The sequence below is a fragment of the Pristis pectinata genome, chromosome 12 (assembly GCF_009764475.1).
Source record: "Pristis pectinata isolate sPriPec2 chromosome 12, sPriPec2.1.pri, whole genome shotgun sequence".
Taxonomy (NCBI): domain Eukaryota; kingdom Metazoa; phylum Chordata; class Chondrichthyes; order Rhinopristiformes; family Pristidae; genus Pristis; species Pristis pectinata.
In genome coordinates this window covers 13,767,295-13,893,589 of record NC_067416.1, presented here as the reverse complement: position 1 = coordinate 13,893,589, position 126,295 = coordinate 13,767,295, and the positions used below count along the sequence as shown (strand labels likewise).

Here is a 126,295-nt window from a genome sequence, read left to right as displayed (position 1 = left end):
GGAATGATAGGGGCTTTGCTCAGCTGCCAGCTCTCAGATCATATACAGCATCAGGGGAGAAAGCAAATGATCTACAGCTGCAGAAAATGAAGATAACATGCTATTATCTAAACACAGTTTTATTTACTGTCTAAATTTATTCTTTCTCTTCATTCTGCAAAGCAACACTTTCTTAAAGCAAAAATAGGACATTCTGCAGAAAATAATCCCAGCTTTTAAAGATTTTTTTCTGTAGATTCATAAAATCTGCAATATCTATAGCAAAAGATGCCCAAACCCTTTAAAAAGCTCAGAAAAACAACATCTTTGGATAGTTTCACAACCATACAGAGCATCAATTCCCCTGCACTAATGACAAAAGAAGTCAAGATTTTGCACAAGTGTGATTGATTTCTGACAGCTTGGATTTTTTCAGAAAATATGCCATTATGATTGAACATAAATCATCAAAAGCCCCGAGATATTTCTTTCTCATCAGTGATAGGAGCTGAAAAAGTGAATGAGCTGGTTAAAGAATCAATGATTAATTCTGTCTTGCAGAACAGTGAGATACTAAGGAGTAGAAATTAATCCTTAGTCATGTGCATCAAACATACAGTATTGTGTTGTATGTGCAAAATTGGTTCTATTGACTACAATTATTGGGTCTGGTCATTTGCCATTATTATGGGAGGTTAACAAAATTAATTTAGTAATTCCACACAGAAATGCTGGCAGCAAAAGAATATTTTTCTAAGTAAAGAAATATAAAATTGACTGTATCTTGTGAAACTACAACAGCATTTCTTACTAGCTGCAAGATAAACAACACAACTAACAACACAAACAGAACTAGGACTGCAGCAACACTTGGACTTTGAGAAGTAGCTAATGTAGATGTAGTTACCTTCCACCTCACACACCTGTGTTATGCAGACAACTTTGTTCAAATATCTTGTTAAACAAGGAAAATGATACTTAATATTGGAGTAATTTTAAAAAATCGGGTAGCTAAATTCAGAAATTCCCATGCATATTTAATAAATCCAGTAATCTACAAGAATAAAAGGATCAGGTTTCCCTCAAAGTTAAAGGCCTCCACTGATAAAACTTTCAAAATACAATTGTATAAATGTGTGTAGGTACATCACAATACTTCATTCTGTTGCAGTATTAAGGTCCCTGTTTAAAATATACTTGGTGCAATTTGTTTCTAGTTCTCTTCTTTCATCAGTACATTTTTCTGACTGTTCATTTGCATGGAACTGCTGCACTGACTCCCTTTCCCTTGTGTTCCCTACCTCTTTGATGCTAAATTTTCAATGATAAAAAACTTGACTGAGAGTTGCATTTCCTTCAAATATTTTCCTATGATATAATTTATGGTTAGTGCAAAGTTACGATGCCAAGTGCAGAATAGAATAATGTTGACCTTGAAAATCCTAGAAGGACTGAACCACACAGCATACAGGTTGTATTCCACAGAATCTGAAGTAAAAACACAAAACCTTGGAAACATTTAGCAGTTCAGACAACAGCTATAAAGATAGAAATGAATGGTTCTGGTAATAGGGCTTCCTTCTGAAACTTTCTCTGTTAAATGCTATCCAATCATTGCAATATTTCCTGCTTTTATTTCACCTGTTTGCAACAGACCATGGTTACCACACTGCAAAGGAGAATTAATTTCTAGTATAATGAATCATAGGTGAGGTTAGGAAGCTCTCACCCTCTTAGATGTGGACTCACTGTATCATGAGCTCCTTACTATTTTTCACCTTTTTGCATCCAATCTGCACAACCCTACAATCCTCTGACTTGGAGCTCCCAGCATTCATCAGTTAAGCATCAAACTTTTAGTTACTTGGGCTCCACCCTGTGGAACTGCCCCTAAACTCCACAACGAATCTACTTCCTGTCATTAAAATTTTCTCAAATTCTACTTTATTAACATTAATTTAGATCAATTCTAAAATATATGTCGAGGTTAATTTCCCTCCCATGTGAATTAACCTGGATTTCATCACATTAAACATGCACTATTGATGCAAGTTTTGCTTTTGTGATGCTGTTCACCCACAATCCTGGGTCAATGATATCAATGACCCTTGTCCCGTCCTTTGAAGCTCTATGTCCAAGTTTCTTCTCTTGCCATCTTTCTCTTACCTACCCCTTGACAAATTCCTTGAGTCTCCCTTAATCCTCTTGATTTTTGTTTGTTCCATTCTGCTCAGAAGCCACTATTTTAATCTGCTAATTTTAATACGTCAGCTGGTATTTGAATGCTCTGTAGAAATACTAGCTACTGGTCAAAGAGCCATTGTCTTGCTTCATACAATGGACTTCACAAAAATGTGTTTAGTTTCTCATTACTGTTTGCACATCCCAGCTACTTTTATTCCAGTAAAATGCATAATTTTAATATTTTACCTACTTATTACAACATAGAAGTATTCCATTCAGACCACTGTTCCCACGCCAGTCCAAATAGAGCAAATGTCATCACCTCCATTCCCCCCTTTACTCATTTCCTTATGGCCCTCCAAATTGTCCTCTCTCATTTACCACTGTCCTTTGAGGCTTAATATTTACATGGTCAATATTTAATTATGGAAGTCCTTTTTTAGTATCATCAAGCCTTTTATTTGCCAATCTGTTCAAAATGTGCTTTTATTGAAACCTCCTTAACCACTTGCATTACAAGTGTGCAGCTTTATTTTCAAAGCAAAGTTTTAGCAAAATCTTCACCATCTTTGCAACATTTATTGATTATTTTCTTCTTACATTCTACTTTCTGAACCAGAGTCTCAGTGTCAGCACTAATTCATTAAAAACCATTATAACTGTCCCCAGGTTTTGATTTCTAATCTGACCATATTTTTTGTAGAAGAAAAGGTATCATCTTATTTTTAAGCTCTATTGATCTAACTTTAATCTCCAAAAGTATGCAAGAACTCACAAGCTCTACAAAACAGCTTCCATTAAAATGTGCTCTGCAGTATTTGAGATGAGTTCTCCATTTTGGAAGTTTATCTGCTGAATAGCTAGTAAAAAAGGATTTGCTTTTCTATAGTGAATTTGCAAGATCATATGTTACAAAGCACTTCACAGATAACAGTGCTTTTAAGGTGCACTTACTATGGTAACACAGCAATCAATTTGCTCACAGCAAGGAAACACAAACAGCAATATGATGATGGCCAGATAATTTAGTGCTGGGCAGGATCCTATGGATAATTGCTCTGCTCCATTTAAACCTGTGCCTTAGGATCTTTTCCATCAACATGGGCTTCAAGATAATGCCTCATCCAAAAGAAAACACCATCTAATGGAACAACATTCCCTCACTCCTTCCAGTGAATTTAACAGATTTTGTATAGACTGCATTGCAGATATTTTTCTGGTGCCCTGAAATATCTGCTGTAAGTAGTCCCGGTCTCAGAAGCATATAAAAGAGCCGGGATCACTGCTGCCTGGTAGACTAGGAGTATTGTGCCAGGTCTGAGGTCTTGATCTGCAAATATCCTTTTCCTAAATTGACCAAAAGTCAAGCTGGCACTTGGAATTCAGTGGTGAATTTCATCACTGATGTTTGTCTTTGACAAGAGTTGGCTCTCGAGATATGGGTAGTAGTCCTCACTTTCTAGGATTTCATTGTTGCATGGCAGTGTCTTACAGCAGGAGTAGGTTGGTAAAGGATCTTGCCCTTGGACATTCAAGGATATGCTCAAAGCTTTCTTGTAAAAGTCCAACAATCCCATTGACTCCTGGGTACTTCTCACCTGTGACTGCTCAAAGTTGAGAAGGAACATTTGGGATGGTGTTGAGAGCCTCGAGGGTATGCATCATGACCACACAGAAGTCCTGCATAAGCAGCAGAAGGAGCACACTACCTCACAAACTACCAACTCACCTGCATTGTCAAAGCACTCAAGTGGTACCACTGACATTGTCTCTGCAAAATCCTCCAAATCCACTGGCAGGATAAGCAAACCAACATAAGTATCCTCTCCCAGGCAATGAAGCTTGGGAGAGAATGCATGGGAAAGCATTCTCAGCAGTGAAGCCCTATAGCACTCAGTTAACTCTGATAGCAAGATCACTTTGTTCACATGCCCAGTACCAGACTTCCAAAACAGACACTGCTCCAAGCTGTCACAGCAAGAGATTATCTGGCAGGCAGAGGAAACAACTCAAGGATGTTCTCGTAGCCTCTGAAATAGTGCTATGTTCCCACTAACTCAAAAGAACCCCTGGCCCATGACTGCTCAACACAGAGGAAGAGTATTCAGCATAGCATTGAGAACCTTGAGTCCATTCATCAGGAGCACACAGAAGCCCAATATAGGTGGAGAAAGGAGTGCACCACCTCCAAAACTACCCACTTTCCTCCCCTGTTAAATACCTCCGCCTCACCTGAAGTGAAGTTTGCAGGGCTACAGTGGTCTCATCAGCCACCATTGAACCCACAAGGACTACTTAAGAAGAAGAAGGAGGAAAACTTCCTTGGTGAAATGTCATCCCGGATTTCTGTGCTGAAGTCCTTGGACTGAGACTTGAACTTATAGTACATAAAGCAAGGTACAGGTCCAATGACATTGAGGTGCAAGATTACTGGAGATTGCTCTGCTACATGGATGTATACACATCTATGTGAAAACACACACATGCTCCAGCCTACACTCACTTCCTCAGCCCTTTCTTCCTTTGCTCCTGACCACCTCCTTCCCTTCCTCAATCTCCCATTCTCCTAACCTCTATCTTTCTTTCTCTCACTGAGTCCTTTAATGGTGAACAGGCACTCACTACACCCCTTTCTGAAGCATACATTTAAAAAAGCCACACTGAGATCCAGAAAGTTTAAAACAACAAACCTTCACCAAACTGAACACTATCCCTGGAGCAAGAGTTATATAATTTTAAGTGATATATTGAAATCATACAAATTTTACTTTATATTTTATTCCTTTAAAATGTTCACTTCATATTAAAAACATTCAAATGAATTTAAAAATGCATTTTCTGGAGACAATTCACTGATGTTTAAATTGTAGTGTTGCATTTTTATATAGCCCCACTAGAAAGTGCTTTATAATACCTAAACCTGGATTTCATTGTATTGACATAAGAAACAACAGGTATTGTGAAAGTCAGGATATTAAGTTGCAACTTTAGAAAACACTGGTTAGACTGCACTTGGGGTATTGGGTGCATTTCTGGTTGCTGCACTGTAGGACAGATGTGGTTATACAGGAGAAGGTGCAGAGGAGATTCACCAGGATGTTGCCTGGACTGGAGGACTTTAGTTCTGGGGAGAGATTGGATAGGCTGGGTTTGTTTTCCTTAGAGTGAAGGAGGCTGAGGGGTGACCTGAGAGAGCTACATAAAATTATAAAAGGCATAGATAGGGTAGATAGTCAGAATATTTTCCCCATGATAGGAGTATCAAAAACAAGAGAGGCTAAATTTAAGGTGAGAGGTGAGAGTTTTAAGGGGGATTTGAGGGGATTTTTTTTTTACACAGAGTGGTTGATATCTAGAGATCGCTGCCAGAGGAGGTGGCAGAGTCAGATACAATCACTATGTTTGAGAGACATGTAGACAGGTCCTTAAATAGACAAGACAAGGAAGGATATAGATCTAGGTCAGGCAATTGGGATTAGTACTATTAGTGTAGATGGGCAACAAGTCCAGCATGTGTGAAGTGGCCAATGGGCCTCTTTCTTTGCTGTACATCTCTCTGACTCATTTTCTGCATGGTCATTTGTGTTTGAATATCTTACATATGTTACTTCATGTACAAAGGCAACTGAAGTAGCATGTTGAATAACTAATCTAAATTGCAATGAAAAAATAAGATTTTTATGTACTGTACCTGGTTTTCTATGTCATTCATTGCAGATTATTAATATAAAACGTATTAAATAGTAATGTCTCCAAATGATTTTAATGAATTCCGCAATAAATACTCATGTTACTTCAATGGAATTGCATAAAAATAATCTTTATTCTTGATTTGACCTCATTTTCTATTACTTGATTTGCCATCAATGAATGTCCTTGGCTTCTTCAATAAAGCTGCAGCAAATTAACTCCTTGAATAGCTCTGTATTTCCCAAGAGCAGCATATATGTCATTATTATCATTTCCCCAATTTTAATACATTAAATTAGCTGACATTTTATTATTGAATGCTGATTGAAATAATTTATGCTCATTGGTAGATATATTTGTGTAAGATGCTGTTTGACTTTTTTTTCTCCTTTTAACTCATTGCCCCCCCCATCTCCCAGTTAATCACAAGTTGAACAGCATACATTTATATAATCTTTCAATCACTTTCTGATTGCTTCAGCACACTTACATGCAAGAAGTATTTTTGAAGTAAAGCCACTGTTGTAATGTAGACAATGCAACAGCCATTTTGCATGCAGACAGCTCACACACACACAGCAAAGTGATGTCTGGTGGTGAGTGAGGGATAGATATTGTCTAGGACACCACTTGTGAAAACAAGCAGGGTCTGTTTAACATCTCATCTAACAGCACCTCCAACAGGACAGCACTTCTACAGAACTGCACTGCAGCATCAGCCTAGGGTTATGATTGCAAATCTTTGAAGTGGGACTGAAAGCCAGACCTTCTAATACAGTTGGCAGTATCTTGCTACTGACAGCTGATCCTCATGTAACATGCCCAGTTTCTGCTTTTCATTTATGCCTTTTGTACTCAAGGTACCAGTGTGTCATTTGAAACCACAATCTTCTGTCAATTGAGCCGCACCTGGCGCAGTTAGTGCCCTTAATTCTGAGGGATATTGCTGGCCCTCTTGCAATTTCAGTAAATTAACTGGGATCAATGAACAATATTTTTTCCTGGTCCAGATTGTTTCAGAGTAAAAGATCAGAAGCATCACCATAGTTTCACTTCAAAGCTAAAACAAAACTCAATACAATAGTTAAATTCTTACAAATATTGGAAGCCTTTTCTTAGCAAGTTGACTGTGATTTATCTCATTTTTATTACTGGCACTGATGGATTACTGTGGATACTAAAGATAAAATTCTGTTATCTTGTTTAATGTAGTAAAATCATACTTTTTCTGTAAAAAAAAAATCAAAATATTGTCTAAATGCAACCAAAATAAGGTATATCTAGAGCTGTGTAATTCCAATGAGTAGAAATTTGAAATAAAGCATTGAGAAGTGTTTTATCTCTGGTTGATCTCTTTTTCCATTGTTCATAGATGCTCTTCCCATAACTGTCTCACTGCTTGACATCCTCATTCCATTTCTTTACTTCTTTAATTTTTCTGTCTTTCATTCTGTCTTGTTCTCTTTAAACATTCCCTCTCTGTAACTTTGTGAGGATGTTGCTTTGCTTAATATTGCATCTTTTCCCTAGTTTCCCATCATACCAATATAATTTCGACAGCTTCCTCCCATTGTAAGGTCCGATGTTCTTCTTTATTATATTTTTACTCACTTTCTCTATTTCTCCCTCTCTCTTGCACACACAAACTCTATTGTTCTTGATCTCTCTCTCTCTCTCTCTCTCACACACACACACACACACACACACACACACACACACACACACACACACACCTTTTCTCATCTTATGGAGACCTGAGCCAGGATCAAGGTTATAAATAAATAAATGTTTTTTAAAATATATATATGTGTGTGTGTGTGTGTGTGTGTGTGTGTGTGTGTGTGTGTGTGTGTGTGTGTGTGTGTGTGTGTGTGTGTGTGTGAAATGGAGGAAATATAGAATTATAGCACTAGAAGGGAGCGAGATTTGGATTTACACCCTTATAATGCTTAACGTTTTGCCTTGTACTGTCCTTTTTTTGCATTGTAATCTCTCTTCTTCTGCGCCTTTTTACACAGAGCTTTTTTTTTCTTTTTTCTCCCCTCCTTCCTTTATTCTCTCATCTTAAACATTGGTATCCTTTTTTTTCTCCTATGATGAAAGACAGGTCATTGATCTGAAACAATAACATTTCTTTCTTTCTCCATGGATGCTGCCTGACCCATTAAGACTTAACTGCATTTCACTGATTTTGGTTCAGATTTCCAGCATCAGTATGTTGCTTTTTCTGACAGATGAGGTACCTCCTGATTTTTGTGTCATAGTAGAACATGCAGTGATACATTTACCCAAACTGTGACAAAACAGCACGAGGTCACAGGTAAGATAATGAAATGGCAGATGCAATTCACTGTAAACCCATGTGAAGTCATATAGTTTAAAAGTAAGAGTGAGGAACTTAATGTCTGAAATGATATTTTAAGTGGAATTGAGTAGCAGAGGAAGTTACAATTCATTGCAGTTGGTAAAATGCTTTGTGGCCCATAAAAGTCAAAGGAAATCTTTGGTTTTGCACATATAAGCAAAGAATACAAATCCAAGGAGTTATGTTGACCTTGCACAAGAGCCTAGTTAGCCACAATTGGACTATTGTGTACAGTTTTTGGCAACCTACATTATTGAGTTGATTTAAAAACAATAATAAAAGTGCTGCATTGCTTCTCCACAATGTTACCAGGGATAAGAGATCTACATAATAAAAGAAGCCTTTAGAAGTCAGGAAGTATTTTTTAACTAAAGCTGGGACAATTTCTGGGAGATCTTCAAGATTATAACGTAAATAGGGCTGTTTATTTCTACTGGTCACTGTAACCAAAAGATTGGAAATTTCAGGGACCAAAGAGCAACTGTTAAAGAATCAGAAGAATGTTACAATGTAAAATACACCCATAAGTTATTCCTTATGCATAGGTTATAATTTCTTTAAAACATTTTTATATTAAAAATTATAAATATATGAGATGAATCAGACAAGATGGCTCATGTGGCTACACCTCTGGCCTAGATTTATTGAGTTCAAAGGCCTTTTTTCTGTACTGTAAACTCTGATTTACTCCTTCACATTTTATGGGTGATCTAATGGGAAGAAACTATGGTGATCAATGAGTTGCATATTTTTCATGACACATGGTAAGGTTGTCTGCCCCAATATTTTTTTCTTATGTAGTGGGTATTTGATGATAATTGAGAGCAATTTGAATTTGGCAAGAGATGTGAGAATACCTCCATGAGATAATCACATCCATGTGCTCCAATCTGGCTGCAGCACAACGGTAACCAGAGAAAGCGGCCCTTTTAAAAAAAAGTTAAACAAAAAGCTTTCTTTTTATTCTTACTATTATTCAGAAAACCAGATACTTGTTTCTAGGCATATAACACAATGTACTTGTATTCTAGCATAAATACATTGTTGCTCTGTGTGTCTATTTAAAAATAAATCTGTTTAAGTATGAATGTGTGCATTTAATTATACTTAGAGTTCCGTCTTCACCAGCCCGTCAGTTGAACCAGGTGGTGTCAATCTGTGCTGATCTAGAATGGGTCTTACAATCGGTGCTTCATAAGAGAGGCACCATGCAAGGACATTATAGGATGTGTGTATATGTCCTAATATTTCAGTATGAATCAGCATTATTCTTTTGCATTTACATTAAAGATTAATGTTCACCAAAATATAACACTTAGTGCAAGATAGTTGTTCCCCGTGACACCGATCTGAATCTGCAGCAGCTACATTTTGTAAATAATTACAAATATTGGTTACTTAAGCTTCTATAGCATGTTTGTTATCCGTACTTGCAAAGGGAGCATTTTCTTGAATTCAGTCCTACAAAAATTAATGAATTTTTCCAGCATTTTCAGCCGACCATTGACTTCACATCGTTGTTTGCATAAATTATAGAATACATCAATGTAAACATTTTCATATATTACACCAAGCAGTGGTAAACGCCGGGCATATTTAATTATACAAAGAACTAACCTCCAAAAATAATGCCAAATCCTTTAGTTTTTGAAACATTTTTGAGATTATTCCCAATTAATTTGGATATATAATCTAACATGGTTTGGCGAGATGGGTCATTAGAAACGTGTTACTGTGTTTTAAATTAACTTACTAGGTGAAACCATAAACGGATGTGAAAACGTGTGCCTAGCCAAGCACAATATAAAAAATAGAATCGATTGCGACTCGGAGTCTTCATAGCGGGGTATCACGGGCAGGAAAAGAAAACATCGATCAATAATAACTTCACTGTTTTGTGCGAGCTTCGGGTTTATTTCGAATATGTTAATTTACCAACACTGGGATAAATACAACTGTTAAGCTACGATCACAAAAACAGATGGACATTTTCATCCGTCCTAGTTACAGTACCGTCCTTTGACTTATGACCATAATGCAAAGAAGCATTTCTTGATCCAGTTCTGGTGTATTTTACTGCTACTTAACGAAAATATTTACTGGATAAAAGACTGAGAACGATTGACGCCAGGTTCTTATAGAATTAACTGTAACGTGGTGAGGCGAGAAGAGAGCAAAGGCATCCTCTCCAAGATCTATTTGAAAGAACACATTCAGGAATTTCGGTCAAGAATGTTCACTTTATTCAAAGATTTTATCGGACCGCAGATTCCTCCCTATCAATAAATACAACGTAGGCATTGTGTAACTACTCATATGGAGAAAGTTGGCCATTAATCTGTTCAAAATATGGAACTCGATTTATCAAAAGCGAAATGCAGAGACGTCGCATTAATCATTTGCAGAAATCCCAGCGGGTTTACCTACAGCTAACCTGTTGGCTCTTCTTCCGTGCTGCATTGTGTTCAGTCGTTTACCGACACTCTGCTTTCTGGCCGGGGACGTTATCTTAACACACCGAAAAGGTTTTAATTTATTGAACATTGCATAAATTTCATTGAAATATTTCTGACACATCTTTGGAATAGATCCAGCATGGTTTTAATTTTTTACGCAATCCATAAAGGATAATTGTAGCTAGAATGCGGAGGAAATTTTGTCACAAGCATTTATTTCTCAGTTGATCATTCCACGCACTCAAACATTGAAATATATGGATATGTGTACAAGCAAAATATATTTACTTAATAATCTTCGCCATATTTGGAGTAAGATTCGTCTTTTTCACAATTGAGTCAATTGCCTTAAAGCAGTCATTAAGAGCAGGCGTCTACTGCTAAGTAAGTAAATAGATTTATTTAATCCTTATAATTTCCCCATTGATTTATGATGCAAATGCTTCCTTCAAAAATATACTAATAAAAAAGTGAAAATTTGATTGCAGATATATTTTACAAATTACCGCGGACCAAGTGAGACTTGAAATGTTACCCTGACATTGAGTAATAAACATCTAGATACAAAAAATAGAGAGCATTGAATTATTTTGGGGTCATTTTGCGTCAACGTTGCAGAAATGAAGAGAAAATAGATTATAATCTGCTATTATCTGTCCTTCTATTAGCAAACAAGGGAGTTCCTTTGATTGCTGGAGATCATGTTTGGCGTAAAGGAAGGGAAAAGTTTGCGTGATTTTACAGAACTTAATTGAATCGATAACTCATTCACCTTTTCTAAACATTAACTGAAAGGTGACAGTTGTTTACCCAGATATTGATCAATGAATAAAAATGGATCATTTTACAAATGTAAACATAAACAGAAGTATGATGTGATCGGATGTAAAGTTTGAGACACTTGGCCCGATTCCACTGGAAAGCATTTTTAAACTTTTGGTTTATTCTTGATCGTGTAACTATACATTCTACGACATCCTTGTGTTATGCAAGACTAATATATTAATAATGCGTTGAGTATATTGTGTTGATTTCTTTAATTATATTTATGAATTAATAAACGAGAGACTACAATTTTTATGAAACATGCGATACGAGGAGACCAAAATATAATTTATTTTTGTTAAAAGTACTCTAGTGAACAGGTAACAGACTCCTTGTGAACTCTAGCCATATATAATTACAAAAGTATGCACTGTATTTTGAAAATAATACCCACGGCTTTACCACTTCCAATGCAACACAGCATGTTAACTCGTTTCCAAAAAAGGCAGGGCACTTTCCCAACAGCGATTTGTTTTACGGATCCTTGCAGAAAATCAGTGACTTCATCCATTCGTGTTATTTTCAGTGACATTTCTTAATCCAGAAATAACTGCACGTTTGGATAAAATCATATTGCTGGCAATGAATGTGAGTTCCCATCTTCTTCCATTTTACTCCGAAGATTTATTCCCTACATTGGTACCTGTTTGGTGGTGTTCTATTAAACTTTCCGGTGTCATTCCCGCCGTCTATTACAGAGTCAGAATTTCAAATTGTTTAATAAAATAATATGGTACTGAAAAGTAAATTGAACCGTTTGACTGAACCAAAAAGTTCTGAATGTCCGTCGCTAACGGAGCGTGTTGACAGTATATGATGTTCTGACGACGACCTCCCACTTTAATAAAGATTTGATTTTGAAGAAACATCAGACAATATTATTACAAAATTAGGATGGGGGCAAGAGGCCTTGAAATGTTTTATTGGTAATTGCCTTCATCAGAATTGAAATACCATTTTTTTTCTTATTCCGTCTAACTAGCTGTTTTGTTGCGGATAGCGTATACTTCATTTATACATGTAGGGGCATCCCTGCATATTTATGATACACGCCTCGCTTAAACGTATTAATTAGGGAGCGCAGTGATTAAACCTATTGTCAGTAAGATATGCATATTTAAACGAAGTGCCGCAATTAGCACTATATTCCTGGTATATAGAAAGTTTGGGCATGGTACAGAACGGCATTCTCGAGTTTATTTATGGTGTTCAATGTGTGTTTTTTGTTACATCTTTTTTACATCAATAGCGTGAAGGTTTGTGGTCTGCTAATCTGTTGTTTTTCTCCCTGAAATTTATATCTCCATTAATTGACAAATAGAATCGAGTAACCTTTCAAGCTTTAAAAGATCATTGGAATTCATCCACAGATTTGACCTCACATTAGCAATGCCACTATACATAGTGTCAGAAAGGTAAAGGATATAGGAATATTTGTCCTTTTAGTTAATATATTTGAGCTCATCTCACCTACGAATCAGAATATGTGTTTTAACATTCGACCGACCTGAATGAAATACAAACAGCCAGACCATTGCAATGTGGAAATAAATTATCACGCAATATAAATAAAATGTCTGTATCACCTACAGTTTACGAGAAGATATAACAATTAGGTTAATAGTACGTTTTTTTCCAGATCGACGGGAGTTAATTAAGAATCTGGAAAATATGACAAAACAAAAAGTGAGATTTTCATTTGCTACTCAGTTTATTTTAACTAATGTGTTTAAATTAAGTCAGTTGAATCTTTTTGATCGCCTTGTGAAAATCGGGCACAGGGATTGTTAATTCCGCAATTTGTAAGGAAAATGTTTAACCAGGACGTAAGAATGTTATACTTGAAAGGCATAGTCAAAAAAGTAATGGTAATGTTCAAAGAATCCAACCTTCCTCTACATCCAAAATTACAGTAAGATTTTTTTACTATCACCAATTGTTAGAAAACATTGATTATTTAAGATGGAAATTTAAAATAAGCAGTTTACATTATTAAGAAAATACCATCCAGCTACATTGAATTGATAATCAAGGTAATAGGATATGTCTGTAAATGCATTTTTGGAACCTACACATTTAAACACTTTTTTATACTGTCAAGAAAATTTAACCATCCCCAGCTGGAAATTGTCATCTGGTCATATTTATGGATCAACATTTAACACAATTAGTGTCTCTGTATAGCGCATTTTAATGTTATTAAAAATGGACTAATGACTTTCAAAGTACCAGTGGATTGGAATATAAACACACTTATGTATTATAATTTAGTTTGCAAATGTGACATTCTTATCATACGGGATAATGGCCTAAGAATTTGAAATTTGCAAATGTTACACCCTTATTCAAAAAAAAGGCTGTAGGCATGAACGCAGTTAATAGACTCAATCGTAGGGAAAGTTCTACAAACTGTAATCATGGACATAACTAGAAACCACGTGACTGGAGAAAACCGGCATGGATCTGTCAAAGACAAATCATGTCCAACTAACTTGATAGAGTTTTTTGCTGAAGTAACAGAGACAGCTAATGTGGGAAATGTGATATATATGATATGGTTCAAAGACATTTGATAGGGTACCACGTGATAGGTTTGTCATCAGGATTGAAAACCGTGGAAGAAAAAAGGGGCTGTGGCAGTATGGACAGAAATTTGACCAAATAACAGGAAGCAAGGAATAGAAATGAAAGACTTTTTATTGGAGGGAAATGTATGGAGGAGATCACTAGATTTCAGTACTGAGGCGACTGCTTTTCTCCGCGTAGGAAATGATTTAGACTTTGCACAGGGTACAATTTCTAGGTTTGCAGATGACACAGAACGTGGATGCATAATGAAGCATGAGGTAGATGATAATAGATTTCAAGGAAATATGGGCAAACTGATGGAATAGTTGGATAGTTGACAGATTTGATGTTGAGAATTGTAGAGAAATACACTTTGGTTAAAAAAAAAGAGATACAAGAACAAAGAGATCTGGGATATATGTTCATGGTTCAATGAAAATGGCAGGGACAGTTAATAATGTGGTTAAAAGGCAAATGAGAACCTGCGCTTTAAACAGATGCATAACGTACAAGAACAAGACGTCTTGATGAACCTGTATATTTTTTTTAATGGTTCAGCCACAACCGGAGCATTGCGTCCAGTCTGGGTACCGTTCTTAGAAAGGTTGTGGAGGCTTTGAAAAGAGTGTATTAGAAATTTATTGGTAATTGGTTTATTTGCCGAGATACAGTGAAAACTTTTGTTTTGCATGCTATCCATAGAGACCGAAATTATCCTGGGGGGTGATGGACTTTACTTGTATGTATAGGATGGAGAAACTGAACTTGTTCCCTTTGCCAAAGGAGGAGGTTGTGAGGAGAACTGATGGCGGTATTTAAAATCATGAAGGGTATAGTTAGAGTCGATGCAGAGGAAGTTTCTGATTGGAGTAGGGGGTGCAGAACCGGGACATAAGATGAAGACCATTGGTAAAAGAACCAAAAGCCATTGGTCAGAACATGGAATGCATCACCGGAGTAATAGTGGAGGAGATCCAATTGTAGTTTTCAAACGCAAGCAGGAAAAAAAATGAGAAAGGAAAAAAATGCAGTGCTGTTTGGAGAGAACAGAGCAATGGAAATAGAAAAAAAATCTTTCATAGCACCGGTACAGAATTGACGGGCCGCATGGCCTTTTTCTGTGCGGTTACCATTCTGCGATTCTGTGATTATACTACTACATCATTAAAGGTTAGAAGGTCTAAGTACAAAATATCTAAGAGTATTAATACTGTATCATAAATATCCTGCGAATGGCAGACAATTATCCTCCAATCACCGCTAGCTTTGATTAGCAATCCTATGAAGGTCGTGAGAAAAGATGTAAATATTTCCTGGCATCTTTCAAATCCTGAAGATTAAAGTGACTGTTGTATACATACCCGCAGAAATGTAGCATATTTTATTACAATTCATAATTCTTGAATGATATTTCCAAATTAAAAGCTACAAAACTATGAATAGATGATGATTTTCAATACGTTTGCAAGGAAGCTTTAGCAGTTACCAAACGGGGATAGGGTCTGGCTTCGCTCCTAAGGGAATCAGTGCGAGATCGCCGGAAGAGATTATTCTCACGTCGCTTCTATTTGATACCACGTGAATTTAACTCCAATGTGTAAAACTGGTGTATGAAGTATGGGTAAGGTCCCGGTGACAGCAACTTTTAGCCACCTGTAGCTAATTTATAATGTTAGTGCATTTTATCGACGTTGTTACCCAAATGGTCCTAACATTTTAAAACCTACTCCCCTGGCTGAAGAAGGATAGCACATAGAATTGACCAGTTGCGACGTACTCTTGGGTAATTCACTTCAAGTACTGCAAAAAGTGAACTTTAGAAGATTACTGAACATGAAGATCCACAGAAAGAACAATTTAAATTAACTTACCAGAAACGAAATAAGCAGGAAATAGGCTGAAGAAGCATTTGTACAGTTGCAAAAGTGAATCGTGTCGTACTCGTAAGCTTACAATTTAAATAGAAGCGTACATCTCTATTTGTCTATATAGACTCAAATTATTAAAACCGTTGATCCAAAAATGGTAAACTCTATAAGCATTCTTTCCAGAAGCAAAACCACTGCAGTGTAGTTTAAATAACTCAAATTATTTGATTGTGCTAAATTGCGTCAAATTATTTCGTTTAAGTAATCACTTGAAAGTATACATAAGTGTTTATAAACAATCATGAAATGCTATTGCAACCTTAAAACGATGTGTTAAATTTTAATTCTTAAAGGGTTAACGTGGATAACTGGAAGAGATAACAAACAAGATTTTGCACTGTAATTATTGACCTTGACATTAGTGGAAATAACAATGAAAGGACTTGAAATGGTGTTAAAAGGAATGAACCCCAAGAACTACAAGCTCGCAATACGCTTTTCAGAAAACACCTGGCTGTGAGTTTGAAAACATGACCGAGACAACCTTTCCATTGTGGCCAATTGAGTCTGTCAATTCTCAGCTCATCACTAACATCATCTGGAGGCCAATTGAGTGTGAGAGGAGCAGTAATTAGGTAGAAATGGTACTTGTCGTTCCTTGTGCCCGTGACCCATCACGACCTTTCCAAGAGCATTTAAGATCATTAGTTAAATAATTAAAATGTACGTGTATATAGATGACCGAGCAGCATGTCTGGAAGAGGCTTGCCAGTAACTCTTATCTGCATAATACTGCATCTGTTATCTGTTGGCTAACTATTATATGTTTATATTTTTAAATACGGAAACAATAAGAAAGTTTCCGATATTTACCTCCCGCTTTTCACAAGTTGGGCATTGTGTGAAGTTCCGGTTTACATTCGAATCCTTCACATTTGCAAATTACTATAACTACTTTTGCACGAAGTACATAACATTTGGAGGAATGCATGTTCAAAGTTTTCTTCCAAACTGGCCAGTTCAAGTTGGGACTTAGCATCAAACATACAATATCAACAGATCTCAGATCAGTATCTTTAACACACACACACACACACACACACACACACACACACACACACACACACACACACACACACACACACACACACACACACACACACACACATTATAAGTGGCGGTTATGTTATTGGCTACAGAAAATGAACCCAGTTAATCAAAATGGATAGCTGATAAGTTCACTACACTCGTTTAATTACCCGCCATTTCTAGGGTGCGTGTTTGTTGAAGATACCAAGCTTAGATCTGTTGATGTTATATGCCGAAGTTCTACCAAATACAAATTTTAAGTGCGTTGTTTAGAAGAGTGTTTTGAATGTGCCAAAACAAAGCTCCCTTCCAAATATTAAATATGTGAATATTAAAAAATTGGGATAAAAACAAGATGTAGGTTTTTTTCCCTGCCTGGGAGTCTCGCTGTGTTCCAGAAAAGCTCGGACTCTTAACTGCAGAAAGTCCAGTTTCTGTAAAACGCTGAAATCACTTCACATAGACAGCGCCTTTGGTAAAAACGTGACTTCAGGGGTGCACCTGTGTAAGAATACAGCGAAAGATGCAAAGGCACATTTATATTCCAAATAGTAGACCGCTCGCGAACCGTTCCTGAATTTATTCATTTATGACGATATAGGAGGCCATTCGACCCATCTCACCCAGGCCTCCTCCCAGCAGAACAATCCCATGCTCCCTCTTGTATCCCTGTAATTCTGCAATTTATTCTCTCTCATGTGCAATTCTGTCCCAATTTCTGGGTTGAAGAGGTAATTTGGACTGCAAATCACTTCTTCCAAATCCGCTCACCATGTCCTTGTGACATTGTCACCTCGAAAAATTGTCATTTTCTGGCATATTGCTAAAATGCAGCAAACTTTGTAAAATAAGATTGTGCAAACTTCGTGACGTAAATTAGTTTGCCAGCGATGTATTAGCTGTGGATTTACACTGCACGCGTGGCTCTGCCATCAATGGACCCGGCTCAGGTTCCAGCCAACTATAAATTTGGCTATTAAATGCAAAATATTGCAGATGCTGAAAATCTGACATAAAAAACCAGAAAGACCTAGAATTATTCAGCGGGTGGCCGGTATCTCTCCCCACAGACACTGCCTGACCTATTGAGTATTTCCAGCATTTTCGGTTTTTACTTTGTACGTGTGACTTCTGCGTGATTGGACGTGTTGTACTGGTCTCGGAGAGAGTTGTGTGCCTCGAAGGATATGTGTGCCATGGTGGGCACAGCTCGCTGTTGAAAAATACCACGTTTATTAATTGTTTGCTTGTGTGTTTGGAAGGCGGTGGAATGGTAGAGAGAGACCCCTGATCTCTCGGAACATTTCCTTTGAGATTGGATGTATTACATTGTACATTGTGCCTAAGAGTTCCACGGCGATGTCATGCCACGATTCCACTTTCTGTCTCTGTTAAAGGTATCCTGTTTATGCCAAGTGTACGATGAGAACTGTGGATTCCACTTTGAGCCTTGTACCCAACCTGCTTTACACGGTGGCAATAGTTTAGTGACAGTACAGCCTCTCTCGCTCAACCCCCGCAACCTTTCCTCTCCACTGCCCCTTCAACTCTCGCCCACCCACCAACCCAAATTGCCGGACTTTCTGCCTGTCAGTGCAATCCGTACTGAGGTTGCTTCATGTACATAGCAACACCTCCCCCCACCCCCTCTATAATCAGCGTGCGAGTGAAGTCTAGTCTACTTGCAAGCCGCTCTTTGCAAGCGCTGAGGAGGCGACCCGGCCTCTCGCGAACTTTGCAAACTCACTTTCACTCCTCGTTGGAGAGGTGCCGCTGAAATGAGTCAGAGCGTCAGCTTTCTCATAGAGCTAACACATCTGATCTCAGGTTGTGTTCAGTCCGCTCTTGTGGCGGAGCTCAGTACTGCCGAGGCCCGGCTCCTCTCTTTATTCCGTCTGGCCTCAGCTCATAGAATTAAAGTGGACGGTATTGCAGCCTAAAAATGCCAGTTCTTTTACTTGAATGGCATTTGTATTTTGCCGATGATGTCGAGTTGCCCCGGCGCACCCCTTCCCATCCCCCTTACCCCAACCTCATCACTACAACAGTGTGAGACACCAACAGCTGCAACCAAAGCTTTTAGGCTAGGATTAGCCCATGACTGGCGGAGGAGGGGGGGGGGGGGGGGGGGGGGGGGGGGTTGGGGGGTGGGGGAGAGAGGAAAGGGAACTAGCTGCAAGTTGTCAGAAATTGAACCGAAATTGAAACACACATCGGCTTGAACCTTGATGGGAGGTGGCCGTCTTGACCTCTTCCAATCACATGTCTTTCCCAAGTATAGTTGTGTGGTATTGCCTAGAATCTTTCCAGCTGCGTTAAGTATTGAAAAGCTGTTGCTTCCCGCAGTGTCTTGGCACATTTTCTGCTGGTGCCCCCACTGTGGCCACAATGACAATGAGGGAGATTTAGGCCTATTAACTGCTAGGGGCAGACACCAGCGCAGCCTTAAAGTCCTTGCATCATTGTTTGGAGCTGCTCACTGCAGCCCCTATATTCCCTTAATGAGATGAAGTCTTTCTTCCAGAGATTTAAGTTGATCGCTTTGGTTACGTGTGATTGCTCGAAAGATCAGATAATAATTGCCTGCAAATCCTTCATCCAATAACTATTCCACGACTGAAAATGTCACAGTAATTCAAAAGCACTTAGTCAGAATTTAAGGAAGAAGCTTCGAGCGACTCCCACCTAAGTGCACATCTTTCATTTCGGCACAGGTCTGAAGTTCCCTTTAGAAGTTACGGCCGTTCTCATACAGAACTGGAACACATGCACTTGTATAAGTTTACAAAACGACTTTGCGGAGCGGGAGAGGATAACAGGATTGAATTCGGGCCGCTTATTCATTATTCGAACCATCTCTATAGGTCTATATGTTGCTCCAGGAAAATTGTACCTGACATCTTATTAAAAACTGATTGCTCTTAATGAAGTACAGGAACTAACAAAACCGCCTTATGACAATAAAGCATGCGCAATGATATCACGTATGTCACAATTTTGGTATTTACTTCCCTGACTGATTTATGCGACTTCCAAACAATGGAAGTAAATACAGTACTAATATAAACCATGGGATGGCAGTATAACTGTGTTACATCAACGTTCATAAATGGCCAAATTCAATTTATCTGCATTGATTTGTACACTACAAGGTCATGTCTTTATTTCTACTAAGGTTAGAAAAGATTACACATGGTTAGAAATCACATGCATGGAAGAATTCGTGGCTGCATAAGGATATGAAAATTGATGGTTTGAATTAACATAAAATGTAAAATAAACCGCATTCAGGTTCAACTTAGTATTTTACTTGGTTTCAAAATAATTAATGTTAGTCAAAAGAGAGAAAAAAACTTACAACTCCTTTACAATCGCTCGCACCCCTAAAGAGTTTTGCAATCAGTGAAGAACTTACGGTGTATTAAAGTGTTGAAAAGGACGGTCAATCGGATTCATTCATATAGCATCGTAAGTTTGGTTTGTTTTTTTTAATCAAAAGTTGCTTAATTCCAGATATTTTATGAATATCCGCTCTTCTGCTATTTAGATCGCTGAATCCATATTATTGAGTAATTTAACCTTTAGCACAAAGTATGACCTCAAATTATTCGGAGTACACTCGTTTCAACGCCATGTACTCAAATTTTTCACGTCAAATTATCCACAGAGCTTTGCGTTTCTCGTGCTAATTATTGATTAAAATCTCGCCGTTGGAGGATTAAAACAGGCAAATCTATATTTGAGATTTTTAAATTTAATTTTGCGTTTGATTTTCCGGAAAAAAGACAATAAATGTTCCGTAATTTTAAACATGTTTTGAGGGCAAATTTGTTCGTAATAACGTGTATAGTTGTACAATTATGGTCTTCACTAATTTTGTCATTAATCTACGGAAATTTGGTTTTCATCTGCTTAACAAAACATTTTGTAAATGTATAGAAACCAATCAGTTTATTTGCGTGCCTCTAGCGTAATCCCCATAATAGCCATAACCTGAAACAATCGACCATCATTTCACTTACATTGAGGAGATATAGTGTGCTGTTTATTTACCTTTGGTACTGTCAGTCAACTATTTGGGCGTGACTGTAAACATAAATCTGCTTCCCACCTGGAATTGGGGTCTTAGCTATGACCACGTGGTGAATACCACTGCATACGAAGTAGCATGAAATATTTGACGTGACTACAACAATAATTCGAGAGGAATGGGCCTTATCGTGTCCACATTGAGGATATTTTTGGAAAATATTTAAAAATAAAATAATAAAGTTAATGTAACTTCATTTCAACGTCACTGAGGATTGCTCGGGGAAATTAAAGGATAATCACTACTGTGAAAAAGTCCGGTAATTCCAAGTACGAAAGACAGAATTTGACATTCAGTCATCATAAACCTTCAGTGAACAGCAATCTCCCAATGAAATTTCCAGAAGAACCTGTAAAATTCTTGTGCACCGTACTGATATTTTTAGTCATTGTAAATCAGTAAAGCGCTTGGCTATGGTACTGAGCAATTAATATAGGTCAAAGGTTTTCATTAATAACTATCGTTAAAGTATTTCAATCATTCACAGGTTCAAAGTGTAAAAGCGAATTATACCCTAACTTAATAATTGGAAATGAAACCTGTCGAAGTTCTCCGTTATACTGCAAAACATTTTAACTGTCTGCACTTACTCATGTGGCGTCCGTACTTAGATTGTTTTTATTTTACGGAAATCGTATTATCTTGTCAAAGTTTACATGTAGACAGGTTAAAATATCCCCCCCCCCCACCCCCACCCCCAGGAGCTCAACAATCTTACTTTGATATTATTTGCACCGGTTCCCTCACTTTAAATGGTTAATTTTTAATAAGCAAACGTTTTTGAAGTTTTGGAAATGCCATGAAGCTACCTGTCCTAATATCCCTACGGAGAAATTTGTAAGGAGAAATATCAATTCGACTCATATATACACATGTGTGAAGCCAGCGCAAAACTGCAATATTTAGTTGCGACATAAATAAATACTTTGGATCCCACGAACAAACTCCATACTGGGAGAAGTCCACTTGTTCGCATGATCTAAGAGTTTTCATTGTTTCTGATGTTGCATATGGTGTCATCGCCTTAATATATTTGGGTCGAATCCTTCGTAAATACCAAGGTGCTATGGAAAATTCAGAAACACGTGAGTGGAAAGAATTTCTCTGTGTTTTAAAGACGTTTGAAATTTGGTAAAACATAGGTCACAGATGAAATACAGGCCTATATATCCCAGATACAGATGACAAGGGGAAAGCACTGAAATCAATTATGTGTTTACATAAAAAGCTACATCGGAGAAGTATTGCTTCTTTAAACTACTTTGTCTCTATTCCGCCTATTTCAGAAGCATTTTCGGTGGAAAATCGAAATGAATTAAACATAGTCAAGAACTGTTTTAAAACAGCTGGAACAAATTAAACTACGACTAGTGCCTTCTACTTTGCAAATAAGGAGCGCGTAGGTAAAGTGAATTTTAGACGGTTTCGATGAATTTAGTTTCCTGTCCATTTATTTCTTGAACGATATAACTATTACAACTTCTATCGCAGTAATATTATTCCCGTTAGTTTAACACAAACAATGCTTGTGTTAAATCTATAGAATAATAGGAAACTGATTCTATAAATATTGCCATAACGTGTTCAATAAAGTTGGTTATTCAATGGGCATAGGGATTGATAAAGTGAACGGAGACTGGTTCTGGATAATTAAACCCATGCCTCGTCATATTTATACATAAATGCTCCGAAAAAATAGTACAATGGACTGCAAACACAAGAATCAACACAGCCAAATATTTTTAGCCTTAGAATCCTATTCCAACTCAAGGCAAGCCACCGAACTCAGTTGCCATTTAAAATAAAGTGACGTGGGAGGCAATTTAACAGCAAATAGGTAGCCAAATAATTGATACATAAATACTAATAAGATTTAATTTTAAATTTGAGAAGTACAAATTCTCTTTGCTAGTGTTAAGGAATTGTCGTAGTTTTACAATGTTATTTATTCCCTCGCGCTCTCAGTTGCTTTCAAGTAACCCGCCATTGATAACATCAGAAATGTATCACCTTGATTACAGTGCTTCCAGCTTATGGGCTATGACAAATTGCAGTTAAATCAGAAACAATATGGATCGATACACAGCCTTGGCCACGTCGGATTCTAAGAATGACATGAATTGCCCATCAAATAATATTGCACTGCACAATCACCATTGAAACTGTATAAGAAATGTGCATTCTTGTTTAAGGTGACTTTTCGCATAACGCAGACCCCAAAGGCTATTGTAATTTATAGACAGAACTGTCAAATATATATCATTAAAATGGGTATAAAACACAGACAATAGAGAAAGTAAATTCGATTTGTTAAAAGAAACATCAAACAAATGAATAGTCAAAACAAGAATATAAGCGTTATAATAGGGTAACTCAGGCAGATAAAACACAAGATAGAAAGTGGAAGTCAAACACCATTTATATTGTAGTGGAATAACTTCATCGTTTTCATGTCATCGTTTTAAGAAGATTTTTTCCCTATTGTTTATCACATTGCCCTTTCTTAATAATCGACCCCTGCAGGACCATTGAGGCACAAACAGGTTAGACCAGCTGCTTCGAATGAACAGTCTCCAAACAAAAGAAAGCAGAGTACAGGAACAACTGTATACATAAGCACAATGTTGCAAATACGTAGGAGACACACAAAAAAAACCTGCCCAAAACCTTAATTGCAATTCAAACGTGATCACCTTCACGCACAAGTTACAAACATCCCTGACTTGTATTGAAAACACAATTGTTTTCTTTCCACAACTTTGCATGGAGTAAACTTTTATGTTTTTACTTTGTTTCAAACAGGACAGATAACCTACCTCTTCCTGCCTTTGCCTGACTTCTGTCCACACCAGATAAAGGAGACAGTTCGCGGTGCTTACGCCTTCGACTAAAACTTGCTACTCCAGTTGTTCAATCGCTCCTGCATATGATGAAGTCAACGTTATATAATATTTTGGTACTGAAATATATTGTCCTATTTCTGCTGCGCTCCTTCCTTTGCAGCATTCATCACATTATCGGTTTTAGTAGCACCATCAACATTTTAAAGAAATCTTCAGCAAATAAGTTTAAGATAAATGATTTTATCTCCTTCAAATTATAGCATGTACAAGGACCAACTTATTACAGTTTAGTGCACCCCAGGTGGCATTGTTACTTCATACGGACAATACTATTAATACATAAAACTGAAAATAAATAAACACAGTTGAATTTTTTTAAAAATCGCGTTACGAAATAGGAAGAATTTAGGATTATTACAATCCACCTTAATAATAGTTAATTAAATGGGAATAAGAAAGGAGTTACAGTGTCATCTTGCAATAATTTCTACTGTAATAGAGTGACCAGGAATAGACCATGCAAATTGTTTTCGATCAATCAAACTTGCCAAATTTTGTTACTCGTGTATTGTATTTTGCCCTATGATCTGGTTAATGACGTCACCGATATGTGAGGTTTCAGAGATAGGTTTAGGCGTGCCCAATGCACAATCTGGAGAACTATAATGGGAGGTTAAGGGCTGGAAAATGAAGGTGGGAAGTGGTACTGGAGCTGAGACCTCAGACTTTACGAGGTGAGGTTGGCGGAATTTCAGCCATCTTTCACAGTATTCATTTTCACTTATCTGTCGATAAAGTAGCGTGGCATCCGACAAATAAATCCAGATAAACTAATGCTGTGTTATTAATAGAAGGCCAAATCGATGTTCACATTTTGACAGCAATGCTGCCCAACTAGAGGTCTTTAAATCACTTAACATAAACTAATGTTCCCCGTCGTTCCTACCAAGTATCTGTTGGCAATTAAGGCAGAATGCAATCCTAAATATGATTAATAAGCACGGCTAGACATACAAGGTAAAATTCAGTCAACATGGAAAGAAAGCAACAATAACCGGCGTGGTGGCACTATTAACCTATAGTCTTTTTACACTCTTTGAAGCGATTGTTTAATTCTCCATTACTGCTAGGGTTTATCTTTTATGAAATTACAATCATATCAATCACATTTGAACATTGCTTAACATCAATATTAAATGCGAATTTAACCTACAGCCACAGGCTGTGGGGAGATCCACGAAATGCCACAAGCGTGAAGCAATTTTAGGAAAAATGTCTGCAGACACTTCCCCACCAACAACCCGTTCGCCCTCCCCCGCAAATCAAAGGGAATAAATGTAATCGAGACAACTGTCGTCGGATCTTGGAATTTGCTAAAAAAAAGTCTCAAAATGACAAGCTTGCTTCTCCGCAGATGGCGCAACAGTGTTCGTGACAGTGATACGAGGATGGTGTCTTGCTTTGAGATAAGGAATGCATTCCATTAGCCGCAAACATGGCCCAGAATAAGGGGTTAAAAGTTCAAGGCACGTCCCATGTGATCAGGGTCATAAACTTTGGATTACACTGCGGAAGAAATGCAGCAAGGCATGAGTGAATGCCTTTATTGTTTCAAATGCTTACATCGATGTAGTTTTAACGCTGAATACTACTGCTCGGTCGATTATAATATGATATTCTTAGATTCAACTATTACAAATTTATAACCCTTTGTGTTTGATTTTTTCTTGTATCAAGAACAGGGATCTACAGGCGGCTGTTTTAATTATAAAACGCCGTAGAGAAGATAGATACTATGCACAATTCTAAATGTTAAGCGGAGCTAGCGATAATGCTAAACAAAAACGCTTTTGTCGTTCTAAAAATGTACCGATCATCGCCAATTCAGATTACTTGATAACACCACTTTGAAATATTACGTTGAGAATAACCCTGAAAGAAAGCCGCATGTTTCTTAGATTGATTTAAAACCGCTATCCACGTCTTCCGACTCATAACGGAATACGTCTCTGGATACCGCTCACCTATAAATGGAATATCACAAGAGGCACCTTTTATCTCACAAAATACAACGGCCCCGAAGTATTGTGGGCGGTAGAATGTCTGTTGCCACTCTTTGTAGAACAAAAAAAGTAAGTCAATTAGGTAAACGAATGTAATGGAGATTTTTTTGTCTTAGAATTTACTGTAAACGTGTTCAGAGTAGAAACAGTACCATTTAACGCTATTTAATCACTGGGATTCATTGCTTACATGCTCTTCTTTCGTACCAAAGAGTCTCAGACAAATGCCCCCTTTCTCGCCTATTGCTTTTGTCAAAAACTAATTCCACTTTACAAATAAAGGGGATAGTTGGAGTGAAAACCAACTGTAAATGAATATTAACAGAGAGCTTAAGTCCAAGGACCATGCTTTCTGTTGGCAAAAGCATGCCCACAGTCGCATTAATAGCCATGTGGAATGAGACCAATTTCGGCCCGAAACTGCAGTGATATTTTCCACTAGGACGCTGGACGAAACAAAGGTTTCATATGCTTATGAAGGTCAATGACTCTTCAGTTTACCCGGATTTACGAAGGACGTTGGAAAAAGAGTTCCTCACCTGAGGATTTCGAATGAAGTTCCTTAGAGGATTAATAAAAAAGAAGCGGTACTATATTAACAGTGAGCCCACAGCCTCAAACAGCAAACAGAAGATTCCAAATGGGGCTTTGGGCAGCGTCTGTAACGGTCATTTCACGGATGATCTCTTCTGGGTTTACTGCTGCAGAACAAAAATATTTCAGTAATATCGGGGGTTTGATGATGCAGTCAAACTGGGCTGCTAGGTAAACAAAATATAACATTATATAACACTCAGGTCCAGGCATTACATATTTTTCTGTTGAGTATGGAAATTATCAATATGTTTAAGAAATCAAAACAAAATGTAACTTGTATCTGATACAGAGATCCTAATCTCTCTCCACGAGATCACATTCCACCTATTTAAATCAAGAGTTTGGGATGCAGATTGACAAGATCCACTTTGAAGTTCTATGCGGACGCTCTATTGTTGAACAAAGCCAATCACACCTATGCAGATTTCTAGATGGGAACTTTGGAAAATTTCCAATTTGTGATCAACATGTGGCCCATCCTACATGTAGATCGTTCGGTGTAGAATAGCCGGTGTTGGATTAAAAGAATTACAGCCTGCAATCGTGGATCTACCTTCACAGGTTCTATTACTGATTTATCACATATCGAAATTGGGCGACAAGCCTGCCACATTGGATTAATCCAATCTTCTAACAGCAACAAAAATATAAATTGCTGGAAGAACTCAGCGCGTCACGCAACATCTGTGGAGGCAAAGAGGCGCTGTCGACTCTTCCGGAGCTCGATTCGAAACGTCTATCATCCCTTTGCCTCCACAGGCCCAAAACGTCCACCATCCCTTTGCCTCCGCAGATGCTGCTTTACCTGAGTTCTTCTAGCGGTTTATTTTCCAGAGCCCAGCATCTGCAGTCTCTTATATCTCTATTAGCAGCTTTCTACCAACCCATAAGATAACTCACAACTGGCTTTAACCTCTCGTTAAATGAACACCAAGTACCAAGATTTTCTCACAGCAACAGTACTACGAAACTCAGAATACATTACTGAATGTAGTGTCACGAACCAGCAACAAAAGAAACACACTGAGCATGATTCAGTGTTAAAAACTATTTTATTAATCACTACTTATGATAATACGTAAAATAAAAGTAAAAATGTTAGTATGTTAGAATTCAGAAATGTTAAACCTTGAACGTTAACCCCAAAACTAAACTCTTCGTGTGTGTGTGTGTGTGTGTGTGTGTGTGTGTGTGTGTGTGTGTGTGTGTGTGTGTGTGTGTGTGGCAAAGTCCCAAACTCCAAGTTCAGGAATGGTTCTTAAAGTTCAGTTCCGCCAGCCATAAGGTGAAACATGAGCAAGGGCTTCTTCAACAACCACCGTTGTCTGAAGATAAGACGTAGACGTAGAGAAACATAGAGAGAGTAAATACGAAATCCAAATGTTCCACGATGGAACCCAAACGACACTTCAGTGTTTACTCGGTAGTGACTTCCTCACCCCGAAAAACATCCGAATCGTGGTTGTGCACACACAAATACCTGTTTCCTTCTACAGGTCAGCAATAAAGTGAACTCCACTGGATTACTTCCAACTTCCATACATGGATTTCTGTGGCAAACACAGTTATTCTTTCTCATCCATCGATAGAGAAAACAAGCAGGCTGGTGTCTCTCTCCCTTCTCTCTCTCTCTCCTTCTTCTTCTTACTTCTTCAACAATGTCATTACGTCCTTTATCTTCTATTGACGTAAGCACACCCCACACACACATACACACACACTCTCTATCTTAAAGGGACTTTCACTGAGTCCGTAACAGTAGTTTCACTGCCAAAGCATGATACACACCACAGCTGTTTGACATCCGTTCAGCATATGATGGAGTGTTTCATTACATGACTCTCCACAAGGCAATTACAATTGGCATAGAAGTATCGTTAATTACCGTGAAAAACGGGTTCCGCGAAATTTCTTATCGCCTATACAACAGATAATTATGTTTAATATGATGGAATGAAACACTACAACTTAAAATGCCTTGTTCAAAAGTGCCAGAACGAAAAAGGTTTCTGCGAAGTTCTGGCAAATTCCACAATCTCGTATATAAAAAAAAATTAACTTGCCTTTCATGTTTATGGCAAAACTAACATCTAGCTTATTCCTTTCTGATTACTCAGAATCAACAATTATGGGTATTGTAAAGACTCGAAGAATCAGCAAAACAAAAATGGGTTTTGGTTTCTCTCGGATCCTTTCCTGCAGGTTGACATTACAAATTTGCTTCAGAACACCACAAAGGTGGCTCAATTCCACTCCTCAGTAGGACTATTTCAAGATAAAGAATTTTTAAAAAAAATCACCCTGTATGGGGGAGAATGATGGATGGATCCTTAATGCCAATAATCACTGACTGATGAAGCACGTACAAGAACAGAAAAATAATTTAGCTACAATTATTGGCCAGATAGTAAGAGCAAAATAACCTGAAATTATAATCATACTTCCTTAAAGCTATTCCAATACATCCAAAGGATCAACCAAGTACTGGATATTGCAAGCATATTGGGCAGTCTACCTTCAAAAGGTGACGGAAATAGAGAAAACAACAATAATTATTCTGGAATTGCAAGTTTTGGTTTATGTGAAGTCTTGACTGAAAAAAAAATATAGGGACACACATTGTAGGGAAGGCTTCAAAATGATGAGACAGATAGAAAAATTAGTTACAAAATCATCATTTGTCTTTGACAATAAACACCTAATTAATTACAGAACATGACTAGTCTTCAATTAAACTTAAGAGTATTTTTTTCTCAAAAAATAATTACGGGATCAGCCAGCAACACAATTAATGCACAATTAACAGATTTGGAATAAAATCTGATCAAAGACAAGAAAGAAGTTTTTGAGGATAAACAAAAATGATAGAATTTTTGATAGAAAAGTTACAACGCATTTGGCCCAATGTGTATGTGCCAGTTGAAAAAGAGCTATCCAGCCTATTCCCAACTTCCAGCATAAGTCTGTAGCCACGCAGGTCATGGCTCTTTAAGTACATCCATGTACATTTGAAATATGCTGAAAGTTTCTGTCCCCTTCAGACAGTGAACTCCGGAACCCATCTGCCCTCTGGATGAAAATTATTTTCCTCATCTTCTAAGTCTACCAATTATTTTCCAGCCATGCTCCTGGTTTTCAAATACTCCTGGTTTTTGACACCTCTACTAAGTGAAATAGGTCCTCCTGTTTACTATATCTGGGACCTGCATACCTCAATTAAGTCTTCTCTCAGTCTCCACTGCTCCAAAGAAACCCTGCTGTTCAATCTTTCTTCATAGCTAAAACATTCCAGCACTGACAACATTCCGAAATTTCTTCCGCCCCCTTTTCAATTTCATCTTCCTTGTAATACTGATCAGAAATGGTCTAACTAGGTACTAGCATGACCTCCAAGTACTTCTATTCTATACCTCAGCTAATAAAGGAAAACATTTTGAATGCCTTTTAAAGCTATTTTATCGATGAATGTTACCTTTATGGATCTGTGGACACAAATTCTCAGGTCCCTTTGTCCTCTGCACCATTTGATATCCTCCTATTTATTGTATCTTTCCTTGCCTTGATGCACCTCCCCAAATCTATTACTTCATAATTTTATGGATTAAGTTCCACTTGCCACTTCTTTGCCCAACCATCTATATTTCCTTGCAGTTCAAAGCTTGCCTCCTCACTGACAACCAAATAAATCATTTTTGTATCATCTGAAAACCCTACCCTATACCCTACATTTAGTCTAGACCATTAATGCATTAATTAGACCAAACTTTTACTACAAACATGATATATTACAAAACGATAGTCCAATGTTCAAATAAGCTGGATAGATTTTCTCCTGTCAAAGAATGCAAATATATATTTGCAATTATATATTCATGGTTGATAATGTAGGCTTTAGAATTAGCAACATACTGGAGAGATTTGTTAGAATTTCTTAGGAATTTAGGAAGTAATGCAAGAAACCCTTATTTTTCATCTGGAATTTAATTCTATTTATTGAATTAAAATTATGCAAAATTAAATGGTAGAAACATTTTTTCATGTGTTACGGACTCAGTGAAAGTCCCTTTAAGATAGAGAGTGTGTGTGTATGTGTGTGTGGGGTGTGCTTACGTCAATAGAAGATAAAGGACGTAATGACGTTGTTGAAGAAGTCAGAAGGAGAAGGAGAGAGAGAGAGAAGGGAGAGAGACACCAGCCTGCTTGTTTTCTCTATCGATGGATGAGAAACAATAACTGTGTTTGCCACTGAAATCCATGTATGGAAGTTGGAAGTAATCCAGTGGAATTCACTTTGTTGCTGACCTGTAGAAGGAAACAGGTATTTGTGTGTGGACGACCACGATTCAGATGCTTTTCGGGGTGAGGAAGTCACTACCGAGTAAACGCTGAAGTGTCATTGGGGTTCCATCGTGGAACATTTGGATTTCGTATTTACTCTCCCTATGTTCTCTACACCTACGTCTTATCTTCTGACAACGGTGGTTGTTGAAGAAGCCCTTGCTCATGTTTCACCTCATGGTTTGCGGAACTGAACTTTAAGAACCATTCCGGAACTTGGAGTTTGGGACTTTGTCACACACACACACGACGAGTTTAGTTTTGGGGTTAACGTTCGAGGTTTAACATTTTTGAATTCTAACATACTAACATTTTTACTTTTATTTTACGTATTATCATAAGTAGTGATTAATAAAATAGTTTTTAACACTGAATCATGCTCAGTGTGTTTCTTTTGTTGCTGGTTCGTGACAAAATTGGGGGCTCGTCCGGGATAGTTCCCAAGGTTAACGAGATTCGTCCGGGATCCAATCCAAAGATTAACGAGTGTCGTCTGGGATCGTTCCCCAGATTGACGAGATTTGTTTGGGATTCAATCCAAGGATTTTTGAGGGAGGTCTGATAAATTCTTTTTAATTGGCTTGTGTGTGTGGAAACCAGCAGCAATGGATATTAAGGCATTTTTGGAGTCACCAACCCAAAAGGGATTGGAGGTGGCGAAAAAGGATGATCTGATAAAGATTGCTACAAGGTTAAACCTTACAGAAGTAAAGCAGTCTATGAGAAAGGCAGATATCCAGAGACTGATAGCTGGCCATTATGTGGAAAAGAAGGTGTTTGAGAAGGAAGTGTTAAAACAGTTTCCTGGCAGTGAAATAGCACTTTCTGAGGCACAGGTGCAGCTGGCAAAGATAGAGGCTGAACGAGAGCAAAAGAGATTAGAGGCTGAACAAGAACAAACCCAGTTAAAGATAGAGGCCGAACGAGATAAATTAGAGGCCGAACAAAAGATAACTCAAATGAAGTTAGAGGCTGAACGGGAATGGGAACTAATTCGGTTAAAGTTTGAGGCAGAGGAGAAGGAAAAACAGAGGCAGCATGAGTTACAAATGAAGCGTAGGAGTTCGGAATCTGATTCTGATGATGGTTTTTCAGCCAGCAGGGAGGTTCGATTAGTCCCTCCTTTTGAGGAAGATCAGGTTGATCAGTATTTCCAACATTTTGAAAAGGTTGCTGTGAGTTCAAACTGGCCAAGGAAAGGATGGGCTCTTATGGTACAGAGTGTGATTAAAGGTAAAGCTCAAAAAGCTTATTCTGCTTTGTCTGCTGAGGATGCAGCTGATTATACCAAGGTAAAACAAGCTATATTGAAGGCCTATGAATTGGTACCTGAAGCTTATAGACAAAAATTTAGAGACTTGAGGAAATCTGCAGATCAGACTTATATGGAATTTGCCAATGGAAAGAGAATATGTTTTGAACGATGGTACATGGCTAAAAATGTAGATGGGGATTTTGATAAATTGAAAGAATTGATACTAGTGGAAGACTTTAAAAGATGTGTTCCAGCTGAATTAACAATATATTTAAATGAAAAGGGAGTGGAAACTTTACAAGAAACTGCTAGGTTGGCAGATGATTATGCTTTAACCCATAAATCCAAATGGGGACAACCTAAAACCTTTCAAAAGAGTTACAAGGACAATCCAGGTAAACCGGAGATTAAATTGGGAAGTAATCAAAAAGGGAAGGATGAAAAGAAGCCAGAGCTGGAGAAACCTGTTGAGCGTACTTGTTATTACTGTAGGAAACCTGGCCATGTGATATCTAATTGTGCCCTTTTGAAGAAAAGGAAGGAAGCTGTGCCCAATGTTTGCTTTCAGGCAATTAAAAATCAAAAAGGTTTAGGAGATGCTGTTAAAGATCAGTCCTTGCAAGAGGTAACAGCGGAAAAGTTGGAGGAGGTGAGAAAGGAATTCTGTTCTTATGTATCAGAGGGTTTTGTTTCACTGAATGATGAGTCACCCCAGGTGCCAGTGAAAATTCTTAGAGATACTGGGGCTAGTCAATCTCTCTTGCTGGACAGTGTTTTAAATTTTGGTGAAGACAGAGACACTGGTGAAGTAAATCTAGTATGAGGCGCTACAGATGACACCATGTCTGTCCCTTTACACAGGGTGATTTTAAAGTCAAAGTTCATAGAAGGACCAGTCGAGATAGGGATAAGACCTAGGTTGCCAGTGGAAGGAGTTTCTTTGTTATTGGGAAATGACCTTGCAGATGGAGAAATTGTTCCTGTGGTACGGTTAACGACCAAACCAAGGATTGATGAGTCTGAGAATGATCCAGATGTTTACCCATCATGTGCAGTGACTCGAGCTAGAGCTAAAGAATTAGCCAAGACAGACAGTACGGTGCAGTCTGATGTGGTTCCTTGTGTCAGTCCTAAACAGGAAGAAAATTATGATGCTTTATCTGAGACTTTTCTGTCTTCACTGGAGGATCAACATCCTTATAGTGAGCCTGAATTTAAAGATTTGTCTTTGTCGAGGAAGGATTTTATGGTGGAACAGACAAAGGGCCCTGAGTTGACAGAATTGAAAGAAAAAGCACTCTCATGTGAGGAGATTGAAAAAGTGCCAATGGAATATTATGTCAAAAATGGAGTGTTAATGAGGAAATGGAGACCTCCTCATGTTCCTGTTAATGAGGAATGGGAAGTTATTCATCAGGTTGTTGTTCCAAAAGTTTATAGGGATGAAATTTTAAACCTGGCCCATAGTATGCCTTTGGGTGGTCATTTTGGGGTGAATAAAACTGTAGGGAAGATCTTGAAACAATTCTATTGGCCTGGTTTGAGAAAAGATGTGGTGATGTTTTGTCGAACCTGCCACACATGTCAGATGGTAGGTAAACCAAATCAAAAACCCCCTGTGGCTCCTTTGAAACCAATTCCTGCTTTTGGTGAACCCTTTTCGAAGGTGATTGTGGACTGTGTTGGCCCATTACCAAAGTCTAAGACTGGAAATCAGTATTTGTTAACCATCATGTGTGCCACTTCTAGATTTCCAGAGGCAATACCCCTTAGAAATATTAAGGCCAAGACGGTGTCAAAGGCTCTTTTAAAATTTTTTACCTTGTTTGGTTTGCCAAAAGAAATCCAATCTGATCAAGGTAGTAATTTTAAGTCAAAAATTTTTCAACAAATAGTCTATGAGCTGGGACCAAAGCAGATTGTATCATCTGTATATCACCCAGAATCTCAAGGAGCTCTGGAGAGATTTCATTCTACTCTCAAAAATATGCTGAAGACGTATTGCTTTGAAAACACAAAGGATTGGGACGAAGGTATTCCTTTACTTTTGTTTGCCGTTAGAGAATCAATCCAGGAGTCAATAGGATTTAGTCCGTTTGAGCTTGTATTTGGACATAGGGTGAGAGGACCTTTGGAGTTGTTGAGAGAGCAATGGGTTAATGAAGAAGTGCACTTGAGTCTGTTGGACTATGTCCAAAAATTTAAAACTCGGTTGGAGAGAGTCTGCCAGCTAGCGAGAGAGAATTTGAAAACCAGCCAGATAAGAATGAAGACATATTTTGATAGATGTGCTTGGCCTAGGACATTTGCAGTGGGGCAAAAGGTGTTGGTATTTTTCCCTAGCCAAAATAATCCCTTGCAATCTCGTTTTTCTGGACCATATGTTATTGAATCTCGAGTGACTGATTTAACATATATAATCAAAACACCAGATAGACGCAAGAAAACAAAACTCTGTCATGTAAACATGCTAAAACCTTATTATGAGAGGGATTCAGTTGTGGCCTTGGTGGATGATGTAAAGGTTGTTTCTAGAATGCCTGATGTTGATGTTGAGGAAGGCCAATTTAGACCAAATATTGTTCCATCAAAACTAAAAAACCAAAATATCATGGAGAACCTTGAAACGAAGTTGGACCATTTACAAGTTTCACAAAAACAACAGATGAGAGAATTAATTTCAAAATTTAAAATTTGTTCCCAGATGTTCCAAACAGAACATCGATAATTACCCATGATGTTGATGTTGGGGATGCAAAACCAATCAAACAACACCCATATCGAATGAATGTGGAAAAAAGTAAACTTGTTGATCAGGAAATAAAACACATGTTGGAAAATGATATTATTAGACATTCTACTTCAAATTGGAGTTCGCCCTGTGTTATTGTACCTAAACCTGATGGAACTGTTAGATTTTGCACAGATTACAGGAAAGTGAATGCTGTAACAAAGTCAGATGCTTACCCTATTCCTAGGGTGGATGATTGCATAGATAGAGTGGGAAAGGCAAAATTTCTTACAAAGATTGACCTATTAAAAGGCTACTGGTGTGTTCCATTAACAGATAGAGGAAGGAAGATTTCAGCCTTTGTAACCCCTTCTGGATTGTATGAATACAATGTTTTGCCATTTGGAATGAAAAATGTTCCAGCAACATTTCAAAGAATGATTAATTCAGTGATTCATGGGTTAAAACATACAGATGCCTACATTGACGACTTAGTGACTGGGAATGATACTTGGGAAGATCACATCTCTGCGTTAGAAAGGTTGTTTGAAAGACTTTCCAAGGCTAACCTTATAGTTAACTTGGCTAAAAGTGAATTTGGCCATGCCACTGTGACGTATCTTGGTTATGTTGTAGGTCAGGGCAAGCAAGCTCCTGTTCAGGCAAAAGTTCAAGCAATATCTGAGTTCCCTATTCCCACAGGTACGAGGACTGTTAGAAGATTTTTGGGAATGGTTGGATATTATCGAAAATTTTGTAAAAATTTTGCTGATATTGCTCTTCCCCTAACTAATCTTCTGAAGAAGGGAGTAAAGTTTGTTTGGACAGATTCTTGTCAAGAAGCATTTGAGAAGCTGAAAGCCATTTTATGCTACCATCCTGTGCTCAAAACACCTGACTTTGAAAAGCCATTTTCATTAGCAGTAGATGCCAGTGATGAAGCTGCAGGAGCTGTGTTGTAGCAGAAGGGTGACCTTGATGATATTGACCATCCTGTAGCTTACTTTTCAAAGAAATTTAATGAGCATCAAAAGAATTATTCCACCATAGAGAAAGAATTACTGTCGCTTGTTTTAGCCTTGCAACATTTCAGTGTATATGTTTGCACCTCTCAGAAACCATTGACTCTATATACAGATCATAACCCATTGGTGTTTCTGAGCCGAGTCAAAAACAAGAACAGAAGGCTGTTAAACTGGAGTTTAATTTTGCAAGAGTTTGATCTCATGATAACTCACATTAAAGGCAAAGATAATGTGATTGCTGATTGTCTTTCCCGATGTTAAATGGGAAACATGTATCTGTACTAATCTGATAGTCTGTAGTTGTGTAGCATGATAATTATTAACATTACTAACTGTATGCGCGGTTAAAATTTTCTTGGGAAATTTTTTTTAGGTGGGAGGTGTTACGGACTCAGTGAAAGTCCCTTTAAGATAGAGAGTGTGTGTGTATGTGTGTGTGGGGCGTGCTTACGTCAATAGAAGATAAAGGACGTAATGACGTTGTTGAAGAAGTTAGGAGAGAGAGAGAGAGAGAGAGAGAGAGAGAGAGAGAGAGAGGAGAGAGACACCAGCCTGCTTGTTTTCTCTATCGATGGATGAGAAACAATAACTGTGTTTGCCACAGAAATCCATGTATGGAAGTTGGAAGTAATCCAGTGGAGTTCACTTTGTTGCTGACCTGTAGAAGGAAACAGGTATTTGTGTGTGGGCGACCACGATTCGGATGCTTTTCGGGGTGAGGAAGTCACTACCGAGTAAACGCTGAAGTGTCATTGGGGTTCCATCGTGGAACATTTGGATTTCGTATTTACTCTCCCTATGTTCTCTACACCTACGTCTTATCTTCTGACAACGGTGGTTGTTGAAGAAGCCCTTGCTCATGTTTCACCTTATGGCTTGCGGAACTGAACTTTAAGAACCATTCCGGAACTTGGAGTTTGGGACTTTGTCATACACACACACGACGAGTTTAGCTTTGGGGTTAACGTTCGAGGTTTAACATTTTTGAATTCTAACATACTAACATTTTTACTTTTATTTTACGTATTATCATAAGTAGTGATTAATAAAATAGTTTTTAACACTGAATCATGCTCAGTGTGTTTCTTTTGTTGCTGGTTCGTGACACATGGAAAAAAATAAGCTTGACAAACCAGATTAACTTTAATCTATATGTTCTTATTCTTTTGGGATTTCCCATCAATTTTACAATGGGAAACTGGAATCATTTGTATGGTAATTTTAAGCCCAAGTATCTTTTCCTATCCTGAGCAATTCAAAAAAAAATTCTTTAAGTTGCTGCTTACCAAATCATGAAATTTTGGATATAGATTCCCATTTTTCTCCAATTCCCTCAGTGTTTATTGAGCTCCTTTGGAAGTTTATTTTCTGGTCACGTGATCAAGCATTCTTTCACTGTGCAATGATCTGCAGATCAATTCTTTTATGTTTGCATTATGTAGCAAAGTATGTGGAATCAATGAGTAGTATTGATGGGAGGAATAACTTCATTTCTCTGGGTACAACATATTAAAAAAAACCTTTTCCACATCCTTTAAGAAATCACTGTTTCAAAAATGAAAACCATAACATAAAAAATTACAACAGGCATTAAAGCCACAACAAGAAAAATCCATAAACTGTTGGAGGTAATAAAAAAATACATTTACCAGACTGTTCAGAACTTGAAGAGTTTCCACCTTTCAGTTGAAAGTAGATTGGAATGCTTACCAATTGCTTTCTATAGTCAACCAAATACTTTATTCCCTTTTAAATTCCAATGATTGCTGTTTTTTCATTTGAATTCCCCTTAGCTATACTGATATAAATACAGCAATCCAGAACGTTGTGCTAAATTTTTGAAACTGTTCAATTTGAATCATGATCAGAGATTTATTAAGTATTTTCATGGTGGGTATATTTGCTTTTGAGTCAAATAAAGCAACTTTTTACTTAATGACTTTGATACAATATACAAGTATCATTGAGTTCCAGAAAAAAAAACTTTTGCTTTCCTCCATACTTTCTACCTTTTACACAATGGTTAACCGAAGTGATACATTTGCATAACTTAAAGTAATATATGATTGACTGTCTTAATTTAACTATGTCAGTGAATGTATATCAGACTTTTCAGTGCTGATGGTTGGACACAATTGCATAAACTTACCTCCTATCTAAAGTGCCTAAGTGTCCAATCATCTGAAAATAATCTGTCAATAGTCTGAAGAGGACATCCTTAATGAGACAGTGATGTACAGGTGACTGAGAGTAATATGTGATTTCACAGCATTATTATACTATAGATACCTGTTTGAAAGTGATTCCTGCTGTGAGTGTTCTATGTCTCTCAGATGGAGGTTACATTAGAAAATGCTAGTGAAATATTAATTCCATCAATCAATTGTCAAATAAGGCTCTTTACTGAAAATAAAAAAAGGATGGTAATGGAAGTTTTGAGATTCTAATGCACCCCAAACTACCTTACAGTTTTTAAACTTTACTGATTATCATGCTGCACTTGTGAACAAGTACATTTTATTCCTATCATTTCACCACTTGTGAGAACTTTATTGTATCTAATTTTATTCACTGTCCAGAGGCATATTGTTGCATATCATATAGGAAGTGTATTTTATATCCCATTTTAACGTTCTTTGTAAACTTTAACATTTTAGCCTTTCTTTCTGTGAATTAAACTGCTGAGCATGGTGTAAAATGAAGGCTACTTTCTTTTTTTCACACCTGGGACACTGGGCATACTCAGAATATGCAGTACAGAGTCTTAGAAGTAACGCATACAATGTTACTAAAAGAGGAAATGTACTAATACAGTATGACAACAATATAACAGAACATTGCATTCTTTCTCCTAAGAATTCTTTATTTCCATAAAAGTACAAAGGAGGCACCTGGTCTCCAGTTAAAGATTGGAAAGACTGAAACCATCATCTTTGTTACCTGGTGCAATTTCCAAACTGATGCTACAGGTACAGGAGCCTGAAGACCCACACTCAATGTTTCAGGAACAGCTTCTTCACATCCACTGTCAGATTTCTGAACAGTCCATGAACACTACCTCGTTATTCCTCTTTTGCACTATTTATTTATTTTTGTAACACATAGTAATTTTTATGTCTTTATGCCTTGCACTGTACTCCTGCCACAAAACAACAAATTTCACGACATATGTCAGTGATAATAAACCTGATCCTGATTCTAACTTTTACAATCCTTTCCTGCCAATGCCTCCAATGGAATTAGATGGTTTGTTAATGAGGGGTCCCCCTTGTCCCTAAAATGACCAGTTTATCTTGTTTGCTGTCTTTTGCAGAGACCATTTTGTTCCATGTCAGAAATAGCACCAGACACATTTTGGAAGTTAAGAAAAAACAGTTGGCATAAATGGTTCCTTTACTGGTTGAGGGACCCTTAAAAGTTGGTTTGAGTGCTGACAAGGAATCTGTAAAATAATTCTCATTATCAGAAAATTCAGAAATGTAGATTGCAGGGCGGTTGTTCAAAAACTTTGCCATCTGCTCTACCAAAATGGAAATGTTGCAATATAGGATTTGCTAATTTAATTGTAACATAATAGTCAGATACTTTTCAATTTCTTCAGTGGCATTTTTGACATACGTCTGCAAATTACTTTTTTCTTGTACTGGAAGCAACCAATAGGTTAGGGTGAAAACCAATTAGAAAAACATTTCATGCTCGTCAGTGCTTTGCTCGTAAGGTGTGAAAAGCTTTTTTGCAAGAAAGGCGAACATTTGATGTCGCTTTATAACACATTGTTTAAAAGCCAACTGTACAGAGAAAGAGTAATTTAAAGAAACTCTTGTCTTTTGGCCCAATGTGGATTCAGAGCCAAAACATATGAAGCATATTTTCTTCTGGATATATGAGCAAATTCTGTGTTTTATACTTATATCTATATTTCACTAACAGTAAAATTTTTCATGCTTTATCATCTGCATACATAATTTCATAAGAATGGTAGACTAGTACATATAATTAATGATAATAAGCATCTGACAAACTGACTGAGAAAGTTACTCATTCGTTAAATGCATTCCGGATTTGATAGTTTTAATTATTTAAATATTGGAAATGGAAAGCAACAATATCCACCAGATTACCATCAAAATTCTGCAACTATCTTCTCAAGTCTTCTCAATTCCCTGCTATATTTATTTATTCTAGCCTAAAGTAAACAGTAAAACTTAATATATTTAACAATGAAGTATTAGATTTACAGGTATAAGGTGTTTGCAAAAGTAATGATGCTATGATAATCATTGAAATATAAATTAGTGGAAGGTGGACAAGAGATGTAAGACAAGAATGCATCTGTCAAGACTGAGGGATAGAAATGACATACTTTCAAAGATCTTAACTTTAATCCCAACTATCTGATGGGAACTGCTCACCACGTGTTTTTAAAAAACCTAAAGAGCTTAACCTGGAACTCACTCATAAATCCACCCAATAAAAAGTTTAGCCCATTTACAATAGCCACAACATGCTTCCACGTTCACCTGTCCAAAAACAGCTAGCACATCTCATTACATGAGTTCTACCTCTACCCAGATCCCTATGGAATCACTAAGGAACTATCCATAACTTTACTCTTTTTCATTTACATTCTTTTGCTTTGTGACATAATTTACATACATTGGAAAACGTTTGTATGCAATCTAATTGTAGCCAGTTCTTCTTTTTTGTCACTTCATTCATCCCCACAATCTGCAAGTTGCTGAACTGCCTGTCAAAGGTGGAGTCAAGAATAAGCATTCTTTCTTCCAACTGTATCATAAGTGCTGATAAAAGTTTCAATTGCCTTAAGTGTTGTCCTTATTCTGTCTGGCCCACCTGTCACTTCAGTTCCACACCAACAAGGTTGGAAGCAGCCTATAACATTATTGTATGCAGGATTGAATCAAGAAGTCAGCAATACATCACATTTTCAAGGCAGAGAGCAATATGTACTGTCAGCAAAGCGTACGTTCCTAGAATGAAGAAGAATTCCTGATTCCCTAACTTCTCCTTACAGGCAATTAAACTCTGGAAATTAATTAAATGTTTACATAAGAACATAAGAAACAAAAGCAGATGTAGGCCATTGGATCCTGCAAGCCTGGTCTGCCATTCAATAAAATCTGGTATTGACCTCAACTCTTCTTGCCTGATCCCATAACCCTTTATTTCCCTTTAGTATAAAAAACAATTTCAACCTTGAGTATATTCAATGACTAAGCCTCTAAAGCTGTTGGAAACTACTGTTATCATTATTTATAATTGTTGTAAGTAAAGAAAGCAAATAATCTTTAATAAGCCCTGCTATTACATTTAAGTAATTGGGCTCAAGAGCAAATTACTGTCCAATCAGTTATAGCAATGTTACTGGGAAAAATAGCTATACCCTGTTCTTAATTGATTGATTCCTGACAGTCTTTAACAGGAATTACAAAGAAATAAGTCTGAATAACATAATATCAAAATATATATGTATTTGTCCAATGTCTATAATTTGTAATTTTTATTTGTTCAGCAATATTGGCTAGAAATTAACACAAATTTAAATAAAGGAAAATGCACAAAAACATACTAATTAGAAAATAGATATTATGATACAGAATATTAGTGTATAAATTATTAACATGTAACATCAAAAATTTAAGAACTGACCTTAAATGTTGCAGCAAATCAAATTCATTTGCTCAGTAATTATACGGACAGATAGATCATACAGCATATTTGCCATTGCTCTCCATTCAGCAAAAAATATTTGTGTGGAAGGGGATATTTTCTGGTTATGATCTAGCAACCTCATAGCAATCTGCTATTTCAGAATTCTTAAATATGACCTCCAGATTAACCCCTTCACTCCCCTCTGTAATTGAGGTAAACATAATTTACAGAGCTTTTCAGAAAACATTCTGATTAACTTTCACATTTGGTAATTTAAAAAAAAAGGTCAAAGTCATGGCAAAATTATTTAGATTGAAAAATTCATGGATAATAGGACGTGGAAAATGGAAAAAAGTTCTCTGGATAGAGACAGTTCATTGAATAAAGCTCAAAAGCTTAAGATGAGAATTTGGATACATTCATAAACAATGCCCAGCCATTTCTTTAGTGCCTGCAAATATTAATTAAATAGCAAATCGCCTGTTTATTCACGAACACAAATTTCTTCCACCCCCACACCTTTTAGCTGAAATGCTCAGGCATGACATAATTTTTCTTAAGTAGTTTTTAATAACTAATATGGGGTTCTGTTCTCTTTCACTCAATAAAATGAGCTCTAACATATTAATTACGACTCTTTGCATGGGTGCTTTTATGTGACAGAACTCTGAGAGTATCCAAATTACTCTTGTTTGCTATAAGTCTAACATCATAGGAATTGTGTTGCCGAAGTTCTCAATGTAAATGGCACACCAAAATACACTAAATTAATTTCTTCAGCAAAGACTTACAAAAATAAATTCGCAAGATTCACACAAATTACTGAAACAGTAGTCTTAGGAACAACAAACATAAATACAATCTACAGTTGTAAAATATATATTTTTGATCAATACCCTCATTCTATTCACTCCTACTCTGATCTTTCTGTTTTGGGGCATCATTGGAGAAATATAGGAGGCCAAATGCATTATTGGGGAACAGTACCTCTTCTTCCATCTAAGCATGTTGCAGCCCTTAGAACTCAATATTTAACAACTCAATTCAAGACCTGTTTTCCCGTCTTTTCACAGATGAGGCTATGCCTCTGTAATAATTACCCTGCCACTGACATTTCCTCTGTTTTTTTCTACCTCTCCTCCTCCCTGCAACTTAAGGACAATTATTTTCTCACTTTCCCACTTCTGATGAAAATTCTTTGACCCAAAACATAAAATATCCCCACGGCATGCTTGCTGAGTGCTTCCAGCATTTTTTTTGTTGTTTCTAATGTATGGTCATGTTGATCTCAGGAAAATGTTATCCTGAACACAGGGAGAGCTCCAGTACTGTTATTGCAATAGTCCATAGAATCTCTTACAACCATCCAATAAGATAGAGGGTTTCTTGCTGTAATCTCTCATCCAAATGACAGCACCTCTGGCAAGTTGGCACCCTGTCAATCCTACAATGCAGAGCCAATCCACTTACTGGGCTTAGGCTCGAGTTTGGGCCTTCCCTGCTGTCAGCAACATTTGACATGATAGCCTATGCCAGCAGCTGACCTGGGTGCTCGCTCCGTTCTCTCTGCCGCTGCCGCTTCCTCCACCGCGCCATGCAGCGCAAAACCTGGGCCTCCGCGCCTGCGGCCTTTGCCGCCATGTCGCCCCGCTCGGGTTCGCGACCGTTGGTCGCCCGGCAACCGGAGGCAAGCGAACGGGCGGGCGACGCCGAGCCGGACTCTGCGGGCGGCCTTCGGGGCAGCAAGTTGTGCGAAGAGGGCAGAAGTTGGCGGTTATTTTCAAAGGGCGGTCAAAGGGGGTGCCCTTCGATTCGGGGTGCGGGATGTCAGTGGTCGGAGTCCCGGTCGTCAACGACCGCAGCTCCAGGGAGGCTCGGGAGTTCCACCAGCTCAAGCAGCGTGCGGCCGAGTATTACCGGAGCAACGCGGTGCCGCAGAGAATGCAGCAGGTGCTCAACACCATGTTCTATGAGAAACCCGACGATGTTTACGGTCACCTGGTAGGTTGTTTTTGCGGGGGGGGGGGGGGGCGGTGGAGGGTGCAATATTTCCCAGCACTGATAACATAGTTTTCTAAAACCTGCCTGTTGCCACCAATGCAAAAATGAACCCGGGAATGCTCAGCAGGCCAGGCTGTCTCCATGGGGGGAGAAACTGAGTTAAGGCTTCAGGTGCAGTTTTGGCCCTGCTTGGTAGTGGCAAAATCCTAAAAGTCTGGACACAGGTTGGCAAAGGTCAGGTTTGATGCACCCCCCCACCTCTCTGTGTAGGGCTACATGTAGTGCTCGGAGACACAGGAGATTCTGCAGGTGGTGGAATCTGGAGCAACACAAGATAAGATATCTTTATTATCACGTGTACATCGAAACACACAGTGAAATGCGTCTTTTGCGTAGAGTGTTCTGGGGGCAGCCCGCAAGTGTCGCCACGCTTCTGGCGCTAACATAGCATGCCCACAACTTCCTAACCTGTATGTCTTTTGGAATGTGGGAGGAAACTGGAGCACCCAGAGGAAACTCACGCAGGCACGGGGAGAACGTACAAACTCCTTACAGACAGTGGCCGGAATTGAACCCAGGTCGCTGGCGCTGTAAAGCTTTACACTAACCACTACACTACAAGTGCTGGAGGCATGATGTTGCCTGACCTGCTGAGTTCCTTTGGCACTTTTTGTGTGTGTTAACATGCAGTGTTCATCTGGTTGAAAGTGTGCAGTATGTAGGTAAGATTCCTGCTATTTGTTAAATCAGGATCCCTCTGTTTACTGATATATTGGGATTTAATACAGTAAGAAATCTATGTCCCAAATAAGTCTCACAGGGAGATGGATCTCTCCTTCCAGATCCCTTTGGTAAATGATGGTTATCAAATATGCCCTCCTGCTTCAGCAGCTATTTATGTAATGAGTACTTCTTCCAAAGATACACTCTCAATGTACACATTCTTGGGGTACAACCTATTGATTCTTCTTTCCAAGTATAAAGAATGGCAATTACTTTAAAAAAAATGAAATCTTGACTGTTTTTGAACATGTAGCAGTTAATGGCTTTTTAAACCAGAAAAAAGTGAATATACAGTATGTGTGATTGGTTAATAGAACATAGAGCATTACAGCACAGTACAGGCCCTTCGGCCCACAATGCTGTGTTGACACTTTATCCTGCTCTAAGATCTATCTAACCCCTCCCATCCTCCCACGTAGCCCCCTATTTTTCTATCATTCATGTGTCTATCTAAGAGTCTCTTAAATGTCCCTAATGTATCTGGCCCCACAACCTCTGCAGGCAGTGCGTTCCACGCACCCACCACTCTCTGTGTAAAAAAAACTTACCCCGACATCCCCCTTATACCTTCCTCCAATCATCTTAAAATTATGTCCCCTCATGTTAGCCATTGTTGCACTGAGAAAAAAGTCTTTGACTGTTCATTCAATCTATGCGTCTTATCATCTTGTAGACCTCTATCAAGTCACCTCTCATCCTCCTTCTCTCCAAAGAGAAAAGCCCTAGCTCGCTCAACCTATCCTCATAAGACATGCTCTCCAATGCAGGCAACATCCTGGTAAATCTCCTCTGCAACCTCTCCAAAGCTTCCACATCCTTCCTATAATGAGGCAGCCAGAACTGAACACAATACTCCAAGTGTAGCCTGACCAGAGTTCTATAGAGCTGCAACATCACCTCATGGCTCTTGAACTCAGTACCCTGACTAATGAAGGCCAACACTCCATATGCCTTCTTAACAACCCTAACGACCTGCGTGGAAACCTTGAGGGATCTATGGATGTGGACCCCATGATCCTCTGTTCCTCCACACTGCTAAGAGTCCTGCCACTAACTTTGTATTCTGCCTTCAAATTTGATCTCCCGAAGTGTATCACTTCACAATTATCTGGGTTGAACTCCATCTGCCACTTCTCAGCCCAGCTCTGCATTCTATCAATATCCTGTTGTAATCTACAGTAACCTTCTACACTATCCACAACACCACTAACCTTTGTATCATCAGCAAACTTACTAACCCACCCTTCCACATCCTCATCCAAGTCATTTATAAAAATCACAAAGAGCAGGGGTCCCAGAACAGATCCCTGCAGAACACCACTAGTCTCTGACCTCCAGTCAGAATACGCATCATCTACCACCACCCTCTGTTTTCTATGGGCGAGCCAATTCTGAATCCACAGAGTCAAGTTTCCCTGGATCCCATGCCTCCTGACTTTCTGAATAAGCCTTCCATGAGGAACCTTATCAAACGCCTTAATAAAATCCGTGTACACCACATCCACTGCTCTACCTTCATCAATGTGCTTTGTCACATCCTCAAAGAATTCATTCAGGCTTGTGAGACACGGCCTGCCCCTCACAAAGCCATGCTGACTGTCCCTAATCAGCCTATGTTTCTCTAAATGCCCATAAATCCTGTCTTTAAGAATCTTCTCCAGTAATTTGCGCAGCACTGAAGTAAGACTCACTAGTCTGTAATTTCCAGGGTTATCCCTACTCCCTTTCTTAAACAAAGGAACAACATTTGCCACCCTCCAATCATCTGGCACCACTCCTGTGGCCAGTGAGGATGCAAAGATTGACGCCAAAGGTGCAGCAATCTCTTCCCTAGCTTGCCGTAATAACCTTGGATATATCCCATCCAGCCCTGGCGACTCATCTATCCTAATGTTTTTCAATAGTTCCAGCACATCCTCTTTGCTCACGTCGACGTGCCCTAGCATATCAGTCTGCCGTACACCATCCTCACAAATGTCAAGGTCTCTCTTTCTGGTGAATACTGAAGCAAAGTATTCATTAAGGATCTCACCTACCTCTTCCGACTCTAGGTACATGTTTCCTCTTTTATCCCTGATCGGTCCTACCCTCACTCTAGTCATCCTCTTATTCTTCACATACGTGTAGAACACCTTGGGGTTTTCTTTGCTCCTACTCACCAAGGACCTCTCATGCCCCCTTATAGCTCTCCTAAGTCCATTCTTAAGCTCCCTTCTGGCTACCTTGTAACTCTCCAGAGCCCTGTCTGATCCATGCTTTCTAAACTTCAGGTAAGCTTCTTTCTTCCTCTTGACAAAATATTCTACATCTCATGTCAATCACGGTTCCTTCGCTCAACCATCCTTACCCTGCCTCAATGGGCCAAACCTAGCCAGAGCCCCATGCAAGTCTTCCTTAAATAACCTCCACATTTCCACTGTGCACTTCCCAAGAACATCTGTTCCCAATTTACGTTACCAAGTTCCTGCCTAATAGCAACATAATTCCCCCTCCCCCAGTTAAATACTTTCCCATCTCGTCTGCTCCTATCCCTCTCCAGGGCTATGGTAAAGGTCAAGGAGTTACGGTCACTGTCTCCAAAATGCTCTCCCACCGAGAGATCAGAAACCTGATCAGGCTCATTGCCTAGTACCAGATCCAGTATGGCCTCTCCTCTAGTTGGCCTGTCCACATGCTGTGTGAGGAATCCTTTCTGTACACACTGAACAATGTCCCGTCTATCCCCTTTACACTAAGGAGGTGCCTATCAATATTAGGGAAGTTGAAATCACCCATGACAATAACCCTGATATTTTTGCACCTCTCCAAAATCTGCCTCCCGATCTGCTCCTCAGCGTCTCTGCTGCTATCGGGGGGGGGGGGGGGGGGGGGGTCTGTAGAATACTCCCAACAGGGTGACCGCTCCCTTCCTGTTTCTGCCTTCCACCCACACTGGCTCAGTGGACGATTCCTCCAGGACATCCTCCCTTTCTACAGCTGTGACACTGTCCCTGATCAGCAAAGCCACTCCCCCACCTCTTTTACCTCCGTCCCTGTCCCTTTTGAAACATCTAAACCCAGGAATATCCAGCAGCCATTCCTGCCCTTGCGACAGCCAGGTCTCTGTAATGGCCACCACATCATAGTTCCACGTACTTACTCACGCTCTAAGTTCATCAGCCTTGTTCCTGATACTTCTAGCATTAAAGTAAACACACTTCAGCCTATCCAACTGATTGCACTTTCACCCTTTCAACTGCCTATCCTTCCTCACAGTCTTTCTACACTCTGCATCTACTTGTACAGTAAATGAACCAAGCTCTGACCAATCACTCTGGTTCCCATCCCCCTGCCAAACTAGTTTAAGTCCTCCCCAATAGTTCTAGCAAACCTGCCCACAAGAATATTGGTCCCCCTCCAGTTCAGTTGTAACCCGTCCCTTTTGTGCAGGTCGTACCTTCCCCAGAAGAGATCCCAATGATCAACAAATCTGAAACCCTGCCCCCTGCACCAATTTCTCAGCCACGCATTCATCTGCCAAATCATCCTATTCTTACCCACACTGGCACATGGCACAGGCAGCAATCCAGAGATTACTATCCTTGAGGTCCTGCTTTTCAGCTTCCTGCCTAGCTCCCTATATTCCCTCTTCAGGGCCTCATCTCTTTTTCTACCTATATCATTGGTACCAATATGTACTACGACCTCTGGCTGTTCACCCTCCCCCTTCAGAACGCTGTGGATCCTATCCGAGATATCCCTGACCCTGGCACTGGGGAGGCAACATACCATTTGGGAGTCTCCTTCACGTCCACAGAATCTCCTGTCTGCCCCCCTTACTATGGAATCCCCTATCACTACCGCTCTCCTCTTCTCCCCCCTTCCTTTCTGCACCACACAACCAGGCTCAGTGCCAGAGACGTAGTCACTGCAGTTTTCCCTTTGTAGGTTGACACCCCCCCCCCCCCAACAGTATCCAAAGCGGTTTCTATTCATGATATCAGGAATGTGAAAGCAGGGAAATGTTTGTCAAAATAGGTTGGGATATAATGTACAATTGACCATACAATATTAGAGTAGCACTGAAAAACTTTAAATATGGGAACATAGTTTACCAGCATTCATTTCAATCACCGCTTGAAATCCAACCTATAAGCCAAATTTTTAGGTCATGTTTTAGATAAAACAGCTGGTTGATTTTTCGCCTACATTCTCCACACAGTGGAGATTCTGCATTGTTGTAGTACACTGTAAACTTGATTTTTTTTTCCTGAAAAAAAATGCCAATAGCACCCATTATGACTTGTGTGCACATCAGATTACAGCATCTGGCGATTGCACATACAAGTCAATCACCAACATCCTAAAGTTGCTGTCTGAGGTGCTTCACTCTTTTGAGTGGCATTCCACCATCTGGCTCTCTATTTAAAGTATTGAACTGCCAGAAGTTCCTGACCTTCAGATATAGATACAAACTTTTTACTGAATATAGGCACTTGCCCATTCTTCTGATAGTGTGTCCATTCTTAATTGCTGGCACAAATCTCGACAGGCACATAAAATTAACTTTACCAAATATAATGTTAGATTCCTTTAGCTTTTGTTTTTGGAGATTTTTTTTCTGTTTATTGCTATATTCTAATTACCCTCTCCCTCAAAAAAAAGCAGATGCTTAAGTCTGAAATATAGTGTAAAATGCTACAACTACTCAGAAGGTCAAGTAACATCTGTGGAGAAAGAAACATGGTTAACATGTTAGGCGAATGACTTTCCCTCTCTTCATTTGGTGTTCTGTAAGTGAGTTGACATTGAATTCAATTCTGACTTAGACATACTGACTTGGACTTTTGCTGTTCAGTAGACATTTTATAATCTATATCTTCATACATTTCCTTAAGGTTTCATCTTCCAGCAGTTGACATTAATAAATCTTTGATTTTCACTATCAACTATTTAACATATCAACTGTTTATAAGTATACTCCTAATAACACATAGGAAAGACTGCAATATGTCCACCATCTTAAAGTTTTGGATGTGGAAGTTCCAAACTATGGGACAAGCTTACACATGTTTAGTTCAGCTATGGTGTAGTTATTCATCAGATTCACGTGACATGAGGCCGATTCCATTCCAAGATTATCCACTGGCAAGTCACTGTAAGCCAGAGCCCTCCCTGCAACCATTTCCTGTCCTTGTAATAATCTGCCTCGTACCTTGAACTGAATCTTAGACATTGGCAGGAGGGAGCCCTTTCAAATGAATAATCAAGGGTTCGGAAGTATAACAAGACTGCCTTTGCATCTATTATATGCTGCAGATTTAAATTAAATTGAACTTGCTGCTGTTTAATAAAAACCAGAAAGTCAGCTGTGCACTTTTACCTGTCTTGAGAGTATTTCATCCAATTGAAGTTGGAAGTCACATTGATATATATATAAATAAATGACAGAGTTACCCCTGTATCTTCTAGTTCATTTCCTCAAGCTCTCCCTTAGTTTATGCCATGCCATAACATGATACTTGGAGTGCACATCATCATTTCCCATTTGGTCACCGAACCTTGACAGTGGTGTGTAGCATACATTAGGAAATATATGAGGAAAGGTTGAGCAAGCTAGGACTTTTCTCTTTGGAGCAACGCAGGATGAGAGGCGACTTGATAGAGGTGTATAAGATTATGAGGGGCATAAGGACAGCCAGCAACTTTTCCCCACAGCGGCAATGGCCAAAACCAGGGGACATCAGTTTAACACCAGAAGAGGAAAGTTCAGGGGAGATGTCAGAGGCAGGTTTTTTACACAGAGAGTGGTGGGTACCTGGAATGCACTGCCAGGGTGGTGGTAGAGACATACAATAGGGACATTTAAAATACTCTTGGATAGGCACATGGATATAAGAAAAATGGAGGGTTATGGGCTGTATAGGAGGGAAGGGTTAGATTGATCATAGAGTAGGTTTATACAGGTTGGCATAACATCGTGGGCCGAAGGGCCCATACTGTGCTGTACTGTTCTATGTTCTATTAGATTCCCAGATGATGCTATTAGGAACTCCATTATCTGTGAAAAGGAATACTGTCACATTTTCAGGAAGGACAATGGAAGGCCATCTCATCTGATGGTAAATGCTACACAGCGAACTCAGACATTGCACAGGAATGGCAATGACAAACAACCATAGCCCCACACCTCCATAAAATCAGTAACTTTTTTTTCGTCTAAGCCTGTTAGTGTGTTGTGTATTCCAGAATTTTGCCATGCATAGCTTCCACTTCCTTAACGTATAAGACACCAAGTTAGAAATCAAAATAAGAACGTCCTTCTAACTCTTGGTTCATATTTTGTGCCTCACAGGAAGTCCCACTATTCCAACTAATTGCTCATATGTATGAAATGCAGACTTCTTTTGATTGTTGTGTTGTATTCCAAGATACCATATAATTATCAAAAATTACCTTACAAGCTGCTCTTATCAAAGAGGTTGCTCAGTAGTTTATATGCTCACTGAAATTCCTCGTCCAACAAATCATGACCACATCTGCAGTTTTCAACCCTGAGGAAATGCATGCCTCAAATGGAATATTATTCAGGAGTTTCAGAAATGGGGTTAAAAGTATTAGTGGTAACTGTAAATGTTTTCCAAGATTATTACTCCTTCACTATTGGTACCAACTAGAGCAGCCTCTTAAAATGCAGTCTAGATACAATCCACATGTCATGTTACTTGGAGTTCAATGCAAAGTCTAATTCTTTTCATTAATTAGTTCTTTAAGAACTTAAATCTGCATATTACCAAATATTTATGCAGGTATCTTTACTAGGTCACAGTAATATTCTATAACATGAGAATGCTTTCGAACATCTGCTGAAGATCACAATTATGACACTGAATTCATTGTCTATAATTTACAACAGGTGTGGACAATAGTAAAGCAATTGCAGACAATTTCTGTGAGTGGTAGAGAATGATGTGATATAGGTGTGGAGGTGGGTGATGGGGGAGGAGGATTTGATAGTAAAAACTGCAGTTGTTGCAGCATAAGACTTTGATCTGAATCTGAAATATGTATCTGAGAATCAAATGAACAAAAGGAGGAAAGAAGAGGTACAGAGTCGTGACTGTTCACAATTCTTTAATCCCAATATACATAAACTAATGTGGATATTGTATGAAGACCAAATCCTGTCTGCTTGTGATATCCACTCATGTTGAATAGCCTGACTGCAGTTATAATAAATGGTAACTTGGAAAGTTGCCAGTCTCATAGTTGAATATTTCCCAGCATGAAAAGGAAAAATAAGCAGAATTATTGTTTTGGGAAGGGAGCATTATCATGCTTCTCTATCACGATAATTGTATCAGTTATGATATTTGTTGTTCTGCCTGGTATTTAATTGAAGGTGGCTTTTATCGGAAGAAATAATTCTGGTTTGATTCCTTACATTGCCCAACTTTGTTCTTGGAATAATCGCAAATTTAGAATGTGATATATACTTTAATCATAAAAAAAAGTGTGTTCATTGCCTTCTATTTGTTATATCAATTGGAAGAAGACCAATAACAAATGTTTGTATAATTTATTCTAGTAATTTATTTAAAAACAATTGGCTCGTGCTATACTGCAAGACATTTCAGTTTAGTGCTCCAAACGTGTATTACAGGCGACCCTCACATTACAGCCATTAGGTTTACAGAAATTCGCCCTTACAGAATTCACCAATCAGTACCCAGAAATTTGAGATCCGGAATGAAATTTGCTCTTGTGGAATATATGTGCAAAAAAGCTAAATAAATACAATTATTTTTTCAACTTGTGTTTCTTGACACATACGCAGATGACACAGCTTCATGTTACAGAAAATAGTGATGCAGCCCGTTTACTAAGATCTCAATCCACAACCCCACCCCCCCCCCCCCCCCCCCCCCCCCCCCACCACCACCCCAATAATGCAGTGGTCACCTGTACTGATATCAACTAGCTATTTCAATTTGTCAGTACAAACCTCTTCAAATGTTGGGGATCTATCAAACCAAGAGCAAAAGTCTGTATCATTTGTTCCATAATTTATGATATTGAACTATGGTTCACTCTCACAAAAATATAACAATTTTTACAGTTGAAATAGTTAATATTTATAAGATACAAACTGATCTTTGGTTAATGCAGAGATAATATGTGTATTGAATTTTCATCATGTCTTTGAGATCAACAAAGGTTTTGTTTTATTTTGTAATGTTATTTCTAGAAAGGTAAAGTTGTATTTTTTTTTAACAGGCAAATTATTTTGCCAGCTTTGCAAAGCCAGCTGCAATAAGCAGAATTATTGGAAGAGAAATACTGGATATAAACAGCCAATCGACTGTAGAGGTGGAGGTATTATGTACTATAAAGAATTTTGAGAAGGTGTGAATATATCTTCATAATTTGGATGGTTTGAATTTATCCGTGATGCTAACATATTACTGCAGATGTTCATGATTACTTGAAATCAGTTTTTATATAGAATATAAACATAATATATTTTGTGGACTATTGGGCTTTCTTGACAGCTCAGCATTAGAGTGTTGTTTTAAATAATCCTTTAGCCCTTCCTGCTCATTTCCCAAATTTTTTTTGCCTTAGATGATCTCACTTGGACCACAGCAACTCTGGGTTAAGGATGGCAACGTGACTAACATTTTCATTCCTGATCCTAACACAGCTTTACCTAGTACCTGGATAGTTGCCATTCGAGGATACTATTTACATCCTCATTATTTGGATAACGCTTTTCAAATAATGCCATTTGGATTAGGCAACTGGCACCAGTGTGGAAATCAAAATCTGCCTTAGTGGAGGGAAGGGAAAAGATTAGAAAAGAAAGTTAGGATAAATAAGTTAAAAGATATTTTATGGTCAGAAACTGGCACTTTCAACGTTGCAAAGTGTAAAGGAATTTCTGGATGTTTCTTTCTATTGTATTGAGGCCACTTACTAAAAATATGTTGGCTTTGAAAATTGAATTATGCAGTTTATATCGTTTGTTGTTCTACAGACATTCATTAATTATTACTAAAATTTGTTTCCCCAAAGTCTGTGAATAAATATAATTAAGCTGGAGCTTAAACTTCATTAAGTAATTCATTCTGAAGTTCAATATGTGGGAAACAAAGAGGATTTTAATATCTGTGAAATACTGCCACAGTATATCAGGGAGCTTCTTTTTCTGTGGTGTACATTTTTTTTTTCTTTTTTTCTTTTCATTTTTAAATAAATGAAGAAAAAGTAATAAATTTAGCCATTTTGCAAATGTGGGGATTTGTTATCCTCCATTAGCCATGTTAATCATATTTCAGCTTGTATATTGTAACCTTGAGAACTCTCCTGTTATTATAGAAATGATGTGGTTCAGATACAAGAAATAGTCACAGTGGCAAAACTGCCATCTATTGCCCGTATTGCACTATGAAACTGATGCCAACTTGCTGGAGGCCTTTGCATTTAAACATTGCAGTCCAGAAATTGTTGTTTGGGACCCAATTTTCTCCAGTTAAGATTACTGAAATCAGTGATCTGTCAAGGACTGTTAAGTTATTAATTAACTATTCTCAGTGCAGGAGGAGTCTTTGATAATATTAAGTTTTATTTTATGAAGTGTAAATCAACTTTTAATAGTCAGCTAAGCCATAGTTACTGCTTAGTTATTTATCTGACTCTGAAAATGTAATTTTATATGTGTGGATTGTCATTCCCTTGGATAAATATTTCAAAATTCAATAGATTTTAAAGAATTTCTATTATTAATTTTTAAATGTTATCTTTATAATTTTTCAGCATCTCCTTAATTTTTCTGTTCAAGTTTCAAGGTCAATGCAAATGCCATTGCTTCACTGCAAAATCTGGGCTAATGTTTTCTTTTGGTATGTTCTTGTTCAAGTAGTAAAAGAAAGTATTTTGCTATTTATTTATTCATTTCTAAAGTTTTCACCTACTTAACTTTCTATTCCACTCTAAGTACTTAGAAAGGAGTTCAAAGATATCAAGTGCCCAGAATGTGGGCATCAATCCACTAGTTTCAACAAGGTATGCCTGGTGGCTTCAGACATTCTTGCACTCATAGAATATAGAACTGTACAGCACAGGAGCAGGTTGTTTGGCCCACGATGTTGTGCCAAACTAATTAAACTGTTAATTAAATGCCTAACTAATCTAATCCCTTCTGCCTACACAATGTCCATATCCATCCATTCTCTGCATGTTCATGTGCCTATCTAAGAGTCTCTTAAATGCCTCCATCATATTTCCCTCCACTATCACCCCGGCAGCACATTCCAGGTACCCGCCACTCTCTGTGTTTAAAATTAAAAACTTGCCCCACGCATTTCCTTTAAACTTGCCTCCTCTCACTTTAAATGCATATGCTCTAGTATTAGATGTTTTGATCCTGGGGAAAAAATACCGGCTGTCTACTCTATCTATGCCTCCTCATAATCTTATAAACTTCTACTAGGTCTCCCCTCAGCCTCCGCCTCTCCAGAGAAAACAGCCCAAGTTTGTCTAACCTCTCCTCATAGCACATGCCCTCTAATCCAGGCAGCATCCTGATAAAGCTCTTCTGCACCCTCTTCAAAGCCTCCACATCCTTCCTTTAATGGGGTGACCAGAATTGAATGTAATACTCCAGATGCAGCCTAACTAGAGTTTTATAAAGCTGCAACATAACTTCCCGACTCTTGAACTCAGTGCCTCGACTAATAAAGCACGCCATATGCCGCCTTTACCACCCTATCAACCTGTGCAGGGAGCTATGGACTTGAACCCCAAGATCCCTCTGCACATCAACACTGTTAAGGGTCTTGTCATTAATAGTGTTCTGTCCCTTTACATTTGATCTCCCAAAGTGCAACACCTCACATTTGGCTGGATTAAACCCCATCTGCCATCTCTCTGCCCATATCTGCAACTGATCTATATCCTGCTATATTCTTTGGCAATCTTCTACATAATCCACAACACCACCAATCTTTGTATCGTCTGTGAACTTACTAACCCACCCACCTACATTTTCATCTGTCATTTATATATATCACAAACAGCAGAGGTCCCAGTACAGATACCTGCAGAACACCACTAGTCGCGGACCTCCAGCCAGAATAAGTCCCATCAACCACTACCTTCTGTCTTCAGTGGTCAAGCCAATTCTGAATCAAAACCACCAAATCACTGTGGATCCCATGCATCTTAATCTTCTGGATCATGTTCTCATGTTTTGACTGAGAGAGATTACCAAATACTCTTGACTTAGAAAGCTCTTTCTTTTGATAAGTTCACTCCACCCCTGTGACCTAGGAAATAGGATTTCAGCATTGCTTCGTTTATAAAATTTGTTCTGCTTTCAAATGTGTGTAACACTGGTATGGCTATAATTACAGATGTTCCTTGATTTATGAATATATAATGTACAAGTTTTTGCTATGATGTCATTGACTCTTTTGGGTACCTGTCCTTGATTTACAAAGCTACATTTCATTGTAACAAATAGGATGCCTCTCTCTGCACATAGGAATACCTATTACTAAAATTTCCCTAAAGCCTTTTGCCCTGCCTTTTCAATTCACAATGTTTTGCTGAACCAAACATTTTTCAGGCATGCACCTTTTTGTAAATTGAGGAATGGCTGTATTACCTTTTGCTGGATGCCCCAAAGATACTAAAAATGATTCGCACAACTCTGGTGGAATTCCTTCAGAATTGTAACAATCTGTTGGAATAGCAAAGTATGATATGTTGAAATTAAAGTAATGTAAAATATCTCTAAACTGCTGGAGAAGTGTTGTAGTTGTGTTTTCCAGAGCTGCAGTTAGCAACCTTCTTAGTTTTGCCTATTAACTTCAAATGACAGGAAATCATTGGCTAGTGATGACAGTGAAAATTCCTGCAAGTCCATCAGCATCACTGAAAGAGATTGTGCAGTGGCATATTCGTTAAGTTGCAGGACTAGTAGCCTGACATTTAGACCATTAATCTGGAGACATTGTCACGAACCAGCAACAAAAGAAACACACTGAGCATGATTCAGTGTTAAAAACTATTTTATTAATCACTACTTATGACCATACGTAAAATAAAAGTAAAAATGTTAGTATGTTAGAATTCAAAAATGTTAAACCTTGAACGTTAACCCCAAAACTAAACTCGTCATGTGTGTGTGTGGCAAAGTCCAAAACTCCCAGTTCCGGAATGGTTCTTAAAGTTCAGTTCCGCAAGCCATAAGGTGAAACATGAGCAAGGGCTTCTTCAACAACCACCGTTGTCTGAAGGTAAGACGTAGACGTAGAGAAACATAGGGAGAGTAAATACGAAATCCAAATGTTCCATGATGGCACCCAAACGACACTCCAGCGTTTACTTGGTAGTGACTTCCTCACCCCGAAAAGCATCCGAATCGTGGTCGTCCACACACAAATACCTGTTTCCTTCTCCAGGTCAGCAACAAAGTGAACTCCACCGGATTACTTCCAATTTCCATACATGGATTTCAGTGGCAGACACAGTTATTGTTTCTCATCCATCGATAGAGAAAACTAGCAGGCTGGTGTCTCTCTCCCTTCTCTCCCTCCTCTCTCTCTCTCTCTCTCTCTCTCTCTCTCTCTCCTTCTAACTTCTTCAACAACGTCATTACGTCCTTTATCTTCTATTGACGTAAGCACGCCCCACACACAGATAAACACACACACTCTATCTTAAAGGGACTTTCACTGAGTCCGTAACACCTCCCACCTAAAAAAGATTTTTCCCAAGAAAAATTTAACCGCGCATACAGTTAGTAATGTTAATAATTATCATGCTACACAACTACAGATTATCAGATTAGTACAGATACATGTTTCCCATTTAACATCGGGAAAGACAATCAGCAATTACATTATCTTTGCCTTTAATGTGAGTTATCATGAGATCAAACTCTTGCAAAATTAAACTCCAGTTTAACAGCCTTCTGTTCTTGTTTTTGACTCGGCTCAGAAACACCAATGGGTTATGATCTGTATATAGAGTCAATGGTTTCTGAGTGGTGCAAACATATACACTGAAATGTTGCAAGGCTAAAACAAGCGACAGTAATTCTTTCTCTATGGTGGAATAATTCTTTTGATGCTCATTAAATTTCTTTGAAAAGTAAGCTACAGGATGGTCAATATCATCAAGGTCACCCTTCTGCAATAACACAGCTCCTGCAGCTTCATCACTGGCATCTACTGCTAATGAAAATGGCTTTTCAAAGTCAGGTGTTTTGAGCACAGGATGGTAGCATAAAATGGCTTTCAGCTTCTCAAATGCTTCTTGACAAGAATCTGTCCAAACAAACTTTACTCCCTTCTTCAGAAGATTAGTTAGGGGAAGAGCAATATCAGCAAAATTTTTACAAAATTTTCGATAATATCCAACCATTCCCAAAAATCTTCTAACAGTCCTCGTACCTGTGGGAATAGGGAACTCAGATATTGCTTGAACTTTTGCCTGAACTGGAGCTTGCTTGCCTTGACCTACAACATAACCAAGATACGTCACAGTGGCATGGCCAAATTCACTTTTAGCCAAGTTAACTGTAAGGTTAGCCTTGGAAAGTCTTTCAAACAACCTTTCTAACGCAGAGATGTGATCTTCCCAAGTATCATTCCCAGTCACTAAGTTGTCAATGTAGGCATCTATATGTTTTAACCCATGAATCACTGAATTAATCATTCTTTGAAATGTTGCTGGAGCATTTTTCATTCCAAATGGCAAAACATTGTATTCATACAATCCAGAAGGGGTTACAAAGGCTGAAATCTCCCTTCCTCTATCTGTTAATGGAACATACCAGTAGCCTTTTAATAGGTCAATCTTTGTAAGAAATTTTGCCTTTCCCACTCTATCTATGCAATCATCCACCCTAGGAATAGGGTAAGCATCTGACTTTGTTACAGCATTCACTTTCCTGTAATCTGTGCAAAATCTAACAGTTCCATCAGGTTTAAGTACAATAACACAGGGCGAACTCCAATTTGAAGTAGAATGTCTAATAATATCATTTTCCAACATGTACTTTAGTTCCTGATCAACAAGTTTACTTTTTTCCACATTCATTCGATATGGGTGTTGTTTGATTGGTTTTGCATCCCCAACATCAACATCATGGGTAATTATCGATGTTCTGTTTGGAACATCTGGGAACAGATTTTTAAATTTTAAAATTAATTCTCTCATCTGTTGTTTTTGTGAAACTTGTAAATGGTCCAACTTCGTTTCAAGGTTCTCCATGATATTTTGGTTTTTTAGTTTTGATGGAACAATATTTGGTCTAAATTGGCCTTCCTCAACATCAACATCAGGCATTCTAGAAACAACCTTTACATCATCCACCAAGGCCACAACTGAATCCTTCTCATAATAAGGCTTTAGCATGTTTACATGACAGAGTTGTGTTTTCTTGCGTCTATCTGGTGTTTTGATTATATATGTTAGATCAGTCACTCGAGATTCAATAACATAGGGTCCAGAAAAACGAGATTGCGAGGGATTATTTTGGCTAGGGAAAAATACCAACACCTTTTGCACCACTGCGAATGTCCTAGGCCGAGCACGTCTATCAAAATATGTTTTCATTCTTATCTGGCTAGTTTTCAAATTCTCTCTCGCTAGCTGGCAGACTCTCTCCAACCGAGTTTTAAATTTTTGGACATAGTCCAACAGACTGAAGTGCACTTCCTCATTAACCCATTGCTCTCTCAACAACTCCAAAGGTCCTCTCAACCTATGTCCAAATACAAGCTCAAACGGACTAAATCCTATTGACTCCTGGATTGATTCTCTAACGGCAAACAAAAGTAAATGGATACCTTCGTCCCAATCCTTTGTGTTTTCAAAGCAATAAGTCTTCAGCATATTTTTGAGAGTAGAATGAAATTTCTCCAGAGCTCCTTGAGATTCTGGGTGATATGCAGATGATACAATTTGCTTTGCTCCCAGCTCATAGACTATTTGTTGAAAAAAATTTGACATAAAATTACTACCTTGATCAGATTGGATTTCTTTTGGCAAACCAAACAAGGTAAAAAATTTTAAAAGAGCCTTTGACACCGTCTTGGCCTTAATATTTCTAAGGGGTATTGCCTCTGGAAATCTAGAAGTGGCACACATGATGGTTAACAAATACTGATTTCCAGTCTTAGACTTTGGTAAGGGGCCAACACAGTCCACAATCACCTTCGAAAAGGGTTCACCAAAAGCAGGAATTGGCTTCAACGGAGCCACAGGGGGTTTTTGATTTGGTTTACCTACCAGCTGACATGTGTGACAGGTTCGACAAAACATCACCACATCTTTTCTCAAACCAGGCCAATAGAATTGTTTCAAGATCTTCCCTACAGTTTTATTCACCCCAAAATGACCACCCAAAGGCATACTGTGGGCCAGGTTTAAAATCTCATCCCTATAAACTTTTGGAACAACAACCTGATGAATAACTTCCCATTCCTCATTAACAGGAACATGAGGAGGTCTCTATTTCCTCATTAACACTCCATTTTTGACATAATATTCCATTGGCACTTTTTCAATCTCCTCACATGAGAGTGCTTTTTCTTTCAATTCTGTCAACTCAGGGTCCTTTGTCTGTTCCACCATAAAATCCTTCCTCGACAAAGACAAATCTTTAAATTCAGGCTCACTATAAGGATGTTGATCCTCCAGTGAAGACAGAAAAGTCTCAGATAAAGCATCATAATTTTCTTCCTGTTTAGGACTGACACAAGGAACCACATCAGACTGCACCGTACTGTCTGTCTTGGCTAATTCTTTAGCTCTAGCTCGAGTCACCGCACATGATGGGTAAACATCTGGATCATTCTCAGACTCATCAATCCTTGGTTTGGTCGTTAACTGTACCACAGGAACAATTTCTCCATCTGCAAGGTCATTTCCCAATAACAAAGAAACTCCTTCCACTGGCAACCTAGGTCTTATCCCTATCTCGACTGGTCCTTCTACGAACTTTGACTTTAAAATCACCCTGTGTAAAGGGACAGACATGGTGTCATCTGTAACGCCCACTAGATTTACCTCACCAGTGTCACTTTCTTCACCAAAATTTAAAACACTGTCCAGCAAGAGAGATTGACTAGCCCCAGTATCTCTAAGAATTTTCACTGGCACCTGGGGTGACTCATCATTCAGTGAAACAAAACCCTCTGATACATAAGAACGGAATTCCTTTCTCACCTCTTCCAACTTTTCCGCTTTTACCTCTTGCAAGGACTGATCTTTAACAGCATCCCCTAAACCTTTTTGATTTTTAATTGCCTGAAAGCAAGCATTGGGCACAGCTTCCTTCCTTTTCTTCAAAAGGGCACAATTAGATATCACATGGCCAGGTTTCCTACAGTAATAACAAGTACGCTCAACAGGTTTCTCCAGCCCTGGCTTCTTTTCATCTTTTCCTTTTTGATTACCTCCCAATTTAATCTCCGGTTTACCTGGATTGTCCTTGTAACTCTTTTGAAAGGTTTTAGGTTGTCCCCATTTGGATTTATGGGTTAAAGCATAATCATCTGCCAACCTAGCAGTTTCTTGTAAAGTTTCCACTCCCTTTTCATTTAAATATGTTGTTAATTCAGCTGGAACACATCTTTTAAAGTCCTCCACCAATATCAATTCTTTCAATTTATCAAAATCCCCATCTACATTTTTAGCCATGTACCATCGTTCAAAACATATTCTCTTTCCATTGGCAAATTCCATATAAGTCTGATCTGCAGATTTCCTCAAGTCTCTAAATTTTTGTCTATAAGCTTCAGGTACCAATTCATAGGCCTTCAATATAGCTTGTTTTACCTTGGTATAATCAGCTGCATCCTCAGCAGACAAAGCAGAATAAGCTTTTTGAGCTTTACCTTTAATCACACTCTGTACCATAAGAGCCCATCCTTTCCTTGGCCAGTTTGAACTCACAGCAACCTTTTCAAAATGTTGGAAATACTGATCAACCTGATCTTCCTCAAAAGGAGGAACTAATCGAACCTCCCTGCTGGCTGAAAAACCATCATCAGAATCAGATTCCAAACTCCTATGCTTCATTTGTAACTCATGCTGCCTCTGTTTTTCCTTCTCCTCACTATCCAGCTCCATCCTCTTCAATTCCATCTGCTTCATTGCTAGATCAGCCTCTATCTTCATCTGAGTTATCTTTTGTTCGGCCTCTAATTTCTTTTGTTCGGCCTCTGTCTTTAACTGGGTTTGCTCTCGTTCAGCCTCTAATCTCTTTTGTTCTCGTTCAGCTTCTAATTTATTTTGCTCTCGTTCAGCCTCTATCTTTGCCAGCTGCACCTGTGCCTCAGAAGTTGCTATTTCACTGCCAGGAAACTGTTTTAACACTTCCTTCTCAAACACCTTCTTTTCCACATAATGGCCAGCTATCAGTCTCTGAATATCTGCCTTTCTCATAGACTGCTTTACTTCTGTAAGGTTTAACCTTGTAGCAATCTTTATCAGATCGTCCTTTTTCGCCACCTCCAATCCCTTTTGGGTTGGTGACTCCAAAAATGCCTTAATATCCACTGCTGCTGGTTTCCACACACACAAGCCAATTAAAAAGAATTTATCAGACCTCCCTCAAAAATCTTTGGATTGAATCCCGAACAAATCTCGTCAATCTGGGGAACGATCCCAGACGACACTCGTTAATCTTTGGATTGGATCCCGGACGAATCTCGTTAACCTTGGGAACTATCTCGGACGAGCCCCCAATTTTGTCATGAACCAGCAACAAAAGAAACACACTGAGCATGATTCAGTGTTAGACACTATTTTATTAATCACTACTTATGACCATACGTAAAATAAAAGTAAAAATGTTAGTATGTTAGAATTCAAAAATGTTAAACCTTGAACGTTAACCCCAAAACTAAACTTGTTGTGTGTGTGTGTGGCAAAGTCCAAAACTCCCAGTTCCGGAATGGTTCTTAAAGTTCAGTTCCGCAAGCTATAAGGTGAAACATGAGCAAGGGCTTCTTCAACAACCACCGTTGTCTGAAGGTAAGACGTAGACGTAGAGAAACATAGGGAGAGTAAATACGAAATCCAAATGTTCCATGATGGCACCCAAACGACACTCCAGCGTTTACTCGGTAGTGACTTCCTCACCCTGAAAAGCATCCGAATCAAGGTCATCCACACACAAATACCTGTTTCCTTCTCCAGGTCAGCAACGAAGTGAACTCCACCGGATTACTTCCAATTTCCATACATGGATTTCAGTGGCAAACACAGTCATTGTTTCTCATCCATCGATAGAGAAAACAAGCAGGCTGGTGTCTCTCTCTCTCTCTCTCTCGCTCTCTCGCTCTCTCGCTCTCGCTCTCTCGCTCTCTCTCTCTCGCTCTCTCTCTCTCGCTCTCTCTCTCTCTCTCTCTCTCTCTCGCTCTCCTAACGTCTTCAACAACGTCATTACGTCCTTTATCTTCTATTGACGTAAACACGCCCCACACACACATACACACACACACTCTATCTTAAAGGGACTTTCACTGAGTCCGTAACAACATGAGTTTGAATCTCATCATGACAGCTGGGGAATTTAAATTCAAGTAATTAAATAAATAGTCTATGTAATTATAACAGTGAAACTACCGGAATGTTGTAAAATTCCAAATGGTTCATAGATTCTGTCAGTGAAGCATATCTGTCATCCTTACCCAGTCAGTCCAGTATGTGACTCCAGATCCATCAATGTGGTTGACTTATGGTAGATGGAACCATATGGGGGAGGGGATAGGGAGTGTAGGCCATGGGAGAAGAAATATGGGTGGATAGGTCTGTGGGTGATGGGCAGATGTAAATGGGAAAAGTGAACATGGAGAGAGAACCTAGGTGGACTGGTAGGAGTGGGAAAGGAACACAGAGGGAGTGGGTTCATCTGCCCATCATCCTTCCCTTGTCTGGTTCCACATCAATTTCCAGCCTCTGCCCTCCCCTTCCCCTCACTCCATCTACCCATTTTTCTTTGTTTTCTTTCTTATCTGGTTCCACCTATCAGCCACTAACTTCTGTCTCTTACCTCCCCCCTCCTTCTACCAGACCTAGCTCCAACTGCCCATTATCCCTGACCTCACTGGTTCCAACTATCACCTATCAGCCCCTGTCTCACCCCTCCCTCTCACATCTTTATACTTCCATAGTCTCAGTCCTGACTCAGAGTTATACGTTGACCATCCCTTTGCCTCTACAGATGCTACTTGACTCACTGAGTTCCTCCAGCAGTTTGTTTTATGCTCCGGGTTCCAACATCTGCAATCCCTTGTGTCTCTAGTTCCATGGGTCCTAAGGCCAACGTGGGATCTACATACTCTGCCACAGATAGGGCAGGAGGTGCTTATCAGGCTGGGCAGCTGGATGGCAAATGGTGTGACCTTTTCGCTGGAGTTGACTGAGTATAATTAGGGCCTCAGTGTTGAAGATGTTGGTGCATTTATTCTGTCAGTAGATTTGGAGGATTTTGCAGAGACAGCGTTATGGTATCTCTCCAGTACTTTGAGTCTCAAAAGCATACAGGTGGGTAGGGACCACAGCTACCTTGTACACCATGACCTTTGTGTTGGGCTTGATCCTCAAACACTCTTTTCCTCAGTTGACCAAAGGCTTGTGCTGGATTACTGAAGGCAGTGGTGAATTTTATTATTGATATCTGGCTTTGCTGAAAGGCAGCTTCTATTATATGGGAAGTGGTCCATGTTTTCCACTATCTCATTACGAATCTTTATTGTTAGAGGGTGGTGGTGTATAGTGGAGGCTGGTTGGTGTAGGATCTTTGTTTTGTGGTTACTAATTGTAAGGCAAAATCTGTTGACATTGCTGGTGTCATCTTGATTTTGATCAGATATTTTGTTCATGGTGGGATAAATATACTTCACTGTTTACGACTTTATTCTGCTACCTAAAAGTAATTTTCCTTCAAGACCCATTGTATGTGAAATGCTATAAGATCAGACTGTATAAAATGATGTACAACTTTCAGCAATGTCCAGATCTTTTTTATTCCTGATGTTAAAATAATTTTCCCTCTAATATTTGATAAAATTGCAATTGAATATTTCAGATGTTATGAAACTAACATTAAAGATGCTATGTGATCGATTTTACTATTAGGAAGTCCCCATGTTTTTTTCTAACTTAACATACATCCTCTTAATATTTTTATCTCAGTTTACACATTCTTTATTTTGCAATCCCTTATTATTGGTTCAGATGTTATCCATATCTTCATTGCAATTGCTTGATGATTGTCAAATACAATTTATTAACAAATATTATCATCTGAAATATTAAGTGTTACAAACATTACAACTCCCAAAACTTGGATTTTAAAGCTTGGTTGATATTGCAAAAGCTAATACTAAGTAAGCTTTTTAAATGTATGAAGAAGCAGGTGGTGTATATATTCCATTAATTTCTGCTGAGATTTTTATTGGGACTTTCCTCCAATATCATTATTTGCTGTGGGAATCATAACTGTAAACAAACAAGGTGCTGAAAATGGAATGCCTTTTGCAGTCCCCAAAGCAATGCACAATTAAAGATGAATTCATGAGGGAACATCAGGTTGAATGTGGGACAATAGCTGAGGTGTCTGTATGTGTTGTTTCTAATAATCTCATTTACAGAGGTTATTCACTAGTTATGGTTGCCAGGCATGCTAGAGGATTTTCTAAGCATGCATTTTAGACAAATCAGCAGGTCTGAAAATCAAAAACTGCAGATGTTGGAAATCTGAAATAAAAACAGAAAATGCTGGAAATGTTAACTGTGTTTCTCTTTCCACAATACTGCTTGATGTGCTGAGTATTTCCAGCATTTTCCATTTTTTAAATCAGCTGACCAGTTGTCCAAAGCTGTATTGCACAAGTAACTGACTTCTTGAAAGGATTAAAACACTTAAAGATGTTGGGAGTTCTAGAATTTGTTGGCTCTGCCTTCAGAAACTTTAGAAATAGAAGTGGGTGAAACAGCCCAAAAACCTGCTCTGCAATTTAATAGCATCATGGCCGAACTTTCAAATCAACAGTGTCCTTCCCTATCCTCGTATCCTTTAATCTCCCCTGCTATTGAATAGTCCCATCTATGTCATTTGCAAATATCTTCGTTGTCAAACCATCCATAGCCCTCTGGGGTAGCGGATTTCAAAGATTCATGACCTTGTCATAAGCAAACTTCTCAACTCTGCCCCAAACAGCAGACTGCATAGCTTAGCACTTCATAATTGTAGACTATCCTGCAAGGAAAACATCCTGTCAGCATTTACTCTGTCAAGCACCCAATAACTCTTTCGTTTCAACAAACTTTCTCCTATTCATCTAAACACCAGAGAATATCGGCCCATTTTCCTGGTTTGCAACATAAAATACAGCATAAAGCACTTTGAGACATCCAAAATTCATGAAAGGCATTATAAAATTTTTTTCTTTCTTTTTAATCTATTCAGTCATTCCTTGTGGAAGAGATCCACATTCCAAAAATCAATTGAATGAACCTTGTTGTATCTGCTATAAGACAGGTACAACCTTTTTTAGACAAGTAGACAATAAGTTATGGCTTCACCAACTTAATTGCAATAAGACTTCCTTTCTCTTATGCCCCAAACCTTTGTAATAAAGTCTAACCTACCATTTCTCACCCATGGTTAATTAGAACCTTAACAAAAAAACAAATTACTATTCATTTCTTCATACCAAGCAAGATAATTTTGTATGTTCCCACAAAGTACTCCATCTTCCACTTTCATCACCAATCTCTTAACTGGTCTACATCCTTTCAGAGTCTTTTTGCATCTTCCCCATAGTATGCCAAATGCTGCAAATGATCAACTTTTGGGGAGATCCGCAAGTATATATAAGAAAGCTACTTGTCCTGAACAATGAGTGGAAAAGAACTGAACATGTTTGAAAATCAAGGCCTAAGCTAAGATGGAAATAAGAATAAAAAATCTTCTTCCTCAGGATATGGGAACATATTCTTCAAGATAATTGTTCTGGGAGAAAAAAATGGCACATTTAATACTGGAAAGGGGATTTCTTCAGAAGTAGGGTTGGAAATTATATGCATCCTTAATGAGATTGTTTAATTTTTTTTCACAGGAGGTTAGGGAAAAAGATCTGTATTCCCTAAAGTGGAGAAGTCCAGAAGGGCTTTTTCATATTGAGTAAATATTCTAATATTCTGCCAAAACTACATAAACATGAGTACCTAGGTATCTCTGTTGCTGTGTTAAAAGTTATCATGGGCAAAGGAAAATTGCTACCAGGTTAGGTAAAGCATATTTGAATGATCAGATAAGTAATTGTAGAAAAATATAGGTAAGCCAAATATCAACTTAGAAAAAAAACAAAAAAAATCCTTTTACAAAATAATAAAAAAGCAACAAATTATACTGAAGACATCTTAAATGAGTTATCATTTTTGTAAAAATTAAAATTGTTTGCTTCCTGATCTTCTTAGCACTCTTTTTCCACTTCTTTCCACAACAATCCTTTCGTGCTTCTGAAGAGTTATAATTCTTTGGACTTTCTTTTCTGTTCATTCTTCTTGGCTATTTTTAAATGATTCCAAAATGTATTTCCTTTCGTGAGCACTGTCAACACTATTCTTACAGAAAAGCATGATTTAGTTTCTTTTGCTACTATTTGTTTAAATAGTGCAATTAGGCAGTGTGAATTTAAGTGCAATAATATTCACAATATACCATTTAAAAGAAATCAATGAAAGCAGTTGTTCAGGTGTTAATTAATATTGAGTGAATGGGACTGTGGCACAAGAATTGATGAGCACTTGGTGAAAGGTGTAGTGCCTTTCCAGTTTTGCTGTAGATAATCTACTATATGCACTTGCCTCTTGACATGCCTGTCTTGCAAAGCTTCTGAAAGAAGCCCGTCATAAAGCAGTTGAAGTTAGGACATAGCTGAAGAGACAATTTCAGAAAAAAAAAATCAAACTGATTGCTCTCCATTGTACCTACCCTTGAAATCCCCTACTTTTTTAAAAAATCAGAAATTGACTTTCTCTTACTATAATAGCCACGATTGTGATCAAAAATATTGTTGGCAATGATGTATACAGGTAACACATAGAAATGTATTTTCAATTTATTTGAAAAGGTGCTGATTTAGAGTCTACATTTACAAAATGATATAAACTAAACACTTGAAAATTATTTCACAATCTAGGATTCCTGCTTTCTTCAGTCCTTTTCATGAACTGTTATTATCAACAGTAATGATAATATAGATACTTTAAACTTTTTCACTTGTACACCTGAAGACCTTGAAAAAGAAATTACAGCTGACATGTTTTGGTGATAATTATTTTGGATAGAGGCTACCTTATACAAACACAAAATGGAAGCTGGCAATACTCTAACCACAAGAAAACAAAACAGGTTGACTAATATAGTAATTGAGTAGATAAGGAAGGCTTTGTTTCAGTAGGCATCAGAGGGCTTGGGAGTAGAGCTGGGTAGATATGTGTCAAATTACCTGCAGTTATGGCTTTCACCATTATCTTCAATTGAATTCTGCAAAGCTCTCGATTGGCAGTATAAAAAGGTGGGGGGAGGGTGTGGAGCAAGAGCTGGTGGGTGATAGGTGAATCCAGGTGAGGAGGGAGTGATGGGCAGATGAGGGAGGGGGGAGAGTGCGAATGATGTAAGAAGCTGGGAGGTGATAGGTGGGAGTGATAAAGGGCTGAAGAAGATAGAATCTGATAGGAGAGGGCAGTGGACCATGGAAAACTCGGCAGTGGAGGAGGCCGTGGACAGACATGTTGGTGTGGGAATGGGAAGTGCAATTAAAATGGCTGGCCACTGGAAGATCCTGGCTTGTATGGTGGACGGAGTGAAGGTGCTCAACAAAGCAGTCCCCCATTCGGCGTTGGGTCTCACCGAGAAGGCCGCACCGGGAGCACCTCCACTGCTGAGTTGACGCGAAACACAGATTAGAGGAACGGCACCTCATATTCCACCTTGGTAGTCTCCAACCTGACTGCATGAACGTCGATTTCTCTAACTTCTGGTAACCACTCCCCTCCCCTTTTTTCCAGATCCCCACTTGTCCCCATCGCCTTATCTCTTTCCCCTTCCCCACCCTCTCCATATGCTCATCACCCACACATTCCTCCCACTAGTTCCTCTCCCTACCTCCTTCCCTTTATTCCATGGTCCACTGTCCTCCTATCAGATTCCACCTTCTTCAGCGCTTTGTCACTTCCACCTTTCACCTCCCAGCTTCTTACATCATTCCCACTCTTCCCCCCCCCCCCCCCCCCCCCCCCCCCCCCCCCCCCCACATGGATCCATCTATCACCCACCAACTTTTGCTTCAACCCTTCCCCTCACCTTTTTATGCTGGCTGTCTCCCCTCTTTCTTTCCAGTCCTGATGAAGGGTCTTGACCTGAAACATCGACTGTCTATTTCCCTCCACAGATGCTGCCTGACTCACTAAGTTCCTCCAGCTCCTTTGTGTATTTCTGCAGATTTCCAGCATCTGCAGTCTCCTGTGTCTCAATTGGCAAACTTTTTTTGTAGGAAGGAATAAATGCCCAGAAGATAGTTGGTAGCAGCAAATACCCGATATGGTAGCGGCAGTGGTTTATATTCTGCTTCCAAGTACATTGCGTTAAAGTCAAATGTCAATGTGTGTTAGCAGTAGCTGCTACATTGCAAGTTAGGGCTGGTAAGGATACCATTCAAGCCAAACATCTCATTGACTTTCAAGAATTACATAAGGTAGTGTACAAAACAGCTTTTCCTCTAAAATCATACAGATTATCCCCCCGATGTTTCAAAATGATCTTCAGATGCTTTTTAACCCTTTTATACAAGCTGAATTGTTCCGCATTACTTTGAAGTGGCAGGATGTTTCAGAGCAAATGCTGGTAATTTGAATCGCCCTTTCAATGACTCCACCTCAAAAGTATATCGTTGATTGCAGTGTAATGAGGTTGTGAAAGATGATGAACATATGCAGGTTTTTTCCGAAGTTTTAAAACTCTTTTGCAAGTGATCAAAAGTCTGGATTGTCAATGGTGGAACAAGCAAAGTGAGACCATCGTAACCAATAAGAATAAGGCATTGCAAAATAAAGAACGTGTAAATTGAGATAAAAATATTAAGTGGATAAATTTAATGTTAAAGTAAAAATAGCAAATGAAAAAGAAACTGTGTGTACTGAGAGAGAGAGAGAAAAAGTGACTAAAAAGGACAAATATTAAATTTCTTTGAAAATTTGTCAATTTTTCTAATCTTCAATAATAATTCCCCCAAGCATGAATTACCACTTGCACTGTGTGGGCTTGAAATGACAGGACATGTGGCTGAAGTTCAAGTGCACTCTTATTGGTGGTGGGAAGGACTGGGGTGGTGAAAGCATCAGGGCCTGTGCTTCGTGTAGAGGGGAAGGATGAGGGTGAGACATCAAAGACCTGTACTTTTCGAGGGTTTGACAGAAAGCATTGGAGCCTGCAGTGTGATGACAGTGGCCAGGGAGGGTTTATGGCCCTGTTCTGTGGGTGGAGAGAGGTAAATTGGTTTATTATTGTCACATGTACCGAAGTCCAGTGAATAACTTTGTTTTGCATGCCATCCATACAGATCATTTCATTACAACAGTGCAGAGAGGTAGTATAAGGGAAAACAATAACAATACAGAATAAAGTGTTACAGTAAATAGGTAAATTGGTTTATTATTGTCACATGTACCAAGGTACAGTGAAAAATGTCTTGCATGCCATTCATACAGATCAATTCATCACAACAGTGCATTGAGGTATTTCAAGGTAAAGCAATAACAGAATGCAGACTAAAATGTTACAAAGAAAGTACAGTGCATGTAGACATTAAGGTGCAAGGTCATAACAAGATAGATTGTAAGGTCAAGAGTCCATCTTATCATACTGGGGCACAGTTGATGTAAACAGGAGCATGTGTACCACTCCCCTTCCTGAAGTCAATGACCAGCTCTCTTGTTTTGCTGACATTGAGGGAGTAGAGTAGGGGGCTGAGGACACAGCCTTGTGGGGCACCAGTGTTGAGAATAATTATGGCTTAGGTGTTGCTGTTTATCCTTACTGATTGTAGTCTGTTGGTCAGGAAGTCAAGGATCCAGTTGCAAAGGGACGTGTTGAGTTCAAGTCCAGGAGTTTGGAGATGGGTTTGCTTGGAATTATTGTGTTTAAATTGGAGCTGTAGTCAATAAACAATAGTCTAATGTAGGTGTCTTTACTATTCAGATGCTCCAGAGATGAGTGCAGGGCCAGGGAGATGGCATCCGCTGTAGACCTGTTTCGGCAGTAGGCGAATTTGCAGTGGGTTGAGGTTGTCTGGGAGGCTGGAATTAATGCATGCCATGACCAGCCTCTTGAAGCACTTCATGATGGTGGATGTCAGAGCCACTGGGCAGTAGTCATTAAGGCACATTGGTGCAGTGCAGGCAGACATTAAGGTGCAAGGCCATAATGAGTAGATTGTGAGGTCAAGAGTCCATCTGATCATTACTAGGGGACCGTTCAATAGTCTTATAACAACGGAATAGAAGCTGTCCTTGAGCTGGTGGTACGTTCTTTCAGGCTTTTGTATCTTCTGTGTGATGGATGGGGGGAGAAGAGAGAATGTTTGGTGTGGGTGGGGTCTTTGATTACATTGGCTGCTTTACCGAGGCAGCAAGAGTGTAGACAGAGTCCATGGAGGAGAGGCTGGTTTCCACAATATGCTGAGCTGTGTCCACAACTCTCTGCAGTTTCTTGTGGTCACGGGCAGAGCAGTTGCCGTACCAAGCCATGATGCATCTGGATAGGATGCTTTCTGTGGTGCATCGATTAAAAATTGGTGAGTGTCAAAAGGGACATGCCAAACTTGTTTAGCTTCCTGAGGAAGTAGAGGCGCTAGTGAGCTTTCTTGGCCGTGGTGTCTACGTGGTTGGACCAGGATAGGCTATTGGTGGTGTTCACTCCTCAGAACTTGAAGCTTTCAGCCCTTTCAGCACTGTTGATGTAAACAGGAGCATGTGCGCCACTCCCCCTTCCTGAAGTCAATGACCAGCTCTTTTGTTTTGCTGACATTGAGGGAAAGGTTGTTGTCATGACACCATGTCAAAGGCTCTCTGTCTCCTTCCTGTACTCCAACTCATCGTTATATGAGATTCAGCCCACTACAGCCGTGTCATCTGCAAACTTGTAGATGGAGTTAAAGCAGAACCTGGCCACGCAGTCATGAGTGCAAAGTGAGTAGAGTAGGGGATTGAGGAGTCACCGAAGACCTGTGCTTTAAACAGGTGGGGGGGAGAGGGGTTTGGGGACAAACATCAGAGCTCTGTTCTGTGATGGTGGGGTTAGGCATTAGAGATAATATAATCACTGTGCCTCTATCCTAGGTGGGGTGGGGTGGGAGAAGACAAATGGGGAGACAAAAGGGCTTGCAGAAGAACATTGGAGATCTATGCCATGATAGGACAGGGGGATGGGATGGGGGAGGGTAGTGGAGAGAATTGGGGGCTGTGCCATGCCATTGAGGGAAGATAAGTATGGAGACACTGAGGCCTCTGCCATGCTATACTATGGTTGGGTTGGGGAACTGTGTGTTATATTGACACTTGTGATGTGGGGGCTGGGGGATCAAAAGAAATGAAATGAAAATAGGGCCAGAAATGAGATAAGTGGTGAGATGGGGTGGGGTAGAAATCAAAGATTTCTTTTGGGGCTTTCTGGAATCTCGGGTTGGAGGGCCTTGGGGAGGAGATGGGTCAGAATTGACCGTGAGGATAGCTGTGGAGGTGTGTTGGTGCAGTAGTAAGGATGGAGAATGTGGAGTTCCAGTGTGAAGAATGAAAGGTAAATAAGAGACATTGGATAGTATTTCCAGTTTAGCACTGTGTCTGGAAAACCAAATTGCCCAGGAATGCTTAACAGCAGTTATTCACCTGATAACTTGATCCAAGTCCCTCAGAAATGGTTCAAAGCCCATTATTTTCACTTTGGGCATTGCATAATGCTGAGAAAAAAGCATTATTCAATCATATTTCTGGGTAGTAACATTATTTTGGCGAGTGAATTTGTAACTGCCATGTAATTTGGAATTTACGTACTATTCAACACAGTTTGAGGTAAGTAACAGAGATGCTGTTATTGCTAAACGTGTGGTTGAGTGGCTCACTCAAAATTTCAGTATTTGGATATTCATTGAAAAAGGTAATCTATAACAGCAAACCCCAGAAAGTGAAAATGATTGATTTTTTTTTAAATAACTCTTAAAATGTTTAAATAAAGTTTGGACTTCTACATGGATTAATGTAGAAGCTGAAATACTATAAAGTTTAAAAAAAACTCAAAGAATTTCCAAATGTTATTCTTTAATAAAAAGAATTGCATATAAAATTAATTCTTCAGTCCAGTAAGCGACATAATGTGTTATTTACAAACTCAGTTACACTTCATTCAACAAGGTTTTCAAGGTAATTGTAAAGAGACTATGCATAAAGCATTGAAGTTTGCTTCAAAGTACTAATTCAGTGTTGATTGCCTCTGAAAAGATTGCAGCAGCACAATCCTTTGAATAGCCAGATATCTCAGAAGTTTTTGATTTCTTTGTAAAACTGTGTGATTGTCAGAATTTGGTGTCACATTTTTGGGGTAATGATGGCAAGAACCTTTGTTTTAATTACAATTCTGGACCTTTATACTTAAATACTTTTTGTTTCCCTCCAGTTAAATGTGAAATTTGAATTACGACTTTTGTTCATCCATACTAAAAACTAAACAGTAAATCAAATCTTAACAGAAGTTTTCATTTTTCTAATATATACAATTTGAATTTAGAAATGAAAATTGACATGTCTAAAATTATAACAACTTGTGTAGAACTTTATTTTCAAATTTTAATGTCAAGGAATGGCTAACCTACTGGCCTAGAAACTCAATTGTTTTGTGCATAACTTTGCATGGGATCACATTGCAGCACTCGGGCAATTGCAAAATGAAATTTGGGTCCTGATAAGCACACATAGAGCAGACTGAAACTTTTTGTTGCATAGTTCCATATGTGTATTTATTGTACACGGAACCAAAATAAATTGGACAGTGACGATCATTTTGCAATAGGCAATTGTCATCACTATATTCCCATTACCATATTGGTCTGTGTGTCTCAAAAAAAGTGTGGACAATGCACAATAAAGTAAATCCCAACATATAGCAGTAATTCTGTTGTGCAGTACTTCATGGTATATGTGATACAAGTTTTTTATTTGGTATCTGTTGCGAAGCTCCGAAAAGAAAATTGATTTTTATTTGTTATATTCAGATGAAGCTTTCAGTATTATTTTGAGCTCCTGAACTGCCCAGTCCCTGCTCTTGGTCTGCCTCCATTCTATTAATATCCCTGTCAGAGAAGCAGAATGCCTGCTCCTATGTCTGCCACTCTTCCAGACAGTTCACCCCAACTATTCAACAACATGGCAGCAGTTGCAGTTAAGCATTGTTGCCTTAAGTCATCATGCTGAGTTGTTTATGTGCATGGAGCTTGGAATAACATGTGCAATTGAAAAGATTTTTACAATGGTACAGGGAGAAAAACTGTCTCTGGCAGCCTGCAAAACAGGGTTGGAGAGTCATTTCAAGAAACAAACTGCAGCTACTGGATATAAAAACAGAAAATACTGGAAATACTCAGCAAGTCAGACGGGATCTGTGGAGAGAAAAACAAATTTAATCTTTCAAATTGATAAACTTTTCAAATTCTGATGAAATTTGATAAATTATCTAATTTTTGACTCTGGTCAATGTCCTTCTTCAATGTTATTGGGAAGAGAGTTCCGGGATTTAGATACAGCAATGAGGAAGGACTGGCAATTTATTTCTAAGTCAGGTTTGTACATAATTTGGAGGGGAGCCTGCAGGTGGTAATGTTCGCATGTGCCTGCCACCCTTGTCCTTTCTGATGGTAGAGGCTGTGGGTTTGGGAGATGCTATTGCAGTAATCTGGGTAAGAATTGCAGCAAATTTTGTAGGTGGCACACACTGTGGCCAGTGTGGATGGTGGTGGAGGGAATCAGTTTTAGGTTGCTAGATGGGGTGCCAGTGAAGTGGTCTGCTTGTTCCTGGATAGTGTTGAGCTTGTTAAGTGCTATTGAAACTTCACTCATCCAGGCAGGTGGAGAGTATGAGAAAATAGGAGCAGGAGTCAGTCACCAGGTCCCTCAAGACTACGGTGTCAGGAGGTGATTTGCACACCACAGGATATGCAGCCTCTGACTTGTTCTGGTAGCCACAGCATTTACCTATGTGGCTGGTCCAAATGAGTTTCTGGTTAGTGGTAATCCCCATAATGTTAATGGTGGGGAATTCAGTGATGGTAATGTTATTGAATGTCAACGTAAGATGGTTAGACTCTTTCTTGCTGGAGATTTTCATTGTGGGTTATTGTATGCCACTTTTGTGGCACAAATCTTAATTGCCATATATCAGCCTGTGCCTGTTACTTTTTTTTAAAATCTTTCAATTTCAAAATATTTTTATTTAACTGCATTAAATGTAGATTAACACAAATTGTTTCTTTCCAGAGTGTATGTTTTGCTGCAATGTCTAATTGTTGTAGTGACCCTAACTATACAACCCAAGGTGCTGGTGATAATGATAATGAGCAAAAAAATCAATCTGTCGAGATTGCCTTGGAATGGATCAATGAACCATTGAACTCCTTGCTGAAAGGGCTTTTACCAGCTAACCAGACACATGTGGACAAGCTGCTGAGGTACAGATCTTTGAATATTTCATCCCTCCAATCCTTTCCAATAAAATTATTTGCATCTGGACTTCATATTAATATCTTGTAAAGACAGCTTTATTAACCTACCAGTTTTATTCTTCCAGTGGTTAACCATTTCCTTTATTTTTACATTTTATATCATTGTATCTTGAGCTTAATTTACATCATCTTAGCTGTTAAATATTTTGAAGTATTTAAGTTTGTTTATTTGTTGCTTGAATTTCAGGGTGGTTGGTGAGAGATCTGTTTTAATAAATACATGACATTAGTTGAATTAGCTTTTCAAATGTAATCATTCTGAAAATGTTAACTTGTGTTTCCAGACTGAGGATGATGAAGAATTGTGATTTTAGACCAGTGTGTGGCAGTGGAGCAGGCACTTTTCTGGAGTATATTTTGATGTGAAATCTGTATTTATGAGTTTGCATCCCATTCTGGCCCAACACAATTTCTAATCTAGGAGAGAAGAGATTGAGTGTCTGGTCCTTCTATCCTTTCATTCAGCAGATTTTGTATTAAAAATATATTTGAACTGACTGTAGTGTGTAATTCCTGACATTTCTACCCCTTTATTCTTTGGGTCACGTATGACTCTTCAGATGAGATGTAGTGGTTTGCTGAAGCTAATCTTGTTGGATATATCACATTTAAGGTTACTCCCTGTACAGAAACTTCTTGTCAAACCTCATCACTGTGCCTAGTTCATTTTTTTCCCCCTTGCAGAGATAGTGAGTCGGACCTTAAGTTTCCAGACTAAGGGGACTTGAGAAGGCCTTGACGAGTAGAATTAAGGAAAACCCCAAGACATTCTACACGTATGTGAGGAACAGGAGGATGACTAGACTGAGGGTAGGACTGGTCGGGAATAAAGGGGGAGACATGTGCCAGGAGGTGGAGGAGGTAGGGGAGGTCCTTAAAGAATACTTTGCTTCAATGTTCACTAGGGAGAGGGACTTTGATGAATGTGAGATCAACATAAAATAGGCTAATGTGCTGGAGCATGTTAAGAGGTTAAGAAGGAGGTAGTGTTGGAGCTTCTGTAAAGCATCAGGATAGATAAGTCCCTGGGACCAGATGGGATATACCCCAGGTTACTACAGGAGGCTAGGGAAGAGATTGCTGGGATGTTGACAATAATATTTGCATTCTCCCTGGCTACAGGAGTAGTACCAGAGGATTGGAGGATGGCAAATGTTGTTCCCTTGTTCAAGAAAGATAATAGGGATAATCCTGGGAATCATAGACCGGTGAGTCTTATGCTGAACTGAGGGCAAGCTATTGGAGAGGTTTCTTAGGACAGAATTTACAAGCATTTGGAGAAGCATAGTCTTATGAGGGATAGTCAGCTTTGTGAGGGGCAGATTGTGCCTCACGAGCCTAATTGAGTTTATCGAGGAGGTGACAAAACAAATAGATGAAAGTAGAGCGGTGGATGTGGTGTAAGGTGTTTGACAAGGTTCCCCATGGTAGGCTCATCCATAAATTCATGAGGCACGGGATCTATGGAGACATGGCTGCATGGATTCAGAATTGGCTTGCCCACAGAAGTCAGGGGTTGGTAGTAGATGGAGAGTATTCTGCCTGGAGTCAGTGACGAGTGATGTTCCACAGGGGTCTGTTTTGGGACCCCTATTCTCTGTGATTTTTATAAATGACTTGGATGAGGAAGTGGGGGGGATGGGTTAGCAAGTTTGCAAATGACACTAAGTTTGGAGGGGTTATGGATAATGTAGAAGATTGCCATAGGTTACAACAGGATATAGACAGGATGCAGAGTTGGGCGGAAAAGTGGCAGATGGAGTTCAGTCCGGAAAAGTGTGAAGTGATACACTTTGGAAGAACGAAATGAAGGCAGAGTACAAGGTCAATGGTAGGATTCTGAGCAGTGCGGAGGAACAGAGGCATTTTGGGGTCCAAGACCATAGATCCCTCAAAGTTGCCATGCAAGTTGATAGGGTGGTTAAGAAGGCATACGGTGTTCTGGCCTTCATTAGTTGGGGGATTAAGTTCAAGAGCCGTGAGGTAATGTTGCAGCTCTTGGAGTATCGTATTCTGTTCTGGTCTCCTCATTATAGGAAGGATGTGGAAGCTTTAGAGAGGGTGCAGAGGAGATTTACCAGGATGCTGGTTGGATTAGAGAACATGTCTTATGAGGAAAGGTTGAGCGAGCTAGGGCTTTTCTCTTTGGAGTGACACAGGATGAGAGGTAACTTGATAGAGGTATGTAAGATTATGAGGGGGACAGATAGAGTGGACAGCCAGCACCTTTTCCTCAGGGCGGCAATAGCCAATATGAGAGGATATCCATTTGTCAGAGGAGGCATGTTCACGGGAGATGTCAGAGGTAGGTTCTTTACACAGAGAGTGGTGGGTGCCTGGAATGCACTGCCGGGGGTGGTTGTAGAGGCTGATACAATAGGGACATTTAAAAGGCTTTTCAGTAGGCACATGGAAGTAAGAAAAATGGAGGGTTATGGGCTGTGAAGGGTTAGATTGATCATGGAGTAGGTGTTCATATAGTTTGGCACAACATCATGGGCCGAAGGGCCCTTGTGTTGTATTTTTCTATGTTTTACTGACTGATACTTTAGGCACTTCCAAATGAATGATCCCACCACCATAAAGCATGCTAGTGAAGAGCAAAGCTTTCCAATTATTGAATGTGAATGGTTAGAAATCTGCTCTTGATTTGATGAAACTCCGAAGCTGAAGCCTGAAATTTTCATTCTAGATGCAGTGGAAATTTTTCATTTATTTTTATTCAAGTTGAATTTAAGTATAACGTCTATTTGAATTGTGAAAAATATCCCAACAATGCAAATAAAGTTTAATTCTATATTAAATTGCATTTAAAAAGAGGATTTTGTGCCATATGATACGAGACTGAAGTATTGGTGATGGTCTTAGCGGAGCAATTTGACACAATGAATTAAGGAGAAAAAATGTACAGACGCTTTGATATTGATGAGGAATAGGTTTGGATGCAGTTGACGACAGTAAAATAGGCAGTTGAGTAAAGTGTGACGTGTGAGATTTCTACAGCAAGGCTATTGCACCAATTTAAAAGTTGTGTCTTGTCTTGAATGTAATGTTTGCTGCTGTATATCATTACCTATATATGAAGCAAGCCAAGTGTCAATTCTGAATTTGAATTGCACAGTGACTATTTTTGGAGAAAAGTGGAAGAAGATGAAGAGCAAAGAAAAAAGGATGATGAAGAAGAAAAACCTGAAGAGCCTGAATTACCCCCTCCAGCTCTTAGTGCTCCTGTTGGAGGCAAGAAAAAGAAAAGTCCTAAAGGTTTGTTTAGAACTTACTTTAGAGGTGTTCTACAAATTCTATAGCAGAGGTATGTGCAGGAATTTAAATTTAACTACTTTGTAGGGACACTTCACATCGACAAATTATATAAAAATCTGTGCATTCCTAATGTGCATAATGGTTATTGGAAGAGCCTGGTGCCCCTGCTTGCCCCTCCCAGGCACGTAGCCCTGCTCACAGCACCTCATAGAATACCTTCATGGCAGACGGTAATGGATTGGGAATGAGAGAAGAGGGTAGAAATTCAAAAAGAAATGTAAAACCAAGAAGCATGTTTTTAACTTGCTGATTATATAGCCCCTGCCATTTTGCAGCAGTGGATTTGTAAGTGTCCTGCAGTTGAGAGCCAGGGAACTTCAATATGTATTATTTTCTTACAACATAGGAGGTCATTTGCCCCATCATGTCTTTTTCAGCTTTCAGAACATTCCCATCAATTCCATCCCTCACTTATTTCACTGTATTCCTCTATTATCTTTCACATGCCCATTAACTCCTCGCTGATCCTCCTACGAGCCACCTACACTAAGGGTAATTTATGGTAGCCATTTAACCTAACAACCAGCAGATCTTCAGGATGTGGAGGTAAACCAGAGCACCCAGGAGGAAACACATGCAGTCACAGACACAGCACCGCAGGCTAGGATTAAACATGGGTCACTGGAGCTGTGACCCGGCAGCATTACATGCTGCACCACTGAACTTCAGGTCTAGCAAGAACACTGGGCTCCTTCAATAATTATTAAGAACATTAATGATGCATCCATGTTGGTATAATTATCTTACTTAGATCACTGCATTAAAGAACTGTTATAAATGTAATAGTTATTCTGAATGCTTCCTTGGGCTTTCAAAACCTGGCAGTGAAAGAGAAATGTGAGAGCCTTACTAAATACAATACAATAAATATCTTTTACAACATTCCCTCTGGGCTAAGAGAAGCAGAATTTCTCTCCAGAAGCCCTTGGCCTCTCCTCTACTAATTATGGCCTCTCCCACCTACCTTCCTATCCTGACCTAATCACAGATCTTCCAGGCTCTACATTTTGCTTCTCCATCTCCTCCTCTGACCTGAGATGGCTTCTTTCTCTGTTTCCACACTGAAATTCAAAAAATTCTGAACTAAAAATGGATAATAGGCAATAGTTGCATTTTTGTTATAAAGAGCTAAACAATTGTTTTTATTTTTCCGCACTGATAGTGGGTTACCTTCCACCCTCCTCCATCAAATTGTGCAGCAATCAGTCAATTGCCTATCCACTATTTTGGACCATAAGCAGGTTTGGCATTACTTTGGGTCTGAATACCCTAGCCTTGTACATCTCCCTGCTAGTACTGCTGATATGAAAAATGTACTGACCCATTCTGAGCTCTGGGCAGTCAGGTCATTCAAATAATTGGAATAGTTTCTTACACCAGACCATCATGTATTCTAGGAACAGGTGGATAGAGGAAATGAAAAATGTAGTGCTGGAATGCTTTCATCATCCCATCAAGTACAAAGCAATGTGGTCGGTAAAGTGACCTCCATTTGTAGGAAGGTCTTGCTTTAATTACCTAAGGGCCATGAAAGCTCTCTTAGATGACCAAAGGTAATCAAGAAGCTTACATTGATAATTTATATTACAGGCAAAAGGAGTATTGTTCCAGAAAAAACAATCAATCCCCGTTACCCACCAGAACCACCATTTCCCGGCAGTGTAGCAATTGGTGTGGTATCGCTGGCAATAGCCAAGGCTGCAGCCAGACTTCAGAACACGTATTTGTATTTACATATTGCCTCACTGAACCAAGCAGAGGTAGGAGGGCTTTCTCTATCTGTTTTTAAGTTTATTTATTACTACTGTATATGAAAAATACAATTACAACAGTATAAAATCTAATTTGTAACTGTGCAGCAAAATAACAAAAGGTTGCTAACTTCAGTCAAGTTGTAACCCTTTACCCTTTGTGCAACATTAAATTATTAGATATTAATAACACTTTGGATATTTATCACATTGTTTAGACTTTAATGTAACTAGTACTCAAGGCAATCCTGCACATCTTTTAATATTTCTGCATTCTTGAATGGATAAGGATGAGGTGAGTGAATATCTTCTGGAGATTGATCCAAAATGATGAGGAAAGGAAAGTGAAGTGGCATTCTAGAGTGAAATTATAAAGGTAATGAGAGAAAGGGTTTAGATTTATGAAGTATTGTGTAATAGGAGTTTGTATTAGCATTGCCATTACCATGTCATCTCTCTGCAGCTATCATCCATTGTAATAGTATGTTTTATAGAGATGAAAAGTTAATAACATTCAATATTACTTCTCAAGGGTAAGTGATATTTCAACAATGTCTGTTGAGCTAAGTGGAGCATAAACTGTTATGAAAACAGGCTAATATGAAAATGTGGTGTGAGATGCTGAAGACAAACATGGATAAAGCAACAGTGGCAATTATATACTATATCAGAAGAAGCTATGAAATGAGTAGGATAAATGTTTTTCACTTTACAAAGGTCTACAAAAGGGAATTTATAGGTAATTAGTTTTTGGGTATAAAATTATGTAAAGAATATTAGGTTGAATATAACTTGACGGAGGCTAAACCTTTGATTTTTTTAAAAAAATCATAAGAACAATAACAGATTCATTGACACTATTTGAAGGGTGAGGCTTGAATAAAAATAGGCATGTTTGTAATTAATCAAGATAATGTTCAGGAGATAATAATGTTTCCATTAAAAAAAAACTATGATGAAAAGGTAGGTTTTAATCTTGGATAAGAAAATTTTAAAGATAAGTATAATTCTGAAAGGAAATGCACAAAAATATTGTTTTTAAAGATCCTTGATAAACATATTCTTCTATTTTCAAAAAATGGTAACTAATTTTAAATAACAATGTTAGTGGCTCTGCTTAAACAATGAAGCTTGGAATTTCGGACACATATCTATAATCAGACACTGATATTTTAATCTTGTATGCACATGCACAAGGGCATTATTCAATTTTTAAAAGTACATAATTTGTGCACTTGGGAAAATATTAACATGGCTACTTGAAAGATGGATAACAGAAGGATCAGTGGAGATAGATATAGATGGAGTTCTCAGCTAAAAATATCCAGGCCAAACAAGCAGGCTCATTTAGAAAAGCAAGTAAATCATGGGGTCTTGAAGCATGCAGCTGCAAAGAGATGATGGGGCCTCAAAGCATATAGCTGTAAGGATATATAGTAGTGGGATAAGATAAGCTTACTTTTCAGAAAGGAGTCACCGGGACTAACTCTGCCATCCTGGTGTAATGAATAGTCCTGTCTTTTTGTTAGAGAGGCTAACAGGTTTGAAATGTAACTGACAATTGCTTGTAAGATTAAGGAAGAAGCACGGGCTTATTAACTATATAAGTATGAGCTATAAACAAGCTCATCGGACTTCTCCTTGGATCGGGATCGCGAACGATGCCAGGACCCTTGAGATCTCCAAGCCAGCCATCGATCATCTCTACAGTGTCCCCGACAGGCAAAAGGGCATGAGACTTGTTGCTTTATTAATATGCATGGAGATATATTGCTTTGTTAGTATCCTAGTGACTTGTTGCTTTGTTAATATCTTAATAAATTTAGTATTTGTAACCTTTTATCGTTGAAGTGTTCTTTCTCCATTATTGATCCTTAAAGTCTGCTTTGATACATCCCATTACGCTTATCCAAGGTATTAATTTAATAAACCTTCTCTGAACTTCCAGTTTCAATGCTTTCAATCCTGAACTTTTAATGCTTCCAATTCATTAACATCTTTCCTTAAAGAAGGGAACTAAATAGTATTTCAGATGTAGTCTCGTCAGTGATCACTTGGCTCCTTTGGGCATGGCATGTCATTCACATGCCCATTACCCAACTCCTGAAACAGACACTCTCTATTCTGAGAGACTCTACTCTGAGCTCCATCACGGGAAGAGATTACCAGAGGGACAGAGGCAGATTTAAGGATGCGCTCAAAGCTTCCTTGAGAAAGCCCAACATCTCCACCATCTCCTGGGGATCCCTGAGATGTTACTGCTCAAAGTGGAGAAGGAAGATTTGGGATAATATTGAGAAGCTCAAGTCTATTTATTGGGAATGCACAGAAGCTTAGCATAAATGATGGAAGGAGCATACCACCTTTCAAACTACTCACCCACACCCTGCCCTGTTGGGCATCTCATGTCCCATGTGTGGAAGTGTCTGAGGTCTCCATATTGGCATTATCAGTCACTTCAGAACAAATCCAATTCTCATAAACAAATATAAAAAATTACAGAAACTACAGAAGAGCAAATAGCCTCCTATCTTTATTATAATATGTTTATACATTTGATTAGTTTTTATTGAGCCAATTATTTTACTATTATCAAACAGTTTATCTAATTAACTATTTGATAAAATAATAGTAAGTTATAATTCCTATTTAGTTTAAGTCACAGGTCTAGCTAGGAGAGAAAATAAAAATAGTAGCCCTATTCAGCAGATAATAATCTTTCATGATTATCTCTCTTTTATATTAATTACTTACAAAGTTGGAAATTTTCTGCTCACTCTTATATCGGAGATTCAGTTGCCTTCATTTCATTTGCCACTCTTTCACCTCTGTCTTCCAATCCAAACTTGATTGCTGTCACCATCTTTGAGGAGGGAAGGTACTATGTTGTTTGTGCTAAATTAACATTCACTTAGTTAAACATTAATATTTGCTGTTAATCCAAATACGTCAGTATATAGTCGCTGTCTGGTTTGTGCTAGTTGTGGTGCAGTGTGGTGTATGGTGTAAGTTCAGCTGCAAAATGAGTACATATTAATAGTGCATTAAATAGCTCCCATTATTAAAAATCTGCTAAATATTCAGGAGAAAACAGGTTTGCTAAGTACCTGAAAATTATGATTTTCAATCCAAATTATATATGTACTAGAAAAGTACTTTATGCTGTATGAAGACAACTTTTATATTTCCAGGTTTTAAGTACACTATGAAATTCTAATTTTCATTTTAGGAACCCCCAAAAGAGATGAGAATGCCACTTCCCTTGATAAGTTTACTTGACTGTGGGAAGTCATCTGGTGGAAAATTAAGATTGCTGAAGGAAGTGATAGCAGTTCCAAAACCTGGTCTTGGTTATAAAAAGGTAAGACTGTGCATTTGACTGATTTATTTGACTAACTGCTATTTGACTGGCCTGACCTCGTGATGAAACCAGTTAGAAAATTATCTATTCAGGTAAAGAACTTATTTTCCAGTTATTGGTTTTGTAATTGCTCTGGGAATACACTGGAATGAATGCAGACTTCCAGAACCACCACTAATCTGCTAGGTTATTTTAGGAGCCTTGTCCAAAAACAACAGCTGCAACAGAAACATTACAGAAAGAAAATGAATGTTGAAAATGTCAAGAACCCCATGTCTTGGACAGATTTTACAGATAACCTGACAATTGCCAACCAACAGGATCCACAGAGTGTCTAAGTACCCGGAACTTCTGTGAGATATACTGTAATTAGTACCAATGAAAAACTTTTGACATCTTTACCAGAAAACACCCAGAGTGACTTAATAAGAACGACTGAGAGATCTAGACATTCTTATTAACCATGGACAAAGGGGTATTCCTGGGTTATAAATCCCATCATGTATTAAGGGGAAAATAAAGACATCTGTACAGGCACCCAACAGTCAAGGTCCAAAAAAGAACTTGTGATATAAAGGACAGATTGTGGTTGGAAAAAGCATAGATCAACAACTCACCGATCAATCATGACATGCATGTCGAGACCATCTGTAAAGTAGGACACCCAAACGACCCACAAGCCCCCAAACCTCCCCTTCCATTCCACACCATATTGTCTGGTCCATTCTCACCATCACCCCATACCAACAAGAGGTCTAAAAGGTCTTACGTCAACTGAAGACAACAGTGGCTCCCAGTGACCATGCAGCTGGTCTCCAAATTGTATTGTGGATTCCATACTCAAGAGGTACAATGAACATGATCTTCATTATACAACAAAAATAGATAGAGGGAGCAGCATCGATCACTGTACATGTACTTCTCTGACCTCATAAAACCCCCTGACTCTGTCATTTGGCAAGGACTTTGGAGAAACCTCTTCAGATTTTGTGCCATTAGAAGTTCTTTTCCATTCTATGTCTGCTACATGATGATATGCAAACTGTAGTTATAACTAATGGTTCCAACACGGACTCGATTCCAGTGCAGACTAGGGTTAAACAAGTCAATGTCATCGCTAAATCCGTTTCCTCAATCTTTCTCAGTGCAACATTGCACCTCACTACCAACAAACCTCTGCTAGAGTGGAGCTGATCTACACAATGAATGGAAAACTGTTCAACCTATATACCAACACAATGGAATCAAGGTCGTTCAAGCCTCAGTCAATAAGCTGCAGTACAAAGCTGATGCTTGAATATGTGCACATTTGGAGGCCAAGCTTCTGGTCATAGTCCACTCATTCAGTGAAGCATATGAGAGAATGTTCCTTACGTTCACAGAACACCGGTCCAATACTTACCTGCTCACATTGTACAACATCACTCCACAAATAGTTGCAGGAAATCTTAGGCTACTTTCCATATCTCAAGAAAGACATTGGTGATGAAATTCAACAACATTTCTGGTGTGCTAGTGCAGCCCTTCACTATCAGAGGAAGATGATGGCCTTGACAAAATCCTCATGGTCTACTGGCCCTGCTGTAAGCTTCAGAGGGCTACTTACAGTGGGAATCTCAAAGCACTGGAGAAGTACCAGTGTCTCCAAAATCCTCCTCTGAAAGAATATGAAGAGGCATGGGCAGGGGTCAGGATCGCAACTGGACAGATTGTAATTAATATTCCCAAGAGATGAAATTAAAATTGCCAGCACTGATGTTCTGATTACACCCAGCCATCTCTGATAGGCAGACCACATTGTTCTCATACCTGACAGCAGGGTCTCACAACAGGCAATCTGAGCTAATTCATGGCAAAAGATTACCAAGAATACAAAGAAGACACTTCTGAGAAGTTCGCAAAGCCTTCTTCAAAAGATATAACATTCTTACCAACTCGTGGGAATCCCTAGCCCATGACTTATTGAAATAGAGTAGGACACCTAAGACTTTAAGTCTCGTTGTTTGGGCCATGTAGAGGCTCAGCAAAGATGGCAGAAGCAATATACTTTCTCCAACACCACTCATCCACTCAAAACGTCACACACATTCTACCCTATTTGTGCCAGATTTTATGAATCTTGTATCAGTTACCTCAGATTCACAGAAATGGAGCAGAATTACCAATGGGAAGAAAGATTCAAATTGGAACTTATTTTCCAGCCTACTCCTGTGGTATTGGTATTGGTTGATTATTGTCACTTGTACCGAGGTACAGTGAAAAACTTGTCTTGCATACCGATCGTACAGGTCAATTCATTACACAGTGCAGTTACATTGAGTTAGTACAGAGTGCATTGATGTAGTACAGGTAAAAAAAATAATAGTACAGAGTAAAGTGTCACAGCTACAGAGAAAGTGCAGTGCAATAAGGTGCAAGGTCACAACAAGGTAGATCGTAAGGTCATAGTCCATCTCATTGTATAAGGGAACCTTCAATAGTCTTATCACAGTGGGGTAGAAGCTGTCCTTAAGTCTGGTGGTACGTGCCCTCAGGCTCCTGTATCTTCTACCTGATAGAAGAGGAGAAAAGAGAGAATGTCCCGGGTGGGTGGGGTCTTTGATTATGCTGGCTGCTTCACCAAGACAACGAGAGGTAAAGACAGAGTCCGAGGAGGGGAGGCTGGTGTCCGTGATGCACTGGACTGTGTCCACAACTCTCTGCAGTTTCTTGCGGTCCTGGGCAGAGCAGTTGCCGTACCAAGCCATGATACATCCAGATAGGATGCTTCCTATAGTGCATCGGTAAAAGTTGGTGAGAGTCAAAGGGGACAAACTGAATTTCTTTAGCCTCCTGAGGAAGTAGAGGCACTGGTGAGCTTTCTTGGCCGTGGCATCTACGTGATTTGACCAGGACAGGCTGTTGGTGATGTTCACTCCCAGGAACTTGAAGCTCTCAACTCTCTCAACCTCAGCACCATTGATGTAGACCGGTGCATGTACACCGCCCCCTTTCCTGAAGTCAGTGACCAGCTCTTTTGTATTACACAAGAGATTCTGCAGATGCTGGAACCTGGAGTAACACACACAAAATGCTGGAGGAAGGAACTCAGTAGGTCAGGCAGTATTTATTGAAGGGAAATAAACAGTCGACATTTCGGGTCGAGACCCTTCACCAGTCCTGATGAAGAGTCTCGACCCCAAACGTTGACAATCTGTTTCCTTCCATAGATGCTGCCTGAACTGCTGAGTTCCTCTAGCATTTTGTGTGTATTGCTCCTATGGTATTACCCTGGAATGTTTCTAGATTTTCATGGCTGATATTGGAAAGTAAGTTTGGATCCATACCCATTGATTGAGTTACCAACATACAAGTGTACTAATTAGGAGCAAGGGTAGGTCATTTCGTTACTCTGAGAGAGAAAAAAAATCTTAATTACTGCCTTATTTCTAAACAGTGACCTCCTAATTCTAGATTCTCTCACCAATGGATGTATCCTCTCCACTTCCACCCATTCAAGACCACTCAGGATATTATCTATCAATCAAGTCCTCTCTCAATTTTCTACACTCCAGTAGATACAAACCTAGCCTGTGCAATCTTTCCTCATAAGATCATCTGCCCATTCCAGTGTTCATCTAGGATACCTTCTCTGCAGATTACATGAAAATTGGTAGTGTGGTTGATAGTGAGGAAGATGGTCTTAGGCTACAGGTTGAAAATGAAGAGTTGGTAAGTTGGGTAGAGTTATGGCAGAAGTAATTTAATGCTGATAAGCTGATGCACTTTGGGAGGGCTAATAAAGAGAAGGACACAATGAATGGTAGGGCCTCAGAAAGTATTGAGGAACAGAAAGACCTCAGTGTGCAAGTCCAGGGAACCGTGCAGCACAGATAGATAAGGTAATGAAGGAGGTATATAGATAGTTACCTTCATTAGCCAGGGCATAGAATATAAGAGCAGGGAAATCACGGTAGAACCTTATAAAACATTATTCAGGCCACAGCTGGGGTACTGTGAGTAGTCTTAGTTGCCACACTGTAAGAAAGATTTGATTACAGTGGAGGGGGCGCAGAGGAGGTTCACCAGGAAGTTGCTTAGGATGGAGATTTTCAGATATGAGAAGAATCTGAATAGGCTGGGTTTGTTTTTCTTGGAGCAGAGAAGGCTGAGAAGGGACTTTATAGAGGTATACGAAACTATGAGGTACATAGATGGTAGGAAATTTTACACTGTAGCAGAGTTATCTAAAATTAGAGGACACGGGAGGAAGAGATCTGGACAGGATCTGAGAAAGAATTTTTTTCACCCAGAGGCTAGTTGGAATCTGGAACACATTACCTGAGTGGGTGATGGAGGCAGATACTCTCACAACATTTAAGAAGTATCTGGATGAGCACTTGAATTGCCAGTGCTTAGAAATCTATGGACCAAGTATGGGTAAATGAAATTAATATAGGTACCTGATGGTCAGAATTCACATGGTAGGCCAAAGGGCCTGTTTCTGTGCTGGACGACTCTATGATTTCATGATTCTATCCAAGTCATTAATATAAATTCTAAAAAGTTGAAGCTATTGAAGCACACAATTTGTTATATTTTGGCAACCAGTAATGGGTTCATTTAGGCCTACTCCATTTCCTGCTAGCCAGACAATCTTCTATCCATGCCGATGATTACCTCCTACACCATGAGCTTCTATTTTCCACAATAGTCTTTGATGCAGCACCTTATCAAATGCCTTCTGGAAATCAAAATATGGTACATCCACCAGTCCCCATTTGTCCATCGCACATGTTCCTCAAAAAAACTCCAATAAATTAGCCAAATATGATTTTCCTTTCACAAAACTATGTTGATTTTGCCTGATTACCTTGAATGTTTCTAAGTACTCTGCTATAACCTTTTTAATAATAGTTTTTAATGTTTTCCTCATGACAAATATTTAGCTAACCGATCCACTTGAGAATTTAAAACGTTGATTGTTTGACAAGTCTGGCAAACCTGCTTACTTGTATTACTACCTTGGCATGATCTGACAATGTAATTACAGCTATTTGATATTGTCTTGCAGAGTCTCAAAATGATGAGAGATCTTCAGCAAGAAATCACCAAATGGATGTTTGCACCAAAATCTGGAGTAAGAATACATTAAATAGTAATCCATTTACTCATATTAAGCACTCAAGAAATTATTTTACGTTAAATGTTAGGATTCAAGTATTTAATAAAAACAGACAAGCTTTATTATCTCTGTTTTTGTTGGTGGAGGGAAGGGGTATTATGCAGATCACTGAATCTTTTATACAAAACAAACAGACAAAAAGGCATGTTTCTACATTCAGCCTGCAGCAATGTCTCACTTGGGCTGCTGGAAGAAAGGATATGATCGTATAGAACAACCTTTTGAGATGATCCAAGAGGCATGTACCGCACTACAATTGACACTGGGGGAGGATCTGCATTTGATGCTCAACTGTGGTGCACATGAACTGATGGATTATGTGAGTTTATATTAGATTTACATGTACACATAATTATTCAAATCTGTAAATCATCAAGATTCTTATCCTTGTGTACAAATCACTTGATGGTGTCACTCAGCCCTTCTGTGAAATCCTCTTTCTAAACTCCTGTACCTTTCAATCTCTCCTCACTCAATGTGCTACTTATAATCTCCCTCATTGATCAGTTTTTTTAGTAACCCTGCCTGATGTCTTCATCAGCTTGTTTTCAAATTTTGTCTGATTTATTTGCCAGTGGAATGTCTTAATTATTTTAGTGTGAATCAATACTTCATGCACAGTTGATTCAGGAACAAGGAAAACTGTGTTGGAGGCCTTATACTTATAAGTATAGTGAAAATGTGTTTGCTAGGAATTTCTGTTAGGGTAGCTATTAAGGACGGCGGATTCTACTGCTCCATAATGCAAACCTCACTAAGAACACTCTCTCAGTTTTAGCTGGGCTTTATGGCTCTATAAACCCTCATGCCAATATCTTTTATCTTTGTTGTACATTCGGCGAAGGCACCATGAGCACTGTTGTTCCTCTTAAAGCTGCCCTCACTGCCCTCCACTTCTTTCTTGACCAGAGACAATGGCCTCACTGCCCTCTGCTTCTTTCTTGACCAGAGACAGATCTGGATACTATCCTATCTCCCCTTGCCAAATCCCTTTCCACCTGCATTCATGACACATCGCATGCTATCCAACTTTTCCATAGCTTTAAGTTCTCCAGCATGCACAACCTCATCTTCACCATGGGTGTCCAGTCCCTATATACACTACCTCCATTCCCCATCATGATAGCCTCACTGCCCTCCGCTTCTTTCTTGACCAGAGACAGAACCAGTTGTTTTTCATCTAGATTCCAGCATATGCAGTCCTTTGTTTCCCTCTTAAAGCTGTGCCTGATGACATTCACTATTCACTGCTGTGACTGAATTTGCATTATTTTTTTCCTCTATTAAATTGTGATCATATAATTGTTTGTTTATTATCCCTACACTTTGTGTCTCTTTTTAACAAGCACATTCAAATGGTTTTTCTGACAGGGACGATATCTCCTTCTGCATTAGCATGATCATAGATTCTCTAGCAGAAGGAAGAGGTCTTCTCAAATGGAATTCTGTCTGTACTCTGAGTGACACAGATCTATTGTGACCCAGAAAGGCTGGTTCTCAGATGCCTTTGAAACTCTGTAGGCATAATGACATAACTGACAAGAAAGTCTACGGGGATACAATCTTCTTTCTATGTAAAACAAAAATAGCCGAGGGAGCCTGATGTTGAAGGAGCACATGTATTGTGAAAGACAAAGGCAGAATGTAAACTCAAACTTCAGTGTAATTGATGATGTGTCACAATTCAGCTAATTTATTTCACAGTAAATGGTAGCGTTGGCACTTGAAAAATGTGAGTTTTTTTAAAATACATTGATCTTTGGTTTGCAAGCATCACTGGTATTGATGGCATTTATTGCCTGTCCCTTATTGCCTTTGATCAGATGATGGTGAAGCTCTTTGGTCCTGCTGAAGAAGATTACAGCATTTAGGTCTAGCAATGGTGAAGGATGGCAATTTGTTTCTAAGCCATGTTGAGGGGAACCAACGATGATGGTGTTCTGATATCATTGATGCACATGTTCTTTTTGGTGATAGAGGACTTTGGTTTAGAGCTTCTTCTGAAGAAGCCATGAAGAGTAACTGCAGTGAATTTTGTACATGGCACATACTACTGCCAGTAGTAGAAGCAATGAATGTTAAGGGTGCTGGTTGGGGTGTAAGTCAAATTTGGAATTGGAATTGGTTTATTATTACCAAGGTACAGTGAAAAACTTGTTTTGCATACCGTTCATACAGATCAATTCATTACACAGTACACTGAGGTAGTACAAGGTAAAACAATATGGTATCAAACTTCTTGTGTGTTATTGGAGTAGTATTTTTCTAGACAAATGAAGACTATTCAATCACACTCTTCACTTGTACTCTGTACCTTGTGGAAAGACTATGGGGTGTCATTCATTACAGAATACCCAGCCTATCACCTGCTGTTAAAGCCACATTACTTAAGTAGTTTGGCCAGTTCATTTTCTGATTAATGATGACCCTCCCTGGAATATTGATGGTGGAGTACCCAGCAATAGTAGTGCTACTTAATTTCAACTGTAGTAGTTGTTATAGATGGTCATTCCCTGGCACTTTTATGTAGTGCATGTTATTTGACACATCACCCAATGCCTGATGTTGGGCTACTTTCTTTGCTGATGAGTTGCAAATGGAATGTTGTGCAATCGTCAACAAAATTCCACACTTCTGACCTTATGATGGAAAAAAGGTCATTGATGAAGATGGTTGGGCCCAGGACTGCTCTCAGGAACTCCTTTAATGAAGCTATAAGGCTAGATTGATAAAGCACAAGCATAACCATCTTCCTTAGTATGAGGTATGATTCCCTTTCATGATCATTTACTTTAGTTCTACCATGGCATCTTCATGCCATATTTGGTCAAATTCTGCCTTGATGTCACTCTCATATAACTTTTGGAATTTACCTCTTTGATCTATGGTTGGAATAAGGCTATGAAATGTGGAGCCAAGTTGTCCTTGTGAAAACCAAACTTGGCACCGGTGAATAGGTTATTGGTGAGTAACTGAAACTTGATAGCACTTTGCTGAATGATTGAGCGTAGACTGATTGGATTTGTCCTGCATTTTGTGAACAGGATGAACCTGGTCACTTTTCCTTGTTGTCATGTAAATGCTGCTACATTGGAACAATTTTGCTGGAGTATGGCTTGTTCTGGAGTCCAGGTCTTCATATTACAGCTGGGTTGCCATTTGGTCCTGTGGCCTTTGTTCTATCTCATGCCCTTAGCTGCTTCTTGATAGCTCATGGAGTGAATCAAATTGGCTGGAGACTTTTTTTTTTGATATTGGGAATTTCAGGGGGAAGCTTGTTATCCTTTACGCTCCTTCCCTACTGAAATGGGATAACAAATGAGCATTTCAATTTTATATTTTACAGGAAAAACAGAAATATGAAGTTATAATGGGAGTATTAAAACATCCTGATGATATGATAGAGTTCTACACAAACTTGGTAGAGCAGTACCCATCAATTATTGGTCTGATAGACCCTCTTCGGAAAGAGGTTAGTAACTACTCTGTCTGTAATTCTGAAAGATCATAAAAACTTTAGAAACTTAAGTAGAGTAAATTGCGAATATAGAATGTAAACTGCTGTTCCATCTGATTCAGTGTGTTTATTTTCATTCAACTTATAAACAGAAAAGCTAGAAGATAATCACATATTAATAGAATACACAACATGGATAAATATTCCTTTGCCCTTTCATAGCTACTGAGGCAAAGAATGAGAGTTCATATGACTATAATCTTAGGCAAGTAGATTTATTTTAATGATTTAAAAGAGCAAAGGAAGGTTGAGAAATAGAGGGGTTTAAGAAAGGAATTCCAGAAAATGAAAATGAAGTGAGTGAAAAATTAGCTACCGTTGTGGGTTGAGGAAAAAAAGGAAGAGCATACAAGAGGAAAGGAGAATTTGGGAACATGGATTGTGGAGAAGGTACTAAAATGTGGAATAGCAAGTCTCCAGAGAGATTTGGAAATAGGGACAGGATTCTTAAGATGCTGATGGATTAGGGAGTGAATGTTGACAATGAAGGGATAATGTTAGTTGCCAGGGTATCTTGCACGCACCTGGAGAAAGGTTTTACTGTGATTGCAAAGCATCTGTGTGTTAATGAAGTATAATCCTTTCCTATTGATAAATCTTCTAGTAAGATTTGTGAGTGACTAGGTTGCCACAAGAGTGCAGACTATCACCCATTGCATTTGTGGGATTCTAGCTAGAGCAATAAATCAAAAAATGTTCTGTCTGGTTGATGCCGTCCATGGTGAAGTTGATGTACATATCAACCCTTGCAAACAAGGCATCTGTTACCTGCAGACCACGTAGAAATCCTGAAGATGCCAGCAGTGGAGATCTGGAATAGTTGCAAAGAATAGAAATCAAGCTTGTAGTGCAGTACCTACTGAAGACATCAAATTTCATGCTTCATGCATAATTTAGGGACTGTCCTGTCTTCCTGATTGGTCAGAAATTTCAGAACAGGTACATCAATAGAACAGCTGTGTTAAGGCTATGTCAAGAAATGCAGACTTCTCAATAAGTGATGTAGTCTGGAGAGGTTACAGAGAGGTAGCATGAAAGAAGCAGCCTTTGTGGTGTAGGGGTCAAAGGTAATTGTTCAGCCTTCTCAATGTTTAATTGAAAGAACTAAAAATCTTCAATCATCAACTTCACATTTAATGCAGAGGGATATCTCAAATAAGAGGGATCCCTTATTTGAACACTGCTGGAAAAATAATCCATAATAGCATTTAAAGGAGAGAGAAAGTTTTAAAGGAGTGAAAAATATCTGAAAAAGGAACATGGGTTTGTGGAAATAGCAGGGGAAAGCTCAAGATAGCTCTTTAAGAAATTCATTGAGTAGGGATCAACACAAAGTAGCATTTAAGCTATATAATCGTAATGTTCTCAATATGTACACATTAGTTGTAGGTCTGTGCTATAACTCTGCTTTGTAGTCATAAAAATATGTGGATTTACACTTTACTCCAGATATATGAAGAGTGCAGTTACAAGGAACTATCCTGCAGCAGAGACACTAAAATCCCTAATACCCTTTCAGGTGTACATAAAAGATCCCCTGTCTTCAGAGCAGTGTCGATCAGGGAAGGTATTTCTCCATTTCCTGACTAATATTTATCCTTCAATAACATCAATAAACACAAATTATTTGTTTTTATCATATTGCTAATGTGAGACCATGCCTGCTCAAATTGGATACTCATTTCCCAGAGTACAGTTGTGATTACACTTCAAAAGCACTTAATTTTCTGTAAAGTATCTTAGGATGTCCTGAAGCCATGAAAGGCACTATATAAATTCAGATCTCTTTTTAGAAAGCAGAGAATGTGAAGTACAAATACGACAATATTAAAAGGGGGATGGTAAAGGCCATCTAGTCCAGTACAGCCACTTCATCCAAGCAGGGAACAGTCATTCACACTACAGACCTAACCTGGTGTATGCTGTTTATAGGGAAAGATCAACAGATTTTCATTATGAAAACTAATTTCAGACAGTCCACTCTGCATTGGAGGTTATCACATCCAGTTTTGTCCTATAGATTTACTCTTCTTTGTTAATAAGCAATTTTTGTCTTTGAAAATGAAAAGATGTAACATTTTTACATTCATAATAAACTCCTCAACTTCATGTACGCTTTGAGCTTCATATGCAATAGACTCATCCCCCATTATAAAAACAGAAAATGCCAGGAATGTTCAAGTGGGCAGGCTGCATATGTTGTAAGAGAAACAGAGTTAACATTTCAGGATGAAGACTCTTCCTCAGAACTGGGAAGGAGACAATAGAAGCTTGTTAGTCTGCCGGGAAGGTGGGGAAGGATGGTGGTCTCTGGGTAAACTGGGGTGACCGAGGGGGTAAGCTGTAAACAAGGTCATCTGGTCAATGAGTGAATGGGAACAGTTAGAGAGTGAGGACGTAAACAGAAAATGTAGGAGTTGCAAAATGCAGAGCAGGCAGGGTTAGGGTTAGCCCGGCAGGTCAGGCTGGGCATATTCTCCACTCTCAGAGGAAAAAAATAAGGAGGGGAGGAGAGGGTTGGAACAAACAAGCTGATGGATATCACAGATGGATGACTGATATAGACAGAAAAATCAAGTTACCTTAAGTTGTATAATTCAATATTGAGGTTAGAAGGGTGCAACATGCCCAGATGGAAGAAGAGGTGCTGTTCCTCAAGCTTGCATTGGGCTTCATTGTAATAGTACAGGAGGCCACAGACAGATAGAGTGGGAGTACAGTGGAGAATTAAAGTGGCAGGCAATGGGAAGCTCAGGGTTTAATTTCAAGAAGAAAATGAAAGAATAATTATATAAACAAAGTAATTATATACTGTCTTAAAATGCCATTTTGGCTGGCTTCCCACCTTGCCCTATAACTTTAAACTCATTCAAGATTCTTAAATAAGGAGAAAAATTGCTGGACATACTCAGCTGGTCAGGGAGCTATAGAGAGAGAAACAAATAACCAAATCAATCATCTTTCCTGACAGCTGGGTACATGAGGGTGATAGGCTGGAGATAAACATTGCTGATGCTGCTGGCTGAAGGAGGGTGATAAAGGCTTGCAATCTGAAGATAATGCATCTGGAAGGGATGTAAAAAAGGGAATGAATGAGGACAGAGGGGAGGGAAACAAAAACAATGCCGGAATTGTGGCATAGAGAATACATGAGAATACACACAACTAATCAGAAGCAGAAGTAGGCCACCTTGTCTCTCAAGCCTGCTTGTCATCCAATATGATCACAGCTGATCTGCCTCAGGCTTCAATTCCTCTTCTTTGCCAGTGCCCCAATATTGCAAACATTTATCTACTTCTTGAAATACCTCCAATGATCTAGTCTCCACAACCCTTGGGTGTAGAGAATTCCAGAGGTTCACTGCCTTCTGTGAGAAGAAATTCCCATACATCTCAGTTTTGAGTAAGTGGTGCCTTATATTGTAACTATGTTACCTCATTCTAGACTCTCCCTCTTGTGGAAACATCTCAAATATCCATCTTGTCATGGCCCCTTAGAATCTCATATATTTAAATAAGATCATCCCTTATTCTTCTAAACTGCAGAGAATATAGGTCTTTTTTTTAGTCACTAGTGATAGGAAATCCCTCTCATCTTAGGAATTAGGCTAGTGAATCTCTTCTGGACTGCTTCCAATGTAGTAAATAAGGAGGCCATTTACCTTCATTACTTACTGCACCTGCATGCTAACTTTTGTGTTTTGTGCACGACGACTTCTGGATCCCTCTCTACTCCACTCATTTGCTGTCAGTCTCCATTGAGATAATTGTCTACCTTTTGATTTCTCTTACAAAAGTGCATGACCTCGCACTTTCTACATTAAATCCACTTGCCATGTGTTTGCCCACCCTCTCAACCTAAATATACCTTGTTGCAGAGTCCAGATATCCTCCTCGCATCATGTTTTCCCACCTAATTTCATGTCATCAACAAACATGGATACCTTGCATTTTAACCCCCCCTCCCCTGGTCAACAAAATAGATGGTAAATAATTGAGGGCCAAGTACCAGTCCTTGGGGCACTGTGCTAGTTATGTCTTTCCACTCTACTAAAGATTTATTTATTTTCTTTCTCTCTCTCTCAGTGATAACCAGTCTTCAATCTATTGTTAATGTACTTTCCTCAAAGTTGTGATCTCTTTTATCTTATCTCCTAGCATTTTATATGCTATATTAAATTCCTTCTATATCTATAGGTTCCCCTCTATCATCTTTTGTTGCTTTATCCTTAGAAAACTCTTAGCACATAATTGAGTCCTAGTGACTTGTCTGCCTTTAGTCCCATTAGTTTCTCCAATACTTTGTCCCTCATGATAGGGATTGTTACAAGTTTTTCACTCCTATTTCAATCTAGCCTATCTACTATCTTTGGGATGTTTGTAGTGTCCTCTACCCTGTAGACTGAAGCAAGGTTTTGGTTTAAATTATCTGCTATTTTTTTGTTTTCCTTTATTCATTCCCCAGTCTCAATCCTCAGGAGTCCCACGCTCACCTTAACTACCCTCTTCCTTTTTATATATCTATATCAAAGCTCTTGCTGGTTGTTTTGATTTTATTTGCCAGTTTTCTCTCATAATCAAATTTCTTCTTCCTTATTAGCATTTTAGTCCTCCACTGCTGGTTCCTGAAAAATTCCCAGCCTTCTGGTCTAACGCTAGCTTTTGCCACTTTTGACTTAGTATTTTTCTTGACCCCTTTTGTCAACCACAGATGGTTCACCTTTATCATTGAGTTCCTCTTTTTGACTTAGTTAAATTTCAGCTGAACATTTTGAAATAGCTGCTTAATTATGAATGCTGTAGTTGCTGGAAATTTGAAATAAAAGAATGCTGGAAATATCCAGCATCTATGGAGAAAGAAAACCTGAACTAGGATTATTTTCTCTGGAGTGGCTGAGGCTGAGGGAGACCTGACAGAAGTTTATAAAATTATGAGAGGCATAGTAGGCATATTTTTCACAGGGTCAAAATATCTAATACTGAAGGGCATGCATTTAAGGTAAGAAGGGAAAAAGTTCAAAGGAGATGTGTGGGGCAAGTTTTTTTTTACACAGAGAGTGGTAGGTGCCTGGAATGTGCTGCCAGGGTGGTGGTGGAGGCAGATAAGATAGAGTTGTTTAAGAGGCTCTCAAATAGTCACATGAGAGATATGGACCATGTGCAGGCAAAAGGGATTAGTTTAATTAGGTTTCATTAGCTTAATTAGTATGGCACAACATTGTGGGCCGAAGGGTCTGTTCCTGTGCTGTACTGTTCTATGTTCTAAGAATTAATGTTGCAGTCTGACCTTTCATCAGAACTGGCCAGTTTTGAAACAAACTGGAGATCTGATGACTTGAAATTAAGTCCTGAGGGCTGTCCCAGACCTAGTCAGAAGATCAGATGCTGTTCCTTGAGCTTATGATAGGCTTCATGAAAGTGACTAGAAACTCAGGATCACCTTTAGTGGACTGAATGGAGGTGTTTATAAAGCAGTCACCTGCACATAAGGAATATCTCCCTTAACAATGGTTTCCCCTCCACCTTTAGTTGACAGAATTCTCAAAACATCTGTTCCTACATTTCTGCATTCACCACCTCTCTTCCCAGCCAGAACAGGAGTTCCCGTTATCCTCACCTTCCAGCCCATCATCCTCTATAATTTCTACCACCTTCAATGTAATGTCACCACTAGATACATCTTCCCTACCCTTCCTGGCATTCCAAAGGGACACGTGCCTCTCAGAATTCTTCCTCTACCAATGCTCACTCCCTTGTCACGCACCTACCAGTGCAACTGCAGGAGCTGCAATACCTATCCTTTTTACGTCTTCACATCCCAGTGTCCAGGGACCCATGCACTATTGAAGACTGAATTCAACTATTTGTATCGGGATGGGCCAGTTTTGATGAAAGGTCATCAACCTGTAACATTAATCCTGTTTTTCTCTCACCATGGATGCTGCCTGATCTGATGAGTATTTACATCATTCTCTTATTTCAGTTTCCAACAACTGCAGTGTTTTGTATCTCACAGTTATAGCATTTATTTTTCCTTCTTTCCTCATTCACCTTCTTCTACTTGCATCCCTTCTAGACAGACCATCTACAATTAACAAGCCTTCACCAGCCTCAATGAACTGCAACACTACCATTTATATCATTTCTTATATATCATGTAGCTCGCTGTCAAACTTTGTTTGTTAAATCTCCTTTGATGCATTTTGTATGTTTTTACTGCATTTAAGCTACAATGTGAATGAAAATTGTTATTTAATTATTTGAGTTAATTGAGAAAATTAATCTTTGCATTTTGCATCAAAGTGATAATCCATTTGTCTTCCTATTCAGGATGTTGAACAATGGAGTAAGCTATGCAGTCTTCTTAGTCCCCGGTGTTATATCTTGGCTGATGCAGCTTCAAGGTCAATAGACAAGCTCCTAACAGATGGCCTGGGTGCAAATCAATACAGTGGTTTGGTCTTGAAACATGCCAATCAAACTACAATTTCAAATTTAATTCATGTGGCAAAATTGATGGAAGGTAGGTTATATTTCAACTAGGAATATACAGAAGTTACTATCATTACTTTCTAAATAATTATCAGTGAGACTGTTGCATTCCATTTCTGTTCATAAAATAATTCAAACCCCAGCCCAACAATAAGGTCCAACGTTAATAAATAAAATTCATGCAGAACCTGTAAACTTGAAAATGTTCCTAGTTGAAAGTGAAACGTGATTGAAAGTACACTTGAAGAACTGAGCTTTTTGAAGTTTTTGAAGCTGCAGAACGGTATAACTGAGTGAACGAATTCAGTGCGCTTGTTATTGAGAGTGGGCTATAATCGCATGATGATACAGTTGAAGGTGGGATAATCATCTCAAACATTTATGTGGAATGGCCTGGTGTTAACTGAAGTTACAAAGCTAGAATGCGCAAGATCACGAAGATGTTTGGGAAAAAATGATGTTAAAATCAATGCCTTGAGGCCCAGTAATTCAGTAAAGATTAGGAGGAATCTAGATGATAAATAAATAGGATATTGTAACAAAATCAGGAAATGCTGGAAGAATTCAGCCAGTCAAACAGCATCTGTAGAAAGAGAAACCAATTAATATTTCAGGTCAGGGATCCTTTCTCAGAACTGGGGGAAGATTGAAGGGGCACAGTTTTCAAAACACAGCTGGGGGTAACGGTGGGGGTAGGGGCAGAGGAGTGAGATAAAAGACCATATGGAGATTGGTCAAGACAGATCAGCTGACAAGGAGCATGAGTACTGAATGTTAGGGAGGCATAATATGGAATTGAAGTGAGAAAGGGACATAAGCATAATGGAAAACAATGCGAGAGCAGTTTCCCTGAAGAAGAAAAATTCAATGTTCAATCGAGAACATTAAACAGTGCCCAGATGGAAGATAAGATGTTGTTCTTCTTGTTTACATTGTGCCTCTCACTATGACAGTGGAGGAGGCTGAAGATGGACAGACTGAAATAGGAATGGGATTAAGATTTAAAGTGACATGAACCAGGAAGCTCACACTCATCCCTGAGGACTGAGCTCAGGTGCTCCACAAAGCAAACACTCAATCTTCATTTGGTTTCTCCAATGTAGAGTAGATTGGAAGAAGTGCAATTGAAACACTGCTTTGCGTGGAATGATTGTTTAAAACTCTAGGTGAGTTGGGCCTTATAGAACATAGAACAGTACACAGCAAGAGCAGGCTATTTGGCCCATGATATCTTTGCTGACCATGATGACAATCCAAACAAATACCATTTGCCTGCACATAGTCTATATCCCTCTATTCCCTGCATGTGCTTGTCTAAATGCCTGTTAAATGTTGCTGTCATATCTGCTTCCATCACTTCCCCAGCAGCATGTTCCAGGCACCTACCACTCTCTGCATAACAAAAACTTGCCTTGTAAATCTTCTCTAAACTTCTCCCCACTCACCTCAAAGCTATGCCCTCTAGTGTTTGACATTTCCACCCTGGGAATAAGACACTGACTATCTACCCTATCCATGCCTATCATAATTTTTGTATACTTCGATCAGATCACCTCTCAGCCTCCGGCGCTCCAGAGAAAACAATCCAAGTTTGTCCAATCTCTCCTTGTAGCTAACACTCTCTAATCCAGGCAAGATCCCGGTAAAACTCTTCTGCATCCTCTCCAAAGCTTCCACATCCTTCCTGAAATGTGGTAACCAGAAATGGATGCAATACTCCAGATATGGCCTAACCAAAGTTTTATACAGCTGCAGTATGACTTCCCGACTTTTATACTCAACAATCCAACTGATGAAGGCAAGTATGCCATACGTTTTCTTTAGCACCCTATCTACTTGTGTTGCCTCTTTCAGAGAATTAGTTAAAATTCAACAGGAAGATTGGTGTAGTTTGTTATGGATAGTTGCAGAGTGAATCAGTGGTTTCTAAGTCAGGAAGTTCTTGTTTCAAGAATTTGAGAGACGAGCACAAAAATCCAGAGCAGTACTAAAGGAGATGCTGTGTTTTGGATCAAGTTGTGCAACTGGTGGGATATGGTGTCTACATTCACTGACTTTGACCATGCACGTGAAGCACTTGGACTTCATACAACACTGCATTCAGGCAGTTAATTTACTTTCAGGTTCTTCTCCTCTCACTGTTGTTTAACTAAAGATCAGGATGGCCCTATGGAACCTTGTGGTTAAAATTCAACTCTTTCTACTTTTTCCATCAAAGCTTCCATTGCAATAGCTGAAGATTTAACATCCAACTCACAAACGCATTCTATCACAACTTCAACCAAGTCAGAATTATCTTCACAGTGAATTCCACCACTGCCTGTTGTAGTCTGTTCCCTTTTAAGCTTTTCCCTTGTCGGGATTTCACTTTTAAATACAGCAGGCTGGCTTGAACTGGTGTAAGCTATGGTGAAATGACTAATTTCACTGTATAGATGGTATATGCTTAATTTTTGCTGAATCATATGCTTAAGATGATCAGAATGATCTGTATGCAATTTCAGGTAATCTGCCTTGAGACAAATATGTTAAAAGAAATACATTATCAATTAACTAATAAAATTTTTTTAACTTTCCAGAAAATGGGTTCAGATTTATACCAGGTCTGACAGATGAAGAGACCACTGACAACAGCATAGCTGACATCGTAAGTAAACTGACTTCATAGAATATAATCAACTACTTTCTTACAGATATCTCATTCACTTAAATCCTGCAGTTCAGTTTAGTTTAGCTGTTTTAAATCTATTGAATTAATTCATTGTAACACCATATGCTGTTATTATTCTTACAACTACCGGGGAAAATATAATACATCTTCAAACATCATCATGGTAGTCAAGGTGAAAATGGTAGTTAAATCACGTACAATCAAAATTCTTCAAATGATAGACTAAATTACCATCTACTTTCTTCGAACTTATTTTTTCTTTTTCATTTTAGCAGCTGAATTCAGATTCAGAAGTTGTAGTTTAACCCATAATCTATATTAATATTTCAGACCTATTTTGTACCATGTAACTTTCATCAGATTTCTGCAAAATATTTTAGAACTTAGAGAAAAAACTTTTGTGGTAAGTATTTAAATCAAGTTTAGGAGCATAGAATGAATAGATAGTTTCTCTGCTATTACCACTCATTATACTTTTCAGTGAACTAATATAATGACAATATCTGTCCATATCCTTTATGCTCCTTCTCCTGAGAGATACTAAAACAGGTCTTTTCCCTTTTAACTTTTCCTTTTTACATAGTATACATTGCCAATAATGATGATTCTTAAATTTGTTAATGCTTATTTTTAAACTGGCTAGTGTTAAAGTCTGAGTTTAGAACAAATTCCACTATCCGCCCCCCCCCCCAACATCATTAACCAGCTTTTGTCTATTTTCAATTCCTAAAACTTCCAACTAAATACATTTGTTGGTTTTCATTCCCTTCAGGCTGTTGGTCTAGGGGCCAGGTTCATCAAACTGGGAGGTCTATGTCATGGAGAGCGGGTGGCAAAATACAACCGTCTGCTAGCCATTGAAGAAGAATTGGCTCAGAGGGGAGCATTGGGTATGAGCTGCTTCATTTTATTCCCTTTCAGTTTGCAGAGAATGGGAGACAAAGATTATGGGAGGAGTGACAGAAATTGCGCAGCTAGAGGGAATGAGAATCCTGCGAGTCAGCAAATCACACTCTCTCGAAAAGAAAAGAAAGCATTTGCCAAAAGCTGCACTGGTCCATGTAACTGACAACTTAATGGTACTGGATGTACATAAATACCAATTGTCTTCAATCAGGAGACTATATCTACAATCACTTTATTATTGTACTACTGAATTTAGTACTTTCACATCAATAACCATCCCCTAAATTGAAAGCCAGCATTATTATAATTGCTTGCCATTCTCCAAATGTTGTAAATGTTGAACAATTTATATTTTTCACTTAGTGTGTTCACTATAAACTAATGTCTACTTAAGTGTTGAAAAAGAAAGTAAAAATTGGAGCATATAAATAATTATTTAAATATGTAAGAAATAATTTTATGAACTAGATATTAGTAATTAGTACAGTTTGGTATATTTTTAAAGATCTGACCTAAATTTAAGTATTATTTTCTTACTTGCTAATACCACACAACAATAAATTCAAAGTATAATTTTAACTAACCCTATTTAGCTCTAACTTACTATTTCTTTAATAGGTGAATCATCTGAACATCAATTTCCTGTCATTGCTGAAGAGGAGAAAGATCTTAATCCAGAACAGACAGAACCTAAGCAATTAAGTTAGACTGCAGGCACACTATTTGAAGCAGTAGTCTCAATATCAATGCAGTTTATTTGAAGACGAATCAAGAATCGTCCCAAGCTAATGGTGACATATATGAAGGTGATTGTAGAAATTACTTCAACTGATACTGCAATTAACATTTTTATACCTTCTTATAGTAATCACCTGATACATAAAGGCAATGTTAATTCACTACACAAATTGCAATATTTTCATAACTTGTAAAAGTGTTTAGAGTATTTTGCCTTTGCTAAACTGGAGGAATTTCTGAGTGAAGTTACACTGTCATTTAATATTGAAGCAAATTAGCTTTAATCACCATTGATGAGATTCCCAAGTACATTACATTGAAGTCAAACATTAGCAGGCAGTTTCTAGAAGGTAGTCTTGCTCATTTTTTATCAATTCAGTACAATCATAACCAATTGATGGTGACTTTATATTTTTAACTGCTGTAAATGTTATTGATTGTATTTGCACTATGTTTAAAAACAAATCATCTGTCCAAATATTCCTTTTGTACAAATTCTTTGTCATTAACTCAGTGCCAGTTGTGCGTTGCACTTGATAGATACCAATCAGAAACCAGTGTCTGCAGCAATGTATGCAGGCTAAGAATGTACTGTGATTAAATATTGCATTTCCATATTCCTAAATCCTACACCATTTATTATCATTAACGGGCACCAGATCTATTAGTTTTGCATTCCCTATTAGAAGCAAAATGTTACATTAAATATATTCTCATTTATGTCAACTCAACACAATTTTGCATATATCAGATTCTGAAAAAACTAAAGATGTGCTTTTCTTGGTTACCCATCATGATTATTATAGAATTGTTCCATTTTTATATAGGCTGTCACCAGGTAAAAAAAAAACAAGTTCCATATCAGAATCAGATTTATTATCACTGACATATGACATAAAATTTGTTGTTTTGCGGCAGCTGTCCTTAAAACGTCCATAGGTCGCTTTTGTCCAAGTTGGAAAATACAAAAAAAATCACTTGTATTGTAACCATACCTCCACAGTATTTGTAATGAATGGCGTCAAAAGCGCACAAGACTGAAAAGAAAGAACAATTACTAAAAGTGGGGAGAGGGGAAACTAGTTATGCCATTTGCAGTAACGAGCATATATGTATGAACTTTGGACTTTTGAATCTAACATAAGATCTTTATTATTAGTCACACGTATATCGAAACACACAGTGAAATGTATCTTTTGCGTAGAGTGTTCTGGGGGCAGCCCGCAAGTGTCGCCATGCTTCCGGCGCAGACATAGCATGCCCACAATTTCCTAACCCATACCTCTTTGGAATGTGGGAGGAAACCGGAACACCCGGAGGAAACCCACGCAGACATGGGGAGAATGTACAAACTCCTTACAGACAGTGGCCGGAATTGAACTCGGGTCACTGGTGCTGTAATAGTGTTACGCTAACCGCTACACTATCATCATAATATTATGGAAGTTTGTTTGTTTGTACAGGTGTCCATACATCAGGTGCTTGTAGCCTGGGGACAGCTTGTATAGCTGGAGACACAAGTGACTGCAGATGCTGAAATCCAGAGCAACACACAAAGCACTGGAGGAACTCAGCGGGTTAGGCAGCATCTATGGAAGGAAATGGAGTTTCCCTATAGACCCCAGATGATGGGTCTTGACCCAAAATGTCAACTGTCCATTTCCCTCTATAGGTGGTCCCTGACCCACTGAGTTCCTCCAGCACTTTGTGTATTGAGCTTGTATAGCTGTTTCTCTCCGCTTTCCAATTTTTCACTCAAGGTCAGTTTCTCCCCCCTGAGTTTAATATTTAATTTTGTAACTAAAAGTAGAGCCAGTTTCCCACTACTAGGAAACAGTAATGGGTAGAATTATCAGTCATTCTGTTTTAGAGTTGGTAGAGGGGCGAATGTCAACAAGGAGATAAAAAGTGCTACAGAATGTTTTATGTTTCTTGGACAGTTAGTTAAGGAGGATCTTAGTTTTATTGTTCCATCCAGAAGTCAGCATCTCCGTCAAAGCTCTGCACCCCCAGTGATGGAAGTGAAATTAACCCTTTCAACAATACTTACAAAACAAAGTTGGCCACCTGTAATAGTGGAAGATACAAATATCTAATTAATTGCATGCAGTAAATCATTTTATCATAAAGACTGTAGAAGATTTCTACCTCTATTACTTTTGCATTTTATAGTTTTATTCTCATTGCTGCATATTCAGCAAGTGACTTTTGGAAAATGCTCCCAATTTTCAAAGCTCTCTTTAAAAGTAATGGGTTTTGCTGTGGTGCATCAGACTGTGCAATCTCAGCCTTGCTATATCTAACAAAACGTATACCTAAGTTTTGTTATATATGAAACTTGATAGTGACTAGAAGGTGGCTATTTGCCATCAAGACCAACCCTAGCCTTACGATTACCAGTGGTTAATTTCAAGCAGAAACATGTCTTGGCAAGCCTTCTGTCATTCTGAATAGACCAGCTATGGAACATAGAACACTACAGCATAGTACAGGCCCTTCGGCCCACAATGTTGTGCTGACAGTTTATCCTGCTCTAAGTCTATCTAACCCTTCCCTCCCACATAGCCCGCTATATTCAAACTCAGTACAAAATGGCAATAAAATTTCTGTACTTCAGGTAACACCCATAAGAAATTATTACTTTATTCCCATCAATCCTAAATGTGTTAATTAATGTTAGGTACAACTTCTCAAGAAAAACAAGTTCTTTGGTATCTAATCTAAATGCCAAAATATGTTCACCAGCCTCACTAGTGTACAACCAGTATGACGGAAAAGGGTCAGAAGCTATTGGGAGAAGAGTGATGGCCACCAGCATCCTACTGTTTTATCTTTAAGCTGAGAGGAATACAGCAGGTCCTGCAGTCTCCACTGTAAGGTGCTTAACACGCCTGGGGAGAAATGGGTCCTCCTTTCCTCACGCAAAATGTATGCATGAACATCGGCCACCAGTTGTACTCACCACTGCACAATAGATCTATAGATCTCAATGTATAATACAATAAATATGACAGTGCCTATTTTCCAACTGAATTGCAGAATTTCCTATATCTACTTCATCTTGGGTAATAATTTACAAAATGAGCAACTTGATGATTACTTCATGTTAAAAGGTAAACAGATTTATTCAGTGGTTCATGATCTTACAAAATTGAATGCACACCCAAATTCAGAAACTTTTCAAATTTGTTTTCCTGTGTTAAATTGTCAACAAGGTTGCCTTCTCACCGACCTTTGGTTGCATAGAGTTGAAGTGCTTTGATTGAAAAGATTCTTTGTCATTTTTGCATGCATTTTTTAACCTATATAAAAAATAGATTTATTTAAATATTACTACAAGATGCACAGTATAAACGTGACAAAGCCCTACCACTCTATACCAAATGTATATTTCTCAGCATATAATTTTCTTTTGGCTGTTACTACATTCAAAACAATTAATAAGTCAAACAATGCTGCTCCTTGCTTGAGCTCATTAAAAGAAAAAAATACTTTCACAGCTGATTGCTTAACCTTTGTCCCTGATTTGAGAGAGCCCAATAGACATATCCTGTAGGTATGTCTAACATGTGATTATTCACATCATGGGATAGAAATTTGATCTTGTGCTGTTTACGCCATAATGCATGGTCAATGTCATGGACCAATACTCAGCATTCTAAAGACATTGAAAAAAATCTAAACCGAAATTAGATTAGGCCATTTTTTTCAGGAATTCCAGATGACCACTGGATAAATGAGCATTATCATAGATGTGAAATCAAAAGTGCAGGTGCTAGAAATATGAAATAAAAACAGAAAATGCTAGAAACACTTAACAAGACAGGCAGTATGTGTGGAAAGAGAAATAGAGTTAACATGTCATGTATAAGAACCTTCAGCAGAACTGGGATAAAGAGAAGTTAGATACAGAGTAGGTGTAGGGATGGATAGGCTACAGCAGAATCAATGATCAGTGTAGAGTCCGAACCAGTAATTAACAGCTTGAATGATAGCAATGTCAATTCTTATATAGATAGGAAATTAAAGAGAGGGTAAATATAGCAGAAACTGAGTCCATGCTTAATTACTATCAGCCACCACCCTTGCATGTTGAGCCAGATTCAGTATTAAACAAGGTTTATCACACTATTTAATATTTTCTGTAGCTTTTGTGGTATACTGTACATTACCATTGGTGCATCAAATTCAGATTGTTCCAGTATTTAATTGCCAAATCTCTAGGTGAGATACTGGCATTACACAAGCTCTAGAGGAACAGCACAACTTGGCAGCAACTTCTTGATTTCTGCATTTAACTACACCAAAATGTGCTGCTCGATTTATTCTCCAATAAGACTAAACAATGTTAATTGTTATTTCAAAAGGCAAAATCTGGCCCACTCTCTCAGAAATTAATGTGCTCATCTGATTTGTCCTCTGACAACCAATATTTGTTATTGACATTGGGTTTCAGTATGTCTATTGACATGTACTGTAAACCTTAACTAAAATACAGGCGACCCCCCCTGCATTACAGGGGAGAAAGGTTGTATTCCCAGAAAAAGGTCTGTATCGCTGTTTTTGGTATCCCAAAGCCATGTTATCTGTACATGCATCAAATGCAAGTTGAAAAAAAATAGATTTTGTGTTTATTTTTTCACATAAATTCAGTAAGAGTGAATTTTATTCCATATCTAATATTTTTGGGTAGTGATTATTTTCATTATAATTATTAATATTTATGATATAGTTTTTGCATGATTTACTCAATTGTCCACAGAGCAGTCACCTGCCATTTTAATTCTTTGTCCCACTCCCACAATGACCACTTAGTCTTTGGCCTCATTACCTCAACGTTGGCCAACATAAGCTAATAACAGCTCATCTTCCATCTGGGCAAGTTGCCAGCCCTAATTATTGAACTTAACAATTTCAAGTAATCACTTTCTCCTCCTTTCACAGCTGTGCTTATACCTATCTGTTTCAATGTGTTTCTCTTTTCTCCCCCACTCTTCTGTCTCTAACAGTTGGTTTTAAAGTTATTGTTACCTTGATAATTTGATCTGTACCCTATCATAAACATTCCCTTGTTTCTTACAGCTTCCCTTCTAGCAACTTAAAATACCCTTTTATTTCTCACTTTTCCAGTTCTGGTGAAGGGTTGCTACCATATTTCTCCCCTCACAGATGTTGATTGACCTCCTGAGTGCTTCAGCATTTCCGTTTTTGTTTGGATTTACACTTCCGCAGTTTATTGCTCCAGTAACTACAGAGCATTCTTGCTTTAAGCACAATACACTTCTGTTTGCATCATAATAAAAATAGTAGGTAAATATGGCCCTTAGTCATTGGTCTGAGAAAAATGCTACAAATATGGATGATGAAATTTCAACTATTTTCTCACAGTAGGGAACTTGCATTAGTGTATGGCAGCAATCCAGGTATTGATGGATTGCCAAAACAGGCTTTAATAAATGCTTTCAGCTACTATTTCTGATTGAAAAAGAGAGACCTAAACTATAATTCATCTACAAGAAATGAAAATATAATCAGTACTGCTGCATTCAGAACAACCCTGGTCTTGTTATGCTAAAAATTAAGTGCAATCATTATGATGAATAGATGAGTTACTGTATATCCTGACAAGCAACCCATCTTTTACATGCAGTGTTTCTGAAAATGTGGACTATGTTTTTATTATTAAAAGGACTGGATGATAATACAAATAGCTCTTTGTTCCTTTCAGAATGGTGACGTAAATAAACCATTATCAACAGTTGTTGTCGTCACCATATTAGAGTACAATGACTTCTGATCAAATGCTCAGTTGTTTGTATTTGGAAAGCTTTAAACTAAACTAGTCCAATTTAAATCTATTTCTTTGGAGGAGGCTGGGTTTACTTAATAAATACTGATCAAAAGGTTGTCTTCTGATGGTCCAAGAGGCAAAGTCATCATCTTTAACCCATGTAGCATTTAAGGTGCCATGTTAAATCTCATTTGTGCTGAGTTAGCTGATCACAGAAAAGTCTATGGCATTCTGCAGCAATATCGTATGGTAGCTGTGGTTAGTTCCTTCTTGTGCCACTGCATGAATGCTGAAAGAAGCAGATCAGTCTAAAGGGTGATATGGGCTGCAGTCAAAAACATGATTGCCAGATCAAACTCTAAAATGGAAGTCAAACTCGAGTGGGAGAGAATAGATGAATAATAGAAAATCATGGAATTTATTAGAAACATGAATTTTAATTAGACCCGTAAAGATATTTTGCTCAAAAGGTATTGAATTTGATTTATTGTCCTAATAGACATTTTGTATTTGGATAAACTCAGCTCCAAGATAACTGGAGTTTTTAAAAAAATAAAACAACTTATTTGATCTCAGTTGTGAAAAGACCACACTAGAAGTGTACATAGAAGTTTTCTGCTACTGACTGACCTGCTGTGTGGTCTCCCAGTTTTGCTTCAGATTTCTGCCAACTGTTTCATTACCAGTTCTTCTTTGTAGTGATTCATTACCCTAACAATTACTCTTCCATGTCTTTCCTAAAATAAACTGAATTGAAACATTTCAAGCTTTCATATCCTTTTAATCCTATGTCAACCATTACAACTATTTCTCAGTGAGTGCTCTGTGACAACTGTAGTCAGAAACCCATGAATGATGTAAACAGTAGAGAAAAAGACAAAATAGAGAAACTGCTATATAGGGTAGATGTTGATAATCCAAGGGGAGAATCCGCAATATAAAATCTTTGAAGAGGAAACATATTTTGAATTTAAAGGGACAAGAGGGATTAAGAAAGTAGCTAGCAGATAACATAAAAAAAAATGAATCCAAAAATCTTCTACTGGCAATTAACTTGTAAATGGTTAATCAAGGTTACTGATTACTGAGAAAAGGAGATCTACATAAGGAAACACATGCTGCAAAAGTCACCTTAACTATTAGTAATCCCAGTACAGAATTGGCTAAAAATTGATGAAAGAAAATTATAATTCATAGGAATTAACAGAAGTTTGGAGATTTGCAAACGTGGAACCTATGTTCAAAAAATAAATCCCAAAGCCATGAGCTAATTAGTTTAACCTCAGCAATGGAAAAACTGCTAAAAATGATAAACCAGGACAAAATAAACATTTGGGGTGTGCAGTTTAATAAATAAAAGTCAGCATGGATTTTTTTATATAGGGAAATAGTGCAAAACTACATTGTGGTTGATGTATGTATAGTCTTTCAGAAGGTGATTGATTAATGCTAAATAATTGGCATTGTCACATAGTCACAAAATTTAAGTTCACAGATTGAAAGAGGCTGATAAGAAAATTGATATAGGGATAGGACATCGAGAGTGGTAGTGTTTGGTTGTTTCTTGGCCAAAAGGAAAGTACGCATTGATTTTCCTAGGGTTGAGTACAAGGACAGTGTCAGGGTTTGTACTAGAACTATCACTTTCGTGATAACATGAATTTGGGTGTTTCAGAGCACAATTTCAATGAACAAAGTTTAGCAAGTGTGCTAAGCAGCGAGGATAAATGATGAGCGTCAGAAGAACCAGTGGCTGTGGTATGAACTGAACGTTACATTTGATGTTGAAAAGTGTGGTGGTGTGTTTGATAGGGAAGAACAAAGAAAAAACAATGTACTGTAAAGGAACATAAACTACTACAGATGTCAGAAATCTGAAATAAAAACAAAATGCTTGAAATACACAGCAGATTAGACAGCATCTGTGGAGAGAGAAACAGAAATTATATTTGAGATCAATGAGGCTGGATCAAGAATTCTCCACCATTAAGTTAATGGCTGATCCTGTGCCTGTCCATTTTATTGCCCGATGCCCATTTACTTCCCTTTCCTTTCTGCCCAAAATCCAACCTATTTCAGCTTTAAATGTATTCAAAGACACCATACAAGAGAATTCTCCAGCGGAATTGAGTTCTCAGAATCCATCAATTCCTCGCAGCGTCTTGTATTCCTCAATGAGATGACCTCATATTCTTCCAAATTCCAAAGATTATCATCCAGTTTTTACACAGTATCACTTCACAGGGCAGTTACCTCACCCCAGGGATCAACTAGTGAATCTACACTGCACTGACTTCAAGCAAAGTAATTCTACTTGGTACAGAATCTCACACAAACACTGCACATAATATCTTGTGGAAAGCTGTGCAAATTGCAGAAAAATTTCTTGTTTTTTACTCTGAACCCTTGTGTAACAGTTTGCCTTCCTAATTGCCTGCTGTTGCCATGTTTAGTGCCTGCATCTAATATACCAGCACATCAAGCAAAATCCTCCTATGTACCAAAATCTATTGTTGTTCCTACTCTCCCTACAAAATGAACAATTTTACTTTACCCAATTACCCCCTATCAGTGTCCCTTTGCAGGTAGTTATCATTCACTCACCCACATAGCTTTCTATCCTCAGCAAACTCTATATCACAGTCTGACTTTTATATAAATTGTGAATCAATGAGGGCACTGAACTGATTGCTTTGGCATCTCAGTAGTAACAGTCTGACAACCTGACTATATCCTGTTAATTACTCTCGTCTGTTCTCTAAGTAATTTTCTATATATTGCTAATTATGAAGCACCAATTTCTCAAGCCTTAATTTATCTTTTTCCTATCAAATCCCTTTGGGAATACAGGAAAAAACACCATATTGGGCAGCGCGGGCTCATTGGGCCAGAAGGGCCTCTTACCATGCTGTATAAATAAAAGTTTTATAAAGTTTTAAAAGGCACATGAAATTGAGAGTTTAACAATAGAAGTATAGAGCACAAAAGTGAATAGTTATTTCAAACCTCTATAAAACACTTGTTCAGCTAAAACTGGAATATTGTAAAATCTTATTCTAAACATCACATCAAACATCACACATCACAAAGACATAATGGCCTTAGAGATGGGCCAGGAAAGATTTATCGGATTTACTGGAATCCTACTAGTATGAGGTGATTCAGTTATGTGAAGAGACTGAAGAAGCTGGGGCTGCTCCCCTTACAACAGAAAAAATTATTTAATAGAAATCATGAGTGAATGAGCAAAGTTATTCTGTTCCCATTGGCAGAAGGGTTGAGAGCCAAAGACACAGATATAGTGCGATGGCAAAAACAAACATAAAGGTGACACTAAGAGAACTTTATGCATACAGAAAGAAATTTTTGATTTACTGGCCAACAGGGTGACACAGGTGAAAGCAGATTTAATTGTGATTTCAAAAAAATGTATTAGATAAGCACTTGGATAATTTGCAAAGAGTATTATATAAGCACAAGGATAATTTGCACAGCCAGGGAATGGAATTGGTTGCACTTAGAGAAAGCTTGATGGGTCAAATGGCCTCCTTCTGTGCTGCAACAATTCCATAGTCCCTTTCAGGATTATAGAAATTTCAAAGAAGTACTTTGAAGTGCAGTCATTATTGTACTGCAGGTAATGCGGAAGCTAATTTGCACACAACATGTTCCCACAACAACAATGTGTTAATAAGCAGACAATCAGACATTTTAGTGATGTTGATAGAGTGACTATTATTAATCAGGGGATAGCAGCCCTACTCTTCTTGAAGTAGTGCAATGGGATCTTTTATGTATACTTCAGGGGCAGCCAAGGGCTCAGTTTAATGTCTCATCAGAGAGGTGGGACCTCCAACAATGGAGAGCTCCCTTAGTGCTGGACTGGAATGTCAGACTCAATTTTTGTCTTCAGTTTCCTAGAGTGGGACTTGAAACAAATCCCTTGTGCCTCAGAATCAAAGGTGCTACCAAGTCAGCCATGGCTTAGTATTCATTTATTACTAAGTAAAGGTTTTACTAAGTAAAGCACAATTTTACAATAAGCTTCAATCTCATTCCCCAACATAATTTCTAACATCATATTCCAGATGTCACAGTTGAACATGTCATTTACTTCATCATGAATGATGGTCTGGAAAGTTTGCTAACATTTTAAAATTAATTTTCCAAAAGTATGAAGTTTCTAGTGGTGTCTGCTTGCTGCACTGTCAAAAAAAAGAGGTAGTACCGGGTCTGAAGTAGAGATGTGCACAAATCCTTTAAGTACATAAAATCATCAGATTAATCAAGTATCTCCATGTGGTCCTTTCTGTTAATTGAGTCCTTAAGTGGCAAAAAGCAAATGTTTACCAAGTGCTGTGATAGCAACAAATATATTGGTAAAACCTTCCAGACAGAAGCACTACAGGGTGCATGGGGACTTTGTCTTTTCCCACTGAAACATTTCCTATCTCTGTGGGAGAGTTAGTATGTGCTCATTCAAAACAGAGTCAAGCCAAGATAACTGCTTTCCACAAAATTAGGAATGTTGTCCTCACATCATACACATTACGAAAGAGGATGCTGACAAGCAGCAATCAGTAGGATATAAAACACAAGAATGGGTTATAATCCTTGCCCTATAACTAGTGGAACAATTTTCCTTTACTAATTTAATTTGTATCACTGCAGCTGGTAAGAGCATTGGATTATAAATAAGTTACTAAAATTACAACTAGGTTTGCTTCAAAGAGTGAATGCTTACTGGTTTGACGGGATAAAGTCATTTATCTGCTCCTAAGGAGATTCAACACCCAGACCCTTGCATAAACCCTCAGCAAATTTCTGCTTTGCAGATGGTTTTCTTATCATTGTAATGATTGTGGCAAAAGTGAAGATGAGATTATTGAATTTTAAAAGTTTCTAAATTTGCATACCCAACATTGTTTCCTCTTTACTAGTTTCGGAAGTCACAAGGGCAAATTCTGCATTAAAAGCCCCAATGCATCACTATATGTATGCAGGAGCAATTAGTTTCTTTAAATTATGAAATTACATTAAAAATATTTCATTTTCACTCTGTGAGATATGTGTTCTCCTCTGTGGTTTCTACCAATGTGCAGGCAAGTACATATGAGACGCAAGGAACACAAAGGAGTTATGTCCTCTTCATTCAACTGTTCCTCACTGAATCAGAATCAGGTTTATTATCACTGTCTTATATGGTGTGAAATTTGTTGTTTTGCTGTAGCAGACGTAAGATGTAAAAAACTATAAATTACAAAATAAATAAATAGTGCAAAAAAAAAGTAACAATGAGGTAGTGTTCATGAACCATTCAGAAATCTGATGACAGAGGGGAAGAAGCTGCTCCTGAACCATTGAGTGCGGGTCTTCAAGCTCCGGTACCTCCTCCCTGACGGTAGCAATGAGCAGAAGGCATGTCCCCCGATGGTGAGGGTCCTTAGTGATGGATGCCGCCTTCTTGAGGCACTGCCTCTTGAAGATATCCTTGATGATGGAGAGGGATGTGTTGGCTGAGTCTACAACCCTCTGCAACCTCTTGTGATCCCGTGCATTGGAGCCTCCATACCAGGCTATGATACAACCAGTCAGAATGTTCTCCACCGTACATCTATAGAAATTTGGAAGAGTCTTTGGAGCACTGACTGCCTGTCTAGAATTTTCCATGAAACTACTGCATCCAGAGAGATGTTGATCACATGACACAATCCTTAACAGCAATAGTTATTGTTTGTGGCCAATTAAAATTTGAGCCAGAGGACAGTTAAGCAGTATGGATAACAAGTAGGAAAGTGAAGAGGAAGCCAAGATGAAAACAGCCATGATTATATTGAATGTCAGAGCAGCACTGAAGTCGTGAAGCCCGTTCTGTTTGCTCTTCTTAAATTATAATTACAAATTGAAATTGCTTCAAATAATTTTCTTATTTGAAAAGAATGTTGACAACCATTTATCTTCTCCATATTTAGTTCTTCTTTTTCCCCATTCTCCTGTAGGTAACGGGTACAATAATCCCAAGGATGAAGGTAGCTCAGTGATGCCTCACAGAGTGCATCATTGTATGAGAAAAGGGAGATAAAACACAATGTTGTCAAGCCACATCAGTCCTTACCTATTGCCAAATATGAAGACATGCAAGGACATTGGAATAGGTTTTCAGCTTTGGCAACGTTCCATCACTAGTGTATCGAATAATCAATTGATCTCCACTGCAAAACTAATTTGTAACTCAGCAATCCTGAGGAACAAGCCTGCGGAAAGGCATCGCTGTGGTTCTCCTTGCTCTCAGAGAGTTATAAGGGAGTTAAGTACACGTACAATGCAAGATCAATCAAAGCTATTGTCTGCGATACATGAAATTATACAAGTGGAGAAGAACTCTTCTGGCAATTGGTTAATAAATTGTGAGACCCAACATTTCAGTATCAGATTCCTGGCAATATTGACCACTTTCCACAAAAATGACATGTATGTTCTTTTAAGTTAAAGCTATCTATAACGGGGTTAAGCCCACAGGTCATAGTTAGCTTAACTGAATATCCAAGAGACAATGAAAGATAATCTAACATTTGAACAACAGTCACAATCCAATTGTTTTAACTGAATATGGGCAGTTATCAAATTAGACCCACAGACACTACTCGAACTTGACAAAAGTTGGTAGGCAAATATGGTTTTTATATAAAAATTGTACATTAAAAAAATTATGTACCAGAATGCCAAGAGGAGGTTACAAGGGTCGGGAAATGCAAGTAGAATGGCTCCATATTAGGCTGGTTACCGGAAGCAAACGAAGTATTCCATTTAAGTGAGAGTGACTCACCAAGGGGAGAGATCGCTGTATGCTTTTTTTTATTTTGTGTCATTATGCAAATATAAATTACAGTGATTGAAATAATCTACTCCTCTGGGATATAAATAAAAACAAGAACATGTGGTATTACTCATTAAGAGACCAATATTTCCAAGATGTGACTTCCTTGCCATTAGATGTGTGTGAAATTAAATAATTTACAAAATTTGACTTCAACTTATGCTTCATTGGAGGGAGTGTCATAATATACATACAAAAGGCTACCTTTTGAGGGCTCTGTCACAGGACTGTCACAGCATTCACAGATATAAAACATTGAAATCCTGGGAAAAGCTATTCCTTCACATTACTAATGAGCCAGTACCATTGAACCCAAGGTGATGTAACCGGCAGACCCAAATTCATAGCAACCTGGTTAAATTTTACTCAGTCACATTTGATCATTTGTAAGCTTTTTTTTAATCCATCTGGCACTTGGAAGTAGTAAGTCCAGTTGTTTCTGAAAACTGGCTACAGGTGCTGGTCCAAGGCAGTCTGCTCTGTGGCAAGTAAGTCACAATCTGACATTGCAGAGCCTCTCCACCATTTATAAAGGCAGACATCAAGAAATACTGCCCACTTGCCTGCATGAGTGCAACTCCTATAGCACTTAGGAAGCTTTATACTATCCAGGAAAACAACTCATCTGATGGACGTCTCATCCATCAACCCTAAACATCCAGTGCCTCCATCATTGCTGCTTCATGGCTGCTGCATGTACCATTTATAGCCCAGGCCCTCAGGAATAAGTTACATGCATGCACTTTTGCAAACAGATGATGAATCACATAAATGACATAGATACCAGAGGAGAAAAAGGTGCAGATATATGAGGTAAGATTTGGGAATGGGATTGACCAGCTTACCCTTGCAGAGTGCCAGCATGGATTTGATGGGCTGAATAACTAAAGTTGTAACAACTCTTTGAATCTGTGATACTATGATATTATTCCATGACTGATTTTTCCCTCAGAAGCCAGCCAGTGCTCAGGCCTCAGATTGCATGACATTTGCATCTATCCATGGAGGGAGTGACAAAGCACATACTCTTGTGTTAGACAATTTAAAAGCTTAACAATGACAATCAGCTGCCCTCATCCATTAAAATCTACAAAGTTCAGGTTATTGGACTTCTCTACCACTGAACATCATCTAATAATGCAGAATTCAGAAACTGATTTGGTGATTGCCCAAATCCAACACATTAATGAAACCTAAAGAAATACAGCGGACTAAATGAATAAAGGGAGGACAACACGGGGAAAAAAATAGGTTTCTCAGATAACAGTCCTGTACTTCACCAGCACCTGTCACTTCCACCCCTGGCCTAATAAGTGCTTTGTTTTCTCCAACACCTGCTGATTTGGAGATGAAAAAGTAGGAAGCTTCAACCCACTAATTACCAGCCACAAGTGGTGATTTACAATGACACAAGGCTCCAAGTCTCTTCATAGAGACACTCCAGTAGGTGTTCATTATCATTTAGGAGGGAAAAGAGTCACAGCAAAATGTTGTGAACATGTCCCAGTTAACAGTCATTTGCAGATAGTGCAAATAGCTGGGTTTATTGTCCAGTGTCTAATGTGTTTCCTATTCTCAAGTGTTGGGAGGAGGAAGAGTTAATGAAAAGTTGACATGAAAAAAATAAGATTCTGCCAGTTTGTGGCTGATAAATTAGCTCTTAAATAAATTATTAAACTAAGCTAATTCTGCACACTTAGTTTGTTTACTACTGCAGTCTATTCCAGTTAAACATATTTATGAAATTTGCTCAGTTAGCAATATTAATGTACCTATTTCTCACCTTCAAGTGTTCATCTGCATACAATCACCTTATATTTTGTCAGTTAAAGTGTACCTGGAAGTTAGTGTCCATGGGTAAAGGTATGGTTCATATTTTCAGACAAACTTTTGTTACATTTATAGCTTAGCCATTGTTTCAATTTTATTTTTTAAATACCTATTATGAATTATTTAATGCATATTTCTGAAATGAAGATAATTGAACATAATGGGAATCGTATCATAATGGTTATGTTACTCTGCTTGTGACCCAGAGACTGGTACCAAGAATCCAGGGGCTTAAGTTAGAATTACAACACAATAAGAGTGGTAGTAAAGAGAGGGAAATGGAATTGAATGAATTAAATAAATTTGGAATAACAGCAGTAGTGGACATGAAACTGTTGGGTTGTCGCAAGAACCCATTTGGTTCACCAGAGTCAGAAATCCACCATCATATTCCTGTCTAGCCAGATTGATTCCAGGAAGTGGTTCACTCTTGGAAATAGACTAATAAGCCACATTATCATTTCTAAACAAAATAAGAAAAAAACTGGACTAACCAACCAGCTCACGCTCCAAATTCAGACATGACGAAGGCACACCAAGTCCAGTCAAACCCACAAAGGTGTCTAATATCTTCAGAAAAAATGGAAGTGTTGTCCCAAAGACTAGTCAAGCAAGAATCAATCAGACTGACATGGTCATACATGCAGAATTAAACCTTTCATCTAATATCCTGGATCCTACATCATGATCCTTGGCTACTTTCTATTCCATTTGCGAGCCAGACTAATCAGAAAGAGTGCGACAGTGGCATAGAAAGGGTGCTGCAGTGGTATACAGATGGGATCAGTGGTACTGACAGTCCCCAAAATTGACCATTACTTATAATTTCTCATGGCAACATGTCAAACATGATTATTGAGGGGCATAGATAGGATAGACAATGAGAATGTTTTTCCCAGGGCAGCAGAGTCCAGAACTAGAGGGTACAGGTTTAAGGTGAGAAGGGAGAAATTTAAAGGGGATCTGAGGGACATATTTTTCACACAGATGGTAGCAATTATTTGGAACAAGTTGCCAGAGGAGGTGATGGAGAACAGATACAGTTACAATGTTCAAAGGGCTTTGAACAGAGAAGGCATAGGGGCCTAGTGCAGGCAAAGGGGATTTGGGTCATGGTTGGCATGGATGAGATGGACCAAAATGGCTTGCTTCTGTGCTGTACATTTCTATGATTAACACCCATCACTTCCACCAGCTTTCAATCAGGATTCCTTCAACATTAAACTGCAGTAGGACAAATAAAAGTGTCATTATCATGGGCACACTATGTATTACAAGTCAGGGACTTCAGTGCCTATCACTAAGTCTGGCTCAGTAGAAGCAGTACTAACTGAGCTGGCAGCAGATGAAAGTTGCTACCAATCCAGACCCAGGCCAGGGACCAAAATGAGGAAAATTTTTTGACCAATCTACCTACCAAAGATGTATTGTTAGAGTGCCCACTGCAGAGACTCTTGTGAAAGTGAAGTCCTATCTTCACCCTCCAATGTATATTATACACTAACAACATACTAAATGGGATAAATTCAACAACATTATTACATTCTATTACAATCTGCAACCTCATTGCCTGACTTACTTTTCATGTCGAGGCAGGGAACCAACCTTGGTTTAATGATTGCACAAGCACTTACCACGACCATCACCAGGCAATCTAGCAAAGCTACAACAAAGAACCACATGAATGCTAAACAGTAGAAGCAGTGTCCTATAGACAGAGCTAAGTAATTCCATAACCAAAGCTCCTAAATTACATCCCACATCCAATCATGAATGAGTGAAAAGGAACCAGTTAGACAACCAACAGAAGGTGGCCAATGCATGAATGTCCCCATCCTCAAAGATGATGGAAGCCAGCAAAGGAAAAAATTAATAATTTTAACAACTACCTTCAACCAGATATACCACCTGGATAATCCAATTTGGACTACTGAGATCCTCACCTTCACAGAGGCCAATCTCCAACCAATCAAATACGTATGTGACGTAAGAAAGACCTGAGAAAAATGGATACAGCAAATGGCATCAGTACAGACAATATCCTGGCTGTGATGTTGAAGACCTGTACTCCAGAATTAGCCTCAACCCTAATTAAGACTTTTGGGCAAAATAAAGGACAAATTAAAGCTGACCAATTATCACTGCATCAGTCCAGCCTCAATTGCTAACAAAATAAAAGACCTTAATGATAATGCTTTAAAGAAACACTGACGCTTATTTTTAGTTCTCTCAACCATTCAGCTCTGTTGACATGAGAACTAAATTCTGAAGCGAGGAGAAAGTGACTGCCCTTGGTATCAAGGTAACATTTGGCTGAGTGTATCATCAGGAAATCCTAGTAAAGTTGAAGGTAACAGAAATCAAGAGAAAATTGAAGTCATATCACACAGAAAGGCAGATATTTGTGATCGTTGGATGCTAATTAAGTTACCTTCAGGACATTGACATAGAAACTCCTTGGGTCAGTGTACTGCACTCTACTACTTCAGTTGGGCTGTGAATGACCTTGCTTCATCATGGCAAAGTGGGTATGTCTGATATGGATTATAAAATGTTCAATTCCATTCATTACTCCTCAGTTAACTTCAGACAAGGAGGCCAGGACAACATTCAAGCAAGGCAAATGTAGCAAAAAGTATTCACGTCACACAAATGCTAGGCATTCAATGACCGTACCTTTGCCAGATCTCCTACCATCAATATCCTGGGAATCAGGAACTTAACTGGGCCAGCCATATATTTTAGCTATGAGAACATAGGGAGAAAGGGGCACAGGATTAGGATTAGGATTAGGATATTCAGCCTAATTGTTATATCATTCAACAATATCATAGCTGATCTGTGATCAAACTTCATCTATTCAGCTTTGCTCCATAGCCCTGAATACCTTTGGTTCTCAAAAGTATATCAACCTTAAAAATTAACAGCTACCCTAGAATGAACAGGAAATCGCATGAGAGTCTTACAACAATTCAATTACACCCATGCAAAGATGGTTCCTATCTCCACCCCTGAAACACTTGGCCCCATTTATAGACTCTGACCCTCGACCTAGACTCCCTATTCAGCATCTGCAGTTTTTCCATTTTTACTTACTATTCCAATAAATGATTTCTCCATTTCTGCCATATTAGTTTGAAAATTGTCAAATTACCCACAACTTTCTCTATTTCCAGGAAATGAAACCCTATCGTGCACAATATTTCCTCCTACTTTTAACAGTTGGAGTCCAAATAGCATTCTAGTAAATCTATGTTGCCCTCTCTCAAAGACCAATCTACCCGACCTAAGGTGTGGTGCCCAGAATGGTTCACAGTTCTCCTGATGTGCTTTAACTGATAGTGCATAACTTCCACCCTTTGTATATTTTGGGGCCAGTATTTCATTTACTTAAGTTATACATAAATATCCTAAGTCTCTCTGGATCTCCACAGCTTCACCATTGGGAACATATTCTATGGTCTAGAAATTGATCTATGCTGGGTTTTTGATGTTAAAAATGTTGTAATACCACTTATGAACGTCACACATGAAGGGAGATACACAATTGCAAGGCATATAGAACATCATTGTTGATTTCTTGCTGTGTAACATAGAAGTAAAAATGAAATCCCCACTTTCAACATCGTATAGTAAACCTCTGATAATCCAGCACCCTCTGGACTCTGGTGGTGCCTGACTATCAGATTTTCCAAACCATTGGATAATAATACCCCAAAACACTTTTATTTCATTTTCATTTTTTACAGTTAACTCAGTAGGTAATACATTTTCCAGTGAACCCAGCAAATTTAAAAGCAGTGGAAAATATACATACACTCTGAACCCTGGCTCCAGCTGGAAATCTACTGACATTCCTGACTTCTGGTGTTCCAAACTTCAACCCTTGCTCTGCCTGGACTGTGGACTCCTGGCTCTAGCCACACACCCCGCTTGCACTCTCAATACCCCCTATTCACATTCCAGACCAACGAGTGAACTAGATGCCAAACCATCAGGATTTCTCAATGATCGGATGCTGGATTATTGGAGTTTTACTTATTTCTTTTTGATATGTTGCAAGTTCTTATTGTTACCAGCATGTAGCACAGGTGTGATATTTGCATCCAGGTCTTAAAAGAACATACCACAAAACAAGAAACAATCTCCCATCCAAAGCCTTGATGAACTTCCTCATGAGAGATTATCAGCTAAAAGTTAAAGCTTATGGAACTGGTAGAGAATTATTGGTATGGCTAAAGAATTCGCTGAGCAGTGGGAGACAAAGGATATGGATAATGGATGGGTTTGGCAGGATCTGACTAGAAATAACTGGAAAGGATTATTTTTTGAGTCGCGATTATCCATGTATTGAAAATAACTTAAATGATGGGATATAAAGCTTTCTGGAAGTTCATAAATGGCACGGTAGCGTAGCGGTTAGCGCAATGCTATTACAGCGCCAGCGATCGGGGTTCGATTCCCGTTGCTGTCTGTAAGGAGTTTGTACATTCTCCCGTGTCTGCGTGGGTTTCCTCCGGGTGCTCCGGTTTCCTCCCACATTCCAAAGATGTACGGGTAGGTTAATTTGGGTTTAAAATGGGCAGCGCGGACTCGTTGGGCCGAAAGGGCCTGTTACCACGCTGTAAATAAAATTTAAAAAAAAATAATATTTGTTACATCTTGACTATCATTTTTTGGAGAAATTTAAAGATATCCTTAACTACTCTCTCGTTATTCTCCCAATAATAGATGTTAGGTTACTTTTCCATAATTCCTTGGTTTCTTTCCTTCAGCATTTCAAAATACCAGAGTAATTTAGCAATCTAAGGAAACAATTCCAGAAATGAAAGAACTTTGAAAGTTAGGATATCTGCAATGTTCTCACTTTCCACCTTCAAAATCCTAAAATAGAAACAATTGATCTGTTGGTCTTTAGTCCTATTTTTATTTAAATCACTGTTATTTTGCATTCAAGTCCCTTAATCTGATTCATTATTACTTTACACCAGATATTCACATTCTCTTTCTCTGTAAGTGAAGTAATTATTCAACATGCCTGCCATTTTCTTACTTATTTCAAAATTGTCCATTTTAAAGGGCCCACCTTGTTCCTAACCTATCTCTCTTCCTCATTGTAAAATCCTTGTGCTCATTTTGATATCTGTTACAATATTCTTTTTATAACTTTTTAGTAGATCTTACTCTGTTTGGGCTCTTTTTACTGTCCTTTGTGTATCTCCATATAGTCAGACTTTAGGCTGGCTTTTGACTTGCTGTATGGTTTTAAATCAGAGACTGGCTATTTAATGGCAAGTGAATAACTTTCTGATTCCCCAAAGGTTTTCCACCACCTAGAAGGGACAAACCTGGAGAGCAAGGGCCAAGAAATTCTTTTACACGCTCCAAAGAAAAAATGCTGTGCAGTGTAAAATAGGCTTAGCCAGAGTAAACAATATTGCACCCATGTCTGGGACAATTATCATCCAACAGGAAATTTAACTACTCTCCCTTTGGCACAATTTTTGTTTGCACTAGCATTTTCTTGGCATAAAACTCCACCAAATGACATCAATGGTAGTGCAACGTACAAAATTAAGATAGATCTACGATCTTCAACTTGACTAGTCTGGAAAATAGTTTATTTTTATTCACAGAACAATTGGGTTTTACTAACCGTGTTTCCTCTGAAGCTGTGCAAGTTCAAAGACCAACATTCAGACTGCATTCTTTGTCCTCCTGAGACTTGTGACCACCTGTAACATCGTATACAGCTCAGAGACAAGAGACTACAGATGCTAAGACCTCAAGCAACAAACAAAATGCTGGAGGGAATTTAGCAGGTCAGGCAGCATCTGTGGAGGGAAAAGGACAGTCAACGTTTTGGTCAAGACCCTACATTGTATACAGCTTCACAGGTGTGCTTGAAGTGCTTTGCCTTAGAGGTTTGGGTGGAAGTCACTCCTGAACTTCCTCACCTCAATATGATTCCAGACTTCTGCTGCTGATGATGTTTGCCACACCTCACAGTTGCTGCTCACTGGTGCATTAAGTTGCTCACATTCAAGGAAATACAACTTCATCTAATTTTCCTTCAGACCACAGGATTAGTCAAAGCAGGCACCAGAATTTGCCTGCATTGTTGGTTTCCCCAAAGTTCATGCATCACAGCCTACATTTAGGTAGTATTAGTGCTACAGACACCTCTCTGACAATCTCTGGTCAGGAATTTATAAAAAGTTATTAGCTTGAAACATTAACCTCGTTTCACTCTCCACAGATGTTGCTTGACCTGTGGAATATTTCCAGTATCTTCTGTTTTATTCCTGTCAAAAGTACCTGGCCAAACTCTGGAGAGACTCCTTACACAAAGAATATGCTTCCTGTAGACACTGTTCTTCATCAATCTATCAGCTCCTTCTGAGCTCCTGGGTGTACTCTCCCATCTCCCTTCTATTTTTGCAGCATCGATTCATTAAGTAGCAAAACTCCACTCAAGTTGGAAGAATGCTGTTAGTATCATGGGACTTTCTTTTAGGAGCTTACTGAAAGGTTGTACCTGCTAGTCTAAATGCCGGCAGCTATGACAACTTGTAATAGCTCAACAGGGTTCAGCTAGTAGAGCAGTGCCAGAGACCAGAGTTCAATCCTGGCCTTGTGGAGTTTGTATGTTCTCCCTGTGACTTTATCGGTTTCATCCACGTGCTATGGTTTTCCTTCCACATCCCAAAGACATGCAGGTTGGTAGGTTAATTGGCTGGGATAATGATATAAAGAAAAAACATGGACACTGTGAAATGAATAAATAAACAAAACTGCATCACACAAAGTGCCAGAGGAACTCAGCAGGTCAGGCAACATCCATAGAGAGGACAGTCGATGTTTCGGCTCAAGATGCTTCAAAAATGCACGTTCGCTAAATGCCTTCAAATCAAAGTTGGATTTATTTCTGGCTGGACCAGACATAGACTTTTACACAAGGTAGCTGCCGCAATGAATTATCTCCTAGGTTTCTTTCAACCACCTTGCAGATGAGTTTTTCAGAGTTATTCCCCCAATTGGCCTCTTACAGTGGATCACATGTTTTTATTTAAAATGGGGTTGGGTTTTGCAAATTGTAAAACACAAGGTATCCCAATTGTGTGGTACAGATAAGAGGATTCCTCCTGTTGAATAACCTAAGGGAGAAGAATTCTTTCAATTGTAAATTAGCTAGTATCCGGGAAGAGTGGGGAAACATAGCAGTACTGCAGAGTGGTTATACAAAATAACTGGCTAGATTGCACTCATGGCTAGCTGGTATTCTCTGCTTCCACCCCACATCTGTTGTGTGCTTTACAACATGGAAACATTGAATAGCTGGAGGTCAGCTGCAAGCATATCTGACCTCTCATTCCACCTGCGGACTTACCACCGAGTCCAAGGGCTTTGCGTAACCTACCAAGTTGAAAAACCAGATATATTTTGTACCTGGCTCTGAAATTTTATCCCAGGCATCTGACATAATCCCATTTATCTGGATGGGGTTGTCTATCTTCATTATAAAAGGTAGGTGTTTTAATTCACTTTAATTCAAATTAATGTGTTTAATTATTTTGTCAATTAATTAAGTTTTAAGTGCACATTAATTTTACTTTTATTAGTGATTTTTAATTTTTTCTGCCTGTTTCTAAATATATCTGATCATCAGAAACAGACAGAGGGCAGTCTGTCAGCAAATGGCCTATCCCTTAGATTCCACTACTCACATCCTACTCCACTTCATGGATGACCACGGCAACAACAGTGGCAATGTACTGGGAGCCATGCAAAAGATGCATGCAGCCATGGGGATAACATAGGGAAGGGGTGTGGAGTGTGCTAATGCGGAACGCAAGCTGGGTCCTGCATGACCCAGAGCTCAATATTCAGATAAATCTCTACAATCAGTCTCTATCATGTCACTGAAGACAACAAATATTATAGATAAATGGATTACTGTAATGTTGAAATCACTGATTTATTTTCAATTTTTTTCATATGATATTGTTTTAATATAAAAATATTGGAAAGGAATGGTCAAAACAGGAAACTTCCCTACTTTAGATCAATTTGAGAAATGGATTATGACTTTACAAAACCTTGTTTGCTTTTCAGTGATAAAATAGTGTCAGAAATCCAAAACAATACATCATTAAGAGACCTTCTCTCTGGTATAGCTTGACAATGGTAATTGAAGGATACCAGAAAATTTGCTTAATTCAGGCTCTCCACCAAGAGACCTTTACCCACAATAAAAAAGTAGGAACATAAAATGTAACATTGCTCATATAAACATGCACCTGTCTAAATCTATGATATCTAATGTTCTACAGTGCATATTGACAAAGTTCATGCTGTAGTGTCTCAGTAATAAAAGAAAAAACTTTATTTGTTCACAGGACGTGGACAATGCAGGCATTCACTCTACACCATTAATTGCCCCTGAACAGAGGTTTCAAGAGTCAAATCTATTGGTGAGTCAGGAGTCACGAACAGGCCATACTGGGCAAGGATGGTGAATTTCTTGCCCTTTAGGATATTAGTGAACCACGTGGTTTTTACAACAAGCCAAGAGTGTTAAGATCACCATTACTGACACTATAGATAAGATTCC

At 38.6% G+C, this 126,295-nt stretch overlaps 1 protein-coding gene across 4 annotated transcripts; it reads left to right on the top strand.

Moving 5' to 3' along the window:
* Positions 1-43,184: 43,184 nt before the first annotated feature.
* Positions 43,185-115,068, top strand: eno4 (enolase 4). 4 transcript variants are annotated; one of them, XR_007957308.1, is made up of 14 exons: positions 43,185-43,640; positions 52,680-52,808; positions 75,018-75,208; positions 78,384-78,523; positions 80,174-80,343; positions 83,564-83,695; positions 88,749-88,814; positions 89,020-89,178; positions 92,206-92,331; positions 98,707-98,899; positions 101,448-101,515; positions 102,312-102,429; positions 103,064-103,251; positions 114,974-115,068. XR_007957308.1 is itself a non-coding variant. In XM_052027879.1 (13 exons), exons 1-13 carry the CDS (start codon positions 43,464-43,466, stop codon positions 103,150-103,152), a joined length of 1,758 nt encoding a protein of 585 aa, XP_051883839.1. In that variant the 5' UTR covers positions 43,185-43,463; the 3' UTR covers positions 103,153-106,731. The 4 variants fall into 4 exon arrangements, 3 of the variants coding, with proteins under 3 accessions (XP_051883839.1, XP_051883841.1, XP_051883840.1); XM_052027879.1 differs by lacking the exon at positions 114,974-115,068 and having other exon boundaries at positions 103,064-106,731; XM_052027881.1 differs by lacking the exons at positions 52,680-52,808; positions 114,974-115,068 and having other exon boundaries at positions 103,064-106,731.
* Positions 115,069-126,295: the final 11,227 nt, after the last annotated feature.

What these genes read in the sequence shown, in the direction of transcription:
- eno4 (XM_052027879.1), top strand. Translation starts at nt 43,464, where the DNA reads ATGTCAGTGGTCGGAGTCCCGGTCGTCAACGACCGCAGCTCCAGGGAG. An exon ending in ACGATGTTTACGGTCACCTG is followed by an intron (nt 43,641 to 52,679) that starts GTAGGTTGTTTT and finishes TTTTTTTAACAG; the next exon opens with GCAAATTATTTTGCCAGCTT. An exon ending in CATGTGGACAAGCTGCTGAG is followed by an intron (nt 75,209 to 78,383) that starts GTACAGATCTTT and finishes TGAATTGCACAG; the next exon opens with TGACTATTTTTGGAGAAAAG.